Below are 144,179 nucleotides of genomic sequence, written 5' to 3'. Positions count from 1 at the left end.
AAATGTTGCTTTTACCTAGGATTCCGAGGCAATCGTTGGATCAACTATGTTTTCATATAATCAAGCTTCAATAAACGGCCCTTTTCAGGGCCAAAATCTTAAAAAGAGAGAGTCTTGACTTTTCTGTTAACATTCAGGGATGACGAATGCGATGGGTGGGTGGTGTGGATGGTCTGGATGGGTGGGTGGTGGTGATGTGGGATAGGTGGGTGGATGGTGGTGGTGTGCGATGGGTGGGTGGGTGTTGGTTGTGTGCGATGGGTGGGTGGGTGGTGGTGGTGTGCGATGGGTGGGTGGGTGGTGGTTGTGTGCGATGGGTGGTGGTTGTGTGCGATGGGTGAGTGGGTGGTGGTGGTGTGCGATGGGTGGGTGGTAAGGATGGATGGTGGTGTTCGATGGGCCAGTAGCATGGAAGGCCGGGTGGTGGTGTGCGATGGGCGTGAGAAAAGGATGGGTGGGTGGTGGCGTGCGATAGGTGGGTGGTGAGCGATGGGTGGTGTTGGGAAGTGTGGTGGGGAGGTGTACGGTGGGTGATGGTGGGAAATAAGCTGCGGTGGGCGGGTGGTGTTCCATGAGTAGTGACGGGAGGTGTGTGTGGCATGGCGATGGAAGGTGTTGATGGGAGTGTGTGTGTGTGTGTGTGTGTGCGTGTGTGTGTGTGTGTGTGTGTGTGTGTGTGTGTGTGTGTGTGTGTGTGTGTGTGTGTGTGTGTGAGTGTGTGTGTGTGTGAGTGTGTGTGTGTGTGTGTGTGTGCGTGTGTGTGTGTGCGTGTGTGTGTGTGTGTGTGTGTGTGTGTGTGTGTGTGTGTGTGTGTGTGTGTGTGTGTGTGTGTGTGTGTGTGTGTGTGTGTGTGTGTGTGTGTGTGTGTGTGTGTGTGTGTGTGTGTGTGTGTGTGTGTGTGTGTGTGTGTGTGTGTGTGTGTGTGTGTGTGTGTGTGTGTGTGTGTGTGTGTGTGTGTGTGTGTGTGTGTGTGTGTGTGTGTGTGTGTGTGTGTGTGTGTGTGTGTGTGTGTGTGTGTGTGTGTGTGTGTTTGGTGATTGGTGTCGCGGGTGATCTGAGCTATCACTACTTGCTCCCGCTGCAGTTGGCCATCTCTGTTCTGCTCTGCCCATGTGACAGCTTTGAATTTCTCTGAAAAAGTGAAACAAACCGTCAGTCGACCCCTTCTTTTATTCCTTTCGCTTGAAAAAAAATACAAAACTCAGGAAGGGGCGGGGCGTCCTAGTTTTCTTTCACTTTCGAATAGCCAATCAACGTTGAGCAGGCTTGGTATGTCTTTTAAGAAAGATGTCTTTGAAAGAGGCGTTTTTCGTGACGCGAGATCCGTTCGCGAATTTCAATTTGCCCCCCTATAGTGTTGCCGTAAGACGTAATTCTACGTCAAAATTGACCAAACATTGATGTTTAACCCTCATCCGCATCAGATTTCATTACCCTAATCAGCACTAGGAGTGTCAATTTGACACTATAAGCTCAAATCGTTATAACTTTTGGCGTGTTCAACCGATCTAAACAAAACTTATATCAATAGAAACTTTGTAATGTCAGTAAAATATGTTTAGAACATATAGGGTAACGGACTTATTTTGGACCGGGTACATATTTTGAACCGCCTTGCAGCTTTTTTTCCAATATTTCTCTCATAAATCATGTTAATCATGAAAATTTTGAACAAATATAGTTAAAGCTACTCCTTAGATTCTAATCGTATCTAAAATTTCATTCAAATATGCTGATAAGGAAGAGAAAATTGAAAATAAAGTTGTGATTTTTCACAGTTGCACCGAATCAAGGCCATTTCAAGAGGACGTGCAATCATTGGAGTCAACTTTCAAGAGATTTTCTGCATAGCTGTAAAGAATTTAACAACTACAAACATGTTCACAGCTGTGATAAAACACTTGGAAACTAGTTATTTTGCTCGAAGAACCAGAAAAAACTGGTTTCAATAGTAATTAGACCCATGTCGAAAAAAGGTCCTACATTATTTCTTAGGGACTTATTTTGGACCACTCTACATAGCCTGGATATTAAACTTGCTGTTAAATGTTGATGAACGTAATAAGACATTGTACGACGATATGAAAGAACTATGCACACTGTTTAAATCACTTATCATAAATAAAATTTTGAATTCTGGCATTATTAATGGCAACTGTTTGATAAGCAGTTGTCAAAAGCTACAGCTTAAAGAAGCTTAAAGACATGAAAACCCGGATATGCACCATTTTTTTATGTAAGATGCTTCATGAAAAATTATTGACAGTTTGGTCTAAAATTTACAACCATTCAGGTTAATTTTCTAAAAAAAAATTATACTTGGTTAGATAGGAGAAACGAAATATAAACCCCATGTAAAGGAGGGGTTTGGAAAAATACGACAACAAATCGACAAATTTGCAACGAGTTTTATTGTTGAAACAGTACAAATATCTCCGTTCATATTAGAACAATTTTAACAAAATCATAATTCAACTATAGCTATTTAAGTTTCAAAACTTGGGAGGAAATTGTTGAAATGTGTAAAAATTACAAGCGAAAAAGTACTAAAAATCTAGTTTTTCAACCTGTTGAAAAATTTACTCCAACGATATTTTTTTATTCAAGAACGAAAGTTGTTTTAAAGATAAAACTAATTTTTTTTTTTTAATTTTCCATCCAAAAAAAACCCTTTAGATGATAAAAAAGACAGCATAAATTTCGCACTTTTTATCATTTTGAACCTATGTTTTCTACAGAACTAAAGCCAATCCAAATCCACTAAGGTTTTGGAAGTCAAAATGCATCAATTGATGTCGTGGAGTTACACTGTCTCAACTTTTCATTGGGTCGCTTGTAGGAGATTTACGTTCTTAAAATTGATCCTAAATATAAGCCAACTGGCCAGTATTTAACACTGCAGAACCAACTTCGTCGAGATTGCAGTGTGCTATATGACGGAGGAGTTTTTTCTGTTTTCACTCTATTGTTATCGAACAAACAAAACTTGACTAGGGTAAATGATCTTGAGCGGAACTAAATGGCTCAATTCGACGCAACTCGAAACAGTTGATCAAGCGGTATGGCTGTGGGTTATATCCGAACAAAAAAATTTTCAGTTCAGCGGATAGATCTTGGTTTCTGCTTTCTAATGATGATTTTTAAAATATTTTAGAGTAAATCATAATAACCCTAGAGCTGTTTTACAGGAGTAAGAATTCTGATCTTGAGCGGAACCACGCTGATCTTGAGCGGAACTAAAATATGATCTTGAGCGGAACCATTTTCTTCTGTCAACATCTTTTATAGCTCTCATTCCTAATACTTGTGTAACTGTGAAACTTCAATTAAATTTCATCTTTGAAGATTTTAAAGTTAAAAAAATCAATGTTTTTACGTAAAAAGGGAACTTAGCGTTCCAAAGTTGTTCTCAAAATATCCGTTCAAATTTATTGCTTGCTTAACCTTCCAAAGCTGTTCGCAAAATTTGCGTTTCGGGGAAATTTGACTTGTAATTTGTTGTTATTCCCGTGGCCGCAAATGTTGACCGATTTTAATGATATTGGATTCATTGTGTAGGTTATTTTTTCTAGTTTCTAAATATTTTAAAAGGAAGTGAATTTGTTCTACTAGGTTGTCTGTAGTTGGCTCCGAATAAAAAAAGTCCCAAAAAACAATTTTATTTTTAAATTGCTTATAATTTCTGACAACTTTGCAGTATTTGGGTGCTTTTTTAATTTCTAGAATTGTTAAGAATACATCTATCCGACGATGTATAAATATGTGGGGGTCCAATGAATTTTTTGATCGCTATTCTGGATTTTCCGTTAGAAAAAAAATCTAACTCAAAACAAAGACATCCAATTTTGACTTTGCATCGCTGTATCTCATTTCTTAATGAATTGATATTTCAAACTTAAATTTTAGTTTTTTGTCGTTAATTTGAATAACATTTTCATAGATCATATTTGGTCTCTCAAAAACGTCAGTTCCTCAGTATGTTGTAATTATGATTAAGATGCTTTGAATCTGCGCTTCGGGTCATATTGACCCGAACGACTTTTGAAGGTAACGACAGAGTCAGAAATACATAAGAAGATGCCTTTAATAACAGATTTTGCAAAAAAAAATACTGTACATTGCTCTAAATCAATGTTTTTGAGAAAAAAAAACTGATTTTTTTTGTCATTTCTCATTCCCTTAAATACTTTAATTACATTGGAAATTCATGATAAAATTGATCATTTTTAAATTTTAGTTGGGAAAAATCAGTTTACGTTGAGAATCTTTTCATACCTTTCTAATTCAAAGTAAGCAAACTAAATTTAATATTGACAAAAAAAATTATAATTATGGAAATTTAAAATTTATGGAAACATTAATTATTTAGCTCAATTGATAAAACAATCATTTCTCAAACCGACTTCCAGTTCGAGCTCAAGTGTTAAATCAAACACAAGGGAATTGGATAGAGTTTAAATACCGGGCCACCAATTGAATCGTGGAGTATTATAAAATAGCTAACCCGGTGTGCTTTGCTACACTTTGTAAAACTGAAGGAATGTGTGTTAAAAACAATTTAAATATTTGTTTATTAGGTAGAATTCAGGTTTTCAATTGGAATTTGAACATATAAAACAACCTCTTCAAATGAAAGCTACTTCTTAAAGTACGAATAGTAATGGCAATGGAGATTGATTCTTATTCTGAAATAATGACTTAACTTTATTGGCTTCATTAGTTCTCGAATTATGCCAAAAAAATATGTATGAAAGCCTTCCTCCTCCTTCCCGTCGACCCTCTGAAAGAAAGAATCAAAAAAACATTTCTTGTACCCGAAAAATTTAAACTTTTTGTGTGCCTAGCTTGGTACGCTATGACACCAATTAATTAATTTTTGTTCTATTCGAATTTAATTATACATCTTTTCTTTCCCTAAAGCTGATATAATAAGGAAAATACAAAGGTGCTGCATATATTCAGGGGTTAAAATCACGTGTGAGACATTAGGCATAAGACAGCGCACCTAGCGGTTTATTTCGGAAGCTAGTAGTTCCGCTCAAGATCAAAGATGGTTCCACTCAAGATCATATTTTACTTTTAAAAACTACGCGATTTATTGATATTTTGATAGAAAACTTGTTACTAAAACTCGAATAATGCTTCTTTAAGAATTTTTCTACCATTTTAGTCATTAAGAATCAGTTTATAACGGCCAAGGGTTACATAAATTGACGTTCAAAGTCAGCGTAGATTGATGAAAATTGCAGCAGAAATGCGTATGTTTTTAAATCTTCTAATAACATTATTTCAGTTAATAAACTTTAGCAAAAATGTTAATGCTTGTTTGAAAAGATTTTGAAAAAGTGTTTTTTCAACATTTTGATAATATTCATAAACAATTATTGCTTATATCTTAGGAAAAATAAATGGTTCCGCTCAAGATCAGATTTCGACTAGTTCCGCTCAAGATCATTTACCCTACAGGAATAAAAAAAAGATCACCTGAGTTATTTACATAAATGCGCATCAATCGCTTTCGTAATTATAGCAAAGTTTAGAAAATGATAACTTATTCAGTTTGAGGGTGGTCCAAAATAGGTTTAGAGGGTGGTCCAAAATAGGAACCTTGTGGTCCAAAATTCCGCCCAGCGTTATGATCGAAGAAACACGTTTTTAGGCTTAAATCTTGTAACATTGTTACAAACGACGATATGTTTCGATAGAAAAAGCCTTATCTTCGTAATTAACGGATAAAGCAGTCAAAAACTGTAACATGTATTTTTTTTTATTTTAGAAAATTGCATAGCTCCTTCCCAAAGCGGTCCAAAATAGGTCCGTTACCCTAGCTAGATGAAATTTCAATTTGTAAAAAAATCGCGCAAAGTAGTGAACTTTGAAAAATTCCAGTAAATTCAATTTTTGTTGCATCGAAAATCTAAAGGCAGCAAAATGTTAGAATTTCAATAAATTTTGTGGTCATATTTTTTTTAAACTCTACCATCGCTTAAACAGTATTTACTAGCAATCGAATGAAAAGTAGGTTTTTCAGACCATTTTTTTTTTTAACTTTTTGTGATCATTTCATTAAAAAAAATTTAAAAACATATTTCTTGGATTCATGATGTAGGCTTTCAGTCGGAAAAGGGAGTTTTTTTTTTGTCCAGGCTTCCAGGGTTCGTCTATAAAAAAAAGTAAAGATACAATATTCAAGAACTTTTGAAATCATTTGGAGTCCCCGAAGACATTTTTTTATTTTGAAGCTTCTGAAAAAAGCTACAAGCCTTCAAACTTGCAATTTTTTTTTCATAACACCAGATATCTCGACGTTTCGTGGTTTTCTAGGTCATTTGGGGACCCCCATTTCGTAATTTTTCAAACCCTGAAGTAGATATTTCAACGTTTAATGTATTTTTAAGTCATTTGGCATCAACATTATAATTTCTATTTTTTCCGATTTCATCAGAAATGCATTTTAATACCGGTTCTAGTGATGTACAGTAAGGATTTTTTTACGCAGTACGTATTACGTACTGAGGTCTCAGGTCTCAGGTCTCAGGTCTCATATCTCATGTCTAATGTCTCAGGTCTAGGTCTCAAGTCTCATGTTTTTTGTCTCAGGTGTCAGGTGTCAGGTCTTATGTCTCATGTCTTATGTCTCATGTCTCATGTCTCAGGTCTCAAGTCTCAGGTCTCAAGTCTCATGTCTTTTGTCTCAGATCTCAAGTCTCATGTCTCAGGTCTCATGTTTCATTTCTTTTGTCTCAGGTCTCATGTCTCAAGCCTCATGTCTTAGGATTCAGGTCTCAGGTCTCAGTCTCATGTCTCATGTCTCAGGCCTCAAGTCCCATGTCTCTTGTTTCAGGACTCATATCTCATGTCTCATATCTCATGTCCAAAAACCACGTAAAAAAAGCCGTGTAAGAAAAACCCGCACAAAAAAAGCCGCGTAAAAAACCTTACTGTAATTAAATTAGCGCTGCAATACTTTACACAATTTGAGACCTCTAAGCGCAGAAATAAGTTAATAATGCGATTTTGAGTTAATAATGCTAAACGGGTTTTCTCATTGAAAACTAAATTTGGTGATTTTTTCAGGTTTATAGCCTTTTTCTACACACTTTTACGTTCGAAAGACAAATACAAATTCTCGAAAAATATATGCAGAATGACCAAACATAAAAATTTAAAAGTGTGTTTTCTCGGAATTTGCCTCTATGCTCCAAGTACCTCATATGATAAATACAAATGTGAAGTACCTACTTTCTGAATATTTATTTGTAACAAAAAGCTTATATCCCAGTCTTCAGTGGTGATCCAAATGAGCATCAGAAATTCAAATCTTTCCCGACGTTTCTGGATTTTTGTTTGGGCCAAGCTTGGTAAGATGGATACAGGATTTGAGATCTAAATCCAGGGTCTAGATTTCAACTCTAGAATTAAGATTAAAATTTGGTTAAATTTGAACTTTACGATGTGATTGCCTCTAGCCCAAACTGGTTTGCGGAAAATCACTTGTAAATTTTTCACTTGAAGTTCTGCGTAGAGAAAGATTTGTAGCTCTTTTTTTTTTTTTTTTTTATTGGCTTTACCTCTATAACATAACCGGCCAAGTGTTGATTAATCTTCTACTTACATGTCTATTTCACATTCAATTACAAAATTAGCTATCGTTTTATATAATTCAATGTCTTTCTTTTTTAGTATCAAATGAATATCGGGTGGAATTCCTTTTTTCATTAAAATTCGCCAGATAGGTCTACGAAGATTTTCAAATCTGCTACATGCGAAGATAATGTGATCAGAATCTGCGATGGATTCGCCACAACTGCACGTAGCATCCAATAGGATACCATTCCTAGTGAGATGAGCAGGGAGCCGTGAATGATTTGATATTAATTTGGAAAGGATTACAATTTGTCTGCGGTTGAGATCCAAGCTACTAAACCATGGTTGGAGCGAAACGTTAGAGATGATGCTGTGACAGAAACGTCCTTTAGTTCCTGAATTCCATTTGGCTTGCCATTTGTGCACTGTTGTACGCTGAATCGGAAACTGGATGTCGAATGATGTTAAAAATATAATCTGCTGTTCCACCATTGATGCACGCACTTTTCGCCTCTTGATCTGCCAACTCGTTCATCGGAATACCTCTGTGAGACGGAACCCATATCAGATGGATCTCGTACTTTATTCTTTGTCCTTCAAGAATGGATGCTTTTATATCGTACCAAGCAACGGGATATTTTTGATTGATGTTGATTTTTTGAAGGCTCGTGAGACAACTCAAACTATCGGTTAGAATAATATACTGAGCAACAGGAAGACTTTGTAGCTATTGTAGTTCTGGAAACCCTCAGTGGTCCCAGAAGTTTTTAACTCGGTTTCTGTTCATTACTAGACATTCCCTTCCACTCACAGAAGATTCATGAGCTGATTGTAATTCATACAACTGAATAACATTTTTATATTCATACAAATAAATAAAAATTATAAATTGAAAATAATATCAAATTTGATTGTATTCTTATTATCTTATAAAAATGTAAATTTCAATTCCAGAATAAACGAAACGGCAGCGGACGCCATAAAATTCACCGGTATCTCATCGACGATAAGTAACAATAAAATGATCAAAACGGGCAAAAATTGGTTCTATCAAAACGCCGGCTGGACGAATGTCGTCATTGCGAATAATTCCTTCGGAGAGTTCAACTATTTCACGCTGGAACCGACGGCGGGTGTGCCGGAAGTGTGCCGATTTCACGGAAACTCAATCACCCAGGCTCAAATAAGGAGTTTCAGCTTCTTTCAGCACCAGGCCTGCAGTATGACGGAAACCTCGTTCAACAAATTGTGCAGCTGTGACGAGCGTTGGCTTAAGGAACTATACTTTCAGGATTACGACAAGCTACTGCGGGAAAGCTATTGCCGGGTTGAGGAAACGCTGAGGCATTGTTACAATGCTAGTACTTTTAACGTTAGGGCTTTTATGCAGCAGGTTTGCGATGAAACGACTCGAACGATCGACTGCTCCCGAGGACAGAAGGAGAAAAAAGTCGAGCCACATTTCGTCAGTCCAACAGAAATCGAGTCAATGGACTACAACGACTATTACCAGTACATCGCGTTTGCAGTAGCAGTAATTGTCCTACTTGTCATACTAATTTTATGTATTGTGTTCTGTAGAGCATGTTGTAGAAAGAACTCAAACAGCTCAGCAGATGTCGTATCTAATGCTTCCTTTACCATGACTCACAAACCCTCGAAAGCATTCACGAAGGACGACAAGGCAATAATCAATCAAACTTTGGAAAAGATAAAAGAAAAACAATCACCTGAAATGTTTGAGGAAATCTTCGTTCACACGAAAAAACTTCTCGATGGAAATTCCACTGAAACGGAAAAGGTTCTCACAATTGGTGAAATCGTGAGAAAATTGAATGAGTGCGAGAATAGTGGAGATGACTTTGTAGCCTTCACCGATATCCTGTATAGACATTTGGCACCTAGTCCGAGCACCTCTCCTCATGAAACGATCTATGCGGAACCATCAGTTGCTGGACCAGGTACCACGGTGCTGCAAGCTACTGGAACTGGTCCGGATCACATCTATGCAGAACTCACAAGTGCGGCACAACCTTTGCTGATAAACGAATATGCCGCCCCCATGGATTTGAACGATCCTCACTACTCAGAACCAGTTCAAATAATGAACAAAGGTAAATTTGTCTGTTCCACTTTCAACTGTACTTTTGTTAAAACTATTTTCATTTTATTATTCTAGATAACACTCGTACGCTTATCACACCATACGCCATAGGCAATAACATAGGAGCTACCGCGGCTTCTGTCCACTATAGCCAAAAAGCACTTCCACAACCGCAACCCGGGCCATCTCGAAATCTTCCGGATATTCTAAGCACCAATGGCGGCGGCAATAGTGGTCCAGCCATCGATAGCCCATCGTCATCTGGGGTTCAGTCCGCAGTGCCCCAGCTGCGGTATATGGATCGATCTCCAACTAGCAGTAGGGAAATACCGGAGTACACTCTGCCAGCCAAAAAAGTGCCACCACAGTCCAAACCCGTTCCGCTACCCCGGATCGAACATCAGGCGTCCTTCGATTCCGACTCGAGCAGCTCGACTTCCAACTCGTCCTCTGGTCGCTCGGATCACTCGGGCGGAAGTGATGTTACTGTTAAAATAGACGATATCGTTGAGTATGCCGATGCCTGACAGCCAAACCAAACAATTCAGGTTAGCAGCAACGTTATTAGTCCATGCGAACATGATCGAGAGTGAGGTGAACTGTTTTTTTTTGCAATAAGACGTCCAAAAAGAACTACGAACTTATCTTTCACGAGATAAACGGTTAGACAAAAGTGATATTAATTTAGATCAGAACATGTTTTTACGTTTTTAACAGCTATGTTAGAATATGTGCGAATTAATGTTAGGTATTAGTAAATTATCGACTCTGTAGAACACGGTGTAAGTATTAAAATGTACTATTATTGAAAATATAAAAAAAGACTTCCATGCTAATTGCTGTAATCTATTTGTTTTTTTTTTCTCATCATAGCTGTAAGATGGATATGACCCAATTCACAGAACTATCCCTTCATATGTCACCAGTTGGATCTTTTAATAACGGATGTGGGTAAACTTTCAAACGAAATTAGACGGTTTTGAAAGATGGCATTTTCTTCAACCCTCATCCGCTCTATAGTGTGTCTAAATGACTCTTCTGAAAGTTTGATGCTTGAAACTGATGCTAATGAATTCATCTAATCTTTGATTTAGCATTGTCACTTTCTTCTTTGGAAGCTCTCTTAGAGAGCTATATGACACTAGGGACACCGTGGACACATCACTTGGCGTTCTCCAATACCCTGACAGTTATCCCGACGCATTGAAACTAGCCCGAGTAACTCCTATTTTCAAGTCTCGAGACAACTCAGACGTTTCAAACTACCGTCCAATCTCAACGCTCTCAGTCTTGAACAAAATCCTGGAAAAACTTCTCGTCACTAGATAAGTGAGTACCTATCGAGTCCACGCCAATATGGATTCAGAAAGGGATTCAGTACTTTAACAGCAAATTCTGAATTCCTAAAAGATGTACATGACGACCTGGAAAATCGCAACTACGCTGGGGCCCTGTTTTTGGACCTGAGGAAATCATTCGACACCATGTTGCAAAAATTGGAATGGTATGGAATAAGAGGCCAGCCCCATCGGTTAATTGAAAGCTAAAGTCTGTTTCACATAGAATCTGGTCGGATAAAATAGATCATTTCTCCGCAAAAAAATAACGTACAACAAAAGTAAAAATGTCATTTTGTAGGGTTGTTATTGCAATTTAAGTAAAAAAATACATAAAAATCATTCATCAGCTTTTCGGATGAATTTTCGAACTTTTTTTAGGATACCACCCATTATTTTCTGCACAGTACTGCTGGTAACCTCATTCGCCATCTTGTTCCACCACTTTTCCATTTGAGCGGGGTTTTTCATGGTTCTGCCACATTTCTTCAGTTTGCTCTTAACTATTGCCCAATATTTCTCGATGAGACCAAAATCCGGACAATTTGGTGGATTGATGCTTTTTTCAACAAAATCGACCTTGTTCTCCTTATACCACTTAACGACATCCCGGCTGTAGTGGCAACTTGCCAGGTCCGGCCAGAACTTTACCGGACCTTTGTGGGACCGAATGAATGGCAAAACCCTCTTCTGAAGACATTCTTCTTTGTAAACATTTCCATTCATTGTGTCCCCAGTGATGAAAATCTTAGTCTTCTTCCCACAACTACAGATCCTTTGCCAAATCATCAACTTACGAGCATATTTATCTGCGAAAACAAACTTGAATCTAGCCGCAACATTCCTTTTACGCTTCGCAAGGTAAAATTTGTTACCGGGTATTTGTCCAAAATCCATTTTGATGTAAGTTTCGTCGTCCATCAAAATGCTGTACTGTGGTTCGTCTTGAACTTTTTCGCCAAATCACGCAAGGAGATTCCAGGATTATTGTGAACTGATCTAATTACCTTTGCTCGCAGCTTCCGGTCATATGTTCCACTTTTACGCCTGGTTTGATTTGCTCGATCAACCGTAGGGGTCTCCCGGTAACGTTGCAGCACCGAATTTACAGTCGATTTTGGATATTTCAGGAATTTCGCGATCTTTACCCCTGACCACGTCGGTTTCTCTACGTGAGTGTGCAGAATTTTCTCTCGCCTTCGCGTTCCATCGTCGATAACTTTTGACTGACTGCTTCAATCCTGATGAAATTTTCACCACTAAGTAAACAAACTATCCGGATCAAAACACTGTCAATAGATTCGCGATGTGACAACTAGGGACGCTGTAGTAAATGAAAAGATGCGACCAGATTCTATGTGAAACAGACTTTACATAACAGCTCGACAGAAATTCGCGTCTCTGAAAGGATGCTCAAGTAGCAAAAGGTTCGTGGCAACGGGAGTACCAAAAGGAAGTAACCTAGGCCCGTTGACGTTTCTAGTTTTTGTTAACGATCTTCCACAACTAAAGGTTCATGGCAAAGTTACGCTCTTTACCGATGACACCATAATTTCAAGTCCTTCAGCACTGGCTTCGACTGTAACCTGCTTTCGTTTCGTTTTTTTTTCGGTTATAGTCGTTTTAACATCTGTATTTCATTCGCGACTTATATCAGCGATGCAGTAGGCGGACTGTCATTGAAAAACTTTTCCGGTACAACTGTGATCGATGTTTACTCTTGGGTTCGAACTCACGGAAATCGGCTCAGGAAGCAACTGACTTGCCATCTGGGCACAATTTTACCGTATATTTAAATAACGTGCCGCTATTTAGCTTACTCCCATTCTCAGCGCTGTAGGACATGTAAAAGCCACCTTAGGGAACTGCAAACCATGTAAAACCGTGTCCTCAAGACTGTTTTCATGCTGGCCTGGTTTTATCCGTCTGAGGCGTTGTATGGCATGAATAATTTAGTACTTCCCATTCGAGGCGCACAGGAGTTCCACACTCTAATGTTTACCCACAAACTCCTGACAAGCAGAGAATCCCACCACAACTTGCGCCTCGAAAGAATGACGTCTCGCCGTTTGTCCAGAAACGCAAATCTTCTCCGCCTGGACGAAATACGGGGAAAAGAATCCTTCACAGAGCGTCACCTCGCTCACTGCAGTGCTCTGACATATTGTGTATTGTAAAAAATTGTTAAAATTGTTTTGACATGGCTTTGTTCCTGCTGGGGAAGAGGCTCGAGAGAATCTTAACTCCAGCGGGCCGCCCCTGTCCGAGGAAAAAATAAAAAATTAATATCAAGGACTGGGTATCAAAAAAACCCTAAAGACAAAACCTGAACTGCACGTTTTCGGGACGGGAGAAGTGAACCGTTAGGGAACGTCCATAAATGACGTAGCTTTTTTTCGAATTTTTATACCACCCCCCTCCCCACTCGTAGCAATTCGTCACAAAGTCATAGACCCCCCCTAAATAATAACGTAGCTTTAATAAACCCCCCCCCCCCACTTTTAAAAATCGATATTTAATTTAGAATAATACAAAAAAATAACAAAAAAAGGGAAAGAAGTTATAAATGGAAGTTTAAAAAAGCATATCAATCAGTCAAAAAAAATCAAGCTACCTTTCAACAAACAGGATAGCTAGTAAGTATTCAATCAGTTGCGTCGGTCCAAATTATCTCCATTCGGGATTCCAATGAAATCGTTGAGCAGCTTTCCTCCATCGTCTGTTGGGCTGGAATAATTGCATCTGCGATGTCAGCTGCCTCCACCCACTCTCTATCGTCCTCCGGAGTGATGACCAGCACTTCTTGTCCTCTTTTGCCTACAATTCGCTTTGGACGAATCTTTCTATCCGAGGCTGGGGCCTTGTGGATTTAGCTATGCTCCTTTTGGAGAACATTTGAAGCAATATATAAATTGCATTTCTTGCATGTACGCTCCTTGATACGCTTGAAAACAGTCGGGCAGTAGGAGTCAAAAGCTACATGCTACAGACTGGATTGAATTAAAGCTTAGTTCTTTTAGAAATGGGACACTTTCTTTTGCTAATAACTCGTTTACTAGTAATCGGACATTCAAAATTTTGACAGCATTTTGTTGCCTGTAAAAAGTACTATCCGACGTATTTTTTTCAAAATTTAGAATTTACGTGTTTTTGAGATATTTACGATGCAAGAGAAAAAGGAAAAAATAATTTTGCACAGTTTCATTCAAAATTCATCATTATCAAATTGATAGCCGACAAAACCGTTGATTATTCAAAGAACTACTGTATGTGAGTGGTGAAAAAGTATGGAAATATTGTCAAAAATGTCCACTAAGTTCAAATCAACCATTGGAGTGAAGCATATGATCGGCAACTTCGGCTAAGGGTCATCAGGGAACTCAAGTCTCACACCAGCATTTTTAATTTTCAATTAGCGAAAAACTAAGGGTAGATCGCTGAAATTTCCAAAAAAAATATTCTCCGATAAGCTGAAAGTGTTGCCTATTGATGAGTCATTCAAACCTAACCTCAAACAAACATTTTTTGCCAGATCCACAGCTCGTAAGCTGTATATCTGGTTCCGAGGCTATGGGACAGATGATTTCTGATGAACGACAAAACTATGAAATACCCTATTTTAAACAAATTCCAGCGTTTGAATCCTATACCACGTCTGCTCGTGGCAAGGTCCAGAGTATATTAAAGTATGTATTTGCTGGCTATTTTGTATAAAATATAATGATTTGCCAAAATTATGCTCCTGTGGAAAAAATAACAATTTTCAATACGAAAACTATGATTTTCACTCTTTTCAAAAGCCTAAAAAGAGTAATCTTTTATGTACCCTTCGCAACCTACGATCTATACTAACCGATTATACTTTAAGTTCAATCTCCTCATGGTTTTACTTCGTTATTTCCAGATTTTGCCAGCAGAAATTCCAATAAAAACGCTCAAAAAGTTGCTCAAAAATAATCAAATTTGGTAATTTCGAAACAGCTGTATCCACTAAAGTGGCCTCAGTTTCTCTTAAAAAAGAAAGATTGGTCCAAAAAGTAATAAAAATTGAAGGAGAGGGATGTAGCCACCTAAAATACAGATTATTAGAAGTATTAGTTTGAAAAACTGATCATTATCATGACTGAAAAAAGTGTGCGCTGGCCGAAGGGAGGTACCAAGAATAAAGTAGAATTAATTCTTACAAAAAAACGATAAATATTTTTTTTCAAATTTTTTCATGAATTATCATAAAATTACCTTCATTTCCTTCATAGAAAGTATTTAGATCAAACGAAAGGTTTTTGAGATACAAGCATTCGTAACTGTCCCATTTCTAAAAGAACTAAGCTTTAGGCATAATTTAGCTCAATTTTGATTTTTTTTTTTCGATATTTAATCAAAGCTACGTAGCTTTACTTGAACCCCTACCCCCCCCCCCCCCCCCCCTCTCGTCACACATCGTCACACAAAGTTAAACTCCCCCCCCTCCCCCTCAAATGCTACGTCATTTATGGATGTTCCCTTAGTGGAAAAAGATGGGTAAGGCATTGCGTATACTTTGTGGAAACTAAACTGCCGTTGGCGTGGATCATCTTCAACATTTTGGTAGTTTCCAAGCAGCCTAGATAGGTGTCAGCATATACCTCTGTCAGTGGTTTTGTGGTACCACGTGGTTTGTTAAAAAAAAGTTGACCTACTGGAATAACCCCGCTTTTATTCTCAGTGATGCACTTGATTAAATTCTGTTTGAGATTCTTTATACCGTGCTCCATATCAGTAAAATTTTTGTTTCTTCCTTAACAAATTCCACCTTACTTTCCCTGGTTAAAAGATAAACTTTTAATTTTCTTATCATTAGAAAAATAACATATTTTAGGTAATCTGCGCTTCAACAAACGTTATTGGGTGAAAAAATGTAGTCAAAACCTCAAATGGTTATACTTTTCATATCTTTTTCTGGACGAGAAGCGTTTTAAAATGCTCTCGATTCAAAGCCATATCATGACTCATAACCTTACAATGATGATTAATTAACACATGGCTAAAACCACTTGATACAGTTAAAAAAAAGATTTATCTATTTATGTAATACTTCATCTTCCCAAGGGCCAATATGGCAAACTTATTAATTTCAGAAACATCAATTATGTACTTTAAACCGGAAAGTGTTAGAAGTGTTGGAATCGACTCTTTGGAACCGTTTACACATCGATGCACTCGAAAAATTAATGCCTCAATATAGGTTATCGGCTCAATGTGTTACCCACAAAAGTGTCCCATTTTCCACAAAGTCGGTTAAACAAAAGTCAACATGAATTCGATGGTAATCGAACAGTTCGAATCATATACATACAAAATAAATAAGCCGAAGCCGTGAAAAATATGGTCTGCCCATGTGCTCTCATCTCGACGGCGCGCCGTCAGAATACATAAGGCACACTTGTGCAGCTTTTCCCGCTCAAGTATAGGAACATTTGCAGCTGAAATATATTCCACAGCTACCTAAGTACTTTTCAGCTACATATTTCGTGGTCTCGTGTACTTATTGTGGAACGAAAAGAACTGCCACCTACCTATTGGTGTTTATTTTTTGCGTTATCGTCAATATGTTATCTTTTGCCGCTTCGTCGTTTTACCGTTTGCGTCGCACGCTGGCTGGCTAATGATTGCGCACTAAAGTCCCGCGATCTGATTACAACGCGAGGTGCGAAGTTAGTCCATCGTCGACTTTTAATCGGAAGAAGTGTAAAAATCCACGCTGCGCTCCCTGAGGATCGCGATCATCAGAGCAGATCTGATCATCTGATTGTAACCCGTGCGAAAATCCGATGCTCGATCGTTAGCCACGGGGTTTCTGTTTACAAAACGATCAAAAGTAATGTGCCGCCGCCATGAGGGGCAACGTGGTGCTACCCTTTAGCGTTTCACTGCTCACCGTAATCCTGGCGGCAGGACTGTCCCGAGCACAAGTGTATGACGAAATAGACGAGTTGGGTGGTATCGAGGAGCGGGAGCGTGAATCTTTGGTCAACTGTATCCACGACTCGACGCCTCGTTTTGGCAAACGGATCTGCGACTGTGGCTACCGGAATGAAGTGGGTTTTGTTTAGTGTTTAAAGTGAATCTTCCGGAAGTGGATTTATCAAAGGATTAAAACTTCTTCAAAATAATTTAAATGATTAAATTTCGGCGGTAGAAATCGGGGGGATTGGAATCAAAACCTTTTAAGAGGTTTTGAACACTCAGACCAGTTCAAAATTCATTTTTTGACTATTCCCTATCGATTCCACCATGTTTTTTGTCATTTTTTGAGTTTTTCATAATATTTTTCATTTTCACATGAGGTGTACCGCGACCTTTACACGATGGTATTTTTATTTTCGGTGGAATAAGCTACTTTTTATATCTCGCCAACTGATGAAATGATTCATACTGATAAGAATATGATAAACCTATGAGTAGGTACCTACTGGCAATCACTTTCCTGGAAATGTATTGCATATACAAAGCAAAAAAAAAACCTTGAAGGTAATCATCGAACCCACCTTTTAGTTCTACTGCCGGCTTCAGCTCTATAGAGTGCGGAAAAACAATAGCAGATTATTTTTGATTATAATATTCACATTCACAAAACAATTTTTTACCGAAGATGGTGTCAGCACAGACAAACAGACGGGACACTCCTAATAAAATCTTCTCTATTTTTCGCAAGAATGATTATACTGCCATCTGTAGCCGACATTGCCTACCAATCAGTTTGTTCCATAAAAATGAATCATGGTCACCTTTGACAATTTGACTTGGAAAGCAAAACGTAAACAACCAAATTATCAATTGTATAGAGAAATTGTGTAGCTGATCATTCTGTTTAAAAAACTTTATCATACTTTGAACTATTGTAGTTGATGTACTGCTGATAACGAGTTTTAGTGGAGTACATATAAAAAACTCAAAGCTTGAACGTAGATCCCTGACATTATCTGTTGAAATTGAAATTGTTAGCGGTTTGATATTTTCAGTCCTTCTTCTCAAAATGCTACCGTTAGAATCAGAAAACAAGTGTTTTTGCTCTGAGTAAGAGAAAGGAAGTTTTTGAAAGCATCGGAGTTGCGGAATCTTAAAAGTCAAACACAATCATATTTATGTTCAACTGAAATCAACTAAGTTTTCGAGCACTTATAATCAAATTTGGGCGAAATTATATTCTAATTTAGTTCAGCTTTAAGTCATTCAGAGAACACAACGGGACGGTTGAAATAGGGAAACAGTAGCGAAAGGAAGACAATTTTTTCTTTGAAACATATGATTTATTTAAATTTAGGTATTCAATTAACACTCTATGGATCTGCTAAAAACACGGTATTTCCAGGCACTGAATCCACTTTCAACACTTTTCAATTTGAGTAACAAGGCCCTTTAAGTCTTGATTAAACTGATGAATCTTTCAATCAACGACTGATGCTCCGAAATCGATTCAACACAATTTGCCACCTTTCCTCACAACAGCTAGGAACTTGCTCTTACTGCTAGTGGACTGGTCTAGCGTTCCGGGAACTCTGATATTAAAAACTTTGTAAAGAAAAATAACGGGATTACAGCTCTTACTTTTGAACGACCAATTTTTTGCAAACACCTAGTTTGTTTATTATTGAATTCGAAAAGCATGGATACTATGGTGATACCCATATGTACCTGAAATTGAAGGCTACCATGATTGGAAATCTTTTATCCGAATGCAGTGCACTCTGTTGGCGACATTGCCTAGCTTCCAGAGCAATTTGCGAAGAATGAAAAAAGAGTGTCCTGTCTGTTTATCTGTGGTGTCAGCGTCAGCTTCTGATTCTTCTTTGAGGGCTTGGTCCCAGTCCAGGGTGATTTTTGATTTCGCTTTTTTTAGGACGTCTCCGAGTACCATTGCGAAAAACTCAGATTGAGTCTCGGATGTGGCTTGTACTGCTGCTTCATCTACTCTTTCGTTCCCCGGTATTCCTACATATGCTGGGGATTCACTGAATGTATATGGACCCGGTCGGCATCTCAAACAGTTCTTTGGCTATGCTCCATGCAAGGCCAGCAGATCGTGGTCTAGAGGATAGCATCCTTGTCTTCTAAGCCAACGATCATGAGATCGAATCCCGGTCGTGACATAATTTGGCACACATAGTATGATGGAGGTTGGCGGTTTAGCATTAGTGAAATGCTAGCCGTGTATACATTGGAATTGTACGCCTCAATGATGCAACACATGCAATGTGGATGAATCTTTTCAAGGGAACTTAGACTGCACTAGGAGATCCTACCTAGTTATGTGTGTGCTCGTAGTGCTACCGGTAAACAACTGCAACTTCCACCAATAGTGCAGGGGTGTCAAGTAGCATAGCAAAGTAAAAATAATAACGCGGGGTAAACCACAATAGATCAACTCTCGCAGTGGACTCTCTCCCCAACAGGGAAAAACTGCTCCATGCAATGTAGTTGGTTTTCCATTTTGACTTGTTTGACAACGTGTTACAAGCACTAGCTGCGTCCTTAAGTATTACCTACTGCTTATTTGTTTATTTTTTCCTTTATTGATTCTAATGCCGTTTTGATGGCTCATGGTTCAGCATTCATGATTTAAAACTCCGGGTTTATTTTTGCCTTGTGGTATGATTGGTCTGTGCTGTCATAGATTCAGAAACCAACTCCGTTTTCGTTTCTTAAGGCATCTTTGAATATTTTGTGGTATCCCAAATATATGGTTTGCTGAAGTTCGTTATATTTCTGAATCCATTCTTTCTTCGATATTGTTTCCTTCTTGCGGTTTTTGGTTGTTATTGTGACCTTGGCCATTATCGATATCGGTGTTTCAAAGAATCTCTTTCTGGTTAAGAACGGTCTGGAGGAGTCACTTGGGTGAACCTGTGTAATAAGTTACGAGTATTTCAGCGTCAATTTTGTTAAGTAGGATCCATTGTCTGATCCAGTTTCGATCGTCTTATGGACGCTTTTGAGAATTTCTCGTTTTGCAGCAACTCCATTTTGAAACTGATCGGCAACTAGCCTGTGTCTGAGAGAATAACATTGATTGGTGTATCTTTTAGATATAGCAGTTCCTAGGTAGTTGTTCTACATCGTCTGAAGTTTTTGTTCGAGGTGGAATAGCTCTAATGCAAGTGAAAAAACGTCGGGACCACGAGATAAAGTTGAACGCGTCTATTTAGTACCGAGTAGTGAACAAAGAAAACTGAATTTATTCTTCAAACTTGTACATCGAGTTTCAAGCACTGTTGCCAGAATTGTCCAGAAGTTGTTCGTCGAGACCGGGGGTGTCAACAGTTTTTTCAAGTTGTTTTTTTTTACTACTCCGCTAACTGGAGCACCGTATTCCAATCGACTCGTAATAATCGCGTTACCGACCTTGATCAAGGTTTCTCTGTTTGCACCGCTGTTTTTTCTTGCTCAACGTCTTCATTAGGCTTATCTTTTTGCTGCCTGAATTGTTACGTGTTCAATGTGCTTCCGATGGGTTTTGCTCCTATCGATTACGTATCCCAGATATCTAAGTGTGTTATTTTCCTCGATTCTGATTTCATTGATAAGAATTACATGAAGACATGATTAGTGCGTCTTGGGTCAAAAATGAGTGCTGCACTTTTTTCTGGGATTCAGGAGCTGTAGGTTCAGGTTTTTAAAGCTGTGTTCAGTTCTTCTAGTGTCTTGTTCAATTTTCTTGTCATGTCTTCCAGGTCTTTGCCCTTCACTAGCACCGTAAAATCATTTGTTCGTGAAGTTGTCGGGAAGTTCAGAGGTGTACACATTAAAAAATGTGGGAGAAAGAGGGCATCATTGGCAAGCTTTACTTACATTAATTTGTAGTTTTTCCTCATTTAGTTCAAGCAACATAGTTCGGTGGTGTAAATAATGGAAAATCCAAGATATAAATTTTCATCAACGTGTGGAGACGGACCGAATCAAATGCTTTCGATATGTCTACGAAGACCGCTATGGAATGTAGACCTGAAGATTGGAATTTATCGCACGTAACGTCTGAGCGATTGCTTCGGAATCCAAACGAGAGATCCTCTATTTCTAGGATTTCATTTGATCTGTTCTTGATGGCACCATTGATCTATTTGAGCAAGGTATCCATCAAGGCTATCGGATGGTACGATGTTTCGAGAAGCGGGTTCGTGTTCGATTTGAGAATTGGTTTAACAATTACTTAATTTAGTTTTCTGGAATTTCTTCGTTTACAAAAATGGCGTTTAACATTTCAAATATTTTGTTTAGCATATCCCTGCCAATGCCTTTTAGTATAGGCTGTATGTTACCTTATCTTCTCCCGGGCTAGAATGGTTTCTTTTTTTAGTACCTGATAGAGTTCGCTTTCAGAAATAGCCATCTCATATTCTTCGAGGTGTGTTAAGAGTGTGGGACAGGCTTCTGTAGATTGCTCTCTTCTTTATCTCCGAAGAGCAGGTTCATAAACTTGTTGGATAGTTCTTTGGACATTATTGTTTTCTTCGTATCCCAGCTTGTTAATGCTGTGTTTACCCCAGGAGCCCCGCAATTGTCTCGCTGGGGTAACTCATCGATGGTTTCGGTGAATTCTCTATTGTACTGTCTTTTTGCTTTTCTGTAAATTTTTTTGAGTGCGCGCACGAGATCTCTGAAGTTTTAGGTATTTTTCCTGAGTACGGTTTCCGTTGAAAGTCATTCGTTTTTGGTCGTATGCCTTCTGAATGTCCTTATTCCACCACCTTTTTATACAGTTTGTTTTTTTTTTTTTTTGACAATGAAAGTTACCTTGGATACTTTCGTGAAGAATTGAAATCATTCAGTTGGATCGTAGATGTATTGGGGTCTGATTTAGTTAGCAATTCTAATGGCTTTTTCTACGTAAATTTTACTGCCGTTTGTAAAACTCACGTGTGGTGGGTGTTAACATTGATCAGGATCGCTAGATGGTCGCTCGTTTCCGCCTGCCCCTCGACTTCCCATCCTTTTCTCCTAGAGATTGTCGGTGATGCTAGTTTAAGCCTAGCACCGCACTTCGTTTCAGTGGTGATGGTGCAGTAGTGTTGCCTCCCTCATTTAGTAGTACCAGGGATGATTATGAAATCTCAGTAAAGAGCAGGCTTGGCAAAAGTCATCGTCATGAGGCGTGAAGCTGTGACTGTGAAGCCTCTTGGTCCGTCAAACTCAATTGACTGTTCCTTAACGACCAGTCACTTCGTTTGCCAGTCATTCATTCCCCAGTCATTTGAAGCTAAAAGAATGACCTAGTCAAGCAATCGCATTCAAACGACCGGTGACGAAAAAGAAACGCATTTATTATTATTGTTGCTCCTGCCAGCAAGCCGAAGACGACCGAAGACGAAAAAGAAAAGAATTTATTATTATTGTTGCTTTTGCCAGCAAGCCCGTTTTCGGTTTTTTATTGCTATTGTTGCTCTCTGCCAGCAAGTCGTTAAATTAGTTGTATCTGCCGTCAGCAGCCGATCGAAGTGTGAAGAGATTTGCCAGTCACTCTCAGGAGAAATTTTGACCATGTGTAGGAGCTTCGCCAGTCGATGATGGAGAAATGTTGATTGTTGTCGTGCTTTATCCGTCATGCGAGTAGTGAGGCTCCGTCAATTGAGAACAGTGCCAGTCGTTTGATGAAACAAAACTAGTCGGGTCAAGCGTGACGGGCGAAAATTACCATCACTGGTAAAGAGTGCCTGCCCTCTCGCACGTTGGGTGGAGGCCGTATGCCAGAACTGGTGTTGCGCATTGAAGTGCCAGCCTACTATTTATTCGCCTGGAATTCTTTCAACAGAAGCTATAAATTTAGGCATATTTTGAAAACAGATTTTAGTGAGTTCGGAGTTTGGTGGGATTTAGACTGACTTTATCATTATCGGGTCTGTACCGTGACTTATTTTAACCGCAATTACTTCTATTGGCCCTACGTCGTCTAATGTGAATTCCTCTCCTATAAAGTTGTCCGCTCGTATAATTGTTACCCCTCCATATTCTGTCGATCTACATTTAAGAAAGTAAAGAAGTTGAATCCTTTGATTTGGATTAGTTCCTCAGGTTTGTGCCTTAACCTATAAAGTCCTAACTTATAAAGTTCTGCCTTCGATTCCATTGGTACTGCGAGTGTTCTACTGCCAGATCGTGAATGCCTTACACTACACTGTTGTAGTTGTCGATTCTGATGTTTTCTTGTGATATTTTGTAGGCCTTATGACCTTGTATGATCTTGTCAATTTCATCAGCGACTTCGATCAAAAGAATGACTGCCTGAACTGGATTCCTGGTTGCTTTGATTCTATGCACGATCTTGTTGTGGATAGATTGTAGCGGAGAGATCCAGTTGAAGCCGAATTGCGTGAAGAGCACCGGATTTTTTTGGTTCCTACGGATGCTTTCCCTAGCCGATGTTCTGCGGAGATTTCGATTAGTTCGGAGAGAAGTGTGATTGGAGATCACACTCTGATAATCCTTTTCCTCGCCTAGGTCACCTAGAATGGCGAAACGGTTAGTGGTGGTGAGGATTTCTTGTCCCGCGTTTTGGTAGGGGATCTGTTTGCTTTTCATAAGGTTTAGAATTTTCATCCTTTATGTCATTTCCGGGCAATTTTTACGATTAGCAGGATGATTGCGGGAGCAATTTGCACTCTTGGTCGGTTTTGTACAGGAATCCGATTCGTGGACTCTTTCCGCGCAATTCGAGCATCTGGCATGTACATTTTCCTTTTTGTTGCCCGAAACGCCAGCATTGTTTGCACTGGCGTACCGGCAATATTCATAGTTCGCTCCGGAAGTTACATCTATATATTTGAATGGATCTGGGAAACCACCGAACCTACAACGGTAATTTTAATGTTTGTGGTATCGACTTAATCTCCTCCCGCTTTACGTCTAATCCTCTCTATCTTGATGATCTTGGATTCAGCTTCGGTGTACTTCCGCAGTTCTTCAGTTCTGAAGCTGATGGGGATACCTTTTACAAAACAGATTCTGTTTTGTTTGTTAAGAAATCATTCAAAAATAATGTGTTTTAAGGAAAACTGAAAATCAGAAAAATTAACAAACAAAAGTGAACTGATGCATTTTAATTTAATAAAAACCTTTTCGATCGTTTCACTAATTAAGGAATAATATTGAAATTTTTGTTTGTCAAAATTTAATCAAGAACAAAAAATGGCTATCTTGTAGAAGTTATATTCATAACGTCCTTTCAATAAGTTTTTCAAAAGAAACGAATCGCTAAAGCTCGTTACTCCTTGATCGATAAATACTTTTTGGGAGTACTTTAAATTCATAAAATTTAATTTAAATTCATTGTATTTAAAGATAAGAACTTTGGGATTATTTGATTAAATCAATCGTTTTCAAAGCTGAATATGTTTTGAAGAAGAACAATATGTTTTTTTGAGAAATTTGAATTTAAATTTGAGCATTGGTTCGACAAGTATCGATCAAAACATTGGTTGAATGATCTGTCATTTTCCGATCGAAACCAATTTCTACCCGCAGTTGAACAAACCTCTTACTAATTTTGAAGATTTGATCGATTTGACATTTCACTGCGGAATATTTTTTCACTGTGGTGAGTTCACGTTCACGTTCGAGTTCGAGTTCACAAGAACTGTAAACCGGGCTTTAGAGGGAGCGAAGATGCGAAGATTGTGTTCTGCAAAGTTATTTTTTCGATTTTGGGAGATGTTGTTGGGTTTGTTTTAATTTTAAAACGAAATTTGTAGATGCTGCTTTAGTTGGTTATGCTAAACGAAAACAGAATTTTTCCCACCTCAACTTCATGAGACGGAAAGGTTTGTTTGTGTCGACAGCTCCCAGATAAATAGTCTTGGTTCCTGATCCTTTCCCTGGTATTGAGTTGGTAGTTGCTGTGGTGGTTGTTTTCGCCGTGGCTTCCGTAGTGCTGTTCTCTGATCCTTAGGACCTAGTCACCGGACCTTTCGGTACCCTGGTGAAAGTTTTTGGTGGCAATTTGGGCGCCATCTTGCCGAACCACCATTACTGTCACTCCTCGTGGTAGCCCAACAATTTTTGAATCAAATTTTTCGAACTGTGGAGCACTTAAAACTATGAATTTTTATTTCAGCAGAACTATGTAATATTATCACTATAATAGTGTATCGTGATTGATTTAAAGAAGCTCTTCAACGTGGAAAATCAACTTTTTCGCCGTTTGTTGTTATCCACACTCTAATTTTTTTTCGTCTTATTTGTCAACTATTTTTCCTCTATAAAACATCCATGCCATGCAGATGACTTCGTAATGTAGGTTTGGCGAGACGTCTATTAAAGTGGATACTAAGCAGGTCTACGGTCCAGAACTTTTTTGGCATATGTCTCGCTTGAATGTTCCGGAGAATCGCCAGCAGAGAAAAATAAAATGCCGCTATTGGTAACATTCTGGACCATATACTAATGTATATGAAGAAGAATGCCTCCAGAAGCATTCTGGTCCATAGAAACATTTTATTACCAAAGCATTTCGTGTTCGGGAACTACCTCGATAACGAGATTCGATTGACTTTGTAGTACATTTTCGTTCACGCAATAAAAAGTAACAGCTGCCGAACAATGTGCAGGATTTTTTTCGATTAAATCGTAAAATTTCGTTAAATTTTGAAAATTTTTCCTGTTTTTCAAAACTTGAATGTGTTATTGAAGCAAGAAGAAAATAGAATACAATGTATTATAGTGGAAAAAATGTTCAAAAACATCTAAACGGACTAAGGAATAATTTCAATTCGTCGTTTCGATCAAACCAATGATAAATTCACCAAAAAAACCGTTTTTTCTTTGTCAAACTTAACAAATTCATCATTGTCCCATTTTAATTTAGGAGTACATCGCTCCCAAATTTGAGGGCAGCACCACCGAAATCGAGCTAGCCAACTGTAAATACCTCCGGATCCGGCGGGACACTTTTAGCGACCTATTTCAGCTGACTAAATTGACTGTTGTCAATGTGGAAAATTTAATTTTAGAGCAGTACTCTTTTGATTTTACTCGGAACAACCCATCAGCAAGGCTTAAGATTCATTTCGTAAATGTGAGTTTGTGCATTATAACAACAGAAAATATTTGATTTTTGATTTACATGTTTTTTTTAAATTCTAGGATCTCATAGAAGAAGTACCGTCCCACTTTATCACCGGTCCAGTGGCAGATATAACGTTCACCAGGTGCCGGATTGGTATTTTTCGTCCGTACAGTATTAGTAACATCCACGAGCAGTTGGAACAGCTGAACTTGGAAGAAAATATTATCAATCGTCTGGAAAGACATGCCTTCAAGCGGTTCGACGTTGGCCAGTTTACTATCGACGGTAGCAAGTTCCTGATGGCTATCCCATCGCAAAGTTTCTATGAAATTGAAGTTATCAACAGGTTCATCATCAGCAATAATTCCTTCGTTGCACTTCACCCGTTGGCATTTGTTATGAAAAGTGAGAACGAACTTAAAAGGACTTTTCTGAAAACATTGACTTTTATTTTATTCTAGACGTTAGCGATTTGATGATAAGTAACAACGAGTTCAACGATATGGCAGGAGAATCGTTTAGCATGCAAATTCGAAACAGTGTTCGAATTGTTGGCAACTATTTTGTTTCTATAGATAATGCTGTGTTTAAAGGTAAATTCTGTCGTTGCGGAATACAAGAGGAAACTATTTTACCTTCTATTTATTTACAGCAATTACCCTGGATAGTTCCTATTACAGTAGACATTCGGAACAGCCTTCACTGCTGTTCCACAACAATAGAATCCAACGGTTGGATAGCGAAACGAAATCGACGTACTTCTCAGATGACTTCAATGTCCAGCTTCGCGGTATCTACGTTCAACAGAGTATTGATTGTCAGCAGATGTTGGTGTTGAAACAATCCAACCTCCTTACTCAAAATCAAGAAGAGGTATTTTTCGGTGCCATCAGCAAGTCGGGCGAGTTTAACTCGTTCCACGACATTCGTACCAGACAATGTGCGGATGACAATTTTTGGCTGTACTTAGTGATAGGAGCTACAGTGGCTTCGATCGTTTTAGCACTGTTAGCATTGATTATAGCATTCTACTGTGTTGCTCAGAAGAAAAAGCAACGTAAAAAATTTGATATCGTTATGCCTGAACCGAGGACGTATCGGGAAACTCAAATAATTATGCAAGTTGAGAATCATGGTTTGTTAAAAACAGACTTGTGATCAGGAGACATTACCCAATGATGATCTTTATAAAGATAAAAAAAAATCAAATGTGCCAAATATTATAGGAAGTTCCTATTCTAGGAACATTAATGTTAAAGTTATGCTGTGTTAATATTCAATGTTAGTCCCATAGAAAAAAATAAAATTTCAAAAGTACTTACGTTATAGGAAGATTCGATTCTAAAGCGTTGCTTATTGTTAAAACCGAATCTGCTACCATCAAACCCTTCGACAATAGCGCTGTGTGTTTTTTGATAGTTTCTTCAGTATTCGCCAAATTTTCACTCAGGTCATCTGAAATATAACTCAAATTAGTGCATTTGCCTGGATTCAAAGTAAACTTTTCGACTCACCAGAAAATATAAGATCCTTCTTCAACATGTTGGCACTACATAAACCACCCAAATATGATAATTCGTACTCTAGATGAATCAGAGATGCACTTGGATATTTCATGATGTTTTTGTTGTCAAATCCAATGATAAGGCATTTGAATCCAAACTTGTTGCCCTTTGGTTCTCGAACGTAGGTAGATGCAGTTTCTAGCGATATTTCAAGTTTATTTCCTGGCAAAATGATGGCATTGCTACACCAGTTCTGAGGCCTATAAAAACAGCAAAAAAAAATCACTAAAAGGTTCCAAGAACAGGACTGAAACACACTTACGTATTGAACTTCTTAACATTGATCCACTCGATTTCAGGCAAATCTTCCTTATGTGCACTTCCAGCTTTGGCGTTACTTTCCATTTTCACGTCTTTCGATTTCCGTACATTAGCTGAGCTACTGGCATGATTATCATTCACAAACGATGCAATCTCTGCTCGATTTTGATCGGGCACCTGTGGTATCTTCAAGTAAACATAATCCTCTGGTTGAACGGTACCACATTGTGGATCGAATTCTATCGTCATCCAACGAACGTTCGATGGGAATTCAACTCTGTAATTGGCGACGGTACTCGGCTTATACGGATGATCGCTTTCAACGATGCAGTAGTGATGACTGGTAGTACACAAGTCGTTACTTTCTACGTTCAAACTTTTTCTTATGGCATCTCCTATATCTGCAGAAGCTTTTCCCAAGTCATACAGTTTGAAATTATTTATGAGATTCAACGCCGAAACATGCGGAAGGATTGCTCTGATCAGTCCAAGGACCTCAACCGAACTTTTCAGATTGCTACATACGAGAGGTCCAATGTGTGCGAAAGTAAGCGGCAGCAACATCGTGAAAAGGCAAGAGTCCTCCGCCGAGAAAAGTTGGATAATTCTCTCTTGATTGAGCTGGTGATTGAATTCTTCAGCATCGCTCCCAGTGTCGTTGAGAATCGAAAAATTTTCTGCTTTGCTGTTCATTCCTAAACCTGAAGCGTTTCCGTTTGAAATCGAGTCCAGTTTGTTGTTCCGATCGTCAATGTAGTCATTAGGCGTAATTTCTTCGGCGCCGATTTCAATTTCGATATCAAAATCGATCGAGTTTCTCGATTTTTTATCAAATTTTAACGTTTCTATTATCCCTTTCGAGAAATTTTCGATACGCTTCGTTATGTCTTTTGCAGTCGAAGAGTTGTTGTGGTCAAAATTACTACTCGTCACATTATTAACATTAGCAATGTCCGAGTTGTTGATCCATGCAATATCCAAGTGTTCTTCGATGGGAGTGATGTTATGCTCCGAATCAACCGTATGAGTGTTGTGCGATGAATTAGAACTTTTATCGCTCGAAGTAGAAGAAAACGCAATAGCGTTTCTGGCATGAATTAGTAAGTCTTTGCAGCGCGTTGTAATATCGGTAGAAATTTGCAACGCAATGTCTCTCGCATGCGATTCCTTACTATACTTTCCGGAGTAACTGTCATTGATCGTTGGAATACTGTAATACAAAATGCATGGAATTTGTCCGCGGGCCGGTGTCGTTCCGTTGAAGCTCAAATCACAAGGATAGAACTTGATTGTAGTACCGCAAGGGCCTCTGATTGCAGCATATCCTCCATCCCCGGAACACGTTCTGGCACCTTGTGAGCACAGGCGCAACGCATAGCGAACGTTTTCCTTGATACTGATGGCACGATCAAATTTGATCTCGGTCAAAAAATTTTTCACCATACTTTGATCATAAGCTCCAACGACGGATTCGATAACTTCCCATTTGTGCTGCAGTTGACTTTTTGACTCCATGCTCTGGAAAATAATAGCCTAGTTAGGAGTTAAATACTACAAGGAATATTAGTAGAAACAAACATCATACAGCAGCTCCAACTGATACTCGTAACTACCCGACCCAGAGTAAACCTGAAAATAGATATAGTTTTTAGAGAAGGTATCACATACCACTTGAGTTACAAACTAGATTTTAAAAATAACTTACACATGCACCTGCTATAGATATTCCCGGCCGATCTACAGTGAACGCTATGGCATCTGGACCAAAATTGCCAGTATTCCAAGTTTTGCTGACATCAATCTTTGCAAAACGGTTTCCACTCGAATGAAGCACATTGGAAGGTACGATGGCAGTTTCGATCTGAAAAAAGTAGGATGTAACTAAATGTGAATAAATAAACAAGCGCGTATAACAAACTTACATCGATGGTGCAATTTTGATAGATTATCTCCGCCAGTACTTTGGACAACAGCTTGCAAGAGTTGGTGATAAGATTGTTGTTCAATCTGCGTTTCATGCCATCGCCATGGTATATGTCAATGCTTTGATTGTTATAAATGTTTTCAATCTTCAATCGAATCGGTTTCGATATTATATCTAACAAGCGACACAGCACGTCTTTGAAGGTCCATGAACTGCATGTCATAGTTTTCTCTTTCTGCGTTCGATACAACATTTGCTCAACAAGGATCGGATATTGATAATTTTCCGAGCTAATCAACATTGGGAAACCTAAATTATCGCTCGGGCTTGTAAGCGATTTGTACTCGACATTCGGTGACAGCATCGAAAAGGTAGAACGCAGATTTATGTTAGGATCACACAGACCTGCTAATACTCCGCTCAACAGTCGAGAATGTAATATTCCTTTGTCGATTTGGGCCAACAAATTACAAATGCAGTTCCACTTCAGGAACGATGTAGGATAGAAAGCATTGAAACAGCTGACAAACGTTTTGTGACATTCCTCTAGAACGTCGAGAATCATAGCACAAATATCGTTACCCGATTGGTATGGTAGCTCGTCACAAAGGATTTGCGTGAGTAGCGCCCTCACGTCCCCAATACACTCGGCTAGTTGGATATTTTCCGAGGTAACCTTTTTGTTGCACATGGGGGTGTTGATTTCCATAATGTTGATATCGTTCACTTTAAGCATATCTGATTTACTTTCGACAGATGATATCAAACCATTCGCTTCGTAAGCTTTACTTTTTGGAGACTTGTCTTGTTTGGAATCTGGACGCACGTTTGGTTTACTTTTACTATTCTGCTTTTCTCCGTTTGTGAATCCCTTGTACGGATATATCTCATTAATATATTTTCTGAGCAAACGTAGACTCGCTTTGCAAATGTAGACTAGCCTGTTTAGCGAAATGGTATTTTGATTGGTTTTACGCTGCAAAAAAGGAAATTGAAAATTAGGATTTTAATTTTTTGCTTTTAAAAATATAGAACTTACAGTTTCTAACAAATCTGTTGTTGAGACTTTGAACGAGCTCCAGCTCCAATTCAGAAGCATAACTAAACTTTCAAAGCAGTCCTTAGTCAGAGTATTAGCAAACAATTTCGATAATTTGCAAACTGGCTCTAACGATGCAGCTGGGAACATAGCTTTGCTGTTTTGGGAGATTACGCGGTACAAAATGGATGCAATCTGACCCGAAGCCACATTTGTACCGTTGTTCGCCTTTTTGGAAGCTTTGAAATGGAAAACAACGTTATCAGCCGTGGTCACGGTAGCTTGTCCCAAAGCTCCACAATCTGATGAAGGGCCGGAAATTTTAGCCAGTATCAAGTACCACCGGTCTGCACTGATGGTGACAGGATTGGGCAGGGTAATGTTATATTTGCATTTCGAAGGACATTCGTAAGGAACCTCATCCACTTCTGCTATCAAAACACCTTCCTTCTCGTTGATTCCTCCATCGTAACCCAAATCGAATAACTTCATTTTGCACGTATATTCTCCACGTCCACCGTACATTCCGAAGCCGGCTGTAAATAATAAGTACCATATAATTATCCATTGATATTGATAGGATTTTTGTATTCTCATACCGATCATGACGTCTGAATCACACATGAATCGAATCGCTTCCACGCTGTAACTTGAATAACCCCAGCCTCCACCGAAGTTCTCAAATCGGGATACGGTATTGTACTCGGTGTTATCTTTACTATCCCCGTTATTTGCCTTGTTAGTTATATCTGTCGGAATGAAACATTTTTTGCTGAAAAATTAAAATTATGTTTGGAAAAACCATTGAAAAATGCTGAATGCATAATTACAGATTTTTCTGGTTCGTAGTCAATATATCCAATGTGGACAAAATATTCAATGAAGCTTGATACCGCGTCACTTCTGCGTCGGCTTGCGTTGGGAGAGCAATCTCGGGTGTAAGAATGGCAATCGCATCCTTGGCATTCTATAAGTTAAAAAAACATTAAAATCTGACTAATTCTGACCTGTTGCAGAAAATTTACCTCGCTACTGGGTGTAATGTCTGATGCGATTACATTGAAGAACATCATGCTCTTAGAAACGCTATCGAATCCCCACAGAATACCGAAACAGGGGTCCATTGCAAAGGCAAAGGCAACATAAGGTTGCCTCATGGTTGCATCGGAGGAATATTTAGCATCATAGCTATTGTCCATATCACACAAAATTAGTTCCTGATTCTCTGGAGCATTTTCCGGACCAAATTGTTGTGCGGGTTGTTGCTGTTGTTGTTGTTGAATTTTAACCCGTTTTTTGCCAACTTGGCCATCCTTCTCGTCTAACTTATCGGTGATGGTTCTGAAATCAAACTGGTTTGTGTTGTGGGCTTTGCAGTTGCCGTTCCGTCGATTGATTGCAATACAATTCAGTTGCAGCTGATTGTTTGGAACCAAGAGGATAGTATTTTTATCCGCGACTACGCTGAACTTCGAGAGCATCGATGCATTCACAAGCGATTCGTCTACTTTAATGAAAGTTTGATCACCACTGGCCCCAATCCAGGATGCCTTTTTGCCTGTTGATGGACCTATTCCACTAAAAACATATAGAAAATTTTGTAATCTATATATAAAACAAGAGGAATTAGATGAACTTACGTAACAGATCCAGGTGAACAATTCCAGAGGAATTTTTGACGTTGAAGCAAAATATCCGCTACAGTTCCTCTTTCATTGGTTGAATCAATACGACCAGATGACAAGCCTGATGAAATACCATACGTCTCAGTTCCAGAGGTGAAATGATTTTCTCCCGGTAGACGTCCTAGTTGACCTTTTTGATAGTTACCAAAGGTATAGACGATACCTTTGCTGGTCAGCACAACCGTGTGATTACTACCGGCAGCCACCTGGCTAACCATATGAGGAATTTTTACAAGATGTGCGCCGGAAATAGGCTGCAAATCGCCGGTGCCTAACTGACCGTATTGATTGCTGCCAAACGTGAATACCTCGCCAACCAGGGTCAGCACCACTGTGTGATGCAATCCACAACTAATCTGAACGATCGGACTTTTGGATGGCAATTCAACACGTTGTGGTGGTACAGGTACAACCCTGGGCGTGTCTGTGTCAGAAAATTGGTTACCCTCTTCGCCGTGACGAAGATTATCATACTTTCTGTGGAGAGCTTCCTTAATGCGATCGGCACCAGTCGTTGGATTTGATTCTGAGTTGTGCTCTGAAAAATGAAAGAATATTTCATTCTTTACAAATATTTCATTGCAAAAGGAATACATACCGAAGGGAAGCGAACCACTTTCTTGGGATGCCACGCATGAGCTACAACTTCCACATTTTGAACAACCGGCACTCCCATGGCCACAGGAACATGGCCTGAAATTAATTTTTTTTATTATTTTTAAATTAAAACCTTAAATTTGAACGAAAATTTCAAAAGAAAAGCAAAAAACTCACGTTCCAGGAACACGTTCATTGACAAACGTCTTTTTCGTGGAAACACACGCTGTATTATACCCGGTACATTCACGGCATACATTGCAGATCTAAAACAAACAAGAGTTCGGAATGTTAATTTTAATGTTAAGCTTTAAATTAAACTCTCTAACTCACTCTACATTTTCCATCGACAATATTATGCTCATCGATAGGGCACATCGGCCTGAAGCTCGGTTGTTTGGGTTTTGGATCAAAGGCATCATCGTTCCGGTCTTTGGTAAATTTTCTCCCACATTGCCCCTTGTTGTTCAAGCCAAACGTGTACAGCTGTCCTTTGATGTCCAGAGCAACACAATGGGCCTTCCCGAGGGCAACTTTTACTATCTGCACCTCGCTCAGGCCCGTCACAATACCAACTGAATCGCAATAGTTGGTATCTTTTCCGAACATGATTAGTTTCCCGTCTTTGGTTACAAATGCAGATGTGCCATTGTTACACGATACATTGGTAATGAAGTAGCCATCAATTTTGGAGACTTTCTTGGGTTTCACCGCTTTAAGTTGTCTCCGATTTTTCGACTGTTCACCATCTTCTCCTCTGCGAGCCGTTCCGGTGAAGTATACGGATCCATCTTCGTTTAGTAAAAGTGCATGTATGCCATCATGTCCCACAGCCAGTTGGGTGAAGTTGGTTGATTTGGAAATGATCAGTTCGTTAAGTTTCAGAGAAGGATTTTTTCCAACAGCTTTTAAACCCAAACTGCCACCTTTACCATAGTAGAAGGTTTTTCCATTGCTGCCAAGCACTAAACCGAACTCTTTACCACAAACTATTCCATTCAGGTTGACTTCATTCGGTAGTCCTGGGATGAAGTTATTGTTGGTGCTTTGTATTTTCTTCAGCTGGTTTTCACTGAGAATTTCTTCCTCGAACGTCGAGTAGCCCAACGTATAGAATCCATTTTTCGCTAGCTTTAGATTGAGATCAAATGCAAATGAGTTCTTCGAGTATAATTGTTTTACAAGCAGATTATCCTGTGAGGCACAATAAGAGTTGATTAAAGTTTTGCCAATTTAACCAAACAATTTCAAAACTTACACTTCCTGAAGTTGTACAAATACAGCTAATGGATTCACCATCTGTAAACAACAGACAATTATTTCCATCCTTCATAGAGATCGAAGTTTGGGTCTGAATTGAACCCGTTATCTGTAACGTTTCCGTGTCCACCACAAGCAGATTATCCATGTTACGTTTTGATAACTTCTTGTAGAGAAGTTTATTCTGCAAAAGAGAAACGTTATTTTCAATGTTTGAAGATTGATTTCGTTGCAAAATAAAATTTTACATTGCAATATCCGATCCATTCGTTCTTGTCCTTGCCGAAGTCTTTCGCGATACCGTAGATGAAACCGGGAACAGTTCCGTTGAAACCGGAACCAATTTTAATCAGCGATTTGGATATTAAAATATAGATAAACTTGCCATCGGAGGCAATACAGTTTGGAGTGAAGACCTTCTCCACGAACATGTAATCTTTTATGGTGAACTGCAAATGAATTGAAACAAATGTGAAATATTTAACTATTCGAGGAAAGTCTGTTGACAAATGTTACTCACGTAGTCGATCAAGCTGTGTTGAGCAATACCATACGCGTAGTAATCTGGCAGGTTAAGCTGACCGAGCGCCACGGAGTGTACGCTACGTTGCAGCTTTATGATACTCTGGGGTAGCTGGATCAGTTGCCCGGACAGTATTTTGGGTGACATCAGAATGGAAGTGACCGCTTTCAGCAGCTTACCGGTATCTCCCTTTGCGGTACACAAAGCCAGCAGCGTAGAACAACTGATTGAAGACCAATTCAAATTCTCCTTCTGATGATTTATGTTGGAACCTGCAGCCGGAGATTGGCTATGCATCGTGGCCAGCTCGAGAAGAATCTCATAAAGAGAATTGAACAGCTTTTCGGGTTCATTGCGGAAACTTTCGGGATCTTGACCTGTAGAATGAAATCCAAGTTTAAGGTGGGCGAGGAACGTTGCGAATAAATAAGTATTTTTGTACCTTGAATGATATCGTACAGTGATTTAAGTGCCTTTGTACAAATTCGTGGATGTTCGGTTCGAGTTTCTGATATTATTTCAAACAAGCTTTCTAGCCCTGCTCCAACGATCTAAAACGAAACGAAAAGTTTGTTGAAATTTTTTAAGTATTTAGACTAGTTTTATATAATCTAATAAAAACCTTCGGAACGTTGAAGTGAGGTTGATCGTCTTGTTCGTAGTTATCTTCGAAATCAAAGTCCACGTCTTCAGGTATATCCTTGAAAGGACCACCGAGATCTTTAGACTTCTCCTTGCACGAAAGGCAGTTCTGTTCATTGTCATTTCCGGAGTTCTGGTGATAGCAGAAGGGTTTAATCAGCTTTGACGATGTAGCTACACCGGCGGCGGATCCATTGCTCTTGAAGTTCTTTGTCTCGACCTCGAGCACAACGGAGCGAATCGCATTGTAGACCGCAAACTTCGATGCGTTCGGTGCAATTTCAATCCATGACGAAAGAGCATCACCATCCTGAAGTACAGAAAGGAATAAGTTTTTCCCGCCAAAACACTTCCAATGCAACTGAAAATGTAAAAACTAACTGGCATCGCTGCCAAAACCAAAACAATCGATCAAAAAAGTTCATTGAACTTTTACACCCCTTGTTTTGCACCCGTTTGACAGTTCGAACGGGTGGTAAAAATAAGGGGTGGGTTTTCCTGACTGAAAAATGGCGGCCATTTTTAGTTCTGACATTCAAATTGCACAAACACGCCTTACCAGAGTTACCTGATTACCACGTTCCTTACGCTTTATTTTATCATCCTTACTTTTCCTGCAGCGTTGGTGAGAAAAATAACAAAATTTGGAAAGCAATAGTACCACATCTTACGTGAAACCCCAAGTTGAATTTTTCACAAAGAAAAATCACTCGCTCATTGAGCAAAATACCTGTTTGCGAGATTTCTTACGAAAATCTCGTGAAAACTCTCGCTATATCTACTTGAATCGACCAAGTCCATGATTAACGGCCGCTAGTGGCTGCATCTGGAGTGGAACAGTTCGAATTTGCACACTTTTTTCACAATTTTCTTTCAAGCAAGTCACCACTGCGACACAGCCGAAAAAGTTTTTCGTTCGATTTTCAGTTTCGTCGAGCCAATCGATGAAACGGGAAAAATCGATAACGGTAAAGCTGGCCAGCCCGTCAAAAACAGCTGATGCCGCTAACAATAACAAACGCTCCGATTGGTGGAAATACGTAAACAAACGCACGTGCTTTCGTAAGGGGAGGCAAAAACCACGTGCTTTTTAAGGGGAAGCTCATGCCCAGCGATGTTTTTCAACGGTTCGACCCCACTTATGTCACTGTCAGCGTGACACGCTTTGGAGGGGAAAAATATTGGGGACTGAGCTCAATTTGAGGAGCGCAATTATGTTCAGCGCAGATAGAAATTCTGTCATTAACTTTATCAAAAGTTTCAATCGCATCTCTGAGGAAACTAATGTATCAAAATTTGCAGAAAAAGATCGACAATAAAGATTACAAAACATTTAATATTATTATCGAATCAAAATCGCACTATAACTTTTCTTTTGTTATTGAGTCCGTTTTGTTTATTTTTAGCGAATCCGCAATACTGCTAAAGGTTCTCCACAAACGACGTTCCATTTTTCATTCATAGTGGCTTGTTATCGGCTAGAAATGAGGCGTCATTAGTGAAACAATCCTACCCAAAAAAGAGCCGAAAGCAGGGATGCCAGGTGTTGAGGATGAAAAATCTGAGCAATTTCCAAAAAAAGTCTGTGTGTGTCTGTGCATAAGGAAAATCACAAATTTGGTACTTAAATTTGATGAATCGTGAGAGCGGGGGGGGGGGGGGGTGGTGTTTGTGCTATGGTGTTCGGGTTATTTTCGAGTTGATAACTGTACAACAATTAACAAACACTGTTTCCTGCCAAGTACCATTGCCGATCCTATTTAAAAAAAAAAGTTTAATGAATGATTGGGCAAATACCAATGAAAACAAGCCAAATTTCAGTCTAATCTGCCACTTACGGATCAAATCCGATACATGAATATTGATTTTATCACACAATTTTGAAAGTCTGTAAAATCTGGGCACTCTCAGCAAAAATCTGGGCAAAATCTGTGTCTGACCAATATCTGGACGAAGGCTCAAAAGTCTTGGTTTTACAGACAAATCTGGGCACCTGGCAACCCAGGCCGAAAGAGAAAGTCCGAAATACGGAATCAGAAATGTAAATAAATCGTTGCTCCACACGGTTGAAGAGCTGACGAAAGACTTAAAACAGGTAGATAGGTAGTTGCATTCTAGCTTGACTCGTGCGTGGATGTGTAGACACAGAGGAAATATTTCTCACATTTGTCGATAACCAGTCAGCATCTTTTCTGGGAGCGTCGTCTGTCTTTCTTACGTGTGTAGGCCACGTAGCTGGAATCTGAATTTAGGTTTTCCGATATCTGAACAAAAATGCAATCTGTAACTTGCAATGCACCGGTTAATATTGCCGTTATCAAGTATTGTAAGTTTGAGTCTTTCGTAAACTTTCTCTTTTGAAAAAGTTGCGTATTGCAGTTACAGCGATTGTGCTTATTTTTCTTTCTTTTTTCTCCTACGCGTTCAGGGGGTAAGCGTGATGAGGATCTCATTTTACCGTTGAATGATTCGGTCAGCGCTACGTTGTCCACCGATCATGTAAGTTTGAAGATTTTTAGATACACTATGAACCGACTAAATATTCATTGGGTACCTCCTATTGTGTTCTGGATTTCAGCTTTGTACAAAAACGACAGTCAGTGCCTGTCAAAGCTATCAGGAGAACAAAATCGTTCTCAACGGCAAGGAGGAATCGTTTGACAACCCTCGGATTCTGCGGTGTTTCGAAGAGCGTAAGTTGTGTTGATGTGAAGGTCAGCCAGCATAACTCTCCCAACTATTTCCAGTTAAGAAACGTGCACAGCTAGCAGGCAAATGCAAACCGGACCTTCTGAAGTGGAAAATCCATGTACAAACGGAAAACAACTTTCCCACGGCAGCTGGACTGGCTTCCAGTGCATCCGGATATGCCTGTTTAGGTAAGTGAAATAAAAAGAATCAATCTTTTCCAAACTGAAAATCGTTTGTCTTCCAGTCTACTCGTTGGCTTGTCTGTACGGCATCGAGCAAGAAGAGATTTCCTCGGTAGCCCGTCAGGGTAGTGGGTCCGCGTGTCGTAGCTTGTATTCCGGATTTGTGCAGTGGCGCAAGGGTGAGCTTGCCGATGGGAGTGATTCGATAGCAGTCCAGCTAACACCGGCAGACTTTTGGCCAGAAATGAGAATCATCATCCTGGTCGTCAACGACACCCGTAAGAAAACTAGTTCTACCGGAGGGATGTCGACGAGTGTGAAAACTTCCAAGCTGCTGAAGTTCCGAGCGGAGCATTGCGTTCCCAAGCACACGGCCGATTTGGTCGACGCTTTGAGAAGGAAAGATTTCGAAACCTTCGGTAAGATCACGATGCAGGACAGCAATCAATTCCACGCAGTCTGCCTCGATACCTATCCACCGTGTGTTTACATGAATGACGTTTCGCATGCCATCGTTAATATGGTTCATCGGTTCAATGATCTTAACGGCGGTATCCGGGTGGCTTACACTTTTGATGCTGGACCAAATGCGTGCTTGTATTTGCTTGAAAAAGATGTACCAGCATTGCTGGCTACCGTAAATCGAGTCTTCCCGAATGAAAAGCTTGGGACAGTGGAATACATTAAAGGCATTCCAGTTGAACTTAAAGACCTACCAAAGGCTGATGACCAATTTTCAGCAGTCGGTGACAATCTCCTCAAATACATTATCAATACAAAAGTTGGAGAAGGGCCCAAGCGAGTGGATTGATTTACAAGCACAACAATTGTGTCTCTTATAAGAAAAATATAGGTTTCCTAGAAGTATGAATTGTGCAACAAAATGATGGTATAGCGTAGGGTAATGTGTTTTTGATTTGTAATTTAAGTCCGTTGTTTCGAATCGGTGATGGTTTATGACCAGCTCAAAATATTTTCTGTACTTTATAAACATAGTTCTTATGAGAATATATTTTTTTGCAAAGTAAAATGAATATTATACGAATTTATGCGTTATTTTGTTCCACAATATTAGATAACAAGACAATTATTGTGAAATATACGAAAAAAAAATTCCAAAGTTATATTCAAGACACATGAGGAAAAACGGAACGATTTTCATGGAATTTCTTTCCTAAAAATATATAATATAAGTAACAGTTACCTTTCCAACGTAAGAATGTTCTTCAACTTTATTTCTTATTTCTGCATTTCATCCAATTTACACGCTACGGCTTAGTTCATCGCCCGATTTAATTAACGGCCTCTGAAAGAAAGAAACATATTCAAATGTTAGAATCTTCATAGAACACATCGAATTTTGCGTAATTTGGAGCAGAAAACTATGACCAATTATTTACACGGTATTAAAATTTCAAACTGGAGAGTTAAGTTATCATTCAAAGGCGCTTTCTGGGAACAAACTGAACACAATTCTATGTTTTGTCAAACGGTTAGTCCTCTCAGGCGGGTTCGAATAAGACAAAATTTTGAACGTTGGGTTATATGTTGGCGAGTTCGGAATTCAAATGCACGGACAGATTTTGATTTTCGAAAAACGGAACCACAATGCTTTGTCAAACCACAGTTTACGAATCGAGGGTGACCTCGATCCCCTTCGACTTACTGGTACCACCCACCCATTATGGGGCAGCAGATGACGAACGCCGAATCCGTTCGTTACTAGCTTGTTTCATGTTTACTTTTCATCTGAAATCCATTAGAATACGGTAATCGCTGTAATCACGAATCTTCATTTCCGGGGAGAACATTCATGTATTACACAATTGTTACTAGATACTTTCTTATTGTTAGCTAAATTAAATTTGGATAACTGAATGAACAATTGCCAAAAATTGTCGAATATTTTTAATGTCTTTTTTTAACTTGTCATGGAATAAAAAATAATATTTAATTTACTATGTAATAAATGAATGATCCGCATACTGTTCGGGTAACCTGTGGATAAAATAAAGAAACAAAAAACAAGAACAGAATCCACTCACTTTCCGGCTTTCCGTTGGTCCACTTTGTAAACTTGATGTGGGATTCATTCCGCCTGGCAGCCGCAGCTCGCAGATCCGATTTCAGCGCTTGCCGCAGGAGGCGGGCGGCGATGTTGGAATAGTTGATGTAGCTACAAAAAAAAAAAAAAAAATAACACAAATTTATAAAGCACTCCACATCTTTGTCCTGGATCCAGAGATCGGGCCATTGAATAATAGGTTACGTAAGGCGAAAAGTAAAGAAGCCATTATGCCAAAGGAAAACATGGCTGTTTTTGTTCATTACTTACTTCAATCCGGCAGCTCTCCAGGCAGTCATTTTGGGTAGATATTAGCGGCTGCGATAGAAAGGCTGTAATAAACCTATCGATTAAAAGCGAACCAATGTATTTTCCAATTCGAAAAAATAGCTTACCGAAAACTCGAAATCTGCGACTGGCAAATCGAAAACGCACCGAATGAATGACATTTTGGCTGGCGCGGCGAAAATGTCAAACAAGAAGGCGAAATAGAGATGGGCGAAATTGTTATTCTCTTCTTTGCTGGGTTGGTTTGTGTCAATGCTACGGCGAGGGAAACTGCCAAAGTTATAGTATACCTTTAGGCGTTTCCTTGATGAACCAAGGCGTAGCTTAAGCTTTGAATTTGAAGGCTCTATGATTTTTTCGTTAAATTCCAAAAAATTGTGCATAATTATCATTTTTACGAAAAAAACTGAACCCTGAGAAACCAACTGTAAAACCAAAAAAAAAGACGTTGTCATCTTAGCAGCTTCAAATAAAGAAATTTCAGAAAATACTGTATAGAATGAGTAATTTTAAACCAACTCTATAGGGTTGAAAACAACTCTATATGCAGCATTTTCCCGTTTGTTTAGATAACGTACCGCTATCAAGCATGCCCCTATTCTAAACTGTTGTTTTTGACATTTCTTACACACACTAGCTGAGCGTGTACAGATGAGACGGGACAATTAACCTCAAACAATAACGTGTTTTTTTCTTAAAACGTCTCTAATAAAGACGTATGAAATCGAGCATCTTGAACACTATCATAAAAATGAAATTCTCATCAATAAAAAAAGCAAATCTATCTATCGGTGATATGAATAAAAATTTTGCAAAAATATCAAATTATTCATATATCTATTTTAGAATAAGAAAAAAAAAATGCCGATAGCTTCTATTACTTGCTGGCATACCGTCAAACGGGGAATCATGCAACAGCGGGGTTGGATGCAACATTTAGATAACACCACACAGATTCAATTTTTAATTTTATGTAATGAGTTAAAGATATCTTTTAATATTTTAAGAGGAGAAATCACCGTGAATTTGTTTTATGAAATGAATTTGCGGCTTTATCGGTGAGGGTTAAAGAGTTGAAATGAAAGACGGATAGAAGATCAGAAGAAAATTCTAAGGTGGTGAAAAGAGCGAAGAGCATTTGAAATAGAAGCTTGACCACATGCTAAATTCTTTGTCCCGCATCAATTAACTGTATTGAAGAAGTAGTACCCAATAGAGAAGGCACTACATTTTTCGATACAGTGAATTAAGGATGGTTCGACCGCTATGTGAGTGTGCACATGTGCTCGCCTCGGAAAGAATCATTCGGCTGATTTTTTCCGAGTTTAACTTGTTGTGTGCAGATTGATTTTAAGCGCGTTCAACAGCCAATTGAAATCGGTTTCAATCGATTTCGATTGGTGAATTGTTGTTCACTCAGCCAATGTTGTGATCGAAACTAATCCAATTAACGTTCAATGAAGCCAATCGAAGTCGATCGAAACCAATCGAAATCGATCAAGCTCGAGAGCAGGATTCGTTTCTATCGGTTTCAATTACACTAACACACATGCAGTTGACAACTGTCAAAAACAGCTGACTGGGTTTGTTTTTGACTAACTGCAGTGCAAATGAAAGTGTAGTCAATCGGTGGAGCGTCGTGGTGCTGTGCTGGTGGAGCTGTGCCGGTGGTGCTGAGTTATAGTGGTGTGACGGGTGTCAGTCGGATCAGTTGCTGCAGCTGCTCACAACAAGCTCAAATGTTGTGAAAATGAAAGTGGTGTCAGGAGAGTTCGTATTGTTTCGGTGGTGCGGTGCTGGTGGTATAGGTCGATGCTGTTTTGGTGTTGCTCGTTGGTGTCGGTGTCAGTCGGCTAAAGTTGCACAAGAATTGTGATACAAATGTAAATTAGGACTTCATTTTCAGGACTTCATTTTTAGGAAGTGACCATCAAGACCCACCGAAGGAAATAGAAAAATTTGATCTATCTTGTGAAACACGAACATTTTTTTAATAAAATATGAAATTGATCCACTATATTTTATTTTCATAATCGCATGTTTTAAACATAATAATTATTTTCCTGCGCCTGTATGTTAGTATTAGTGTCTGACTGTTCATTCAGCAGCCTGATAGAAATCGATCGAAGTCAATTGGAAAAACAGCTGATCAGCTGTCAATCCATTTCAATTGATTTCGATTGAGTTCTGTTGAACACACCTTTTATCTTCGTTCCAATCATGACGTGATTGCACACAAAACAAAGATAACACACGCTAACTTTTGGCTACCCCTTAAAGGCGTAAAAATGACCCGTTATTGAGAACCCTCGCGATCTGTCAAATAACGGGTCATTTTATCGGATCAATATTACCCCTTATTTCAAAAAGCTTGATTCGCTTCAAAAGGGGTAGTTTTAGATGTTGTCAAATCCAAAGCGTTATTTTTTGTCTGTTAAACTGGATAATGATTGTAAGTATTTCATTGAAAATTCACATTGTTTTCTTTCAGAAATCAAATTTTTGAATTTTTATTTCAGCACTGCATAGTTCCGGAGTACGTCGATGATAAGACAGACGAAGCATGGTTCAAATCCGAATCGCGGAGGGTTAACTTTGATGATAAACAAAGTGATGGCGATACAAAACTATTTTAAGTTTTAAATTATTTCCACTACAATAAACTGAATGAAATGTGATATTTGGTTGTTATTTATTTCCTAGCAAACATATTTCCCATAAACTGCACCTGAAATTGCCATTCAAATAAGGGGTAATTATCCGCTACATGCGTTTCAAATAAGGGGTAATTTTCATCCGCTGAAGCGTTATCAAGCTGAGTACCCCTTAAAGGGTACAGTCGCTTTATCCTTAAAAAGGAGTTCTCCCAGTCTTATTGAATAACGGGTCAAAAGTATCCGTTAAGGGGTAGCCAAAAGTTAGCGTGCAGTTCCGAGTTGATGTTTTCCCCTCCTCGCAGGAATAAAATCACACCAATGAAACAACAGAACGAAGCTTACCGTACACGAATGCTCACGAGCGATCGTTGCCCGACGGACCGAGTTAACATTCCTCGCACCCTTCTCTCGCTCGTTTCCCGTTCCCTTGTATCTATCACTTTTAGCCACGCCCCCATGCGTTGTCCGATTGATGTGTTCGGCTGCCGAACGAAAACGATTTTTTCTTTAATTCGCTGTACTGTTCGTTTGCTTCGCTGATGTTTCTCCCCCGATTGCTGTTTACTCCTGCCGAGTTTACCCGAAGCTTACTTCCTGATGCTTTCCGAGTTGAACTTTAGATAGCATCATTGCAGATTGAGTTTAACGAAATAAAATCGTTCTGCAAAGAAGGGCAAAGTGCGAGTATGTAGACTCGCGATTTTAACATCTCTGGACATACTTACGGCATCGAAAAATGTTAAAAATTGTACATTTATTGTTCGATTTTTTAAATTTTATATGAAAATAAAAAACTTTAAAAAACTATCTCAGGATGCTAGAAAAGCATCCTGAGATAGTTTTTTAAAGTTTTTTATTTTCATATAAAATTTAAAAAATCGAACAATAAATGTACAATTTTTAACATTTTTCGATGCCGTAAAAAACTATACCCAGTATGAAGGATTGGATTGATTGGATTGATGCTAGAAAAGCATCCTGAGATAGTTTTTTAAAGTTTTTTATTTTCATATAAAATTTAAAAAATCGAACAATAAATGTACAATTTTTAACATTTTTCGATGCCGTAAAAAACTATACCCAGTATGAAGGATTGGATTGATAATATCACCTACAAACTTTATACTGGTTTCCTCATCCTATACCAACACTATTGATGTAAAAATAGTTTTCGAAAAATCACTCAATTTTTTTAAATAAATATTTTTATAATTCAGTTACCAGTGTGGGGTAAAATGCAACAAAATGCAAATCAAAGAAACACCTTGTAAATCTCATATCCAAATGCTGGAATATGATTGTTTTGCATCACGCGTTAGTAAACACTGAAATTTCTTTCATCCAAACATTTTTTTTTAATGATTTCGGCTTTTTCAATTTTTAGTACTATTGTTTTACCCCTAAATGTATGCAACACCCTAATTTTCAGGAAAAATGTGAAAATAAGTTTTCACAAAACAAAAAATCACAGCAAATGGTGTTTTCATGCGTAATGATCTTGAATTCATCGCAAATTTATCGAAAACTATTTTCATACGTTTTCATAAGATTTCTTATCAAAAACATAGTTTGTTGCAAGTTACCCCATTTTCTGAGGAGGATGAAAATCGCATGTTTTTAGAAAATTAAAAATAACTGAAGGAACCAATAATTTTTCTGACTACGCCAATTTGATGTCCCGTCAACCTTGAAACTTTTAATGCATAAGAGGTATGATTAACTGTGAACATAAAGTTTTTAGAAGCCAATGAAATTGAAAATTGTTGCATGTTGCCCCAGTTGACGGTAATGTTCAAACAAAATAAGTATCTAGAAACATGGTAAATTTTATAGATTAACTTTTATATCAAACAAATTTATAAGACCTTCTTAGAAAACATATTTCCAATAAAATTATTCTAGAAAAAACTGTCCCTTATTGAAATTTCCATCTCAAAGAATGTTCCTAGAAAATCCAAATCGAACCCCGTATTCACATTAAATTATACAAAAGAAACTTTAAACTGAATAACAAAATGAAACATATTAAAATATACACTAGCAAAGTTCCCATGCAACATTTGGGCCAGATTATACTATGGAAAGAGGTTGTGCAACAATATATAGAATTATGTGGATTTTGTTCGGGATAATAAAAAAAAACAGTTTTTCATCAATAATTTTGGTGTTTATCAACCGATTTTTCTTTTAATTTAAGTTTTCTAAAGCTTAGTTATGAAAATATTTCATCTGATGAACGCATTTTGATTAGAGTTATCATAATACAGTTATTAAGCTTCAAAAATGGGTTTTTAAGCGTCGACAAATCAGATCATTCATGTATTTTCCGTAATTGACCCTTCAGAAGGTAATTTTTGAAACATTTTATTGTAATCAAAACGCTTTTCGTCCCAAGGTCCCATTGGGCTTGAGGCGAAATATTTGTCACAAATAAATCTTCGTGAATAACTTTAATGAAAATAAATCGGCCGATAGATACTTAAGAAATTGGCGCAAAACAGGGTTTTCATGTTTCTTCCAAACAACATTTCTTATAATTCCATACAAATTTCAGGCTTATTGCGCCTTCTATTTCCGTGGTCAGATCCCCCAAATTTAGCTTTTTTTTTGTGCTTGGCCTAGGATCAATTTTGGCTTGCAATTTATAAGATTTTCATAAGTCGGCTGATTTGGGCACTCTAGTGTCCACACGGAAAAAAATTGCATGGGTTTTTCAAATTCAGACTCATGATAATTTTACTATATCCATCATTTAGTATTTTCAACCATGATTTAGTATTTTCTACCAAAATTCTGGGCGATAATACTACGACATAGTATTTTTACTATGCGAACTTTGACAGCTCATAGTAATTTCCTGGTGTCAAAATTACCATGCGCATGATATTTTAATATTACACAATTCGTGTTCTTGAAATAACTATGCTCATGGTAATGTTGAAACATCGTCATTTGTGTTGTCAAAAATGATTGTATCCCATTTACCCGAAAACCATTGCCCAGAATGATTTTTTACCAGAATGACAAATACCCGAAATCAAACCCCAGAATGAACCATTTCCCAGAAAAAAATTCCCCAGAATGCACCATTTACCAGAAATTTTTTTCCCAGAATGGACCATTTCCCAGAATTTTTTTTTCCCAGAATGGAACATTCTGGGCTAGGCTCAGCAGAAAAAAACCCGCCGGATAATTACACGGCGATTTGCATGTGCATACTACGAGTATCAAGGAATGTTCACGGACAGAATTGTGGCCCGGCAATTTCCGCTGTAAACCCGGAAGAAAGAGGCGTCAAAGATCCTGAGGGAGGCATGGAGGCGGTGGCAGTTAGGAAAGTAGCGAGCGGAACAATGTCCGGTTGCGGTACCTACGAAAATATATGTAGGGGAAAAGTTCATATAACGCTCCATGTGGCTAATACGCGCCACTCTTGTTTTGAAGAATCTGAAACATTTTAAGCCTGCAAAATATTACCAATTTGTTTTAAATGCTGTGCTTGGTCATTGGCAAGTATGAATTTTTCCTTAAAATGCCCCTGTGTCGTGATAATTTCACAATTTAGGTTTTTCTTCATTTCGATCTAAGTTTTAAAACACTCTTAATAAGGTGTCACCAAGCAGAGAAAAACGAATAAGACAATATTTTCTGACACATCGATAGAGGAGAATCTAAATTATGATTTTATGCTAAAAAATCATACTGAACTCGCTAAGGTATGCTTTTCATGGGTATGTTCTATCACGGCCCATGCGCTCGTTATAACGCGCCAATCGTAGTAGGCTGAAAATAGCATAAATTTTCCAAAAAGACCAATTTTCATTGAAAATGAACAAATAGTCTAAAACCATATTTTGAGCGTTAATTCAGTCCAAAAAATCTATTTTTCATTTTTTGTTAAATTTTTATTAGTCCACTTTGATTTTCTTTTCAGTCAAAGTGTCTGTAAGTATTGGTGTGTTTTCGGTCTTCGGCTGCTCTCGGGTGTGTTCGGCTGCTAGGCGCGTATTGAATACACAGCGGCGCGTATTCGCAACACAGTTTTGTTCTGTGGCTTTGAATATGGTTTTTAAAAATCATGTTTTTGAAGAAACTATAGTAATTTGAGTAATGAAAAATCATAAGAATTTGTAGAAAACACTTTTCTTCAACGATTACACCCAATTTTAACACAATTTGTTCGTGGAATACATAGAAAATCAGCGATTTGCTTAGGTGGCGCATAATAGGGCATGTTCCCCTAGTGCATTTCAATGTTAGTTATAATAAAAATCAGTTAAAATCATCAATTAATTTTATTTCTTCCTAGCGTCGTATTTCTATCACAATATTACACATAAAATGCTACATAAAATGGTCCGCAAAATCGTTTTATGATACAAATCGTACATGAGTACATCCCAACTCACATAAAATATCGTTTTAAGAGTCCATCAAATGTCAAATTGCATCATATCGTACAAGCTTACAACACACATCTTATAAAATGTGACTCAAGTTGTCAATCGATGTTAAAATCTCTCAACATCGTATAAGACTACAACACATCTCGCATAAAGGGTGACATAAATCGACATTCCATCGTCAGATTGCTTCGAGTCATACAAGAGTACAAAACATCTCGCATAAAGGGTGACTTGAATCGCCAATCCATCGACAGATTGCTTCAAGTCGTCCAAGAGTTCGGAACACCTCGCAAAAAGGGTGACTTAGATCGCCAATTCATCGTCAGATTGCTTCAAGTCGTACAAGAGTTCAACACACCTCGCATTGAGGGTGACTTAAATCGCCAATTTATCATCATATCGCTTCAAGTCGTAAAAGGGTAAAACACACATCGCATAAAGTGTGGATAGAACTGTCAATCCTCCCATCATCGTAAATGCGCATGAATCGAATCCTTTAATGTAACGTACAAAACGACGCCAATGCGACATAAAGTGCCAAAGTATTTCTAACATCGTAAATGACATCACATATGATGTTGTCGATGTCGTAAACCAGAAAATAACGAAAACATGTACGTATATTGCCTCCACTTTTGGTAGGTATATGCTTTTTTCTAACGTCATGTACGATGATTTGTGTCGACATAGACGTACGTATATCTTTTGATATACCTACCAAATTGTTGGCTGGGATGATTTCATTGACAATTTTACTATGAACGTAGTCGAAATTACTATGCGCAGCCAAAACAAACACAAAGTAAAACTACTATGCGCATGGTAATATCCAAAGGACTGAAGCAACTGTCAAATCACATACAAACGGACCGTACCGACTTTTTGGAACCAGAACGTCAGTTCCCCTTTGATTCCAATGGCATTTTGGTACCAAAACGTCAGTGCGGTACTGAAATGTCAGTTCGGGAATTTCCTTCTCTTTCAGCCCCTTGGTAATATCAAGAAGAAAACATTGTTGACTCAAAAATATGGTTGCGTGTTGTTCATTTAAACCACGGATTTAGTAATTTTACTATGCTTTTTTGTGAGCATTAACTACCTTTTAATAGATCGAAGGCTTTTGAAATTATCATTTATTTTTCCTTTCCTTTGCAATTAAATGTTAAAAAGATTTAGAAACATATTTCAACGCTTTTACGAATAAGTTTCTACTAGTTTTAGTTTTTCTTAAATAATATTCACGTGATCGCACAAATAAATTTCGAATAAAATTGATATGCGCAGTGTTCCGACATGGGTCTTTTTGGATTCAATGGATTCAATTAAAAAATTCAAAAACAGCGTGTTTTGGTTGTAATTAATTGATACATTTCTGAAATTTTCATAAAGTTTGATCGAATAGAAGAGCAGAAAAATACTGTCTTGTAAAATTATCGAAAAAGTGGCGCGTTGCGACGTTATGATTTTTGCTTGTATTAGGTGTTAGCAAAGGTGAACGCTCGTGAAAGCCAAAAAGGTAACTTCTACCACAGAGAACAGACATACAAGCTAGCCCACGAAACTTGTGTAAAATTTCCAACGATAATTTTGAACAATTTTTCTGTTTCTTTTGGTTGGGCCTTTTCGAAAACTGGCCACCTGAAAATTTGATTTGTAACTTTTGAACGGCACAATAGATTGCACTATTTTAAGTCAATTTCTAACGTATTTTTTGAATGTCAGCATTTGAAATTTTACACACTTTTTGGAAGATTTTTTGTTCGAGCTTGTACGTCTGTTCTCTGTGCTTCTACCTCTTCGAGGTGAAACTCACCTCACAGAGAGGTAAAATTTACCTGCGAATCGAGGTTGGAAAAAAGGTACAATTCACCGAGAAAAAAGGTGAATCCAAAAAAGGTAAATCTTACCTCGTAGCGAGGTGAAGTTCACCTGAATTGAGCTCGATAAAAAAGTATAATTCACCTAGAAAAAAATGTAAATCCAAATAAGGTAAAACTTACCTCGTAGCGAGGTGTAATTGACCTGGATTGAGCTAAACAAAACGGTACAATTCTTCTAAAAAAAAAGTAACTATTCGCCGAACCCGTTAATTGAGGTTAAGCTGTTTTGACATTCTAGGAACAAGTTTTGCTTTATGCCTAATATGTGAAAATCAGAATAGAATGGTAAGTGTTCTTAAATATCATATTGTTGTGCTGGTTGTCGTCATAATACTATTGATTTTGTTTCAGATCGGCCCATAGAGCTTTGAGGTGTATTCCACGTCATCCTCCAGCCGGAAAAGCCGAACCTGACCGGATTAGTCGAACGGAGGAGGCCATGAATGTACGCAACGCAGGTGGATTTAGCGGCCATAGCGGCTCAGAAGAACGCGAAGCCGAATTACCAGTCCCTATTTATCTCCAATAAATATCATTTTTGAAAGAATTTTGTATTTTTTTAATCTTATTGAAGAAAACAATCAAACCAACCAGCATTTACCTTTTAAATCAGTAAATGGAAAAACGGTATTATTTACTATTTTGCTAGGTGAATGCGGAAAATGTAAAATTTACCTTTTTGCTAGGTAAATTGAAATTTACCTTTTTGCTAGGTGAAAGGTAGGAAAAAGGTAAATTTTACCTTTTTTTTATTTTCCGTGTACTTATACCGTATTCGTTTTCACCACCCGAAAATGTTGCACCATCCACGCTGAAAACGAGCATGAATCGGGTTTTGCCCTCACCTTTGTTGGTGTGCGTGAAATCGGCAGTGTCAACAGAAAACATCAAGCTGTCAAAAATCCATTACAGCTGGTATTTGTTTTCGTTTGACTTCGAAAATTGAAATGAAATTTACTTTAGTTGATCATTGTCTTTTAAATAATATGAAAATTTTAGCATGAATTTATATATTATGTTGAATTGTGAAGATTTCAGATTTATTTTGCTTGGTAGATTCGCCTCTGGCTCTGATGATAACTGCAATACCGGCTGATTCTGGGCAGTCTATGTTTGCTGCTGCTAGACTGCAGTTAGCCCAGTTTGAAGGTTCCGGTATTTTGAACGTTTATTCCTCGCAAATACCTCGAGTACCTATTTCCGTTTTCAGATGACAAAAGAAAAATTCTTGGAAGTCAAATTGGCGAACTCAGATCGCGGAAGTCGGGGGAGAAAATTTTGCTAACAGACCGAAACGAACGAAATTCAAGCTCCCCATGCGGGTGTTGTCTCGAACTACCGATTTTGAAGGGCAACGGGTGGGAATCCGGGACTTGGCGCAACCGAGCATCGTCACCCTAACGCACAGCTCGAAGCAGAGTAGCTTCGATGCAGCTGAACGCTTCTTGCTGTGGAGACCAACTTATAGGACCCTCCCGAACAACACCAGATCTTTGGGTTGGCCTTTTTGCACTCGGATTTGCTGCCCTTTTTCGGCATCGCCCGGAACCGATTGCAGCAAACCTTCTGGGCACATTTCTTCTTGGGAGCGTTGTTTGCTTTGGAACGTGCCATCCAGGTAAAATTCTCCGCCTCTGTTGGAAACGGCACTGGTATTGAATCCGGAATAAGTTTCCGTTCTTCGGGATAATAAAGAGAAAAATCAGCTCGAACGCAATTTTCGCGGTATAGAAATAAACCAATCAGCTGATATTTGTTTACATCGGGAAGCACGTGCTGTCAAAATTCATGATAGTATTGGTGAGAGCGCAAGCAACACCGAATATTTTCAGAGTGTTCCACCCTCCACTTTATGGTGCACTACCGGTGGACTACTCATCGTGAAAACGAGCATGAAAACAGCAAAAAGTGCACTACCGGTAGTGCCCCGGTGCACCACCACACGAAAACGAATTCTCTATTAGATATGCAATTTTGCTATTCAAAATTCTAATCCTGACGCCAAGGACACACAGCAAAAATTATTTTCTGTAAAATTACGGCAAATATCCTGTAACAAAAAGGAACAGGACATTTACCGTAATTTTACAGGTCGCAAAAAAATCACATGTCATTTATTTTTACGTGAACTAATTGTTTTACAGGCTGGTTTAAAATTACAGTACCGTAAAATTTTGGTTCATTGAATTGATTTGGCTCGATTTTTGGATTTTTGTTTTTCGAAACTAATACCTACAATTTTTTTTTCGGTGAAAATAAATGCAACATAAGTATCGTACAATTACGTGATTTCAATTACGTGACACGTAATTTTTTTGAACCTGTAAAACTACGGCAGATGTCAAGCTCCTTTTTGTTACAGAACATTTGCTGTAATTTTAAATAATTTTCTAGTTAATTTCAAATCAATCAATTGAGAATTGCTTGTTTTGCATATTACGGGTTGATTTTTTTCAAAGGCAACCATTTTTAAGTACACGTATTATCATTATTATTTTTTTCTGTGCAGACATATCTACGTAATATATTCACGTGTGCAAAATCAGAAAGGCCTGACTCTTTTATGAGATGGACAATTTAACAAACACTATAATTGTGATTCCCTATCTGGACCGTTTGCCGGTCTTCTCCAGACTGAGATGCTGCATAAATTAAAGGGCTAAATTTCTTAACATTACTTATAAATAATAGTTACATAATAGTTACAGCATCCACCAATTTCCACACAATCATGGGTCACTTTTTTGTAAGCAAAACAAAACATTTCTTGGTTGCTGAGCGCCGATGTGGTCTAGTGGATAGGCTGGCGCGAGTCTGGTATTGGTACGCCAGGCGTACTGGGTTCGATTCCCGGTATCGGCAAGAAAAACTTTTGGGTTCGAATCCCATAAGCGGGCCGACAGGTAAGATGTGTTTCATTATATAACTGACTATATAATTGGAATGTTCAATCAGTTGCAAGCTGGCCAGGTATATACACGGATGCCGGAATACCTGTAAGTAAACTAAGCCCACCTGATTGATTCGTTCTTCCAAAATATACCTACATCAACACACGCAATACATTCACCACATAACAGTTCATACGAAGCCATGGGGTCCGGGTATGGTGGCGCGCTGCATTGGAGATTTGTCGGACCTAATAATCCAAGGAATGCATGTGACCCATACTTTGGCAGAAACTGCGGTGAATCCGTGCACCCATGGTGGATTACCAACATACAAAACAAAACATTTCTTGGTTGCTAGCTCAACACAAATTCCCCTTGAATGTAGCGTCAATGTAGTGTCAAATGTTTGCTAGAAACTTGTTGATTTCTATGTTGATATTCGGGTGTTGCCATGGACTTCTATGTGACTAATAACTGTGAGCAATTTGACTAATTATTGTTACGGGCTACAATTTTGACCCTTAATTGTCGTTTTGTTGAATGATTAGGTAGGTAAATTAATTGATTTTTCAACAAAACTGAACATAAAAATATATATAAACTCAAAGTATATATATATATATATGCAAGCTTGATATTTGGTCAACTTACACCCGAATAAACGAACATTTGTAGGTAGAAAGTATGTTAAGTAACTATGGGGGGACTGTATATTTCAATATATGTAAATGCAGCGTACTGCTATACCAAGAGTATTTACCAAACATACATATCGTTACTTTTACAGCACATTTTAAAATGTTCCGCTTTTTTCGGCTGGGTGTGGGTCCAGCTTTTTTTTGAAACCATCCGGCAAGCCTAAAGCATGGATCACGTTAAACGTGATCCATGCTTTAGGCTTTCCAAGCATTAAAAAAGGTCTATCTCGGAGCTATGTAAAGGAAATAAAAATGTTTTGTACTCTAAATGTAGGATTTTTGGCCTGGAAGTTGCCCAAAATTCGTTTTCACGAACGTTTTGTTATCCATGATGATGCATCCGTCGTACTTCGTTAAAACCTTGTTGTATAACTTCCGGGCTCGTCCTTTAACTTCTACATTCTTCTTCAATGTCCGGTTTGGTTGCTTACTGGCCCGATAAGATCGTATTCTTTCGCGCAGACGAATCCTTCTGACGGTGCACCGGTCGGCATTGAATTTCTTGGCGATGTCATAGTCCGACTGCCCTGGGTTTACCTTGATCGTTCTCAACACCTTCAAGTGCAGTTTCCGATCCTTAGGTCCACTATAACGCTTTGTATGAACCTGCCGATCGATAGTATGCATCTCACGGAAACGTTTGAGAACGCTGCACACGGTCGATTTGTCCATTTTTAACGATTTCGCGATTTTTGAACCCGACTACTTCGGGTTTTTGACGTGGGTGTCCAAAATTAATTTTCGTCTCGCGGCTCCCATCTCTTATAACTTTTTTGAAACAAAACGAATCGTAGTGAGATTTTCAGCACTGCTAGAGGAAACATTTCCGAAGTTTATTCACTGTCAAAACATTCCAGATCCGACAACTAGGAGCGCTATGGTGAAATAAACAACGCGTCAAGATTTAAGAAGATCCATGATTTATTTTAGCCTCTAATATTATAGTTTCATGGCCTACCACAATATGTGTCGATAGGTAGTTTATAGATGTTCTAAATTTTTATCCTACTCTCTGGAGCCACCATTAACCTTAATCAGAATTTCAAAACATAGATTTACCAGATTTACCTATAATTTAGGCCCAAGGAGCCAAAGGGTTATAACTGAATAGTAGCTTATTTCGAGAAAACACGGTTTAAGTTGTTGTGTTTAGTTATTTTTCAAACATTTTTCGAAAATGTATAAAAATCTTTAATAATTATCAAGTTGACATCGGTAGTAAGAAATTGTTCGGCAATCGACTCTTTTTGCATTTATACCCTTTGGCTCTAAGAGTCTCAATTAGAATCTAATTTTGAATGAGTTTAGTTTACTATTCCAGTTTCTTCCCTCGCATTAAGTTAAAAAATATCTTTATTTAGGTTCTCTTCGTTTGCTCAGTACAGAAAGCGTCTATTGTCAGGGAGCTCATATATGATGTTTTTGGTGTGGGAGTGTGTGGTGGGCCGTTGATGTACCTTGATGCTCTTGTCCAACTTCAAACAGAACCTGATCTGGTTATGATCGATCCAGGCACTGAATTACATCACCAAAGTAAATCATCAGACACAGCATCAAAGTTATCAAATCATCACATGAAATGCAATAAATCAAAGAATTTAAAGGCATGGAACCACAATTGCTTTGCGAATCATCCAAACCATCCGAATAGGAGATAAGGCTCGATTGTCATGTAACGATCATTCATGGGCATTGTAAGAAATTTCCTTAAAATAATACCACTGCACGTTGGAGTTGATTTTTGGAGAATAAACATAGAAATAATTTATACGCCTGTGCCTTCCAATTGCAAACCAAAAAATCGGAATTTTCATCTGTCAAACCTTCGCACTGTCAAATGTCATGAAAGGCGTTAACAATGGATTTTACATCGATTTTCTTTCCTGTTTCCCACACTAGTCGGGGGATACGCTTTGTTCCAAGGACATACGCTTATCGATCCAGATTTCTTCAATCAGTAACGGGGCGTTTGATTGATTACATGTTAAAGATTCGTAGAGTATCTTGATTCACGTCACAGCTGCTAACGTTTTTCCTACACACGTAAACGCATGGTAAACAAGCATCATTTGATCGTTTGTCCTTGTACCCAGCTCGGTCAGGTGTATGTGTCTCAGTACGGAACTTGTCTACGATTAACTTGGCACAATTCATCATCCGAACCAACGTGATGAAAAACGGCCATGTCACACGCTGGCGGGAGATTTTTTCTCCGTCATCGGGGCCAATTCTGGCCAGGAAAGCGCAGCCATCAAGTTAATCTCCATAGCAAATAGACTTTTTGCTAGGTGACTATTTCCATCCTACTAAGCCTAAGTAGCGAAAATCCAAGAGCGATCACAGACAATGGCACTGAACATGGAAATGACAATTTTAAACTCTTAAGAGCACCTTTATCCGTGGTCTAAAAAGCCGGTTTGGACCCAAATTCAACTTTATTTTACTTAGAACCGGTATAAGGATTGATGAGAATTGGCCCAATTTGAAGCAGTTCTAAATAGTTTACGGAACACGAGTGGGTTTGCCAGTTTATTTACTGGATTGGATCTAATTTCGTTGATCCAATTCTTGTATAAATTAGACCCAAGAATAGACCACGGATATTGATTATCATTTGAGAACAAAACACCTACATACATATCGAATTCCGAAAACTATTGTGATATCTGTTATTTTCGCTCGAAAATTGATTCCAGCTGAAGTAAGGATGCCGGTTCCTGACAACGACAATCGAAATGGATGTTAGGTCCACTTGTCTCTGCCATAACATTGCAAGGTGCCAGTCCTGTCGCCTTCGTTATCAACGCGAAAAATATTTATCACTTTACTGCCTTTTATCCTCGCGAACGAAACAAACCAAAGGTGACACAAACTTAGGGCGAGAGATTAAGATCGCTCTGTCACTCCTACCGATTAAAAACAACGCGCCTACGCAAATTCTCCGGGACTCTAGGAGTAGTGGAACCAACCTACTTGTTTAGCTTTTACTTACGTAAGCTGTCGTCCCACGTGAATTGTTCCGTAAATACCGTTCTGACGGGGTTTAATCTGACAACTGACCGCTCTGCTGCCTGATGGAAACTAGGAAGTTTACTGTTCCGAGTGTGTGATACGAAAAGCAATTTTGTTTCGGGATACCGTTTTTGGAAAAAAAAATAGATTCAACCAAAAATATCTTGGGTTTACCTGAATAGCTATTTAATCGAAATAAATGGTGTTCCACATGTAATTGCATCACAGAAAAAAACGGTGTCCTTACCCCTTTTCTGATAGGCCGAACTCTACAAAAAAAAAAAAATGCACGAAACCTAAAGAAAGATTCTTCTATACAGAAACCTTCCTTTTCATCATTTCTTCCTCAAAATGAACCTCTTTGAGACGTTCACTGAATGCCTGCTTCTAAATAGCTCAGTATTTTTCGATGGACCTTAGTTTCGGTGCGTTGGTAGAATTTATGTTCTTGGATACAAAAGTGACTATTTGGATTCAGATCACTCCAGGGCATCCGTTGAATAGTGAAATGAACGAAAATAGGTCAAAATTGTGCAGAAGTCCGCCCTACAGCTTAGTTTGGAGTTTTGTCTGACCAAAGAATGCATATTCGGCTGTTAAGAGCTTTAAACGCAATTTTTATGTTAAATTTTGTTTAAATTAAAACCAACATCATTATGGAATCATTTTATATTTATCTTTAATGTTGTGATGCCGGAAAAAGTTTACAAATTTGTTTATGAAGTATTTCTTTATTAAAACAATACTTGAATTTGTTAATTACTAGTTTATTACTAATTGGATGGATATAGCGTTTTGATAGCACGGGGAACTGACTAGTAATGACTACTTTTCACTTGTTGATTTGGTATCCACGGTAGCATAAGTCGATGCCTTCTGTGGTAACATATCTCCCTTCTCATTTCCAGGACACCTGGGGTGAAATTATAAATTCTATTCGATTCGAGATACTCGTTTCGAGTTTTAACTCGAATCGAATTAGAATCGGTATTACGTATCTCGTGCGAGCTCTAAATTTCAACATACTAGATTTCAAGTAAACCGGGTAGTAGATCATCTCGAAACGTTACATTCGAATCGAGCTCGTTCAAGATCGGTAATGCTAAAGTCGGTCGAATCGAACGAAACTCGATTGTTTCGAGTTCCATAATCCCGCCCCAGGTAAGAGTTTAATCTCTCAGGCAGCCTGATGTTCCTTTAGGGACGTCTAGGTGTTGGTTCATCTTCGAGGGAACAAAAGAATAGTTTTGATCTTCCATGCTAAAATCGACATCGATCAAAGTTGATTCTCCGGCTGGTGGTTGTGGATCATCTTCTTCAGGTTCTGGAACATTTGATGTGTAAGATGGTTGGCTTGTTCGGGCTTGATGTCAAAACATATCGACCAATATGTTCAATGGTGTAGGCTGCTTCTCCAAAGTACTTGCATCAGCCGGATATCGAAGCTTGACATGGTCGACGTGTGAACGTATCAGCTTCCGCCTGCCATGATGCTCTTCCAATAGTTGAAGTTAATTTTGCCAATTACTTCAAGAATCTTTCCAGGAACCCACTTCCAAGACGAATTGTTGCGGTATAGTTTGGCATACACCGCAGCACCAGTTGTTAGTTTGTGTGGTCGTGGTCCCTGATCTGCTTTCGGATGTCTCGGTTGGTCATGCTGCAAAAGATTCAGATTAGTTCTGATTTTTCAGCCAATCATGAGCTCAGCTGGAGTGGAACCATTCAGCACACGGCTTGGAGTTGATCGGTAAATTTGCAGGAACGTTTGATTCGTAGATGTTTTGCCAGTCGTTGATTTTCAGCAGACCTCTTGAGGGAAGATGATGTGGCGAAATCCCCAGATGTTGAATACCGTTCCTCCCGCAGAAATTTTCGAATTGTTTCGAAATTAATTGGGTATCATTGTCGGAAACAATTGTTGATGGAATCCCAAAACAAGCGAACAATTCATCCAGGAACTCGATGACTGCCGATGATGTTGCTGATTTGATTGTGCAGATCTCGGGCCACCTTGAATGAGCATCCACCACAAACAGGAAGTTGAGACCTTTGAATGGACCGGCAAAGTTGATGTGGATGCGTTTCCAAGGAGAATGTGTTGCTGGCCACGGTTGAGGAGAAGTCTTCGGTGGGGATTTGGCATGAACAGCACACATTTCACATTTCCTCACAAACGTTGAGATGTCGTCGTCTATTTTCGGCCAGTAAACGTGACTTCGGGCTAGGACTTTCATCCGTTCCATTCCCGGATGACCTCGACGAAGTTGTTTCAGAATCCGTTGATGGTAGCATTCTGGGATGACTAACCGATTCAACATCATGATTCAGTTCTTGATGATTGCGAGAGCATCACTATGGGGGGAAATTGGCCTCACTGCTGGGTTAACAATTTCGGAGATGTTTGATGGCCAACCGTTTTCAATGAATTGACTGACTTGCTGAAGAACGGGTCACTTTGAATGTTTTGAATGTGATGAGAACCGAACTGATAGCTTCTTGAAGCGGGATATCCACATCTTCTTCCAGCTGGACCGATGCAATGACAAACTCTTCGTCTGGTTTTGAGTGTTTGTCGATTAGGCGGGAAAGGACGTCTGCGTAGCCAAACTGAGATGTGGACACATACCTACTGGATCTCGAAGTTATAGCACAGCAGTGCTAGAGCCCACCAGCCCCAAATATTCGGAGAAGGGGTTGGTGATCCGTTTGCAACAGGAACCTGCTACCAAGAAGCATTCGATGAAATTTGGTCACAGCGAATACCAGAGCGAGTCCTTCTTTTTCGATTTGCCCGTACTGTCTCTCGGCTTGAGTGAGGGATCGAGACGCATGAGCAACAGCTTTGAATGCACCATTTGGGAATTTGTGAAGGATGCAAGCTCTGATACCTGTTTGGGATGCGTCCGCTGCTATGATGATTTCAAGGTTAGGATCGTAGTGAGTGAGCATCAAGTCGTACTGTAGAACTTCTTTGAATCGTCGGAAAGATCTATGGCAATCTTCATTCTACTCAAATTTGACATCTTGTTTCAGCAGAGTATCAAGCTGTCGGCGTAGCGTGTGCATTTCGCGCACAAACTTCGCATAAAAATTCACTGCACCAAGAAACGAACGAAGGGTACTCACATCGGTTGGTGCTGGCATCTTGACAATACCTTCGACTTTGGATGGATCGGGACGAAGACCTGAGGCGTTGACAATGTGCCCAAGGTATCGAATTTGTCGCTGCATGAGATTGCATTTTTCCTCCCTCAGGTGGAAACCATAGTCCTGCAATCGCATAAACAATCCATCCAGAATGCTCCGATGTTCCTCTTCGGGCTAAATCCTCTTCGGAATATCGTCCAGGAAAGAATCGACACCTTTCAGACCGGCTATCATGGTGTTCATCAGCTGCTGAAAGTTGGGGTTGAATCGTCGTCAACCCCAACTTGCATGCGTCGCTGAGATCAATGACGCTGAAGAATCTGCATCTGTTGAGCTTGCTGAAGATATCATCGGGAACCAGAAGTAAATTTGTTCGGTTCCAATGTAGCGTTTAAACCGGTTGAGTAGTCGGCACAAATTCAGATTCGCCCTTCTGGTTTCTTGACAGCCACAATTGGAGCTGCCCACTGGGAAAATTCCACCGGCGTGATGATGTTGAGTTTCTGCAAGTTCCAAATCGATTTTCTCAACGGAGGTGAATGGCACTGGACGTTTCGGCTTGAAAACAGGTTGAGCGTTGGGCTTGAGGTAAATCGAGCCTTCGTCTTCGTACAGTGACCCAGGGTGGATTTGAAAACCTCAGGAAACTTAGCTTTTTATCGCTGGATATTGTTTGAAGATTCGAGTTGAACTTAATTGCATATCGCTTAATGGTTTGTCCCAAAGCTCAAAAGGTCCGGACGATTGTCGGTGACTTAATAGATCGCTGTTTTCTTGATATCTCCTAGTGACACTTCAGCTTTGGCCTCCCCAAAAGATGAAGGGGCTTACCTGAAGCTGTAGTGGCGATGCGTTTTTATTTATTTATTTGATCTTCGCAGATGGTTCACGATATTTAAACAATTAAAAAAACTATCCTATTCTAGGTTTAAACACATTCTTGGAAATATTAAAATCGTAAACACTAACTGCTTCATTAAAACGAGCACAACATGTATCTAAAGGATTGTTTTGACCATACTGCCTTGATGCCAGCGTCGGCAAATTTAGTAGCAAGTAGCGTTGTTCATAAGGCGGTATGTCAGATGAGTCGTTCCATGGTAGTTGTCGTAGAGCATATCTTATAAAGCATCGTTGTATCCTCTCTATCCTATTCGAATGTACCGCTTAATATGGAGACCAAATTTGCACCCCGCACTCAATAATGCTGCGCACAATAGCACAATACAGAACTTTCAAACTATAAAAGTCATTAAAGAATTCCGTGTTTCGACGGACGAAGCCAAGGACAGCAAAACCTTTCGCTATCGTTGAGGAGATATGCTGTGAAAAATTGAGCTTGCTATCCAGGGTGATTCCAAGGTCCTTGACGACTAATGTGCGGCTCAAAACGGTCGTTGACATTTTATATTCGAAGTTGATGGGATTTCGTTGACAAGTGAACGAGATGGTAGTGCATTTGGCAATATTTGGAGCCATACCTTTGTGATGACACCAAGCCTGATGAAAATCGATGTCCGTTTGAAGTGCGCAGCAATTTACTAGAGATGAAATTGTACGGAAAATTTTAAGATCATCGGCGTAAAGTAAGTTTTCCGTGTTGTTGTTGAAAGTGCTGGTGATACGAGTTTCTTGCTCCATTGATGTTTCGAAATGATGGTGATGTCTGCTGCTGTGTCGAACTGAAGCGTTGCTGCAGAACCATCGAAACTTCCGGCTTGACACGCAGTTGATGTTGTTTTCAGCAAAAACACCTTCCACGGATTACTTATTGAAAACCTAGGCTTTTGATTGCGGCCTCGGTTTGTAGCAATCACAATAACCTTCCTTGTGTCCGGTTTGCTTGCAATCCCTGCAGACGTGGCTTGAATAGCTGCAGTCGCGGACAAAATGCATTCCGCCGCACTGCCACTGGAGTCCTTGGGTTGGTTGAAGTCTTGATGGGTTTTGAATGTGAACCGGATGGTTTGACCGGAAACTTCTTCTGTTTGACTGTGCAGACAGAAGTCACCTGTTGATGTTGTTCAACCATCGCCGTGTCGAGCTTCAAATGTTGCAGTCGTTGAGCACCCTTGACCAGAATTTCGAGACTGCATTCGTCTTGCGGACCAGTTGCTTCCAATTTGGACAGCAGTCTCGTTCGTATGTCTGCATCTTTCGTTGATTGCAGACCGCAGATGAAAATGAGGCTTTAAAATTGATCCGCCGTTAAGTTGGCCAATTCGAAATCCTTGCAGACCTTGTTCACCATTCCAGCGTAGCTCACCAAATCATCAGAATCGTTTTTTCGCAGTTGAAAGCACTTGTAGCTTTTGCTGAAGAGCGAAATCCGGGTACTGAAGAGTTCCGTGAGTTTGGTGACCGTTTCTTCGAAGGAAAACTCACGGGGGAGCTTGGGAAGGACGAAATTGACGTACTTCTCATGGACGTTCACGCTGAGGCTTCGAAGAAGAAGGCGAACTTTTGCTGCATCGTCCAATTTTGCGCCGTCTCGTAGGAAAAAATTTGCATACTTCCGGTATTAACAGTCGAAGACAAGACCGTTTTCCGGATCGTAGATGAATTCACGGATGTTGAAGGCCAGAGATTCAATTATGAATTCTGGGCTGCTGGACTTGGGAGAACTGGAACCTTCTTGAATGCCGATTCGCTCCAGTAATTTCATGAGCCTAGCGTTCTGCTCCGCCATCTGCTGATTCTGCCGTGCCGCATGATAATCTGGAAAATTTTTCGTGAGTTGTTGCCATCTTGATTGCGTGGGTGATTTACTCATCGAGAATGAAGTATTTCTTTATTAAAACAATACTTGAACTTGTTAATTACTAGTTTATTACATATTTCAAGAAAATGGTGGATATAGCGTGTTAATAGCACGTGGGCCTGACTAGTAATGACTAGTTTTCACTTGTTAATTTGGTATCCACGGTAGCATAAGTCGATGCCTTCTGTGGTAACAGTTTAATAAAAACAAAATAGCTATTAATACGATTCCAAAATAGTATTTGCGATAAAAATCGGTCAAGTTTTTTGAGAATTGTGTTTTTGTTCAGAAGTTTGCCAAAATCACTTGTAATTGCTAGTTATACGCATTGAATGCTGCAAAAATATAGGTATTTTTGAATTATTTTATCTTAAACATAACATTATATCATCAAAAATTCAAAAACAACATTGGAAAATAGTTTCCCTCAGTTGTTTCCTGAGCGAAGTACAGAGATTCCGCCTAAAACTATACTCACTCGCTTGTAGGTCCTAATGGTCCTAAGTACTAATGTTTTTTTATTTACATAGTATACCGTCTCATAACATCCCGATCAGGAGAGCATATCAAAATAATAACTCAAACGTATCTCACCAAGATATTAACATCTGATTCAGTTATAATTAAGTACTCCAAATTTTCGATTTTAAGTTTCTCTAATCTGAATTATATCTTATTATGATTGACAAACTTGAATGGGGTTGAGCTCATATTCAATGATCAAGATTTCTCTCGGATTGTCCTAAAATAAAATGATTATATCTTATTTTGATATACGTACAACTTTTTCTGAAACACGGACATCGAAGTCAACGGCTCAAACCTTACATTAACGAGTTTCGCTCAACAGATTCATAAAATTGAATCAAATTTTTGGGAAACAAAAAATGGGGCATGGTTTTATCAAATATTGTGGTTTATTGACCTTCCACTAGAAAATTTTCTCGAAGCACTCATATCTTGATAAGTTATAATTTTGATATAATTTGTTCTGTCCAATATCAAACTATGCTATCTGAACCAGATATAATCTTGATAGGAGCATATCAAAAACTGATATAATTTAGCTATGATCGTATGGATTTTTTGATATAATTTGAGATATTTTAACATCCTACGAGTACTGAATTATAACTCATTTAGATAGAAAAAAAATAAGTATCAAAATATCTCATTTTGATATAATTTTGTTTTTCCCTCCTGATCGGGATAACTTGACAAATATAACTCCTATAATTCACTCGGTCCATGGCAACCGTTCTCCAATTTCTCGGGCACCCCACGTTCGCCAGATCACGCTCCACTTGGTCTAACCACCTCGCTCGTTGCGCCCCCACTCGTCTTGTTCCAACCGAATTCGTAGCGAACACCCGTTTTGCAGGACAGTCGTCCGGCGTTCTCGCAACATGTCCCGCCCAGCCTTCACCACCTTCTGGATACTGGGTTCGCCGTAGAGTCGCGCGAGCTCGTGGTTCATCCTTCGCCTCCACACTCCGTTCTCCTGTACGCCGCCAAAGATGGTTCTTAACACTCGTCGCTCGAATACTCCGAGTGTACGTAGGTCCTCCTCGAGCAATATCCATGTCTCGTGCCCGTAGAGAACAACCGGCCTAATGAGCGTCATATTCAGGTTACACTTCGTGCGAGGGCTAAGCCTTCTCGACCGCAGTTGCTTGTGGAGTCCGTAGTAGGCACGACTTCCGCTGATAATTCGCCTCCAGATCTCACGGCTGGTGTCATTGTCTGCGGTCACCAGTGAGCCGAGGTAGACAAAGTCTTCGACTATCTCCAGCTCGTCACCGTCGATCGTGACCTTGTTACTACTGGACAAGCGGGTTCGGTCGGTCTCGGATCCGCAGGCCAGCATGTACTTCGTCTTAGACGTATTAATCATCAACCCCATTAATCAATCAACCCCAGTTTGCGGTAGATGTATTCCACCGCCGCAGATGATCTGCCGACTATATCAATGTCATCGGCAAAGCAGATAAGTTGACTGGATCTGTTGAAAATCGTGCCCCGCATTTCGCCCACCGCTCGTCGAGTAACACCTTCTAGCGCCACGTTGAACATCATGCAGGACAGACCATCACCTTATCGAAGCCCCCTGCGCGATTCGAATGAACTCGACAATTCACCCGAAATCCGCACACAGCACTGGGTTCCATCCATCGTCGCCTTGATCAGTCTGATCAGCTTCCCGGAAAAGCCGTTCTCGTCCATGATTTTCCATAGCTCGTTACGGTCGATAGTGTCGTATGCGGCTTTGAAGTCGATGAACAGATGGTGCGTAGGGACTTGGTGTTCCCGGCACTTTTGGAGGATTTGCCGTAATGTGAATATCTGGTCCGTCGTAGACCGTCCCTCCATGAAGCCGGCCTGATGACTTCCCACGAATCTGTTTGCTTGTGGCGTTAGGCGGCGGAGTGGGATTCGGGACAACACTTTGTAGGCGGCATTGAGGACAATGATCGCTCGGTAGTTCTCACAGTCCAATTTGTCGTCCTTCTTTTAGAAGGGGCATATTACCCCCTCCTTCCACTCCTCCGGTAGCTGTTCTATGTCCTAAGTGCTAATAAAACAACCTTATTCTGTTGATTCTCAGAGCTGCGTAGTAACGTTCTATCATAAAACTCACAGTTGCAGCACGACTACGAGTTGTTTTAACACGTTCGTCGCCACGCTCATTTTGGTAGTTTTAATAGCCGAGCCCAAAGAAATACCTACTCGGAGCGAAAAAGTTGAGGAGGAATGCTTCAGATTTGCAACGTGTGGCTAAACCAGGGGTGCCAGGTGGTTATGACAAAAATCAGGACACCGTGATGGAAAAAAAACCAGGATTTTTCAGGACACCATTAAAATGATGAAAATAACATGCAGCTCTGCTTAGACTGCATAACTATAGGCGAAATACAGGTGCTGAAGACGCCTCAAATTATGCAACAAAAGCAAGAAGAACTTTGGCTGGCCTGAAGTCAATATCGAAAAACACTGTTCAGATATTATTCGAACCAAAGATTATCATCGGTAAAACTAGTTGAACTATTTGATTAAAGATTTTCTCACCATTTCACATTAAATTTATTTAGAATTTAGCTATTTTTTTTAAAGTCAGCACAAATCAGGATATTTTAAAGGTAAGTTTTCCAAAATCAGGACAATTCAAGCGTTTTAAAAAATTCAGAACGGCCTCTCGAAAATCTGAACAAATCCTGAAAAATCAGGACCTGGGCTAAACTAAGCGGTTTACTTGAGTAAGAGAGCGTCACTCGTTTTTGATGTGACGGGGCTTCCCAGGAAATACACCCGTCACACGAATATGGGTCCCATCCCCATGGCGACGAACGTGTTAAAACGTCCCGTTGAAAGAGTTGATAACTTTTCTAAAGTTTGCACAAAATAAATTTGCACCGTAGCTCTCTGAATGGCTCTACTCCTACTGCATTTGCAAAGTGTTGCAATTTATTGTGGGACACTTTCTTACTTACTTAACCTTCCTTTGCAGTTAAAAAAAGGACAATTTACCAGTTAGGGTCATATTTAGACCTGGATTATTGTTTTGGTGATAGCATTAAATACAGGAGCATAAAACATATTTTTTCATAATTCACATTTACATTACTCGGACATTCGTGTTATTGTCCAAAGCAGATGCAATCCTAAAGTGTTCATCAATCGTCGGAATTCTGGCTATAAATTTTGAATTTGAATTCTCATTTCATGTCGGAAGTGAGCAACACGCAAGCTTTCCTCCTCACTTCCGACATGAAATGGATTTTTTATTAGCAATTTCTATTCATGATTGAAAGTTGAAGCTCTGCTATCGGTCGACAGAACTAAAATTATGACATGAGCTCAATGTTTTTGCTGTGAACTGTGAAAAAGCTTGGATAACTTATCTGATTAATATATTTGTTATCTTACAACATTCCAGACCTTTTTTTGTAATCAGAGCAAAACCTATTCGAATTGTTCGTTCAAGTGATTTAAAATAAGGGTTCGAATATCGGACGTCCATCGCTCACGCGCCAAATCAAATCTGAACGACGACAATCTACATCGTTGATTGCTGATAAAGGAGGAAAAATATCGGACCGATGATGCTGTGCCATCCCCTGCCATCATCGGGAGTACCCTGCGATTCTCGATTGACGCAGAAGGCAAAAACAGCCCGCTGGCCAATTTGATGGCAAATTATTACGACACATGGATTGGGACACATCGGAAATAACCTGATGCATGCGGTACCAGCTGACCGCAGCTTGGCCGGTTGAGTTGATGCCTACATTGCATTGCATTGGTGAGTAGGTATAAGCCGATTACCGGAAAACCATATTTCAGTCATATCGTTCAGATTGCCATAGGAACCTACCCTGCACCTTGCTATTTATGCTCTGACGAAGGCACGCAATCCAGCTCTGTTGAACTAGACAATTGCCCGGGAGAGATGATCAGGTCAGAAATCAGTTGAAACATTTAAATACGAAGTAAAAGAGCTACCGTCAAACGGGGCATCAGGCAACAGCGGGGTTAGATGCCAGATGCAACATTTATATAAAACCACACTGAAACAATTTTCATTTAATGTATTGCTGTAAAGTTATCTTTTAATGATTACAAAATGATGATGACTTAACTTCTCGCATCTTAAGCTAGTTTAAAAAAAATATTTTTCTATAAAATTTGAAAAATAAAGCAATAAATTTACGAATTTTATAAGTTTTCGATACCATAAAAAACTTTACCCAGTATGACGGATTGGCTTGATAACATTACCTAAAAACTTTTTACTGGTTTTCTCATGCTATTCCAACACTGTTGGTGTAAAAATATTTTTCGAACAATCACTCTCACAATTGTTTTAAATAAATATTTTTTTCATTCCTTTACCTGTCTGGGGTAAAATGCAAATCAAAGAATCACCTTGTAAATCTCGTTTCCATGTGCTGGAATATGAATGTTTTGCATCAAGCGTTTGTAAACATTAAAATTTCATTTATCCAAATATTACTTTTATGATTTCAGCTTGTAGAATTTTCCGTAGTATTATTTAACCCCCAAATGTATGCAGCATCCTTATTTTCAGAAAAAATGTGAAAATTCGTTTTTACAGAATAAACAATTACTGCAATTGGTGTGTCCATGCGTAATGGTCTTTAAGGCATCGCAACTAAAAATTTCCATACGTGTTCATAAGAGTTTTTATTGAAAACCAAGTTTGTGCCAAGTTACCCCATTTTCTAAGGAGGATGAAAATCGCTTGTTTTTAGAAAATTAAAAAAAAAACTTATAATTTTTCTAACTTAGCCAATTTGTCCCATCATCCTCAAAACTTTTGATGCATAAAGGGTTGAATTAACTGTGAACATAAGATTTTTAGAAACCATTGTAGTTGAAAATTGTTGCATGTTGCCCCAGTTGACGGTACGAAGCTGCTGCACACAAAATGGCGAAACACTTATGGTATGTTGGTGCGGAATAAGTTTCTCTGGCTTTTTTTTTTTACGAAAATGTTTTTTGGAAGATAACCAAGATATAGTTGAAGTACTTCAACAAAATGTAACACATGAGAATCTAATGGCGTTTTTTTTTTGATTCCGGATTTGGCTCTGGAACCGTCAGAATAAAAAAACGAGTTTCGGGTTTCGAGTTATTCCATACGTAGGTGTGCGTGAGAACGAGCGCAATGTTTACATGCAGCTGTCATTTTGTTCTCCCTTCTGGATTTCTTCATTCGGGTCTTCACATCCGGATTGCCTTTTTTCGTGTCCGGATTGCACTGGACAGCAGATAGTACGATTTTGCTTGGCTGAGAGGTTCAAAATCGCGGCAATAATAATTTTCCCGTTCATTATTTCAACTGTTTTGCTTTCAGCCAAAAACAGCTGTTTAATGTTTTGACAACAGCGTTGAGAATATTGTTGAACTTCTCGCAAAACTGACTTTCTTCTCAGGGCTACTCCGTCCGTTTTTCGAGCGAACCTAGGTTGCCTCTCGAGCAATAAATGAGCACGATGACAGCAGTTAGAGCGAACCTAGGTTGCCTCTAGTTTGCCTCCAGGTGAAAAAAAATACGGTATAAGCCTCAAAGCCAAAATCGAGAATTTCGATCTGCTCAAAGATTGGAAGCTAGCAAATTTTGTTTTTAGGAACACGGGCAGTTTTATTTAAATCAATGGTTTATCAAAAGACTTAAAAAAACATCCCAACAAATGGAACCATAACCGAGACTATGTGAAATCCAAGGAGATTTTAAAGATGGTAACCGTAGGGAACGACTGTGCCGAAAGAGGCGTTGCATTGATTTCGGAATTTAATGGTAGAAAAACCAAAAAAGGAAAAACAACTGCAATACTTTTTGAAGGTAGTTGAAGCACATCGTAAAAATTTCAAATCGCCAACAAAAAAGAATTTGATCTGAAATGTTGTGCATTGAATTTGAACTTTGTTAGTAACTCTATGAATTAAAAAAAAGAGTTGGTTACGTGTCAAACTATTTTGTTTTTAACACTCAACCCCAAATGAAGTAACTTTGTTTTAACTACAGCTAAAATTATAGAAAAAATGTGAAAAGACTGAAAATTGACCTGTTTTTCGGGAATTATCATTTTGCTGGCATCGAAAATCGTCCAGTCATGTTACTTAGCCCCTGTGGTTATGCAATTATTTTTTTTCAAGTTGTGATAAAATTTTTCGCTCTTACTTACTTCTTTCCGAACTATCAAGTGAATGACATCCAAACTCAAATATTTGAAAAATCTAAAAAATTGCAATCGAGTGCAACAACAATGGTTGAAATCGGTCATTATTAGACGAAATGGCAAGCATTTCACATTGTGTGTTCTGGTCGGACATTTGGCTGCCTCATTAAAACAGTGATGAATATCACGCTTGAAAAATTAATCCATTTTTGAAGCCTAATAATTTTTTATCTCAACTTTAATAGAAATGCAATCTTCAGATGAAATCCGCGGAAATGAAAAAAAAAGTTCGTAATTTTAATGTTTTTTCAAACGGATGAAGAAAACAGTTTTTTTTTATAAATAAATTGGTTTAAAGACATATAAAATGCAACGATAATGTTATGACTGTTAGATTTTGGATTATTTGAAGTCTGAATAACCATGAAAATTCTCCTAAGAGTGACGGCTCTTATAATCTAAATACCATGGAGATACAGACACTTCAACAGTGAAACTCAAAACCTAAAATCGGATTTTATTCAGACCCACAATTCAAAGTCTCAAATTGAAATCGTACTATCATATATATGTTTATTTCACTTTCATAACATATCTTTAAAACATAAAAAACGCGTTCTTTCAATGTCTTGAAATTTTAAAACGCAATGCAGATTAAAAATTAAAACTATTTTTTTTTATTATTTAAAATAATGTTATAGAAAAATGAAGTAGATTTAGTGAAAAGTTCTTCTAAATGTGACAAAAGTTACCTTCGAAAACAATAATTCAGAATGTAAATTAAATTTTCAAATCACAGAATCATAAATCTGGAAAAACATGAAAATAACAAGAAAATTCGCAATTGAACTATTAGAGCATTTTTTTTTATTAAATAATGATAAGAGAATTATCATTTAGAGAATGATATGCTGAATTCAGGTTATTTCCTTTAGTAGAGGATTATTTAAAAAAAAAATCATCAGAATCAAAAGTATGAAGTTTGGGCTTGATCAATTGGAAATAGAGTGTCCATTTCTCGGCCATTTGAGTGATCCTGGGAAATAGGAAATCTGACGATCCTTTTCCCGGGGATCCCGGGAAATGAAAAATGAAAATGAAAATTTTGAAACTCTACTGCATTCGAAACCTTATCTATATGGTATTTTTAAATAAAGTATAGTAGAATTGCAAAATATTTCAAACGGATTCTTGCTGCAAAAGTTTGACAAAAATTGAGAAAGATTTTTCACTATCGATAGAAGTTGGTTAGCTAAACTTCAGGTTATTCATCAAATCTTGTAAATTTTTAGATAACTATCCTTTTGTTTTCAAAATATGTCATTTCTTTGCGAATCATTTTGTTACTGTGGACAGTATGCGAAACGGAAGTTTTAATTGATGAGTGTTGCAAAATAGAACATTCAGATTCTTTCCTTATCGTTCCATTATTGGAATTGTTTGGTATTATAGATTATTTGTCGTTTTTCACTTTTACACCAAGTTTTCGAAAGAAAAAACATTTTTTTTCAAATTCAATGTATTAACCAATGTTTAAACCTAAGCCATCTGGGTAGAACTATCATTTTCCTTGTTCAATCTGATCAGCGCCGGATTAAGCCATCGGGGGGCCCGGGGCAATTTTTCTCGGGGGGCCCCTATGATTCATTTTTTTTTTCAAATGCTATCCTGAACATTTTGAACGTGTTAAAGAATTGGATATGAGTTCAATATACTCTCTTCAAATTGTCACGTTGTCTGTGTAGAAGATGGTTTCTGGTATCTGCAAATAAAAATTATCAATCAATCAAGTGCAAACATTGCGGAAGAGTTAAGAAATTTCTCTCAAATGAAAGCTCTGATTTGAGCTTCCAAATGCAAAATTTAATTCTCAATTTTTTTTATACCCTTATCACCAACTAAAATCCTCTGATTTAGAATGATGACCGGATAGATATTTTAAATGTTTTTCATTTCATCATTTACAATTGGACAATTGGAAAGTATCATGAAAATTTGAAACATAAAATACAAAATTCAAAAAAATAAACAAAATAATTAAAGTCAAACTCTATAGAGACACAGATATAAGATTTTAAGAATTCAAAGCTTTAACTTTTTCCTTCCCGTGGTAGCACAGGTGATGCACAACTTTGCACAGCTCGCATTTGAACTGGGCATTTTGGATCAACACCATTTCCTCACCAAATGTGTAGATATGAGTGAAGAAACATTGCACCAAATTTGAAGAAAATCGATTCACTAGGTTTTGCTCGGCAGGGCTGTACAAAAGTCGTATTTTTTCGAATTTAAATCAAGTCGTCATTTGTTGTTCAGTTGCTTGAAAAGTTTTCATAATTATCATCAAATAAAATACTGACGTGCAGAAGGTTGCTTGTGTAAACAAAATCAAATAATGGTTTGCTTAGATTTCCACTAAAATTTTCGAATAAGTAAAGTGGATCACAGGTGATACACTAGGAACAAAACGTACTTTTCATTTTGCTGGGCTTTTTATCAATACACATGAAAATCACTCCGTCAAAAGTTTTTTCTCTTCAGGATAGGTATTTCAGCTACTAAAATAACCACTGATCTGAAAAAATATTGAAACTTATGTAAGTTCTTATAAAAACGTAATATTCAGTTTTTCTGGCGACAAGTGTCATGGCGGCCATTGTTCAAGGCAAAAATAAAAATTTCGTGAATTTCAGTAGTTTGAGTTTTGAGGGATGGCAATGTCCAAGAAATATTTTACAAATTAGGATCGTTTTAGATTGTGATTTATGCGGTGATTAAATTTCACGTATTTTTGCCGTTATTTCTTATTTTCATTTGCACCTTATATGTTGTTATTTTCCCAATGGAGCATATATGATCCACCTCGAAACCCAAATTTATCAACTGGATTATTGAAGTAGACTTAAATTAAGCATCTTTTGTTCTAGAATTTTAGTTGTAAATCAATATTTCTATTTTTAAAACGAGAAAAACTTCGTGGGAAGGAAAAGGTTAAATACTGTTATTTTCAGAACCACAATTCAGTGTCTTAAATCTAAATCATAATTTCAAATCAAGTTTTGAGAAACAAAATATGAATTAAATAAAAAAAGTAGGGATTCCAAAGCCAAAGCAGAAGTTGCACCAAATGTGTATTTCAATTTTATACCTTTGAAACACAAACAAATCGTTTTCGTGGGATGTTTATGAAAATGAGCCAAAGGGGTATAAATGAAAAAAATGATCGTTTGAAAAAAATCAATTCAGAATAAAGATTGAATGTTTAAAATACAGAATCAGTTATCATTGAAAAAATTCAGATGAGGAATCCAAATGAGTTAAGAACCTAAAACAAAGATCATGAGTTCTCAAAATTCAGAAAAACCATGGAGATGAAATTCAGTTACTGAAGTAACAGCACAAGACTTGAAAATCTGGAAAAATAAAAGATGAAAATTACATAGGAATATTCATGTTAAAAGAATCACTCAATTATATTAGCAACTCAACTATGAGATCGTATTAATGATAATTTGAGAATGATCATTTGGAAAATAATATGCTAAATTCAGGATATTTACTTCAGTCAGTATATGGTAAAATTTCGGTTAAATCAGTTAAAAATGTTTAAATACGAATTTTAAACCTAAGACAAAAATTGGGATGGAAATTCTATAAAGCAACTCAGTAGGGGAACATGCCCTATTATGCGCCACCTAAGCGAATCGCTGATTTTCTATGCATTCCACGTACAAATTGTGTCAAAAATGGGTGAAATCGTTGAAGAAAAGTGTTTTCTACAAATGCCTATGATTTTTTATTACTCAAATTGCTATAGTTGCTTCAAAAACTTGATTTTTTAAAACCATATTCAAAGCCACAGAACAAAACTGTGTTGCAAATACGCGCCGCTGTGTATTCAATACGCGCCTAGCAGCCGAACACACCCGAAAGCAGCCGAAGACCGAAAACACACCAATACTTATAGACACTTTGAATGAAAATAAAATCAAAATGGACTAATCAAAATTTAAAAAAAAATTAAAAGTACAATTTTTGGGCTGAATTCACGCTCAAATATGGTTTTAGACTTTTTGTTAATTTTCAATAAAAATTGGCCTTTTTGAAAAATAAATGCTATTTTCAGCCTACTTCGATTGGCGCGTTGTAACGAGTACATGGGCCGTGATAGAACATACCCATAAAAAGCATACCATAGCGAGTTCAGTATGATTTTTTAGCATAAAATCATAGTTTAGATTCTCCTCTATCGATGTGTCAGAAAATATGGTCTTATTCGTTTTTCTCTGCCTGGTGACACCTTATTGAAAATGTTTTAAAATTTAGATCGAAATGAAGAAAAACCTAAATTGTGAAATTATTACGACACAGGGGCATCTTAAGGAAAAATTCATACTTGCCATGACCAATCACAGCATTTAAAACCGATTGGTAATATTTTGCAGGCTTAAAATGTTACAGATTCTTCAAAACAAGGGTGGCGCGTATTAGCCACATGGCGCGTTATATGAACTTTTCCCCTACTGTCGATTGATCCAAAATTTTGATCCCTGGTCATGGGTGGCAAAACACCTCAGATCGGCTTGTCCAGTGAAAGAGAGTGCAATTTTTTTCGTCTGCTCCCCCAATCGGTGCGGGGAGAGATAAATCGCACTGAAATGAAGAGTGAGATTGTCAACACTTAAGAGTGAGCGAGAGCATTCATATCCGCTGATGAAGAGAATTCCCTTCTCCGGAAAAATCTGTTGCGCAATGTGCTGAGGAGAATTCGAGAGCAAACTCAGTTTATTCTTGGTACGTTAACGAGAAAAGATGCTACTTTCCGAATCAAAGCTCCCAGCGGTGTCCTGATTTTCTAGAAACCGTCCTGATCTTAATTGCGATTGATTTTGCAATAAAAACAGTTTATCCTCTTAAACCAATGGTTATCTTCGGTTCAGATGATACTTGAACGGTGTTTTTCGTTATTAACTAAAAGCCACCTAACTTCATATCTTTTCTGCTGCATAAATTAAGGCGTATACTGCACCGCTATTTCGCCTTAATTTATGCAATCTAAGAAGAGCTGCATTTCATTTCCACCAATTAACTGAGGTCCTGAAAAATCCTGGTTTTTGTTCTTCGCGGTGTCCTAATTTTTTGACGAAACCACCTGTCACCTCTTCTTCGAACGCTACCTTTTCCAAGGAAAAATAATCCAAAATAGCTAACAGCAGTAGGGCAGAAATTGTTGCTATTTTTTCTACGTTGTGTGGTGGGAGTCTAAATATTTTTTTTCTTCTTTTCTCTGAGGCAGGGTTCAACACGCAGGAGTGCGTCGAATGAGAAAGAGCAAATAAAACGCAGCTCTTTCGTTCTCGGTTCACGGGCACATTTGATTGCTCGAAATTCTCTCGAGAAATTTGCGACCAAAACGCAGATTGAAAATTTTTGAGCTGAGCGAATTCGCGCGCGCCTGTTCGAGAGCGCGAACGGTTCGGAAACTGCGTATGCGTTTTTCTAGCCGCGTGCGTGAAGGAACACCGAGCATCTACCAAGAGGACACGGCGGCTCACCGGACGGCGCGCGCTGCTCTCTTTAGCACACGGAGTGTTCACCGTGTTTTCGTTTCGGGCCGACGGAATAATCTGTGCGAATAATTAAATCAATAGATATGGTAAAACGGATAGAAGCATGCAATAGCCTTGGGAGGAGAGTTATAACAATCAATGTTAGAAGTTTTAAAATACATACTAGTAATAGTAACTAGCACTAGTAACTATGAAAAATTTACCATGAAATAGTAAAATTTCGCGAAAAAGCAAAATGAAAGAGTCTTACACAAGGATTGTTAAAAGGAATGTTAAAAATATTCTAGCCACTAGTAATAGTTACCAGCACTAATAACTATGAAAAATTTACCATCCAAAAGTAAAATTTCGCAAAAAAACGCCAAATGAAAGAGCCGTACACAAGGATTGTTAAAATGAATGTTGAATATATGCTAGCCACTAATAATAGTTACCACTAGTAACTATGAAAAATTTATCTTGCAATATTAAAATTTCGCGTTTTTTGCGTTACCAGTGCTGATAACTATAACTAGCTGCTAGGATATTCCAACATTCATTTCGACATTCTACGCGTAAAGCTCTTTGATTTAGCATTTTTCGCTAAATTTTACTCGTTCATGGTAAATTTTTCATAGTTACTTACTAGTGCTGGTAACTATTACTAGTTGCGAGAATATTTTTAACATTTATTTTAAGCAACCTTGCGTAAGGCTCTTTCATTTGGCGTTTTTCGCGAAATTTTATTATTTCATGGTAAATTTTTCATAGTTACTAGTGCTGGTAACTATTACTAGTGGCTAGAATATTTTTAACATGCATTTCAACAATCCTTGCGTAAAGCTCTTTGATTTGGCGTTTTTTGCGAAATTTTACTATTGCATTGTAAATTTTTCATAGTTACTAGTGCTGGTAACTGTTACTAATGGGTAACGTTAACCTCCTTAATTAATTCTTATAACCCTCCGCCAAATCCCATTGCGCGCTTATGTATATTTCAACTATCCTGTTGATAAAATCATACACACAGATTTCTCAATCGACACTGTGAACAGAAACACGAACGAAACACAAGGCCCTCACTCGAGCCCGTGCGCGCCGCCCGGTGACAAAAAGAGGGCCGCCTCGGACCATTCGGAGAGCCGCCGCGCGCTGCATTGTTCTTTGAGCCAGAAGAGAGGCCCCACCCGCAGCTCGATTAGGACGCGCGAGAGCTAGCCGTGCCTGTTTGACTCGGCCGCTCGCGCAGATCTCGGATAGTGCATCTCGTCGACGAGAACGAGGGGAAAAGATTGAGCGAGCGTGTTTTTGTTTCGAGCGAGAGCGCGTCAACGGCCAGAACGCAAACGAAGAAGTGTTTCGCTCGAGAGAAATGGTTTGAGTGTGCCGCGCGTGGCTTAAAGAGTGCGTTTTGTTGAACCCTGCTCTGAGGTGTACGACTGAAACACAGGGCGCTCTTTGTTTAGAATTCTCTTTCTCCCACTCAGATGCAAATGCTCTCACACTTGCCGTCCGAGTCACTTGCAGCTCGTGTAAACTCGGGTAACGAGTAGAGCACGATCAGCGAAAGAGGATTACACTCGGAAGCCGAACTGAAAACAGTGTTGTTTTCTCCCGGCTCTTTTTGTTTGAGAAGAGCCGACCAACCCTGATTGAACACAACATTTTCCGTAACTTAAAATTGTAAAATTTAGTCCAGGGGTTTCTGAGGTATAGAATGCCGAAAATCGGTGTTTCTCGTCATAGATTATTTCAGTATGTGTTAAAAGTGCTTGTCCATTCAATATCCAGATTTCAATTTTTAAACAAAATTAGTTTGTAAACACAATTCAGCTGAAAATCACAAATAAAAGGTAGAATATGAGATTTTTGTTTTATCCGAAAAAAAAACCCAAATTTTATTTTAAAAAAATCATCCACTAGATTTTTATTATGGAAATAATTCTTTATGAAAAATATTTGCTGTTAAAGAAACATCTTCACTAGACTGACCCATAACAAAAAAAATCCTTAAATTCCCCTAGTTTGGTGCCTTTAGGTGAAAAAATTACTTCCTGAAGGTTTTTAGGTCATTTGGCTGAAGCACGAGCTGGCGCAAAGGACTTAAAATTTGTATGGAGATTCTCGGCAAAATGTATGAAAAATCGACACACTTTCACTCTTTGTGTTCTGAAATATGTTGGGGCCGTTCACATACCACGTGGACAACTTAGGGGGGGAGGGGGTATGGAAATGTCCACGCTTGTCCACGAAGAGGGGGGTAGGGGTTTGGGTCATGTCCACGTGGACATACTTATGTTCAAACTGTTTTCTAAAGGTGAATAAAAATTAAGATGTTTAAATCAAAATCTTAAAATGGTATACCTTTCCAGTTTAAGTTCAAACAATAAGTAGCTACTTGAAAGCAAGTGATAAATATGATGATTAAGAAATTTAAAATTATTAATTTTTTTTTATATCAAGAAATTTTTATTCGGTTTTACAAATTAAGCCATTTCTATAACAAAAGGCATAAAGTGGTGTTTTCTAACTGTCAAATTATAGATGTTTAAAATAAAAACTTTTTCAAATCTCTCCACGTGGACATCCGGGGAGAGGGGTAGGGGTTTGCCAAATGTCCACACTTGTCCACGGAGGGGGAGGAGGGGGTCAAAAATCTCATTTTTCTATCCACGTGGTATCTGAACGGCCCCCTTTGCAGTATGCTAGAAAGCTCAGAATTTCAGGAATTGTAGTTCAAACAATGACAATAAAGTTTGTGAAAGATTGTTACGCGATACGAGTTGACTTTAATGAGTTATCCCAATTGAATGTGTGATTTTTTTTGCATTTCTTTGATGTATCGTGAACGGTGAATGGGCTAATAATCGCATTAACTAAAAACTCTACGTCTCGGTGGTCGAGTGGTTAGCGTGATAAGACGGTAATCGCTGGTCCACTGATGGCATGGGTTCGATTCCCATCTCGGTACTGGGTGTTAAATGTTAATCTTAGGTTGTCCATTAGACTGAGTCGATTTGGGGTCATTTTTGAATTTCTCAAACCCTGGGGTCTTAAAAGCTTCGTTTTGGTCTAAAACTCATCCATGATTTTTTGCAGAATTTTTAAGTAACGTTTACATGAGTAAATTTGAACTTTTAGGTTTGTATGGGAAAATTGAATATTTTGTACTAAAAAATCAGCATCATTTTTGTTTCTTCTGTGGAACCGAGCCTGCTAATGGTTTTTGTGCCAATTAATAAATTTCTTACAGGCAATTTTTCGCTGAACAACTTTGGCGAATATCATAACTTCGTATCTTTTTAGACAAAAAAGTTATTAGCTGTTTAACAGGTGTATATCTTTTTGGATTGATAAATAATGAATTCAATTGACACCACTGCTTGTGCCCCACGAAGTATGGCATGAAAAGTGGTCTTGCAATACTTCGCTAGGCACCCAGTAGTGGTGTCAATTGAATTTCTTGATTATCAATGCCAAAATACATACACCTGGTAAAGAGCTAATAACTTTTTTGTCTAAAAAGATACGAAGTTATGATATTCGACAAAGTTGTTCAGCGAAAAATTGCCTGTAAGAAATTTATAAATTGGCACAAAACCCATTAGCAGGCTCGGTTCCACAGAAGAAACAAAAATGATGTTGATTTTTCAGTACAAAATATTCAATTTTCCCATACAAACCAAAAAGTTCAAATTTACTCATGTAAACGTTACTTAAAAATTCTGCAAAAAATCATGGATGAGTTTTGGACCAAAACAAAGCTTTTAAGACCCCAGGGTTTAAGAAATTTAAAAATGACCCCAAATCGACTCAGTCTATTGTCCATGTCATTTATTCAGTCTGTAAAGCCTAAATTGGCTAAGACGGTGTATGTCTTTTTTTTTAAAACTCTTTTCTTTCAAAACTCTTTCTTTCAACTTTTTGAAAAGATATTTATTATGAAATATGCTACAGTTTTGCCGAGGACACAAACTTTCTATCTGTTATTCTCATTATGGGACAATGCGATCAAGTTTGTACTAATCACCTAAACACCGTTCACGATATATCGATGAAGTGTGAAAAAAATCACACATTCAATTGCCAATAACTCATCACAGTCAACTCGTATTGCATCACAATCTTTTACAAACTTATTTGTCATTGTTTGAACTACAGTTCCTGAAAGTCTGAGCTTTCTAGCATACTGGAAACATATTTTAGAACACAAAGAGTGAAAGTATGTCGATTTTCCATACATTTTGCCGAAAATCTCCATACAAATTTGAAGTCCTTTGAACCAGCTCGTGCTTCAGCCAAATGACCTAAAACTTTCAGAAAGTCATTTTTTCACCTAAATGAACCAATCTAAAGAGTGCTGCGTCGAAAAAAATGCTGTAAAAATCAATCCATACAAATTTGGGCCAGTCTATTATACATATTGTAGGATGATTAAATTTTAACTTTTTTCATTCAACTAAAAACTACATTCTGTATAGCCTTGTTTTTGACATTTGACGAACACGATCGTTGTTGAGGTAAATGTTCTCAAAATTAAAAAGTGTTAATGATATGCCCTGAATTATGACACGAATACTACTAGCAGCAAACAGGACTATTCGATAGAAATGATTACAGCGAATACACCTTGTTAATCGTGATTTTGTCAATTCTTTTCGAAGACTCAAATATTTTGTATATGCATTTTGTTCCTGAATAGTGCGTTGGATAGGGAAAATTCTCCTCTATGATGTCCAAAAAAAACACCGTGCTTTAGTATCGTTGATAAGTTTAAAGAAAACCGTAACATTTGAAACTCAGCTTGATAATGACCGTAATAATTCTTGACAAATTCTGACACAAAACTCCGATCCGCAAAGCATTTCATTCCCAATTCCAAAGCAAGTTGCATCAAGTTGTTCGATTTTCTGGATTCCGATGCTCGCAGCTTCCGAAACCACTATTTAGGTGTAGGTAGATAGTTATTGATGTAAAATTTTCATTCATTCATGCCGACCGTTGCAGTTGAGAAGCCCAAATGGAACCTGCCAGAATTAAACTGTCTCCAATTGTTCGGCATCGTTGCGGCAGTGCATCCAGAACACTTAACAGAGTGATCCCGAACGAAACGATCGTAGGTTTTTGCATATGCTACCTGAGTGAGACTTGGACCTGTATAAGTGACATAATAAAATATGTGACATGCAGTGATGAATAATTATATTTCCATACACATTTGTCTTTTTGTATTGTATTGCCATTTTGCCGAACAATGCGAGCCCCGCGATTGATAAAGACTCGCGACTCGCGAATGATGATGACGGTCTGCGTTTGTTGACGATGATGATGCGCGGGAAACTTTTCAAAAAAAAGAGAAGAAAAATATAATAGACAAACGCTTACCTGGGCAAGGTGCCACTATCAGAGATTTCAGTCATCCGTCGTGAGCCGTTGGTAGAAGATTCGTTTTCTTAACGGGTAGCCCGAATCCGTAGAACTCCGTGGACTCCCAAGTGCTGGGATACAAGTTATCCTGGAACGGTTATTGCCTACAAGTGAAACCACATCGGAAGTTAGCCATTTCGGTAAATGTGAAACGGATCACCCGTGCGTCCTGTTTGGAAAGACTCCAACAGAATACGGTTTTGAAACTTTTCGATAGCTGTGAAACCAGGATTTAAAACTTGGAGCTAAGCTGCTCCCCCAAAGGAGTAAAATATCGTGTTTTCCTGTGGGTGAGTGCAACCGATTGTGTGTTTGTCCTTTTAGATGATGTCATTTAGTGTGGGGTTAGTTTATATGAAATAAGTATACCTACATAAAAATGGAGCAGCATGGTGGATTGAGATTTGAAATGCTCGTAATGCGATTTGGGCGAGCAAAAGCGATGAACTCGTTTAGTGGGACGTAAAGGAAAGCTAAAGTTTTATTTATTAAGTAAAACAGTCTTAGGACCATCAATGGTAAGTCATTTTGTTCTTCAATCCTTCAATCTTCAACAAAAGAATAATTTAAAAGTTCTGAAATCGTCGAAGAACAATGTTCTCCTGTGATCCTGTGAAATTCTAATAACTAAATTTGGAGGCTCAATTCCTGTCTCGGGCAAACGAAGTTAATTTTGTGCACTTTAAATCGATGGTGATATATTATAGAAGTCAAATAAGATATGGAGTATCTTATTTAGTTAAACTAAACCGTAAAATGGGTTGAATCGGGACAGTTTTCGGACTATTTTCGTAATATCTCTATCAAATTCAGTTCTATCACAATTTGCTTTAAATGGTGTTTACTGTGAACCTTAACTCTTTTATGCCCATTTTTGTGCTGAAAAAATCACAGAAGCTAAGTTTCACGAATACAAACAACTTTTGTTTTATAAGATGCTTCATCATTGAGAAAATTTATTTAACAAAATTTTCTTAAATTGCATAACCACAGGGGCTAATGAACTTAATTTTCAGGTTGTAATTTTTACACTTTTCAACCATTTTTTTCTAAATTTTGAAATTAATATGTTTCAAAATTTAGAAAAAAATGGTTGAAAAGTGTAAAAATTACAACCTGAAAATTAAACCAGACTTAAACCTATATTTTTTGTAACTGTTGTCAGCATTGTTCCATAAATAACTGAAATTTTTCAGCTCACATGAAAAGTAAGAAGTGTACATATTTCTCAATTTGTTGCCGTTTTTCCAAACACCGTCTTTAGAGTCTCTTCTACTTAACGTAAAATATTCCTTTCTCTTAGAGCCAATCCAGAATGCCGACTTCCAATTAGCTTTTTTTTAGATCGAAAAACACATGATAATTTTCCGAAAAACATAACAATTTCCAATTTTGTATTATTTTATTCACTTCTATTTGCTGTAGCTCTTGACAACGGCTTGACAAAATATTGATTAGAATTGGTTTTATGCCGATTTTACTCTTAAGGCGGGATTGGGTTTTAGAGGTTTAGTAAAAAAAGAGAAATATGTGAATGGATTTTTTACTAACAGCCGATTTTGTTTTTGTAATGACAAGTAACAGTGGCTTATTAATTGAGAAATTTGTAAGTTCAAACCGTCGTAGAACAACCATAAGTTTAAGAGAGGTCGTGAAATTTTTCTCATAACACAAAGGCATAATTGCATCAGTCAATCTCGAATTTGGAGATAAAGTGCGACTATTATGCACCATCAACTACGGTAATTGGGAAAAAAGAATCCGTAGGAATACTGAGTTTGTTCAGGATCGCCCTAAATAAGGCCGGAATAAATTACAAATTATTTTTTTGCTACAACACCCCCTCCCCTCCCCTCTTAGATTTTCCCGAAAATTCCGTAGGAGGGTATAAATAAAGTTTAAGATATTTCATTAAAAAATTTGGTGAATTCTTCGAAAAATCAAACAGTTAAACAAGCGGAAGTAAAACTGTTGAGGGTGAAAATGGAATAACTTTTTGTATTCGAGATTTTTCAATTTAAAATAACTCGAATTTTAGATTTGATGTATTGAAGATTGCATGCAAGTTTATTGCATGTAAGCTTTTGTCCAATTTGCTACAATTTATCGACAATTGGATATTTTTCATTGTCCTTCCTATCGTTATGTTTCAACTCAACTTGACATGCAGCGCCAAAGGATTCTCACTTATGGAACTAACATAAGGGTGATGATAGCTGTTTTTTTAACACGACTGGGAGTACAATTTTTTTTTTGTTATTGCGAATTTAGGGAAAACTGTAAAATTTAAGACAATTACAATGACTGACTCTTGTAAAATAGGGTTACCATACGTACTCTTTTAAGAGTACATGAACTCTTTTTTGATCGAAAAATGAGCGTACTCTTCTTTTTGTGGAATTTTACGAAATGTACTCTTTTTTTGGTGAAAGGAATTAAATAAAATTTTCTCATATAAATAAACTATTTTCTTCCGATAGATTGTATTCGTATAAATACAAGAGGTCCAACTTTTTATGCATTTGTTACACAACACTTCCGTTTTGCTTCTTTTGTTGAATGTTTCAAAGGGTGGCCACCAATGGAAGGAAGTACATTCACGATTTCAATCAGGTTTTTTTCGTTCAAAATTAGCGCCTTTGAGTATGCAGTGAAATCCCGGGCAGTAGGCAATATGCGTAGCAACAACTTGTTGAAAAACATAGAGCAATGATGTTTTCATAGAATGAAGAATAACTCATTTCAAAATACATTTTTTATTATCATGAATGACCTAAAACATCATGGTTATTTAATAAACGGCGTTAGTCTTTACAATTCGAATTTTTTTCTCAATGTACTCTTTTTGGCGTTAAATGATATGGTAACCCTATTGTAAGAAAATCTTTAATTTCCTTTTTATTAAGCTTTTGGCGTAGACAACTGGTTTTTTTCATGGTTTTCTTCACAAAATTCAATTTTTAAATTTTTAAAATTTAACCATAAAGAAGTTGTTTAGACTGAGATCAATTTTGGTGATTGTGTTGTACTACGTTGGCGATTAAATTTGATCAATTTGAGAAGGATCATTATGGTTAATTCAAAGAAAATTATTTAAAAACAATTAGGTACAATTATGTTCTCAAGTTGAAATTTGCTCTCAAGATGTGTTTAATTACCAGTTGCTGCACTTTTAAATCACAAATCATTCGAGAGGACTCTTATCTCCAAACATTTTTTATAAGTTTTCTACTCACAAAAATCAGATTTTTATAATATCTACTTCGGATTCGTTGCTTCTAAATGTAAAGTGTATTAAAGTTTGGTTTCAGAGATTGATGTTCAAACTTTTTGAATATTTTTTTTTTTCAAATAGTTGCGAATGAGGGTACGGAAGAAATGAAAAACAATTTCTGAACCTATAACCCAAGGTTACCGAGATCACAGAAATATCTATAATTTCACAGAATTTATTTGTAGTTAACAGTTTAATAGTTTCATATTCAACTTTTACATCAATTCATTTTATTTTGCTGGTTTCCGTGTGGTTTTGATGATACAGACTTAGTGAGACTCTACAACTTTCTATGAGTTTAGCTGGATTGATTCTCTGTCGAGATTTCGTTGACTAGATGTTTCGCAGTAGCAGCAGAAATGTGTCGCTCCTTAGATTCCAACAAGATGGAAAACGGATTTGACTTCGGCTTAATGTTATCAACTTTATATTGAATAAGGTTCGCTTTCTCATTCAGTTGCATTGCGTTCTGACAAACTCCTGTTTGTTAGTAAATCACAAGTTTTAGACGTAAAAGACGAATCCTTCACTTATTTCTCCTGATTCTCATTAACAGTTTTCTTGACCGTACTTTAACCAAAATATGTTTCTTGCCACTTTTGCTTCGGGCCTTGGAACCATATCTGTGAAAATAGTCCTAAAGTAGCACTATAAATAGCCGTGTTGATTCGTTTTTTAACGATGTTTGAGATTTTTTCCGGAACAACATACTGGGTTTAAAAATGTGAAAGATAACAATATTCTCTTTACCTAACTTTATTCTCCAATAAACTTAATATGAATATCACATTCAACACCAAAATATTCAAATTTCTTGATTGTTTCCAAAAACAAAATCCTACGCGTTTTGACACATGAACCTTTAACATCATCATTTTGGTCGAAGTGCTCTCTGAGCGTCGTTATGAGCTGCAAATGCCTATAGCACTCATTCTGTTTTAAATTTAATATAATGTAATCTAGTTTTCATCTTATGCTTGCAAAATAAATATGACAAAGGTACTCATATTTTAACAACCAACCACGCCTTTGAACGGAGTCCTCTAAAATCGGCATACAACCTAAGCCAATCATAATTTTTACTTACTTTTCGCACAGATTTTTTTCCAATAATGTTAATATAACTATTCATATTAATGAAAGCAGTTTGACAAGTAGTTGTCAAAAGCTACAGCTAAGAGAAGCTTAAAACATGAGGAAACTGGAAATGGTGAAATGTAAACATATGTACTCTTTTTTTTGTTGAAAAGCATATGATCAGAAAAACCAACGTATTTCTTCCAATTTATGAAGTTGTTCCACATCTTATGCAAAAACTGCGAAAGGAATAAAGTTTACAACAAATTACTTTACCATTTTGTTTTAATAAACATGCATTTTTAGTAGTTATAAATAGTGAGCGCCTTTGAGTATGCAAACAGTCAATATGCATAAAATTAGGATATTGTACAAAAATATTTTTAAAAAATGTCATGTAAATCACATAACCTCCAAGACATTAAAAGTATTTGATTGAAATAAAATATCTCGATGCCACCTCAGATAACTCGAAATATGCACAATAGAACCCCGCTTATCCGAGCATCCGCGTTATCCTAGCCACAATTTTTATCCAAAATCCACGTAAAATGTGTTTTATCATCATGATGTATTGTTATGCTATTAAATCGACTTTTTTGGCAAGTTTAATGTCTAAGCTTGCTAGAAAAGTCAATTTAATAGAAAAATAAAATCCACGTAAGAATCGAGCTATGCGCCTGAATGATATGCAATACCAGAGCAAAAGGATAAGGGTTTTGTCAAACTACTTCGCTTAATCCGACGTTTCAATTAACCGAGGTGGTCGCTCCTCCGAATACCTCGGGTAAGCGGGATTCTACTGTACATCCTTTTGCATACCATCCGGGCGCAAAGCTCGATAAATACCTACATATACGGATCGTGTGTCAACCTGATGATGGGATAACGCGGGAGCTTAGGAACACTAGAGTTCGGATAGGCGGGGTTCTCGACGGTCCTCCTGTGAGATAGTGGGGTTAGCTGCGGGCCTTGCGAGCCCGTGACTACAAAAAACATAAGCAACGAACAACAAATTTCGGATGGAAATCGGCAAAGACCCACGCGACGAAAAGGGACTAGCGATTGGAAACTTGGAACATGGAACTGCCGATCTCTACATTTTGTGGGCAGTACCCACGTGCTCTCCAACGAATTGAAGAGCCGCAAATTCGACATCGTAGCGCTGCAGGAGGTATGCTGGAAGGGCTCCACGGTACGAACGTATCCAGATGGTTGTGTCTTCTATAAGAGCTGCGGCAACACACACGAGCTTGGAACAGCTTTTATAGTGATGGTAAAGATGCAAAAGCGCGTGATCGGGTGGTGGTCGATCAACTCACGAATGTGCCGGTTGAGAATCAAGGGCCGGTTCTTCAACATCAGCATCATTAACGTGCACAGCCCTCACCTCGGAAGTACCGGTGAATACGACCGTTGCCCAAAACATGATATCAAGATCGTCATCGGGGATTTTAATGCTCAGGTCGGCCAGGAGGAGCAATTCAAACCGACAATTGGAAGGTTCAGTGCGCACCTGCTGACCGACGAAAACGGCCTCAGACTTATTGATTTCGCCGCCTCCAAACGAATGGCCGTACGTAGTACCTTTTTCCAGCACCGCCTCCCACACAAGTACACCTGGAGATCACCATACCAAACGCAATCACAGATCGACCACGTTTTGATTGACAGCCGGCACTTCTCGGACATCATCGACGTCAGATCCTGTCGAGGCGCCAACATCGAGTCAGATCACTATCTGGTGATGGTGAAGATGCGCCCAAAACTCTCCGTAGTGATCAACACACGAAACCGGCGCCCGCCTCGGTTAAATATCGCACGACTGAAGCAACCTGAGGTCGCAGCAGACTACGCGCAATCGGTCGAAGCAGCGCTGCAGGCAGAGGGTGAGCTTGACGAAGCCCCTATCGAGGACTGTTGGGATACCATCAAGACAGCCATCAACAGTGCTGCGGAGAACATCATCGGTTATGTGGAGCGAACTCGACGGAACGACTGGTTCAACGAGGAGTGTAGGAGGGTGATGGACGAAGAGAATACCGCTCGGGCGGCAGTAGTGCAAAGAGGCACCCGTCGAAATGTGGAAAATCACCGATAGCGGAAGAGGCAGCGAGTCCGAATTTTCCAGGAGAAAAAGCGCCGCCTGGAGGAGGAGGAGCTCGAGGTGCTGGAGCAGCTGCATCGTTCCCAAGAAACACGAAAGTTCTATCAGAAACTCAACGCATCCCGCAAAGGCTTCGTGCCGCAAGCCGAAATGTGCCGGGATAAGGACGGAGGCATCCTGACGGACAATCGTGAGGTGATCAAAAGGTGGAAGCAGCACTTCGATGAACACCTGAATGGCGCACATGCAAGAGGTCAAGACGGTGGGGGAAGGTACATCGCCGGCGTTGCCAACGAGTTAGAGGAGCCACTCCCAACGGTGAGTGAAGTTAAGGAAGCCATTCGCCAGCTGAACAAGTCGGCTGGGAAGGATGGCATCGCAGCTGAGCTCATCAAAATGGGCCCGAACAAGTTGGCCGATAGCCTACACCGGTTGATAGTCCGGATCTGGGACATAGAACAGCTATCGAAGGAGTGGAAGGAGGGGGTAATATGCCCCATCTACAAGAAGGGCGACAAATTGGACTGTGAGAACTACCGAGCGATCATTGTCCTCAATGCCGCCTACAAAGTTTTGTCCCGAATCCTACTCCACCGCCTAACGCCACATGCAAACAGATTCGTGGGAAGTCATCAGGCCGGCTTCATGGAGGGACGGTCAACGACGGACCAGATATTCACATTACGGCAAATCCTCCAAAAATGCCGCGAACACCAACTCCCTACGCATCATCTATTCATCGACTTCAAAGCCGCATACGACACGATCGACCGTAACGAGCTATGGAAAATCATGGACGAGAACGGCTTTTCCGGGAAGCTGATCAGACTGATCAAGGCGACGATGGATGGGACGCAGTGCTGTGTGCGGATTTCGGGTGAATTGTCGAGTTCATTCGAATCGCGCAGGGGACTTCGACAAGGTGATGGTCTATCCTGCATGATGTTCAACGTGGCGCTAGAAGGTGTTATTCGACGAGCGGTGGGCGAAATGCGGGGCACGATTTTCAACAGATCCAGTCAACTTATCTGCTTTGCCGATGACATTAATATAGTCGGCAGATCATCTGCAGCGATGGAGGAGATCTACCGCAAACTGAAACGCGAGGCAGGAAGGATTGGGTTGATGATTAATACGTCCAAGACGAAGTACATGCTAGCCTGCGGATCCGAGACCGACCGAACCCGCTTGTCCAGTAATAACAAGGTCACGATCGACGGCGACGAGCTGGAGATAGTCGAAGACTTTGTCTATCTCGGCTCACTGGTGACCGCAGACAATGACACCAGCCGTGAGTTCCGGAGGCGAATTATCACGGAAGTCGTGCCTACTATGGACTCCACAAGCAACTGCGGTCGAGAAGACTTAGCCCTCGCACGAAGTGTAACCTGTATATGACGCTCATTAGACCGGTTGTTCTCTACGGGCACGAGACATGGATATTGCTCAAGGAGGACCTGCGTACACTCGGAGTATTTGAGCGACGAGTGTTAAGAACCATCTTTGGCGGCGTACAGGAGAACGGAGTGTGGAGTCGAAGGATGAACCACGAGCTCGCGCGACTCTACGGCGAACCCAGTATCCAGAAGGTGGTGAAGGCTGACCGGATACGCTGGGCGGGACATGTTGCGCGAATGCCGGACGACTGTCCTGTAAAACAGGTGTTCGCTACGAATCCGGTAGGAACAAGACGAGTGGGGGCGCAACGAGCGAGGTGGTAAGACCAAGTGGAGCGTGATCTGGCGAACGTGGGGTGCCCGAGAAATTGGAGAACTGTTGCCATGGACCGAGTGAATTTTAGGAATTATGTTTGTCAAGTTATGTCGTGAGACATAATAATAACGTTTCGGTTGTTATCCTGGCGTTGTATCCAGCAACTCTTTTAAAAATTTGTATGTTTTCAAAATCAAACAAATGTCCATTCTCAAGACTATGTTGTGCTAAACCTGAGCTTTTTTGTATTATTGATACAGTTTTTTTTATGTTGTTTTATGCGTTTTTCTAAAAACTGGCTAGTTTCACCGATGATATGATTCCCTACATTGTCCACACTTAGTTTCATATACAATTTTTTTTGTTCTTTGGAATTATGTCTTTCATTTTCGTGAAAATTATATTCTTCATCATGTTTAACGGTTGATTGTGAATTGCTTCAAATACCTTGATAATTTTTCTCCCCAACTAGCGCAGTAAGGAAATCATCCATGTTTTTACTTAAACGCTCAAACTGTTGTATATTTTCTGTGTTCTATCTTTAATATCATTTGTGACAAGGTTTGAGGGATAGTTCAAAGTTTTAAGTATATTTTTAACTGTTTGAGAGTACTTTCCCTGTATTTTGTGTGAGTCTCTATCCACTAGTGCTACTATTGTATTTTTCTTGTATGAAAATGGCCTTGCTGAATTGAAATCCAGATAACGACCTTTTTCATCCTTAGGGAATCATTCCGTTGTGATGTTGTCCGATCCTCGGCGTAAAATTGTATCCAGGATTTTAATTTTTCCATTCAACGCGTTTTTAATGATAAACTGGAGCCTTTAATGAAATCCATTGAAAGCGCGCACGATCTCATCCTGTTCTTCCCTTTTTGCAACCATGAAACAGTCATTTACGTACCGAGAGGATTAGGATAGCGCTAGATAGGTTTGAATCTGAGTTTTTCCACATTGAATCAAATATGGTGACGAAATCGGGTCAAAAAAGGTGACTAAATCGGGGACAGACATAATCGGTGCACGACAAAATCGGGGATTCACTGTACTTGAATCCACTTTAATTTTTTTTTTGTGATAACGCTTATCGTGATGCGATCTGGAGTTGAAACGTTTGTCATAATTCAAGCTGTAGGAAAACTTGCGCATTAAAATTAAGCTTTGAAGTTGCTACCTTCAATCATTTTTCGAACTTATCATGGACATAAGCTAGAAACAAAGTTATTCTTATTGAAAATTTAGATTTTAAAAATTCCAAGAATCTTTACTGCATACATTTTTTACCCCTAAATGTATGCAGCAACCTTATGATTTTTTTTGAGAAAAATATTTTTGAGAGAAAAAAATTTTAAATTTATTTCAAACAAAACCAAAAATTACTGGAATTAGTGCTTTATGCGTGTTGACATAAAATATTCATAAGTATATCAAAAACGATAAATATCCAAACCTATTCACTTAATTTTTCTGTGAAAATATTTTTTTTTTGCAACTCACCCCTTTTTCTTAGTAGGGTGAAAATTGCAAGATTTGTTAATTAATAAAAAAAACTGGTGAAACCAATAATGGACATTAAGTATTTAGAAGCCATTGAAGTTGAAAACTGTTGCATGATGCCCCAGTTGACGGTACTGACTTTTGCCACCGACACTAAAAAACAAAATATTGCAAGCACTGGCGTTAATCACAACCAAAATTTAAAAAAAAAAAACTGCCAATGAGTCGTCATCAGCAATTCTAAATTGGCATCAAAATAATTAAATAATTAAGCTATCTCGCGATATGTCAGTGGAAATATTAAGTAGATTTACCGCAATTGGATTCTCCCTTCTGCGTGACACCTCTAGCTAGCTGCGTACATACGATGCTCTTATCGCCAATGTTGATGGCCAATGTCACGAACATTAGATTTTTATCAACAACGAGAGGGTGTTGTCTCGGATGGTTTTGATTTGTTAGATTCATTTCGAGGTGCTGCTGCTGCTCCTGATGAAATCTGTCATCTTCCAGATTTCATCGTTGATTTAGGGGAGATAAGCTACCGGCTGTTACTGGAACAAGACAAAGTGCGCGCGTAAATTCAGAAAATCACGTGGAAGATGCCCACTATTGATTGTTTTGTTTCAAAAAGTTTCGTACTTAAGAATTAAACTCTGAGTAATATATGAATCTGCTTATAATAAAAGTAAAAATGGTAACATTATTCAAACAATATTCAGAATTTCGGTAATTTGTAAATTTAGTTTCTCTCATTATCTCGTCTCAAGTGTAATCTAGTAATAAACTTACTGAACAGCTCCCGGCTTTGAGTGTCATCGAAAGCTGACGCTGACGCTCTCCGAATTTAGTAGGTAGAAACGCCTAGAATAGAAGCGCCTAGGGAAGCTTCCACTCCGTCACCCTGATTCGTCAACGAGATCTTATCTTCTGGCAAATTATATTTCACCTACCCGAAGTTGAACAAACATCATCTTTCGCGTCTAGTCCGTCATACATTCACCGGGCGGGTAATTAATCCAAAACTATACAAAACACCTCATATCAAAGCCAGAGGCGCTGCCGGCTGTACCCTAAGTGATTAGGTTAAGCCTAAACAAACGAAAAACAAACGCATCACCCGAACAGGCGGGTAAAAAAAGCTCGAACCTCACCGTGGCAAATACATACAGTAGTAAAGACGGTAATTTACGACCTATCGTGACACTCGTTGGTATTGCGGATGGAGCAGTACGGGTCCAGAATGCGACATCAGTAGTGGTCGGGTGTACGAAACGAAACGCCCCGGAGTCTAGCGGTACCTGTAGTAATGAACTCCAGCAAACTACAACATGCACCTGAACTAGGCTGCGTTATTGGCTCAAGTTTATCGCGTTGGTGCGTGTTAAGCCTACCAAGCGAGCACGATGATGAACAAGGAAGCAGGGTGGAACGGCAGCAGCAACCGAATCCAACCGTAGCCGGTGCTCGCCGGATACTTCCGAAGTATGGCGCCACAGGCCGGATAGGACCTACCCAATCCAGCACCTGCCCATCCATCCGAAGATCAGTACTTTTAAGCTTGTGACCTTGTCAATGCGAAACGTCAAGAAGCACGTCGTCGTCGGCTGTTGACAGTCGGGATCCTTTTTTTTTGCGCAAGCCGGGAAGTTTTGCGCTAGGTATGACAAATAATTTCTATGCGGTTCGATTGCCAGAGAAGGATTTTATCGGCCGGCCGATTGGACCATTAGCATGTGCAGCACGATTGTGGGGTGTGTTGCGCGCATAAATTTTCTTAACTGATGCGTTAGGGGAGCCGATTGATTCAGACAACAAGACTGAATATTTGAAGGGGGATACACTTGTTGCCAATTCCTGCAATGTTCAGATCACGTGACACGTGACTAAGTTCAGCTGAACAGCTGATAGTTTCATTCAAGGTACCTACATCATATACAATCAATCAAAAAATTGCCCGTAAAGTTTCTGTTCTAATGAAAAATAAGCTTGAACTCATATTTCATCAATCAACAGAAAAGTAATTATTATTTCGTTTTATAGTCAAACACTCCCTTATGTATGTATATGCATAATTGAAAAAAAAAAGTTAAAAAAAAGACGCCGACAAACTATCTGTTCTATCTTAAAAAATCGTACCAAATCGATCGGAAACACCTAGTCTATACGTGGTATGGCCCCTTTTTGTAGCAATCATACTCTATAGATGCCTATTCATAGACAGCGCAAACTTTTGTGTTATTTCCGGAGAGATCTTCTGCCATGTGTGTCCACGATGAAATTGCCACACTATGAAATTGCTCTAACTTTTTAACCGTTATTTGGGCAGAATTTGATATAAAAATACGTGGATTTAGTTCATAGTGCATTGTTTACATCCTGCAAGTTTTAAAGTCCTGTGATCAAAACTCGTGAAAATGGAGTTGAAAGAACAGCTCTTGCGTGATAAAATCCAACGCATTCATCACAAGAACAAGGATCTCTTGCATCGCTCCATCGCTAAAACGTTGGGTATCGCGAACTCCACCCACGGTATCGCGAATGATTAAGCGGTTCGAGGAACGATTGACCATCGATCGGAAGCCAAGAAATAAAGGAAAAAGTATTCCGTACAACACCAAAAATCACAACCGCGTAGTTGGGGCCTTCTACCTTGTAGGGTCGCCCTTCGATGATAAGTGTTGTGATTGTCTACATCAATAACAAATATAAGTTTATGTAAAATCAAAGACGGCACTGGAAAAGAGGAGGGAAGTGATTTGACAGTTTAGGAGTGAAAAACGTGAAAATAAGAAGCTGGCTATTAGATAAAAGAATAAGCGTTTTACAAATCGGAAAATGTTTTAACTGGACCTTACAAACCGAAACCCGAACGCCTCCGTTCGGAATGTCCAGAAGGCCAAAACAAAGGTTGGGCTTCGAACGTTCAAGGTACAAAAGGCTCGTAATCGCGACGAGAGCAGAACAAGTCCGCCAAAACCCGTGCCAGGAAGTTGTACCTCAACATGCTGACGAAAGTTGAATGCTGCATCGTGGACGACGAAACATATGTGAAGACCGACTTCCAAAAGATCTCCGGCAACCTGTTTTCACATCCAAGGATAAGTTCAGCGTTCCGGAGCATGTCCGCACTCAGAAGATGTCTAAATTTGAGAATAAATACCTGGTTTGGCAAGCCAGCTGCACGTGCGGGAAGCAGAGTGCACCTTTCGTGGCACAGGACACGATGAACGGACAGGTGTACATTACATGGAAGAGTGCCCCCAGAAGCGGCTGCTTCCTTTCCGGAAGACCCAACGTCCCAACAATCTTCTGACCGGATTTGGCCTCATATCATTACTCCAAGGACGTGCTGAAGTGATATGCGGACAATAAGGCAAATTTCATGTAGAAAATGTTCAACCCTCCGAACACGCCGCAGCTCCGCCCCATCGAGAAGTACTGGGCGATTATGAAGCAGCACCTTCTTAAACGACCTAAGGCAGTGAAGACAGTCAAGGAACTGAAGAAAGTATGGGTTTACATGCAAAAAAAAAACGGTTGATTCACAGTTGGTGCAGAATCTTATTGCCAGGGTTAAGGCCAAGGTGCGGGCATTTGCTCAGGGACTGTTAATAAAACACGAGTAAAATGAAGTTTATTATTTTTTTTTCATTCCCTGAAAATTTGATGGCAATCAGATGAAAAAATTTGAATTTAGCGAATTAATTTTGTGTGTGGCAATTTCATCGTGGACACCCGTTAGAACCTTCTTGAGGGTTCTTGTTCTGAATCGGGTGCTCACTAGACTGAGTCGATTTGGGGTCATTTTTGAATTTCTCAAACCCTGGGGTCTGAAAAGCTTCGATTTAGTTCAAAACTTATCCATGATTTTTTGCAGAATTTTTAAGTAACGTTTTCTTGAGTAAATTTGAACTTTTAGGTTTGTATGGGAAAATTTATTCGACTACACGGACTTGGCCGGCGTCGTTATTGGTTCATATTAAAGTCGGAAATTCTCGAAACTGAACAGTGAGATTGTGTTTCTTGATCTCAGCAACCTTTCATTAGGTTCATTGTGCAATGTTGATTATTTCGAACCAATCATAGCGTGCAACCATTATGCCATTGGCCAGGAGGGGCCATAGGTGGACCTTAGTTAAAGCTTAGTACTTTTAAATATGGGACACTTTCTTTGGCTAATTGCTCATTTACTAGTAATCGGACATTCAAAATATTTACAGCATTATGCTGCTTGTAAAAAGTGCTATCAGACCAATTCTTTCCAAAATTTTAAATTTTCGCGTTTTTGAGATATTTACGATGTAAGAGAAAAAGAAAAAAAAATTTGCACAGTTAGCATAACATAGCATAGCATTGGGTGACTACACACATCTTGCATTGGCTGATACACATGATACAACTTATAATAAAAACCAGCAGAAGATGCCAACATGAGAATCGGGATTCAATTCTCATTTCAAGTGTTGCAATTGAGGATTAGTATCGTAATGCACACCGTGTCAACTCAATGTAATCATGGAGGGATAGTCTGAAACAGCAAAATAAACTTTTCAGGTGCAGAGAACTCATACGACCCTACATATAAAGATGTTGTTTCAGATAGGTAAGGGAAGGGTTATTTATGTTTATAGGAAATCCTATTTGGCAGATAGGATTGATGAACAAGAGATTTTTGAAAATAAACAAATACACATTAAAAATGGAAAGAGCTCATCAATTTTTGTACCAACTGAGTTCATGAACAACTTGAAATGATGGGATCAATGCTGCAATGATACCATCATCCGTTCTGGTATAGGTTTCCTGGTTGCTTTGTATTACCGTTTTCGGTCCTTTGAAATTCCTTGATTTCTTTTGTATCACAATTTCATATCATCCGGAACCTCTAAGTTGACTCTAACTTGACTAAAAAAAGGGAAAGATATACTAAATATTTACATAGATGCATTATGTTCTGATAAAAAAGTATGCAATCTAAAAATATTGAAAACAAGAAATTTACTCAATACTTGAAACTCAATCTAATTATTATAATTTTTTTAATTTGAATGTACCAAACATTTATAAAATAACGAAGTCACCGATCACCGAATTCAATTTTTCAGTGTTCATATTGAAAAATTGTAATGTTTCAACTCCATTTAGAATTGAAAAAAAAAAATATATGACATTTCCCTGTTTCTCTGCATATCAAATGTTCTAGTTTCAAAATTCATCAGGTTTCCTGAACCTTTTCCTGTATTTTGAAATTTTTCAAATAAAAAAAAATCAAATTGCCTAATATTTGATAACATAAAGGGTGATACGGTCAAAATTTGGTCAAGGGAAAACGCGTGTAAATCGGTGAAATCGTTTATTCAAAAAATCAAATTAAATTTCTTTTTCAAGTTTGGCTGTGGCTGTGTGGTGGCGGCTTATAGAATACTACCACTGGGATACTGGTCCACGTCGTAAAAGGCGACTTATCCAGTACTTCCCATATGCGTTAGTCATTCTTCAAATGCGACTATCACATTGGGAGGGGGGAACCTTGGCTTGGTTCCAAGCCAAGTTTCTTCAGGGAGGATTCACCAATTGTGCTTATTGCTATTAATGCGCATGCACGAGTTGTATTCTCCTAAATTTTGTAAACACCCGCTTCAAGGTGGTTCTGTGCCTGCGGGCCCCAAAGTGGGGGTAGGAGGGTGTATAATAATCCTATCTTAAGCAGAACGTTGTTAAGGTCTGCACTATAGCCAGGCACTGGTGCAAAGGGCCGTATATTTCCTGGCAACTCGTGGGATTCAGATTATACACACGATTTTAAAATTTTCATCCTGTATGGGATACCCCGCTTCATGCGTCGATATGAAGGTGCAGAGGTTCTTGTGTGTGATGGAAATATGTGTGGAATTCTTTGATAGAAATGCTTTCTATTAAGGTTGCACAGATAAATCTGCAGCACAAAAGAACCGCTACACTTAACTTATGTCGTTTAATCCTTAATGGAACTGCATCAATCGCCTTGGTCCAAGAACCCTATTTCCGAAATGGAACTTTTTACTTAGGGAATTTGCTCAAACCAAACTTTACTGTGTTCAGTGTAATTGGAATGACTAATGCCCGAATAATGCCTCGTGCATGTATATTGATAAACAATTCTTTAAATGCAACACTTATACCCAATCTAACAACAAGAGACATTTGCGTCGTTCAGGTTTCGCTGCCTGATAGAAAATACATCTACTGTTCAGCATACTCACCATATGAACAATCATCCCCTACGGATGATTTAAAAAATGTCATTTCATTCTGTGAATCACAAAATATACCTCTTGTAATTGGCTGTGATGCCAATGCCCATCATTTTGTATGGGGTAGCTCAGATATCAATCTGAGAGGCTTAAATTTAATGGAATATTTAAGCAGCACTGATTTAGAAATTCTAAATGTAGGAAATAAACCAACTTTTGTTAGGTGTGACAGAGAAGAGGTGATTGATATCACACTTTGTTCTAGAACAATTTCTCAGGAAATTTCAAATTGGCATGTGCCTAACGAAGAATCGATTTCTGACCACAGGTTTATCTATTTTGAACACTCAGGTGAGTTTTTAGAAACAATTACATTCAGAAACCCAAGAACAACTAATTGGGACCTTTATTTGGAGCATATTGCTACTAAATTTCATAGATATACACCTGAAATTACTACTCCTTCTGAGTTGGATGAAGTGGTTGCAAAAACCACCGAAATTATTTTAAATTCTTATGAAGAAGCGTGTCCCTTACGAACGTTGAAATTCAACAAAAACAGTACACCATGGTGGAACTCAAATCTTAGTAAATTACGAAAAAACTGCAGACGCTCTTGGAACCGAAGGCGCACGGAAGGTTTTGATGCTTTCAAGTTGGCTCGCAGAGCTTACCGGAAAGCAACAAGAGCTGCCGAACGCTCAAGTTGGCAGAGCTACTGCACAAACATTTCAAGCTTGCACGAAGCAAGTAGGTTAAATAAAGTCTTAGCCAAATCAAAAGATTATCAGGTTTCATACCTTAAAACCCCTAGTGGTGATTATACATCAAACGACGAAGAAACATTAAGTTGTCTATTCAATACTCACTTTCCAGGATGTGTTGATCAAGATTCATCGATAGAGCCTGAGTTCTTTTCTGGAAGTCTAGATTCCTTGCATTTTGCTCGGAAAATAGTTACTACAGAATCGATCAAATGGGCAATCGATGGTTTTGCTCAATACAAATCTCCTGGAAGTGACGGTTTATTTCCAGTTTTGCTTCAAAAAGGTTTCGATCATTTCAAACACATATTAAGAAAAATAATGATAAGCAGTTTTGCTCATGGATATATTCCTAAACTTTGGCGGCAGATAGCCGTGAAATTCATCCCTAAAGGGGGACGATCATCATACGACGAAGCCAAAAGCTTTCGTCCTATTAGTCTAAGTTCATTTCTATTAAAAGCACTTGAACGTTTAATTGATCATCATATCAGGCAAGAATGCCTTGTCCAACATCCGCTTAATGCGACACAACATGCATACCAAACAGGAAAATCAACATTAACTCTTCTGCACAACGTAGTACACAATATTGAAAATAGTTTTTCACAGAAAGAATCATGTCTAGGAGCATTTCTAGACATAGAAGGAGCATTTGATAATGTCTCGTTTACATCAATAATGGATGCGGCACTACTTCATGGAGTGCCTAGTGTTATAACTAACTGGATTAGCGCAATGTTAAGTAACAGGAATCTTCATTCGTCTTTAAGACAGGCTTCAATAACAAAAGTTAGCACACGTGGTTGCCCACAGGGAGGTGTACTATCACCCCTTTTGTGGAACCTAGTTGCAGACGGCTTGTTGAGAAAACTCAATGACCGTGGAATACCAACCTATGGATTCGCAGATGATTATCTTCTGCTGGTAAGAGGTTTGTGCATAAGCACATTATTTGATATAATGCAACAAGCTCTGCGCTCTGTTGAACGATGGTGTTCTCATGTAGAACTGTCAGTTAATCCTCTAAAAACTAATATTGTATTATTTACTAAAAAACGTATCACCCGCGGGGTGCGCCCTCTGCTGTTTTATGGTTCCGAAATCACCGTGTCTGATCAAGTTAAATATTTGGGTGTCATTCTTGACTCCGAATTAAACTGGTCTGATCACATCGAATTCAGAATCAAAAAAGCATGCATGGCCTTCGGACAATGCCGACGTGCAATCGGAAAAAACTGGGGACTCAAACCCAAACATATTCACTGGATTTACTCCACAATAGTAAGACCAATTCTGGCCTATGGGTGTCTAGTGTGGTGGCAGAAAGGAGAAGTTGCAACAGTTCGGACTAAACTAAATCACCTTCAAAGAATGTGTCTCTTAGGGATGTCCGGATCGTTCACAACAACTCCTACTGCAGCACTAGAGGCTCTGTTTTCTTTCAAACCTCTACACTTGTTCCTAAAACAGGAAGCCTTCTCATGTGCTTTTCGTCTACAGGCAGTTGGTCTCTGGCTGTCAGGAAATATCGAAAGATCATCGAGTCATACAAATGTGTGGCCTCAATTAGTTAGATTAAACAAGTTTAATCTAGCGCCAAACGATTTAACACTCTCGAGTAGTTTTCCCTACATGGGGTTTAAAGTCAAATTTCCTTCTCCTCAAGAATGGTTATCAGGTTTCGTAGAGGACCAAATGTCCTCTCATATTGTATTCTATACTGACGGTTCATTATCAAACGGCCGTGCAGGTGCAGGAATTTACTGTCACGAGTTGAACATAGAATATGCTCAACCTCTAGGAAAATATTGTACAGTCTTTCAGGCTGAGCTATATGCTATTATGTATGGAGTGCAAATTGCACTTCAAAAGAAAATTATGTTCAGAACAATTTATTTCTGTTCAGATAGCCAAGCAGCTATCAAATCACTCAGTGCTTCCAGTTCTAGATCAAAACTGGTTATCGCATGCCGGAAAGCAATCGAAGAACTTGCTGAAGGCAATGGATTAAACCTTCTATGGGTACCCGGACATAAGGGAATTTTTGGAAACGAATGCGCCGACGAACTCGCTAGAGTTGGGTCGGAAAAGGAATTTTACGGACCAGAGCCGGCTGTCCCAATATCACCATGTTGGTTCAGAAACCAAATTCAAACTTGGTCCTCTAACCAGCATGAACGATACTGGGAAGAGTTGGACACTTGTCGTCAAACTAAATTATTTTTAGAAAAACCATCTCTAATCATATCGAGTTACTTATTAACTTTAAATAAATCTCATTGCAGCATCTTGATCAGAGCACTCTCCGGTCATTGTAAACTCAACTATCACATGCACAACATTCAGCGTGCTGAATCTCCAGTTTGTGGTAGTTGTGAATCAGATGTGGAAGATCCCTTCCATCTTATATGTAACTGTCCCTCATTTGCCAGACTACGTTTTCGTACTCTGGGATCTTACGCTTTAAGCGAATCTGAGTTTAAGAAATTAAACTTAAAAAACATTCTCTCATTCCTTACCGAATGTAGAAAAGAGCTTTAATGCTAATAATCCCTAGTGGAAAGGCTTTATGCCATCTTAAATAGATTGAATTTATTTCTTCCTTTTATAGGTTTTTCAGGTTTCTCAGGTAAATGATGAAATCTTGGATAAAAAAAGGCTAGGCACAATTTTCCCGTATGTTTGGATAACGTGCCGCTATTAAGCCTACCCCCATTCTGATACCTGATACCTGAGATTGTGTTTCTTGATCTCAGCAACCTTTCATTAGGTTCATTGTGCAATGTTGATTATTTCGAACCAATCATAGCGTGCAACCATTATGCCATTGGCCAGGAGGGGCCATAGGTGGACCTTAGTTAAAGCTTAGTACTTTTAAATATGGGACACTTTCTTTGGCTAATTGCTCATTTACTAGTAATCGGACATTCAAAATATTTACAGCATTATGCTGCTTGTAAAAAGTGCTATCAGACCAATTCTTTCCAAAATTTTAAATTTTCGCGTTTTTGAGATATTTACGATGTAAGAGAAAAAGAAAAAAAAATTTGCACAGTTAGCATAACATAGCATAGCATTGGGTGACTACACACATCTTGCATTGGCTGATACACATGATACAACTTATAATAAAAACCAGCAGAAGATGCCAACATGAGAATCGGGATTCAATTCTCATTTCAAGTGTTGCAATTGAGGATTAGTATCGTAATGCACACCGTGTCAACTCAATGTAATCATGGAGGGATAGTCTGAAACAGCAAAATAAACTTTTCAGGTGCAGAGAACTCATACGACCCTACATATAAAGATGTTGTTTCAGATAGGTAAGGGAAGGGTTATTTATGTTTATAGGAAATCCTATTTGGCAGATAGGATTGATGAACAAGAGATTTTTGAAAATAAACAAATACACATTAAAAATGGAAAGAGCTCATCAATTTTTGTACCAACTGAGTTCATGAACAACTTGAAATGATGGGATCAATGCTGCAATGATACCATCATCCGTTCTGGTATAGGTTTCCTGGTTGCTTTGTATTACCGTTTTCGGTCCTTTGAAATTCCTTGATTTCTTTTGTATCACAATTTCATATCATCCGGAACCTCTAAGTTGACTCTAACTTGACTAAAAAAAGGGAAAGATATACTAAATATTTACATAGATGCATTATGTTCTGATAAAAAAGTATGCAATCTAAAAATATTGAAAACAAGAAATTTACTCAATACTTGAAACTCAATCTAATTATTATAATTTTTTTAATTTGAATGTACCAAACATTTATAAAATAACGAAGTCACCGATCACCGAATTCAATTTTTCAGTGTTCATATTGAAAAATTGTAATGTTTCAACTCCATTTAGAATTGAAAAAAAAAAATATATGACATTTCCCTGTTTCTCTGCATATCAAATGTTCTAGTTTCAAAATTCATCAGGTTTCCTGAACCTTTTCCTGTATTTTGAAATTTTTCAAATAAAAAAAAATCAAATTGCCTAATATTTGATAACATAAAGGGTGATACGGTCAAAATTTGGTCAAGGGAAAACGCGTGTAAATCGGTGAAATCGTTTATTCAAAAAATCAAATTAAATTTCTTTTTCAAGTTTAATTAGTATAAAATTCACGAGAAATATTCAGTTAGGCTTCCGCTTTTCCAAATCCGAATTGACGGGCCTTAGGCTTAACCCCTGCCATCAGATTTTGTACAGCCACCTTGTCCACCTTCTTCGCCGCAGAAAGCCAGTTTGCCTTGAACTACTGCTCGTCCTTAGCAGTTTTTTTTTATCTTCTTTAGGTTCCGCTTGACAATAGCCCAGTATTTCTCAATTGGGCGGAGCTCTGGCGTGTTGGGAGGGTTCTTGTCCTTGGGAACCACCTGCACGTTGTTGGCGGCATACCACTCCATGGCCTTTTTACCGTAATGGCAAGATGCCAAATCCGGCCAAAACAGTACGGAACAACCGTGTTTCTTCAGGAAAGGCAGCAGACGTTTATTCAAACACTCTTTCACGTAAATTTCTTGGTTGACAGTCCCGGAAGCTATGAAAATGCTGCTTTTCAATCCACAGGTACAAATGGCTTGCCAAACCAGATATTTCTTCGCCAACTTTCCCCTTCCTTTTGCCGTATAAAACTCCTGTCTCGGAAGCTGCTTGTAGTCGGCTTTGACGTAGGTTTCGTCGTCCATTACCACGCAGTCAAACTTCGTCAGCCTCGTCGTGTACAGCCTCCGGGATCGCATTTTGGCCGTCGTATTTTATTTATCATCGCGATTTGGAGTCACTACCTTCTTGTAAGTCGATAGTTTGGCTCGTTTTTTGGCTCGATGCACGGCTGTAGACGATACACCCAGCTTATTTGCGGCATCTCGGAGAGAGAGGTTAGGGTTTCGCTTAAAACTACCGGCAACTCTCTTTGTCGTCTCAGCGGCTTCCGGTTTAGATTCCCCCCCCTCCCCCGATCCAGACTTCCTGGCTGTCGGCAAATGTTCCCCAAACACTTTAATTACATTTGTAACGGTTGATTTGGCAACTTTTAGCGGTTTTGCCAGCTTTGCGTGCGAGTAGCTCGGATTTTCGCGATGCGCGAGCAAAATTTTGATACGCTGCTCTTCTTCTTTGGACGGTATTTTGACAACTGAAGAGTGAATTCCAAGATCAAAATAGGAACAACATTCTACACACACACACCTTCAAAATGAGGGATGTTCAGGTTTTTTAAATGCAAAATTGAAAGAAATACGCCAGTTGATATTGACCAAATTTTGACCGTATCACCAAGGTTGCCGAAATCACAGAAAAATCTGTAATGTCACAGAATTTTGAGCAAATTTTCATCACAGAATCTGTGTCACAGAACACAGAATTTTGGGAATTTTCACAGATTTCACAGATTTTTTAAGTTTTGAGTGTGTTTCAAAAATTTCATTTTTTTGTTTTAATTTAAATTTTGAATTTTAATGTCAAGATTGGAAAAATATGATAAGATAAGTAGAGATATTTGATTTTGCTGAATTAAAATGTAAAAAAGACACATTTTTTCTTGAATTTTCAATGGAATAGCGTCACAGAATCCATCACAGAATTTTTAGGTAAAATCACAGAAATTCGGAATTTTTTTTCGCCAAAACACAGAATTTTTTTCGGCAACCTTGCGTATCACCCTTTATGCAAATTTTGAAATGTGTTTGTATCTAAAACATTCGAAATGTCGTGTTTCTGAAAACATAATATTATTCAACTTTCCAGATTTTCGTTTTTTAATTATTTATGTTTTATTTTTCAAATAGGAATACTTTCTATTTCAAAAGCAACGAAAATTTCGAACATCCATTTTTTTTAATTTCCATAGTAATTTTTAAAGTTTATCAAATATTTAAAGCAAAAAACCATTCCGGGAACATGTTTCGAACACCTATAAATTCAAAAATGTATAAGAACAACAAATGTGCTAACATCCAGATTATAAGTTTTTAGAATTATTCAAATATTTGAGTATTTCCAATTTCAAACTTCCGAATTGTCTAGAAAACCAAAGAAATAAAAACAAATCACAAATAAAGACCAATTGTGATTAGTATTGAAAAGTTTTTCTAATTGAATTTTTCAGGGTTTAAGTTATCATGCAATCTCACCAAAACGATTAGAAAATTTTATTGTAATTGAAAAATTATACCCAATGCATAAAAATAGTAAAGGCAAAATTATACAATCGTTTTAACCTTCCAAAGCCGTTCGCTAAATATACGATTCGGGGAAATTTTAGTTGTAGCTTGATTTCGTTCTCCTGGCTGTAAATGTTACCCGATTTTAATGATATTATATTCATTGTGTAGGTTATTTATTCTTATTACTCACCATTTCAAAACTAAGTCGATATGTATTACCAGGTTATCATAAACTGGTTCAGAAAGTAAAAAGTCCGAAAAATCAATTTTATTTTTAAAATACTCATAACTTCTGACAGCTTTTCTGTATTTCAGTGTTTCAATGATGTTTGAAATCGTCAAGAATCCATCTTTCTGACAATGTATAGATATGTTGGGGTTCAATGAAAGTTTCGACCGCTATCTCAAATGTTCCGTTAGAAAAAAATCTTACTTTTAAAAAACGACATCCAATTTTGGCTTTGCTCAGCTGTATTTCATTTCCTAACGAACCGATTTTCAAAACTCAAATTTTAGTTTTTTGTCGTCAATTTGATCATTATTTTCATAGAACATACTTGGTCTGTCAAAATTCCCAGTTCTTCAGTATATTGGAATGATGATATAGATGTTTGAAATGTGCGCTTCGGGTCATATTGACCCGAACAGCTTTGGAGGGTTAAGAACGCAACAACTTGAAAAATAAATACAAAGGAACGGGCTCACCGGGAAATCCATATGAAATACCGATCCTAGATCTGGAAGAGTCCGCCAGGAAAACTGCTTGAATATTCGGAGAGTTTGCTTTCCGTAATTTTCGAAAGTTTCCGTCGTTTGATTAGTTCCGTTTTAAAAGTCGTGCCTATTTTCCGAATTTTGCAATTTTCAATTTTTTATGACAGAGAAAAAAAAGGGGCCTTTCCACTCACCCACAGCCTACTGGTCTCAGAAAAAAAATTGCACAGTTTCGTTTGAATCCCATACCATGTCTGCTCGTGGCAATGTACCTAGCATATTAAAGTATATATTTGCTGGTTGTTTTGAATAAAAAAATATAATGATTTCCCAAGATTATGCTCCTGTGAAAAAAAAAACAACAATTTTCAAAACGAAATCCATGGTTTTGGCTGTTTTTAAAAGCTTTAAAAGAGTAATCTTGTGTAAACCCTTCGAAACCTTCGATCTATACCAACCGATTATACTTAAGGTGCAATTCACTGCAATCTGATGATGATTTTTCTTCGTTATTGTCAGATTTTGCGAGCAGATATTCCTTTAAAAACGCTTTAAAATGGCTCAACAAAAAAAAAATCAAGTTTTGTTGATTTGCAAACAGCTGTATCCACTAAATTGCTCTCATCTTCTTTCAAATGAGAAGTATTGGACCGGAAAGTAGCAGAAATTATAAGAGGAGGATGCAGACACCTAAAATACAGATTAGACAAAGTATAAGTTTAAAAAACTGATCAAAATCATGACTGAAAAAAGTGTGCGCCGGCCGATGCGAGGTACCACGAATTAAGTAAAAATATTTCTTACAAAAAACGATATAATTTTTTAAAGATTTTTTCATGAATTATCATAACATTACTTTCATTTCCTGCATAGAAAGTATTTCGATCAAACGAATGGTTTTTGGGATACACGCATTCGTAACTGTCCCATTTCTAAAAGAACTAAGCTTCAATAACAAGCTCAAGCGTACTCAAGAGACGTACGAATATGGAGGTGAGAGAAAAAGTACGAAATCGTAGAGCGAAATTGGAGATTGAAGAAATTTTAGTGTGAAAACTCTAGCGCTCTAAGAAAATCGCAATACATGACATTAAAATGTTCATAGTTCTTAAGAATTTTTCAAAAACTCTATGATAGTATTCTACTAGTCTTAGATATCATTATAAAATGATAAAATTGCGTTGTTTAGCTAAGCAGCTAAAGCTTATTATGATTTTGAAGGATAATCGCTACATTTTGAAAGCTGTTTTCCTTAAAATTGAAAAAGTCATTAATCATTTCCAACGTAAGGGTGCTTAATCGGAATAGCGCACGGCACCCTTTCAAGTAAACGAATTTCAAATTCAAATCAAATCATTTCCAAAGTAGAGATAGCTTCACACAAAACTTAAACAATCTTCGATAATCTACCGAAAAAAATAAGAAAAGTTCACGGAAAACAAAAAAAAGGTAAAATTTACCTTTCTGTGAGGTGATTTTTTTCCACCCCTATTTCGAGGTAAATTTTACCTTTTTTCATTCACCTAGCAAAATAGTAAATAATACCGTTTCCCATTCACTGATTTAAAAGGTAAATGCTAGTTGGTATGGTATGGTTTCTTCAATAAAAATAAAATCAAAATTCATTCAAAGATTTATATTTATTTGAAATAAATTGGAATTGTTCATAATATTTATTTTCGAAACGTATCACCGGGTTTAAAAAAATTATTGAGGTAAATCCTTTTTTCGCCAGGCTTGTGTCAATTCGTTAACGCATTCATGCCCTTCTCCGTTCGACTAATCCGGTCAGTTCCGGCTTTTCCGGAATGATATCTGGAGGATGACGTGCAGTGGAATACAAGCTGGGCCGATCTGAAACAAAAGAGAAATATTATGACGAGAACCAGCACAACTAAATGATATCGCAGAAAACACTTACCATTCTGTTCCGATTTTCTCATATTGGCACGAAACAAAACTTCTCTTCTGAACGACAAAACAGCTTCACCTCAATAAACGGATTCGGCAAATAGTTGCTTTTTTTCGAGATGAATTGTCCCGTTTTGTTTAGCTCAATTCAGGTCAACTTCAACTCGCTACGAGGTAAGTTTTACCTTATTTGGATTTACCTTTTTTTCTAGGTAAATTATACTTTTTTATTGAGCTCGATTCAGGTGAACTTCACCTCACTACGGGGTAAGATTTACCTATTTTGGAATCACCTTTTTTCTCGGTAGATTGTACCTTTTTTCCAACCTCGATTCAGATTTTACCTCGTTGTGAGGTGAGTTTCACCTCGAAGAGGTAGAAGTTACCTTTTTGGCTTTCACGAGCGTTCACCTTGCTATCTCGGTAAATTTTACCTTTTTATTATTATTTTCCGTGTGAAAATCGCAAGTAAAGTAGAATGTCCCACATCCGAGTTTAACAGCGGACGATCACTCACTCGAACATTGTTAATACAATAAAGGAAAAATATTTTAAAAGACTGAAGTTTATTCAATATATTTTTATAAACAGATCTTAACATCTCAAATGCTGAAATCTGTTCACCATAATGTTTAAATTGATCATGCGAATAGACACTAGCCGTCTTTTATTTTCCAGTGAACCCAAATATCGCTATTGAACAGTTCAACTCTCAACCGTGATCTTTGCGGGCTCAAGATTAGACGACATTCACAAAAACGGCGTGAGAAAACAGCAGCTCTATCGACCGGTCCGATCGGAAGGCACATCAATTAACGTACGAGAAGATACACGAGACAAGTTTTCCGATGTGTAAGTTTAGAATCGGCCCAGCCATAGGATGTCACCATTTGATCGGCTCGCTTTTTCTCAATGAACCCAAACCAAAACAATTGCGCTACTGATGCTGCTGCTAGTGATGATTTCCAGAGACAGACGGAGATCATTCATTGAAATGATCAGTAAGTAAGTGGTGACGATGCATGCATGCATTCATGCCGTACTTTAAACGAGCTTCGACAAAATGGAAATTTTACTGGCAGCTGCAGTAGTCAGCCACCCTCACAAATCACCCACAAGCTCGATTCCGTTCTGTTTTGAGATGCAATTTTTCCGAGATCTGTCTGCTACACGAAGGAGAAGAAGGAGGAAGAGGAGAAGAGTACAAGAGAGGGCTAATGTTAGCTGATTTACATTATCTGTCCGACTGTGACAGAAGTATTGTCAACTTCTCCCCAATAAGCTCAAGCTCTTCTCACAACAAACACAACACACGGAACTCGAACGGCAGGCAAGTTCAGAACACTGGAAAAGCTTTTCCCGTATCATGTAATTAGCATTTCCGGTAGTACATAAGCTAACACACACGTGATTTGGCCCGTCGTCGTCGCTCGGCCGTTCGTCGAATGCCTTTTTATAACATGTCGTTCGTTTTGTCCATGTGCAATCGCTCGCTGCTGCTGCAGCCTTTGGTTGCGAATAGAAAAAAAATGTTTGAACGCGTTTTTGAGGAGCTTTTGTGAGAGCGCTTCCCCCATGATGGATGCAGGAAACGCATCTCTCTTAACCTTTTTTATGGTTAAAAATATTTGTTGATCTTCAATAGACAGTTGAATTGATTTTTCGAAATTTTACCGTGATATCAATATCCTTTCCACTTTCCAAAGTAAACTGTCAGCGGGGGTGAAAATGCGTAAATAGAATGACCCCATTGATTTCTGATTTCTGAACATAGAGAGTGATTTATATTCAATCAAACTTATCATTATGCTAAACTATTATCAAAGAAGAGAACTGAATACGTGCATAATATAAATTCAAAACATTGGATTTGTATCTGAGCATCTCATCTCAGTAACTTTAACATTAAACGTACCGGAGGGGATCAAATGACATTTTTTCAACTTCAAATTACTATAACTGCTATCATAATTGTATTTTTTCGCAAATTTTTCATTATGACTATTATTATTTTCAAAATGCACGTATTTTTCAGTATGGTTAGTTAGGGTAACGGATTTATTTTGGGCCAGTGGACCAATTTTGGACCACCTTGTCTAGCTCTCTTAGAAAACAACTAATAATGAAAAAAATTAGTGCATTACATTAAGAGCCCGGGCTTCAACAATATTTGCTAAAAAAATTCATGATTATTTGTTTTACAAGAGAGCTAGGCAAGGTGGTCCAAAATTGGTCCACTGGTCCAAAATAAGTCCGTTACCCTAGTTATGGTATGGTAAGTATGGTATGGTTCAGTTAGTTGATTTCGGAAAACGAATGTGGTATACTCACAGCTGCAAAAAGCGGATAACATTGATCACCGGGGTAACTTTGATGAACGTGAAATTTCTCTACATAATCATCAATGAGTAAGTTGAGTTTCAAATTGTTTGTATTTGAAAATTTCAAATGCAAGTAAAAATGTTATTTCAAAATCATGAGATATCAATTTTTTCGAAGGCTCGCAAACAAACACCCTTCCTGAAGAAATCAAAGCGTTTAGAAGCAGCAGGAGGATTATGTGGGAGTTCAATTTTTTTCCTTAGTAAATGTATTTAATTGGTGTAGTTTTTGTTGTAGTTTGAGGTAAATTTTTGATATTTAAAAAATAGGGACATTTTCCAAGAGTAAGCCAGTCTAGGACAAAAGGCTAGAAACCCTATCAAATGGTAAAGTTTGAAAGAAAAAATAAAGAACGCAAGGGCCTATGGAATTGAATTAAGGCAAAATTTATTTTTTGTTTAGTCAAATTTTATAAGTACCGTCAAACGGGGCATCATGAACAGCGGGGCTAGATGCAACATTTGTACAACACCACACTGATTCAATTTTTAATTTAATGTGATGTGATAAAGTTATCTTTTTATGATTACAAAATGATGATGACATATACAGTGAGCGAAATAAGAATAGCACCACTATGTGTTTTGCTTGTTAAAATATGAATACTTGAAAAATACGAAAATTTTCTTCCACAGTTTGTTCTGAATTGCTTATCGGATAAATCAAGCATAAGTTTACTTTTTTTGGACGTAGCAATTGGCGTTGAGGACCAAAAATGCGAAAAAAGGGTGCGAAATAAGAATAACACCACTTGAGTTTTTCAACAAAAACAAGATTATTTTTCAAAACTTACTGTGTAAAAGTGAATAATAATGCTTCAACGCATTGTTTGAATATGTTACTGCATTTTAAGGAGTTTTCCAGAATTCCAAAGGTTTTTGAAGGTTTTAAAAGGGGGTTGTAAGAGATGCTCGTCTAGCGTTAAGGAATTTGATATATGAGCCTTAAAACTTTATCAAACTGCTTGATTCCTTCATTAACATTCATAAGTATGACGAAACATAGATTTAAGGCTGAGTTTAAATCCAAAAAGCAGGTTGGAATTCAAAAATACTAATATTTTTTAATAATCAAACACTATTTCTCTAGTTTTAAGTCATAGATGGCAGCACTATCTTGTCATTTGACTAAATGCATGCCCATTTTCGAATATCCGGGATTAATTAGGGAGTGCTGGATTATTTTGGTCAAGAAATAAATACATGTACCGTGTGAACGCTTTGGAAATTCTAAGATAACTAAATCCAAAAAAAATTAGCATTTCATCAAGGTCACTAAAAGTTAATTTTTTGGACCGATTATCAGAATAAAGTTATACTTTGCGATGGAGCTTGATGGACCAGACGGCTAGCAGTAATATTGGTATGATTTGCAATTGAATTGGAAGTTGAGATGAGCAGGATTTTTTTCGATTGTACATTTTTGTGCTGGTGATTCTTTTGCAAATCCGGAAAAGCTTTCTGCAGCGTGAACTTCCACAAAACTGTGAAGGGAAAGTACCTCAAAATGATGAATATGGGCCTAAATAAACCTGGAAAATCAATATCGAGACTAAATTTTGTTTTAACTACAAGATATTGCTGCCATCTACGACTTGAAACTGGAAAAAGTGAGGTTTACTGAACAAAATCAAAGTTTTTGATTTCTAACCTATTTTTTTCTGATTCAAAATTAATACCGAATGTTTGTTTCATCATTTCACGTCATTTTTATGAAGAAAGTAAGTAGTTTGATAAAGAATTACAGCTCAAATATTAAATTCCTTAACGCTAGAGGAGCATATCTTAAAACCCCCTTTTAAAACCTTTAAAAACCTTTGGAATTCTGGAAAACTCCTTTAAATGCAGTTATCTATTCAAATAATTCGTAGAAGCATTATTATTCACTTTTACACAGTAAATTTTGAAAAATAATCTTATTTTTGTTGAAAAACTCAAGTGGTGCTATTCTTATTTCGCACCCTTTTTTCGCATTTTTGGTCCTCAACGCCAATTGCTACGTCCAAAAAAAGTAAACTTATGCTTGATTTATCCGATAAGCAATTCAGAACAAACTGTGGAAGAAAATTTTCGTAATTTTCAAGCATGGATATTTTAACAAGCAAAATACATAGTGGTGCTATTCTTATTTCGCTCACTGTATTGTTGCATCCTAAGATAGCTTTTTTAAGTTTTCGATTTTCTTATAAAATTTGAAAAATCGAACAATAAATGTAAAATTTTTAACATTTTTCGATCACCTACAAACTTTATACTGGTTTCCTCATCCTATACCAACACTGTTGATGTAAAAATATTTTTCGAGCAATTAATCAGTATTTTTAAATAAATATATTTGTGTTATCTTATTTTAATCGCCGCTGGGATATATTCTTATTTAATTTTTGGTCCGTGTTTCAATGTGGGTAGGAATGCGACGGGTTTCTTCATCGCTTCCTATCAACATTGAAACGGCGAGCGGCAAAGAATCACGCAAGTAGTTCAAAAGCTGTTCACAAAACAAAAGCCCTGCTCACATTTTCACCAACTATTCAATTTCTTCTACCCAAAGCGCTCTAGCTTTGATCTTTCCACCTATAATACTTTCATGTTCTTTCTAAATATCCTACCTTGAATTTTCACAACTCGCCGAAATGCCAAAAATTAAATAAGAATAAATATATTAATAATTCAGTTCCCAGTCTGGGGTAAAATGCAACAAAATGCAAATCAAAGAAACACCTTGTAAATCTTATTTTTATACGCTGGGATATGATTGTTTTGCATCACGCGTCTGTCAACATTGAAATTTCTTTCATCCAAACATTATTTTTTATGATTTCGGCTTTTACAATTTTTAATAATATTGTTTTACCCCTAAATGTATGCAGCATCCTTATTTTCAGAAAAAATGTGAAAAAAAGTTTTCACAAAACAAAAAATCACTGCAAATGGTGTTTTTATGCGTAATGATCTTAAAGTCATCGCAAATTTATCAGAAACTAGCTGATTTTACCCGGCCTTGCTCGGGTTCGCATAAAATAAAATCAAATTGAGTCGTTGGACTTCTCAAAATTTTGGAAGCTTTTAATTCATCATTAGATATAAGAAATTTGGCCAATTTTAAGCCATTTTAGCTTTGTAAGTTTTGTTGTTTTTTTTTAAGTTTGGTTTGAGATTATTTATTGTTTTTCTCGTGTTCATAATTTTGAAAAACTTATAGTTATGAAGTTTGTTTTTAAAGAAATTCAAAATTATTTCTCTTGATTGCTTGTTCATCCTATCATAACAACCATTTTTTTCACCCATCATTTCTAAGGAAGCTTGAATAGCTTTTATCCGATTTTTTTTATCTTCAGCTGCTGAAACCGTTTGTTAAACTTTCACATCCCCTATTTGATAAAAATCTTGTTTTGGAGATCATCCTACTTTGCAAGTTGGATGATCTGCCTGTACAATGGTATATTCAAGTTTTATTTACTTAGAAATTTTCTAAAAGACTTTAGATATTGTTGAACCATGTTTAAAACTCACTTTGCATGTTTTCAATGGTATGTGTGCGTTTTAAAATCACACTGCTTCATGAGTACTTGTTCTTAAATGTTGAAAGTTTCACTAACAGTTTTTTGAAGTCATCGAAAATAAACTATCTGTGACCCGAAGTTACCATTATAATTTTAAGGGGGGGGGGGGGGGTAGGTTCTAACGGGTATAAAAAAACACAATTTTCACGATTTTTTTCTAGAGCTATCGTTCAAACAAATGTATTCAAATTTTTTGCATTATACAAAGCATTGTTAAAAGAACATTTAGTAATTTTTTCATAGAAAAATATTGAAAAATGAGCCGGTGACGGAGCACTTTCGAGGATGCCTTTTAGAAAACAGGATTTGCGGTGGACACTGTATCTCAGCACAGAATCATCTGAAGTCAAAATATCAGAGCAAAATATTTTTAATAGATGTTTTTCTGGACCCCAACGTTTTTATTTAACTTAAAAATATTTTTATGAAATTTTTGTGGCTGTTTGAAGTAAAAACTACGATTTTTCACTTAAAAATCCGCCATTTTTCACCTGTAAAATCTTCCCAAAGTAAAAAAATCGAAAAAGAAAAACGTTGGGGTCTGGTATTTCATATGTAGAAAATATGTTCCAAATTTGAAAAGAATCGGATAAGTGGTTTTCAAATGGCGATGTCCACGGACTTTAAAAATGTGCTTTCGAGAAAAACGCGTTTGAAGTTTCTGCTCTTGCTTTCTTGCAGTATAAGATAGGAGGAGATAAAGGCCTATAACTACTACAGTTTTGCTTCAATTGACTTGAAAATTTGACACAACATTCTTGAAATGTTCTACAATAAGAAAATAAAAAAATTAAAAAATCGATTTTTTTAAAGTGTTAGACCCTACCCCCCCCCTTAAGAAATGGATTTAATTTGAGTTATATTTCAATGTTTCCATTGTTGGTAACAATCATCCCATCAGTTGTTGCGAAAAGTGATCAATGTTGTCAAGTCACATTGATGACCAAAAATGACTCAGAAGTTAGAAATTGGCCAATGAAATTGAATTGTATATATCTAACCCAAAACCTTAGATCTAATTTCCTAATCAATTTTCTAAACCTTCGTTTGAATTTCTCGAAGGCTATCGAAGCGTTAAAATCGCAGCCTTGGACTTATAACTCTGAATCTAATTAATTTATCTCTCTCTATAAATTATCCCAAAAATATGAAAATGGTTGGCTCTTAAAAGCTGGAATTTATAAAAATCGGTTCATAAGTTTTTCAACACTCAGTCAAAATAGCTGTTCGGCTGAAAAAGTAAATTTATTGTTCACTGTTCACTGTTCACTGTATGTTTTTGTATACCCGCCAGCGGCGTTAAATAAAATGCACTTCGAAAGCCACTACAATTTTAGTCCATATATTCCTAACAGGCTAGTTGTATTTTTTAATTCAAAATGTAGCCATATTTTGCATCCCAATATCTCGTACCGGTACCACGTGCTTTGAATAGTAGGAGGACAAAAAGCACCCGCCTAAATTTTCCCTTTCAAATGTTTAATGCTCAGCAAGCTTCGATTTGCTATCCAGTACACGTGAACTCTGGTTGGTCGTTTCTAATGCCCAGCCCATGGTGATGGTGAAAACAACCCCGCCAAAGGAAACGAAAATTGGACGACAAAATGGGTGCCATGACTTTTGATTCGTGGGAGAAAAAACGAAAATTGTATGGGAGGGTCCCTTTTCTTAAGTGGGAGGGGCTCAAAACTATGACTAAAACCTTACCGTGGTCCAAACACATAACTGTACCAAATTTCAGGCTGATCGGTTAAGCGGTGTGGATTTGTATAAGGTGCATACAAACAAACATATACAGTCCAACTCATCTTTATATATTAGATTAAACATTTTCATACGTTTTCATAAGATTTTTCATCAAAAACAAAGTTTGTTACAAGTTACCACATTTTCTGAGGAGGATGAAAATCGCATGTTTTTAGACTATTAAACATAACTGAAGAAACCAATATTTTTTTTCTGACTACGCCAATTTGATCTCCCATCAGCCTTAAAACTTTTGATGCATAAGGGGTATTATTAACTGTGAACATAAAGTTTTTAAAAGCCATTGAAATTGAAAATTGTTACATGTTGCCCCAGTGGACGGTAATCTTAAAAAATAAGCCCCTGAATTTATGCAGGATCATTGTCCATCTTTCGATTTTAATTGTTGTTCTGCCTTAACACATTGAGGACCACGATGTTTTTTTTTTGGAACGCGAAGAAATCTAAACCAAGAAACACCGAAATTCAGCATTGTTTATCTCAGAATTCACAGGACCAAAAGTTACAAATTTAGTATCTTAGAGCCACCGAAAGTGTTGTGTTCAATTTTGTAGAGTTTCGTGATTAATTTTATATCATTTGAATTTGTTCTGAGCTGCCTTGGCAATTCAAATTGATAAACTAGCATTCGTAAATATTATGAAGGTGTATCCTTTAAGATCAAGAAAACTCGTTAAAACCGTCAAAATAAAGACTGATGAATGCAGGGCCGTAGGAAGCATTAACTCATGGGGGAGTTTTTTTTCCTTTTAGGGGAGAGCCCACTGCGACCAGTAGTTGATCTATTGTGGTAATTACCCCGCCTTACTGTATGCTATTAGGCTCACCTGCACTATGGGTTGAAGTGACAGTTGATTGCTGACTAAGTTTATCCCAATCGGGTATGATATCAAAGATGTATGATATAACCTTCTTAGGGCTGATATGCAACCATATGTCTTGTGCGCTTATTAACTTTGCCCCAAGAACACGCTCTCTCCTCTTAAGGAGGGCGCAGCAGTTCCATAAGAGATGCTCTGCAGTTTCTTTTTCGAACCCGCAGAACCGACAGTCGTCGTTTTGAATAATTTTTATCCTTTTGAGATGCTGTTTTGTTGGACAGTGTCCTGTCAATAGACCAGTGTAAGTACTTAACTCGTGCTTACTTAAGTTCAACATGTTTTTGGACAGTCGTGCGCTTGGTTCAATGAATCTTTTCGCCTGAGCTGCTCCCTCTGCTGTTCTCCAGTTGGAGACAATAGTGGTGCTTTCCCAGTTCTTGAGTTCCGTATTCAAGGCACTCCTAGATACTCCGCAGAAAGGTTCAGGTCCAATTAAGAGGCCCTGAGATCCTTCCCTAGCTAGAACTTTCTGGAGCCTGGCAGCTTCTGGCGTAGATTGAACGGATTCACACATGTGCCTCCAACTACTTCTCTTAGCTTTACGGATATTTTTATTGTACTCAGTTAGGGACTTACGATAGTCATCCCAGTTTGAGTCAGCTTTTGCTTTGTTGAAAAGTCTTCTTGTTTTTTTTTCTTAACTTTTCTAGTTGTCTGTTCCACCAAGGAACTCTTCTGTTTGAAAGACGTTCCATCAGTGAACAGCTTGCTTCGAAAGCGTATATGATCTTATTGGTAAAACTGTTTGAAGCTTCCTCTAATTGCTTTGTTGTTCGTATTTTCACATCCAACAAAGGTTTACAAACTTCAAGTGTGTGTTTGTAGAGATCTCAGTTGGTATTCCTAGGGTCTCTATAAACGTCCCTGATTATTTCTCCTCCCACTTTGTCGAATGTAATGTGTCTGTGATCAGACAGTGATTCTTCATCCGACACCTCCCAGTTATTAATTTTCCCTAGAAGCAGTGGTGTGCATAGAGTTAAATCGAGGACTTCTTGTCTGTTCGCCGTTGTGAACGTAGGTTTGTTTCCCTCGTTACATATTTCAATATGGTTTTGTGAAAGAAACTCTAATAAAGACTCACCTCTATTGTTGATGTCTGTACTTCCCCACAGCGTGTGATGAGCGTTAGCATCGCAGCAGACGAGAAACAGCTGATTTTGTGCCCGGAATTTTTTTCATGAATTCTACTACCATCGGTGGGGGTATATCGGTGCTATCTTCCGGGAAATACGCTGAGACTACACTTACCGTGTGCTTACCTTTCGGTGTCGGTATTTCCATTCGTATAGCCGTGATGTCTCCGTCGATAAATTCTGTAAAGGGAGAAAATTTAATTCTTTTATTAACTAGTAAAGCAGCCCTTGGGTGAGCGCTTCTTTCGTCGTAAAGAATCTTACCATTCGGCGTGTAAAGCCCGTGTACCTTACCCTTGTTAACCCAAGGTTCCTGGATAAAGGCAAGGTCCAGGTTTTCGGAGACGAATCTTCTCAGTAGTGTACTTGAGGCTCCTACAGCATGATGAAGATTCGCCTGAACACATTTTAGGGTGCTCATTTTGAAGGTTTTTTGCCCGTGGTGGTGGGGCAAAGCACCGGCTTTTTACCATTTGCACATGTTTGCTTTTCTCCTTTTGGTTTGCTCCATGTGCTAGGGTTTCTTGACAGTTTTTTGTTTGCAGGTTTGTTGATGGTTAGTTTACCTTTTTAAAACTGCTCATTCCACTCGGGCCTGGTTTAAGTTGATCTTGTTCCAAGCATGGGCCCATGTTCAACAACCTAGTCCCTTCCGGTGAGCAATCTGCACTGAATTTACTGGGGCTATTCTCATTTTTCTCGTTTGTCCCTGAGTCTTGTCCCTGGTCCATAGATTGGCCCTGGTCCTTAGACTCTGGTTCTTTGAGATCGGGTGTTGCCGAAGTATTTCCTTTGCTAATCGACTCTCCTACTGTGGGTTGGACCTGGTCTGGCGCCGACTGGTCCTTTACAAGGCCCTGTTTAGGCTGCCCGGGTCCTTGAACAGCTTTATCGGTGGTGTTCCCTTCAACAGCTCTGCTTTCTGGATTTCTCTTGGTTATTTTCCAGATTTTTCTGGAACCAAATCCATAGTATATGACGAAGTTCCTCTTCTCCGACTCTTTCATCGAGGTATCGTCTACGGTGAAAACCACTTCGAGAGCTTCGTTCTTTTTGTGGGTATGGGGGAGTTTGGTGACCTTTTTTTCTATGACATTTTTGCTCAAACAATGTATGAATTTAAAAAAAAAGAAATATTATCTTTAAATACTATTTTATTATTCATTTTTAAGATCTTAAAAATAAAAAAGTATTTCGTGCTAAACAGAAACTTTTGAAAATCCTTTCTTAAGTCTTTCAAATGATGATCAGGATTTAATTTTTTTTTTATCAAATCAGGAGGATCAATTTTTTTTATCAAATATCCGGGTAAACCCAGGTAATCTAGACAAGATTACCTGGTTTTAAAATTTTGCGGTTCAAATAGAATCTATGCTAACTCCATTCTAGTTAAACATTTTAGTTTGAAATTTGGTTCTTGAAAAACTGCAATATTAATAATGTTGAAAAATATGCCAAACCATACGGAATTCCCTGCAATTTCTTTAAAAGAAGAAAATGCATGTGTCTTTATCAATAATTACTTTCCATTAAAAATCAATTTATGTGGATGATTTATTTAAATAAGTTTTTCATAAGTCAACCTTGCAAAATGAACTCAAATTCAACTTAATTTTTGTCATTTTTGGCTGAATTGCGCAAACGAATTGACTTCGGTTAACAAAGCTTCGTTTTAGTTCAAAACTCATCCATGTTTTTTTGCAGAATTTTTAAGTACCTAACGTTTAGTTTAATTATCTGTTTATCTGTGGAACCGAACCTGCTTATGGTTTTTGTGCCAATTTATAAATTCTTTAAAGCAAATTTTCCTTTGAACCACTGGGTCGAAGACCGTAACTTCGTATCTTATAAGAAAAAAAGTTATTAGGTGTTAGATAGGGGTATGTCTTTTGGCATTGATACATAATAAATTCAATTGACATCACTGTCGAGTGCTTCGCGAGGTATTGCATGACTACTTTTCACGAATGTCCAAAATGCCGTCATTAATTTGGAGTACTTGCCATAAATCCAAATACCGCCACTACAAGTTTCCCTTTCACATAGCGCAAATCGAGCAGCATTTTACAGTCCCATTGAAATAATCGAATATAAACCCTTAGATTTGCATACGTCGCAAAATATAACTCCATTCATTTCATCTGTTTTAAAAACGTCATCAAGACGTGGCAGAGTGTAGGCTTGTGAAAATCTCATCAAAAAACGTAAAGAACCGTACCCAGTCAGCCAGCCAGCTAATCAAGTGAATTGTGCTAAATCACTCAGATCATAACATTAATGATTACCGCAGTACGTACCCATAACGAGTGCAGCACCTACCTCAAGTTAAGTAGGTATAAGGTACTGGTGCTGTTTACTTTGGGAAATGGAAGATCTTCCTAATGGGGTGTTTCATTTACTGAGACGCCTCGTTCGCTCTCTGGGTTGCGACTTACAGGTCCGCCATGTCCATTATTCTGTCTGTCATAAAGAGCTCAGCATTGTTGTCGAGCTCGGATTTTCTTTATGAATGGCGTTCGGTTAATTCACTTATTTCACCGGCAGATCTGTTAATCTGTCCCTGTATATGTCATATGATTTGAATTTAAGTTGCTTGATTGTGATTTCTTCAGAGAAAAATAGTTAAAGTTTGTTTATCTTAAAAAAGAATTTACATTTGAGTTCGTGATAAAATCTTATTTTTTAGATTAAGTCACCACCAATTCAATCAAAGCAATCGAAAGATTCCTCTTAATTCAACCACGGTAAATGAACCTTCTTCAGTGAGCGTTTTCGATTGAAACCAAGATCAATCAAAAACGCTCACTGAAGAAGGTAGTAAGTTGCTATCGAAATACCGGTATATAAACTTTTCATTTACCGTGGTTGAATTAAAAGGAATCTTTCTATTGCTTTGATTCAGTTGAATCACTCAACCAAGTAGGCTCTAGCACAACACACCACCAATTTAAGATTTTTCAATCAAAATTTATTTAAAAAATGAATAAATAAATAAATAAAAAGAAATTGAAGTTGAGATATGATCTTGAAATTCTTATTTAAATTTCTTTTAAAATTGTTGTGTACTTCAGATTTTTTTGACTCAGTATTCGAACCAAACCTAAGTGAAATTTAAAAAAAATTGTAAAGCTAAGGGAATTGGTTTAATGTTTTTCATTATTGTGCACTAATTTTCCTGTGTTTAGTTTTTATTTTGGTTTGAAATATTGTAATTTGTGCTGCCTAAAAATAAATTTTCAAGCGACATTCTATCTAAGAATAAGGAATGTGATTGGACGAGATTTTCGAACAGGAAATGGAACACCACTTTACTAGTTCGCGGAACTAAGTGAAGAGAGGTTTTATTTGGTTTCATTTTACAACTACAATTTTTCCCGCGAATTTAAACAATACAGAAACTCAAGAAAGGATTGTCAACGTTATTGAGGTGCTAATTATTTGTATACTTTTAGGCGTTTTCATTCTAGCCAGGGTGACCAATATCTTCGAGATTAATCAGAATGATTTGCTAAAAATTAGCATTGATTTGAAACTTTGAATTCATATTTCTGTATTTATTTATTTACTATTCGTTTTTAAAATTATTTGTATTTTTTTTTCATTTTATCATTAATTTTTTTTTTAATTTGTGTAATGGTTTGAAGCAGGGAGATCATTTTGGGAATTAATTTCTTTATTCATTGAGCGTTTATGATAGTGTAATTACTGCTCACTTAATTTGAATTTAGTAATATCCCGCAATGTTTTGATATTGAAGTTACCTATCTCGGATAAAATGCAACAGAACGCAAATCAAAGTGACGCCTTGTGAACCTCACTGCCATACTCTGGAATATGAATATTTTGCGTCCCACGTTAGTTGACATTATATTTACATCCATCCAAACATTTGCTTTTATGATTTCCGTTTTAGAACTTTTTGTAATCATTTTAACTCCTGAATGTATGCAACATCTTTACGTTTATTCTTCTGATATCAGGAGAGAAATGTGAAATTGGTTCGAACTTCTGCAATTGATATTTTTATGTCGCATTTTATGACACTTCAAATTTGTCAAAAACCATTAATTTTCGTAGGCTTACAGCTTCTTGAGAGCGGCTGTTATCCAGGCAGAATAATACATAGGATGTCGCAGTAAGTCAGCAAAGGAACTATCACGGATTGAACCAGTTTAAGGCGGGTAGGTCGAGATAGTAAGGAAGAAAAGCGACCAAAGGTTATAAGAGTACCGTAAACCGGAGTAACATTGATCACCGGGGTAAATTTGACCAACAATAAATTTTTCCACATAATCATCAAAAACTCAGTCTATAGTTTGAATTATTGAAAACTGTTTTCAACATTCGAAAGCCTATAAATTGAGTATCAAAGAGGAAAAATTTGGTTTGTATTTAAAATTTTTATCTGTTTTTTTAAATGTAGTTTCAAAATCTTAAAATATCTATTTTTTCCAGGGCTTGCAAACAAACAGCTTTCCTTATGATACCAAAAAGCATTTAGAAGCAAACGGGTTGTTGAATGTGATAGAACACAACAACTTTTTTTCTTTGTATATGTATAGTTGGAGTGCTATTTTATAGTCATTTAATGATAAATTTGTGATATTTAAAAAATAAGGAAATTTTCATAGAGTAATCTCGTATTGGACAAATGGATAGGAACTCTATCAAATGGTTAACTTTGAAAAAATGAAAATGGAAATAATAGGAGAGCCTAGCTAACCCAATCACAGACGCATCTGTATGCAGCTCAAGTTCACACCCTTGATCAAAAAGCATCAATACAGGCCTAGATGTGAGCATAGTTTTGAGGTCTTCGAATGATGATTGTTTTTTTTTAATTGTTATTGTAATTTTATTGAGTAACGATAGCCTTCTTTGGTACTACATAATCTATCAGAATCTATTTTCCGCTGACCAGGTTTGAAACCATCTCGGGATACTTCAAAGCCGAGAAATTCCACGGATGTCTATAAAAACTGGGTTTTTTTTTAAGTTAACTGTAAATCCGTGTTCAGGTAAAACTGTGAGTAATCGTTTTAGTTTCTCAAATACTTCACGTTCACTTCTTCCCGTAAGAATCACGTCATCAATATACGCGACAATATTGTCACATTTTAGCTGCGCGATTACTTGGTTGATTCCTCGTTGAAAAACAGCGCAACCGTTTGCTACACCAAATGGCATTCTGACGAACTGGTAGTGAGAATCCATTGTAGAAAACGCTGTTAACTTTCGACTGTTCTCTGCTACAGGTATTTGGTAGTAGCCACTGAACATGTCCACCGTGATAAAGTACTCACTCCCGACCAATTTACTCAAACAATACTCGATGGTGGGCATGGGAAACCGATCTTTAACCGTTTTGAGATTCAGAGAGCGGTAGTTCACTACCATGCGGAACTCTCCACCTTTCTTCGGAACAATAGATGCTCTGCTACTATACGACGAAATTGTGGGCTCAATAATTTCTGTTTCTAATAACTCCTGGACAATTCGATTGAGTTCCTTCTCGCGAGAAAATTCCATTCTGTAGGGTTTCTCGTACAAAGGGTGTCGATCGGTGAGAACTATCTCCATTTCAACAAACTTTGCCTTACTTACCTAACTCTCCGTAGCTCTTGGAAAAGCAGTCTCGGAACTCAGATACGCAGTTAAGTACTTCGTTCACTAATACTTCCTTTCCATCCGAGTTGATGTCATCTTCGGTGATGGGCAAATAGGATCGTATGGCACAAATTTCCTTAACGTTGAAATCATTTTCGTTCCAGTTGTCCAGTGTTGCCAGACTCGTTGCACTCTCCTTTAGCGATCCATACTTTTCCACTTTTTTTTGTTAGCATAACACTATTTCTTTTTAAAAAGTCGTTGCCCACTATCACTGGTAAGTCCTGGGCATAGTTTGGTACTACTATAAAGTCCACTTTTTCTGACACTTCATCCACCTGCAGCACTGCATCCACATTCTCTTCCACACGAATGCGTCGACCGCCAAACCCCTTCAACCACAGGTCAGTAGGCTCTCGATTCCCGAACATTTTTGCCATCGAACTCTTAATTGTAGTCACACGGCTACCACTGTCAATCAGGGCCATCATCTGGTGACCGTCAACGGCGACAAGCTTTTTGGAATTCATCGTCAACTTCAATCGATTTAACCGAACTTGATGGTTCCCCACTGCGGCTCAGAGAACAATCCTTGGCAAAATGGCGATCAGATCCACAGCGAAAGCATTTTCTTGACTTCGATCTATCGTCTGGTACCGGAATTGGTGTTTTTTCACTCATGACGGGCTTTTCATTCGAACGCATCTTTTCTAACCCATCTAACCACTTTAGTTGCTCATGGAGCTCAGGGAGCGAGCGCGTTATAGAAATCGTAACTCCACTGGACCTATGAATGTCTTCAACACCCGCGATCACATACTTTATTATCGTGCTATCATCAAAACCCCCTTTACGCCCAAGTGCGACTTAATCGTAAAAATATGTTTCGATCGTTTCCGCGTTTCTTTTCTTCCTCTTCATGAGTTGCTTATGGATGGAATTGGTATCGAGAGATTCGGGAAAAGCCAGCAAAAACTCGCGCTTGAATTCTCTCCAACTTTTTATATGAGATTAAACTCCACTCCACCATAAATTTGCTGCACCTCGAAGATGAGTTCTGGCACAGTGGAACATTATCAATTCAGACCAGCCATACACTTCTCCGGTCGATTGAATGTTCTTAATCCAGAAGTCAGCTGTTTCGCACGTCATAATGTCGGGGTTGAACTAAAAAACCAAATTTTCTAGTTCAAATTGACTTGGCCTAATCACATTCGCTAGAGTGGCCGCTGGCTCCGCATTCTCTTCGGGCTTAGTAATGTGCAAATTTTTCAGGCGCTCTATCTCCGCTTGCAGGGCTTCATTTTCTTTGCGGAGTTCTTCCATTCTTCCTGACCTGTCTCGGATGGTGACGTAAAGGTCTCGCAAATCAACAACTAGTGAATCGGAGTCACTCTCACTTAGTTCAGCACTGCTCATTAAGCCCTTTTCTCGTGGGGAATAGATCACTTACACGGCTTTGTTCTTGGCTACCAAAGATAAAACAATGGTAAGTTTGTGCTTCCGTAACTTCCCACGTGGTAATGTAATGTGCTAAACGTTCGATAACTGCTTTTAGTTCAACTTCTCTAACGAGTTTTGCCGCTTTCCTGTTAAACTAAGGACACTTAACGAAACAAATCGTTAATCAAACACCGGCGTATGGGCATATAACGCCTACCGCGCGGTCACCGGAAATAGACAAATTTCTACTTGCACTTTTGATCTATATTCGTCGACACAAATAATTGCGTAGGTATATCCTGTCTACAGTAATTTGGAGGCCCAAAACACATTTTTTCCCGACGTAGAACCTAACCGCGACGATATAGAGGATTTCTTTTTAGAATCTACTTAAGACCGATTCCGATATTTCAAGTGCTTCTTTATTCGATGGATGCGCGAATTCCGCTGACCTCGTTTTGTTATTAATTCACTGGTCATCGTTGATGTTCGATAATTTATAGCACAAAGTATTAGAAGAGTTCAATTCTATAATTCAACAGTTTACACTTGATTAGTTGAAAAGTGTTGCAAAAATATCACAAGTATCTTATACGACTATAAGGATTCTAGAGGGGGGAGGGATGACCCAAAAGTTCTAGGTCAATTGTCTTTGAAGCTTTTAATTTCTCATTGGGATCGCATGAAAAATTACATACAATGAATTGTACAATATACTGAGTCGATTTGGGGCTATTTTCGAACTTTTCAGACTCGGTTATCTGAAGAGATACCAAGTTTTCCACAAAGTTGTTCAGCAGAAAATTCCCTTTGTAGAATTGTAAGTTTTTATTCGATCCAAATAAGAAATCTAAAGCATACAAGACAATTTAACGCAAAACATGTTAAAAGCACTTAACGCTTCAAATCTAACCATCTCTCAACCAAATATATGCTCTTGTAATTTCAGATGTAAGCAAACAACCGCCACACAATGCACGGAGGGTTCGATCCGGACAAAGCTGACTCCGCTTCGCTGCGAGACAAGGTGAAACTATCTAAGGGAGAAACATGGCGTATCATAAAGAACGTTTCGACCGTTTCGTTTGCCTTCATGGTACAATTCACCGCTTTCCAGGTATTAACTGTATCTTTAACTTGGAAACTGAACCATATTTTAACCGGATGTATTCCTCCAGGGAACAGCTAACCTGCAATCTTCCATCAACGCCAAAGATGGCCTGGGCACGATCTCATTGGCTACGATCTACGCTGCCCTGGTTGTGTCCTGCATCTTCCTGCCGACGCTGATCATCCGAAAGCTGACGGTGAAGTGGACGCTCTGTGTGAGTATGCTGTGCTATGCTCCCTACATTGGTGCGCAGTTTTATCCCACATTCTACACGCTGATCCCGGCTGGCGTTTTAGTCGGTCTGGGTGCAGCTCCTATGTGGGCCAGTAAAGCCACTTATCTCACCCAACTCGGTCAAGTGTACGCCAAGCTGACGGAACAATCCGTTGAGGCCATCATTGTGCGATTCTTCGGATTCTTCTTCCTGGCCTGGCAAACCGCTGAGCTTTGGGGAAATTTGATCTCTAGCTTGGGTAAGTGAGTGTTCCTTTTTCTTAATGGACACATTTTTAAAGAATCTCCCACTTACAGTTCTCTCGAGTGGGGCTCACGGAGGAGGAGCTATTGTACATGACGACAATGACACCATCAATCAGTACGACACTTGCGGTGCAAACTTCTGCCCCGTTGCGACTACGGATAACGCCAATTTGGCCAGACCTCCAGATTCGGAAATTTACGAAATTTCATCGATCTATCTGGCTTGTATCGTTGCTGCTGTAGTGATCATTGCTTTGTTCATGGATCCACTTTCCCGGTATTTAACGTTGTTCGTCCTATTGATTAGAGGAAATTTATGATATTCTATACCTACAGATACGGAGAGAAGCGACGCGGTTCGATTTCGGCTGTTGAAGTATCCGGCATTCAGCTGCTGTCAGCCACCTTCAAACAAATGAAGAAAGTTAATCAACAGTTGCTGATTTTGATCACGATCTTCATCGGTATGGAGCAGGCCTTCATCGGTGCAGAATTCACCCAGGCGTTTGTGTCCTGCGCTCTCGGAATCCATCAGATTGGGTACGTGATGATCTGCTTCGGAGTGGTGAACGCCATTTGTTCAATCGTGTTCGGTTCCATCATGAAGTACACGGGTCGTATCGCGATCATCGTATTGGGTATGATATGAGCTACAGGATGCTCAGTTCACTGGTTAACATAATCTCATGATCATTATAGGTGCTCTCGTCCATGGTGGTGTCATTATCTACTGTGTCTTCTGGAAACCACACCCCGATCACGCGATGGTATTCTTTGCCATTTCCGGCCTGTGGGGTGTTGGTGATGCTGTGTGGCAGACTCAGATCAATGGTAAGTGGTCAAAATATATAACTAGGGGATATTTCTCCAAGCAGTTTCATATGAGGCTACTAGCTAACCCAGTGTGGGTTTTCACCAAGGGGTACGAGCCCAAAAAGCTTTGCTACACCTTGAAAAAATAATTAAAATATTCAAAAATTATTCAAATGTTTATTGTTTTGTTGGCATTTTTTGAAATCAAATTACAACATAATTCAAAAGCAACCGCTATAAAATGAAAACTGCAGCTATAGTTTCGAACTGCAATACAAAGATGATTTAACTAAGTTTCTGAATCTCGATCTGTAAACTTGTTTTTAAGATCTGTTGATTTTAATCTATTTTGATAACCTTCATGAGTTGCTTGATTATTGATTTGATATAAGTTCTCCACCCTGTTCCCCTTCATTTGCCAGAGGGGCTCAAGAACTATACCAAATACATATTTTAAGTATCTGAAAAATGTCACATGCCACATTTGGCTCCATTTGTTTCATAAGAGTTTTCGAGTGAACTCAAATAAAGTATGAAAAAACCTGGCTCTTCATTCCCGATTCCACCCTGAAGGAAGAGGGTCTCAAATTATTCGTACACGAACAACCTAACTTATAAATTGTGGTCCCTTTTGCTTGATATGCTCTCGATTTTTGCCAAAAAACTGGTAAGAGAGCCCAGTCCTCCCAATCCCCCTATTGGAAGGAGGAGTCTTCAATTCTTATTTTCATATACTTTCCTACGACAAATTTGACCCCATTTGCTTAAAATGTTATTGAGTTATTCAGAAATGTATGAGAGCTCCCCTCTTCCCTATTCATTCCCCAACTCGAGGTTTCCCGAGTAAGCATAGAAACATTTCTCCATCCCAACAATACTCAAGTTGGTTTCTTTCGTATGACTAATTCTATAGATATGCAACAAAAATGTATTAAGCTCCCGTCTCCTCTTCCTATCTCACTCAATGGAAGAAGGGAAGAGTCTCAAATAATAATAGAAACATAACTCGTATCAAGATACAATCCCATTTCAAATTTGTTGCCTTTTGACTTAATCACTTTCGACATCTTTTAAAAACTGTGGTGGCCCCTTCTTTTCTTTCTTCTTGTTTACTGGGATGAGGGGGGATTTTTAGATTTCTCCCATGCAAAATTTAGTTCCATTTGCTCGATTATTTCACCAGTTCTGCAAAAATTGTGCAGCAACCCCTTCCCCCCTTTATGTTTCTCTAATGAAAGGTGGGAAGAGCTTCAAACCATCGTGGGAACATATCTTTCACACAAATATCCTCGCAAACAATCATATTACCTTTTTCTCATATCTGGATATTGTCCCGAACAATTTCGTTCCATTTGCTCGAATAGTTAACGAATTTTGCGATAAAATTGTATGGAAGCCCCTCTCCCCCTTTCAATCTCTACACAGGAAGAAGGAAGGGGTAACAAATAATCATTGAAACCTTTCACGTGTCCAAATACCCTCACATGCCAAATTCGGTTCCATTTGCTTGACTTGTTGAGTTAAGTTTAAAATAGTAAGAGAGCCTCCTTCTCCTCTTTCTACTTCCCTCCTGAAAAAAGGACGCGTACCAAACATTCATAGAAATACATCCTCTTTCATGCCGAATCCGGTACCATTTGCTTGAATGGTTCTCAAGTTATGCAAACATTTCTTTTTCGCTTTGGAGACCCACTACCCCCTTCCAGTAAAATGGAAGGGTCTCAAACTGAAAAAGCATCCATCTGCTATGTTTCTAGAAAATCGGTTCAATAGTTTCTGAGTCTAAATATCGGGAGCTATGCAAAACTTGTCTTTTCTTCGAGAGACCCCCTCCCCCCTTCCAGTGAGAGGCAGGGGTCTCAAACCATAATAGGAATCTTACCAGGCCTCAATAGCACCCACCTGCCAAGTTTTGAGTAAATCGGACTCGGGAGTTTCCGAGCCTATGAGAAAATGTGATTTGAAGATTCCAACATGTCAATCGTTTGAGTATAATATGAACTTCATAATGCCAGATTTTCAAAGCAATAGCAAACTCTCATTTTTTTAGAAGAAGTTTTCCAAACTGTATGTTATGGGTATGGTTGATCCCTAGAGACAAAAAAGTTGGTGTTTTCTTCTGAACGAATCGCAATCATTGGTTATCATGAAATTACTTATATCTGTCCAATAACTAATGTTTATCCAGTAATTATCTGTTAGAAATTAGAGAATTCCGCCTTAAAGTATGCAATGACACTAGGGTAGTAAACAAACTTTTAAAATTCTCTTTGTGTGAAATGAGAACTTATATGGCAAAAAAGTCAACGGACCTTCTATCTTAGGATTTTACTAGATTTTTGCCTAGGGTCAGAGCACCCAGAAATAAGGATTAAGTCTCCTGTAAGTTAACAAGTAGGGGGTAGTGGGGTATCGTGGGCCATGGGGAAACGTGGGCCACTTTTAATATCTCAGATGTGTGTTGAGATAAAAATATCAAACCAACTGTCATCGTCGTCGCTTTGCGTGAGCATATATTCCTATATGTTGTTGACTGAAATATGCATCATATGCTTCTATTATTTACCAAGCTAAAAAAAGTTAGAAAAATTTACTCACATAATTAAAAAACACCCGCTAATTTCATCGATGGGGAACCTAAAGTGCATAACAAAAATATGCTCAGACGCTTATGATCTAAGTTTTGTCTTTCACATGGAAAAGGAATTTTTGATGAAACATCAATAAGTCACACAAACGCAACCAATTTGCAAATCATAGCTTGTGGGGAATCGTGGGCCACACATTTTGAATCACCTATATTTTTATGATTTTATACACATTCAGAACTTAAAATACGTTTTACCTATCTGTAAAGTTTTCTTAAGCCAAATGAAGAGTTGTAAAAATATTTTGTCCATCCCATATAAGAAATTTTGCCAAAACGTTCGCGAGCCAGGTTTTGGAATCTATTCGATCATACACAGCTCTCTTTTTTATTTCATCATCTGAAATTGCTTTAAAATAACGAAATGAATTAGGAAATCACAGTTTTGAGTCAACTCATAAATTTTGCAAGTTATTTGGTCAATTTGGATGTGGTGGCCCACGATTCCCCACCATTTTTCAAAATCCAAAAAATAGTGCTTTTTTAAAACAGTCAGAATTTGGGAAAAATAACTTATTAAAAATTAAAAAAAAACCTTATATGATACCTTGAAAATATAGAAAACCATACAATTTTTTATTTTAATTTTATCTTTTATAGTAAAGAAGTTATGGAACAACGAAAAAAAGTGGCCCATGATTCCCCACTCTCTCATACTTTAATAATCATTAATTAAATGTTAGGGTGTGTCATTTTTGCATGATTTACACATGAAAACTTTTTCCAATGAACAGACAGAGCCAAACTGTTTTCTAAAAAGGTGTAGCCGAAAGTTTTTGAAACATCTTTATCGAAGACATCACATACATATGACATTTTGTTTCTTTTTCTGTTGGAGAGAGAGTCCACTGCGACCATTAAGTTGATCTATTGTGGTATTACCCCGCGTTATAATTTTTACTTTGCTATGCTACTTGACACCCCTGCACTATTGATTGAAGTTGCAGTTGTTTACCGGTAGCACTACGAGCACACACATAACTAGGTAGGATCTCCAAGTGCAATCTAAGTTCCCTTGAAAAGATTCATCCACATTGCATGTGCTGCATCATTGAGGCGTACAATTCCAAGGTATACACGGCTAGCATTTCACTAATGCTAAAACCGCCAACCTCCATCATACTATGTGCGCCAAATTATGTCACGACCGGGATTCGATCTCATGATCGTTGGCTTAGAAGACAAGGATGCTATCCTCTATGCCACGATCTGCTGGCTGACATTTTGTTTGCGAGTTATGATTTTTTTTTAAATATTCAAATGTTAAGGTGTACGAAAAATGAAACATTATCTGTTCAATATTTGAATCATCGTGTTCAATTAATGGTATAAAAATAATTTTGAATAAAAAGGCTCAAATGATGGTTTTAACACTGATGAACTGATGTACAAGCTAAGCCTTGAAAAGTGTGTAAAGTCCTGACGAGCGTTTTGAATCAATTTTATGTATTTTGGTTGAGTCACCAGATGTCTCCAATGACACCAGAGAGAACTGTCAAGAAGAAAATGAAATGTAAACAAAACAAAATAACAAACTTTTAGTCAATTATGAAAAGGTCGTAGTTTCGAGCAAATTGATGTTGAAGATTAGATACACATTTATGTTTTGTGTTATCAACATTTTTAGCTTAAAGCTGTTTTTTGAATTACTTCTAACTAGCATGAAGCACTTAATATAAACAGAAATGATGCGTGAAAATGCCCGCTCAGAGAAGCTTCGAGGCTGTATTTCTTCGTTGGGTTGTTAATTTTAAGCTCAACTGAATTAAATAACTGGTTCGTCTGGCTTGTTCAAAGTTGTTAGTTAGTCTCTTTAGTAAAAAAAAACGAAGGTAAAATGAACCAGATGAATTTACCTACCTTGTTGTGAATATATTGAAGCCGTCCATTCTTCTACGATGTTAGTTTATTAATTTTTGAGATCATATACAATTGCGCTCTTCCAAGAATCAGGTACTTCAAAAGTTTATTCGGCTTGTTTAAATGATAGCATTTGAAATTTTGCATACGTTTCTGGAATTTTATAATTCAAGCTTGTACATCTGTCATTTCGTCAGTCTCTCTAGTGAAAACATTGTGATGATGCTATTTTTCTCAGCTGAAATTTATTTGTAGTTCATTTAATAATATAGAGCAATTCATCTAATTGTATTAAAATTTATTTATTAATGAGTTCAAATACTATTTCGCTCTCTCGAAAAATTCTTACTTTTAAAAGAGCTTTCTAGAAACAGTGCCATCCATTGCGCCGTTCAAAAGTTACAAATCAAGCAATAGATGGCACTGTTTTTCGTCACTTTTAAACGGCTTCTTTGAAAGAGAGCACTGGAAATTTTGCACAAGTTTCCGAAGATTTTTTTTATAAGCTTGTACATCTGTTTATCTGTGGTTTAAAAACATATTTCCGCTGAAAAACTATATCGATTCGCTGAATCCCAAAGATAGTGTTCAATAAATAGTGTTCCTACCCTACCATATATTTTGCCACATTGAATAGTCACGTGCTGTTTCCAATTAAGCTCCTTGTCAAATACAATTCCAAGATTTTCAACATACTCCACGAAAGTTATTGCTTCATTGCTAGGGTAACGGACTTATTTTGGACCAGAGGACCAATATTGGACCACCTTGTCTAGCTCTCTTATCAAACAAATAATCATGGTTTTTTTTGTTGCTGTTGCTGTTTTCGCCAGCAATCGTTTGTGTTCGCGTGAAAAATGTTTGTATAGTGTGGGGGCGAGTATAGATTAAATAATCGTCGTGGAATCATCGAATTTGTACAGGCCATTTGTGTAGTCTATGGCCCGCTTTAGATCGACGCTAATTCTATGGCTCATGTCAGGAAAAGAGTATAAGGTATCTTAGAACATGTATGTTATTGAACATCGATCGCTGTGTGAAATGCTTCATTTTTCAATAGTGGATCAACCGATTCATTTACGTAAAAGTCTTCTGTATGGTTAGTAAATTATAAATCTGTAGAGAATAATGGACAAATTAAAGATAAAGGGAATCACAATATGTATTGCAATGAACAAACCTATTCATGATATTACCCACAATTATCTAGATCAGGGGTGAGCAACGCACGGCCCGCGGGCCGCATGCGGCCCTCGAGACATGTTTGTGCGGCCCGCGAAGCAAGTTTCAAATTAATTTTTTTTCTGTTTTTGTTAATTATCATAAAATAGCAGTAACAACTTACCAAAAAAAAAACTAAAAAAAAAAAAACTAAAAAAACCAAAATTCCAGCTGCATTCGCCCCATAGTTATCCAAATTGTTGACTTTTTTGTAGGATTTAAGCTTTTCATTGAGTTCTTTTGAAGGATTGGATGCAATATTATTTATTGGAAAAAACGTAATATTGGTTTAGCCTTTAAGCAAAGTTAAAATTGTATGAAAAAGTGAAATACTTTTGTCCTTGATTATTGACGGAAATAAGGAAAGTTTTATAATGAAGACTGGATGAACGATTATAGATTTTTTATCGACTTGACTCAGAAATTCTGATTTCTCGACTACAATAATATCTGTAATTCTGTGATTCAACCAAAAAAGTTTGTAACAACTACACAGGAGGGCTCCATTTTTGGTGCCTATGATTCAATAACTGATTTTATAAGATTTTGATGTCCTGAATTCAAAACATTTAACAGATATTTTCTATCACATGCGTGTGGAAGTTTTTAAATTGGTCAGTTTTAAGTATAATCGATCTTCCATAAATGACAAACCAATAAACCTCCATAAAAATCAAAAGCTGACTTTCAATAATTTACTACCCTTCATTCAATCAAGGACTCAGATATTGCCCAGATATTCATGTATCCAAGTGTAATGCTTTCAAAAATTGAATTCTTCTTACAATTTATAGAACGAATATGAGACGGAATACTATGTAAATAAATAAAATTATTACAATTTATAGAAATTCAAAAAAAAATTTGATTAAACTTCTTCTTACATCACTCAATAAGGTCATTGAATATTGGATATTAAAATTTCAATTCATTCAACAACTTAGTTTTTTTTCTCGAGGGATTTTAAGCGTCTTTATGACTTGTTCATCCCGAAATTCGTTGAAGACTGCGAAATGATTTGACTTACGGTTTTAAAAATATCAAAGATTTAATTTAGTTTAATTTTTCTTTAAAACTTCGTCAATATTCCTTTTTTGCAGGATTGAAAAAAAAATAACAAAATGAAAACTTCCATAAATTTTTTCTCAAAATTCAAAATTACTCGCGATCTCTGAGAAAGATGATCATTGAGTAAATTAGTATTTGTATTTTAAAGTTTTGTCAAAAGAGTACGCAAATTAAATAACTCATTTTTTAGCCTAGTTTTTAAAGTTATCTCTAAATCTAGTGCTGACAAAAAATGATATTTGGACTCAGCAACTCCAAATAAGTAAAAATCAGTTTTGAGATTCCTTGCACTTCGGGAAATGAGAATTTTGTTGTCTGGTGTAATGCTATTTTCAGAAATTTCATGGGCAAATCAAGCTTGATGATCATTGATTAAATTGAATTGATTAAATTGAGTCATTTTACTTCAAAATAAGCAATCCACATTACAGAGATTTTCTTAGTTCAGCCTTAGAAAGCCCATACCCTAGGTAACTGAATTAAATTAAGAAAATTTATGAAATTTGTAAAAAAATTCTAGAATCAAAAATGTAAACTGCATTGACAAATCTGGTTTAAAATCTGTGAAATTATGAATTTTTCATGAATTTGGAACCAATTATAAAAAACCGCTGATAGAAAAAAGGAATATAATAAATAAAATGTAGAGAAATTTTTTTCAAACTTATCTTAAAAAGAAAATGGGCACATAAAAAATCGCTATGGTCAAGCTCCATGAAACTTTTCAATGGAATTGATGACGAAAAATACCATCGCATCGGTTCGAACAAAAAACGGGTTTTTTTTTTCAGAAAACGGTTCAGATCTTTTTACGAATCTTCAAAAAACTTTCGAAAATGTTCGTTTTTAACAAATTTGTCGCCACGCTCATTTTGACAGTTTTACTTGCCAGCCCCAAAAATTTTTCGGAGCGAGGAAGTAAAGAGAAAAAACTGCAAAATTTGAAACGTGTTGCTAAACTGAGCGGGTAAAGCGTTTTTAAATAAAAGAAATGGAAGCAAATGATGTTTGCTTTTTTCAAAAATAGAATCTTCGCTAAACATTTCAAATCTTTAAAAACATTCAAATTATTGAAAAATGATCAGCTTTTAGAAATGAAACTAAAAAATACGTTTAATTCTACCAATTATTATTAACTAAATTTTATTTTTAATGCGGCCCACCGAAAAAATTTCATATTAAAAGTGGCCCGTTGCTTCAAAAGGTTGCTCACCCCTGATCTAGATGAAAATAAGCTCAGGATCACAACAGAGTGGGAATAAGTACGAATCAACGGCATTCTGTTAACTACTTTTAACTCGCACGGTCGTTTGTAGCAGACTTCAATTTGTTGATTAAGGGGGGGGTAGGGTCTAACACTTTCAAAAAATCGATTTTTTTATTTTTTTATTTTTTTATTGTAAAACATTTCAAGAATGTTGTGTCAAATTTTCAAGTCAATTGAAGCAAAACTGTAGAAATTATAAGCCTTTATCTCCTCCTATCTAATACTGCAAGAAAGCAAGAGCAGAAACTTCAAACGCGTTTTTCTCGAAAGCACATTTTTAAAGTCCGTGGACATCGTCATTTGAAAACTACTTATTCGATTCTTTTCAAATTTGGAACATATTTTCTACATATAAAATACCAGACCCCAACGTTTTTATTTTTTTGTTTTATTACTTTGGAGAGATTTTACAGATAAAAAATGGCGGATTTTTTCGTGAAAAATCGTAGTTTTTACTTCAAACAGCCACAAAAATTTCATAAAAAAAATTTTAAGTTAAAGAAAAACGTTGGGGTCCAGAAAAACATCTATTAAAATTATTTTGCTCTGATTTTTTGACTTCAGATGATTCTGTGCTGAGAAACAGTGTCCACCGCAAATCCTGTTTTCTAAAAGGCATCCTCGAAAGTGCTCCGTCACCGGCTCATTTTTCAATATTTTTCTACAAAAAAAAATTACAAAATGTTCTTTTAACAATGCTTTGTATAATGCAAAAAATTTGAATACATTTGTTTGAACGATAGCTCTAGAAAAAAATCGTGAAAATGGTGTTTTTTTTTACCCGTTAGACCCTACCCCCCCCTTAAATTCAACTCGAATTTGAAATGAAATTCACTACAAGATCAAGATAAGTATTGTTACTATTCCAAACATGATTCACTTGATTTAAGCCTTATATAGAAAAAAAAACATTAAAACACCATAAAAATAAAGAATGATGAGGAGGTTTTGCGCCCACTGGAGAAGGACCTCAAGAGGAGATATACTCCCGCGGGCTTTTCCCTGCTCATAAATAGAAAAAAAAAGTTTCATTCTCGCTTACGACTGGAAATGATCCAAAATAAAGTTAGCGTTGCGTTGATTGAAATCGCCATGAATGTATAAATTTGCTTCTAGCTGATCCACTAATGTATTTTCAAGAATTTGAAAAAAAAACAATTCAAACTAATAAGAAGTGGCATATTTAGGTAAAAATACATGTAAGCGAAAATGTGCACTTCCTTTGCCAATGATGCTTTCACGAAGATACAATCAAATTCAGTATATGTTTTCGTTGTTATATCTTGAAATTTGACCAAATGAACTCTTTTTTTTTGTTGGAAGACATTTGATCAGAAAAACCAAAATATTTCTTCCATTTTTATAAAGTTGTTTCACATCTTATGCAAAAACTACGAAAGGAATACATCTTACAACAAATTACTTTAACATTTTTTTTTAAAAACCATGCATGCGATAAGCGCCTTTGAGTATGCAAATAGTAATTAATATGCACAAAATTTAGGTATAGTACAAGAATATTTTAAAAGAAAATTTGTAATTGTCATGCAAGTCACATAGCCTCCAAGACATAACATAATAATAATAATAATAAAATTGACATCTCTGGCCAGTTTAAAATCGAAACTTGCCAGAAACGTCGATTGCATAAAAAAAACCATGTAAGTTCCGAGCTATGCGCCTTGATGATATGCAATACCAGAGCAAAAGGGTTTGTCAATGTATTTCGTTTAATCCGAGGTTTCACTTATCTGAGCTGGTCCCTCCTCCGACTCTACTGTTTACTGTTTACCGGGGTTCTACTGTTCATCCTTTTGCATACCATCTGGGCGCAAAGCTCGATAAAATATGGATTTTGTATCCACCTGATGGCTGGGGTAACGCGGGAGCTCAAAAAACCAGGATTCGAATAAGCGGGGTTTTACTGTTGAACGTTTCTCCTCACTTTTTAGATAAATGATCTCAATGTAGTCTTTATGGTGTCGCGGGATATGGTAACCCTAAGCTAGCGTCCCAGAGCTAGTTTCAGTGAAGAGAACAACTCGAAAAAAGAAGGCTAAGAGTTTTCAATTAATTTCCTTCAGTTTTACCGCTGCAGTTTTGTCACGTGAAAAATATCACGCAGTTATTTGGATTCAACTGGAGATAACTGATATGCAGATTGTATACATATGCGATTCTCTTCGATGTTTGAATTTTTTAAATTTTCTTTAATCCTATATGTTGACATGTCTATCATTAAGATGCTTTTTGTTTGACGTGACGAATAATAAATGTACCTCATTTAATATTGTAATGTAATATGTAATATTTCTTACGTAAGACTTTTAATACCTCCCCTACAATCCTTGTGAGAGATAGTAAGTAAATGTGACCCCCCTCCTCCCCTCTAAGTGCTAACATAAAAAGTTAACGGACATCTTCACTTCTTAACCATGATAGAAAAATTACATCTTAAGATAGCCTAGCAATAAGTAAACCAAAGTCTTCGTGTGGGGGAGAAGTAATTTTCTACTTCGCATGTCGTTTTCTAGTTTTACTGACATATTTTTTTCAAATAAATCAAAATGTTATTTTATTTAATTTTTATGTTATCCTGACCAAAGTATTCGTTTCTCTTATTTGTAATATGAGACACTAAGTGAGAAATTTTCCATTCCATTCCCTCAGGTATCTACGGAGCACTGTTTCGACGGAACAAGGAAGCTGCCTTCTCTAACTATCGCCTGTGGGAATCGGCGGGCTTCGTGATTGCCTACGTTTACTCTCCGGCGCTGTGTGCGCTGATGAAGCTCTACATTCTGTTCATTGTGTTAGCTGTCGGAATGGTTGGATACACCGTTGTCGAAATCCGACAAGCTGCCAAGGTAATTCGAAGCAAAAAAAAATCTACAAACATCGGTCATCCATGTTCTAAATTAAACCTTATTTTTTTCTTTTTCAGGAACGTCGCCTCAAGAAGCTGGAGGAGAAACAGCAGCACACTGAAGCCGAACGCAAGGAAATCGAAGACGACGATGAGAAGGACGAACTGGAGGAAGATATCGTCGTCACGCACCTGTAGACAACGATTGCATACGACTTGAGTTGGGCTGGAAAACTAGTCTTTTATTACATTTCAACATGATATCAGATTCAGTTTTTTTCTCAACTCGGGAAAGAAAATCGAGGAATTTGTCATCGCTGGTCAATTTTCCTCCCGAATGCTTCCGTTGAAGTTGTTCGCTGAATGATTCCTATTTAGATTTAACAGCTATTTAAATTCATATCGATGATGGCCAGACCATCATCGTTGTATAGTCTAGAGATGAACGCACATTCTTCGTTTCGGAAGTCATATAGCACATTTCAGCAAACCGTTATCATCGTTCAAGCATAACTGTAGGAGAATTAGTAAATAAAAAGAGGCACGTGCACACAAACAACATGCATGAATACGTACAACTAACTCAAAATAACCCACAAAAGAAGGATTTCTCATAGCCGATTCAATTATGAACAGTAATTAGATCTCACTGCGACACCTTAAACTAGTGGAGTACAAATTTCTTTCTTATGTACTTGTTACTGTTCAAAGTGGATGGCCGGCATGATTGATTTTTTTTGTTCCCCACAATACAAGAACTTTAAAAACTTCTAAGAGTAATGTTGAAAGTAAAGGCAGAAACACAATACAGCGTCGGACGTCGCGTCGCGTCAGCTGTCAATGCTGTCGTTGAGTACTAAAACGCTGACGCGACGCACTGGGAATTTTTTGCAGCACAATACAGCGTCCACTGACAAGGCTTTCAGAATTTTTGAGAAAAAACTCGGGGTGCCTAACATTACAAAACACAGATAAATGACGATAATCTTATTTTTGAGCATATTTGCGTCAAACTTTGACAAAAAAGCATAAAACAGAAACATTCAAAACCCTGCTGACGCGCTGGATTTTTGATTTATTTCAAAACAAAAACGTCGACGCTGGAGAACGCTGCCGTTTAGAACAAGTTTTGCGTTTTAGTACAATGCCTTCGCTGACGCGACGCACCATTGTGGCGACTCAAACGGAAAATGGCATCCTCAAAATTAAATGTCAACGCGACGCGACGATCGGCGCTGTATTGTGTGGCAGCCTTAACGTAGAGCGCAGCGTAAAATTCCCGGATAACATTCTTTCACAATTCATATTGTTGAGTACAGTTTTTATAGTAGTTTGTACAGTAGAAACAGTAATTTCATCACACGCGATCCTGTTAATTTGAAATGAGCAATATAAATAAAACGAACAAACTTACAGATTACTGTAGGTCCAGAATGCCAACAAAGTTATTGTCGATAGGAATAATTGTAAATATAGAAGTGTTGATCACAGGTGCAACCGTTTCAATTTTTTTGATGACAATATACCCACTCAAAGGTTCACCGGATTCTTGATGACATCGACTATGTAGTTCCTTTCGGGACCGAGCTGTCAGATCATCGAACACGAATGGCATTTCGCAAGCAACTGTTCTAATAAACTTGACGTTAAAGTTGTAAATTCAGCTTTCGTTCGTAAAGAAATCTGTTAACCGTCTATCTGAGTCTTTTCTACTTTCTTTTCCGGGTTTCGATCTGCTACTTGGTACCACAAAGAGTCATTATCATTCCACTTTCCCGGCTTAAGGTAGCGGTACACTTCAGGTGAAAATGAAAAATCTTTTTTTATCAATAACTCAATGAAGCGGCACAAATTGGCTTTTTAACATTTTTGGAATCGATGAGTAATAGTTTAAAGCTAAATTTTTAACCGGTCTTAGTGTTTAAAATTTCTTAAAAATATTTTTATTTCGGTTCCTCCAATATAAATAAATTTCCGCGGTGAAAATTGGGGAACCGAAATCAAAACATTTTTAATTAGTTTGTAACACTGAAACCAGTTCAGTAATGATATTTAAAATATTTTCCATCGATTCCACCATGTTACAAAACCAACTAATGTAGTTTTTTTTAGGTCTTAGCAAAATAATATTTTTTATTTTCACCTGAGGTGTACCGTGGCGATCTTGCAAGTGTAACCTATGGTTGAGTCATTATCTAGCGCCAGCACTGTTAAGAATCACCCGATTCTTGCCTCAGGAACGGCTTTCGAATTTAATAACTACAAGACCACCCACTTTATTTCCCCTTAATTGGTGTTCTTGGCACTTATTGACAGATCGATACTTTTGCCTAGACAGTTTAGTAAATACCGTCAACTGGGGCATCATGCAACGCTTTTCAACTTCAATTGCTTATAAAGACTTAATGTTCACAGATAATCACTCCACTTTTACATCAAAAAGTTTCAGATTGAAGGAACATCAAATTAACGTAGTCAGAAAAAATATTGGTTTCGCCAGTTATTTCCAAATTAACAAAAATATGTGATTTTCAACCTACTAAGAAAAAGGGGAAAGTTGCAACAAACTTCGTTTCTAATGAAAAATCAAAAAAAATTATAGATTTTTATATATTTCTGATGTCATTTCGCATAAAGCACTAATTGCAGTAACTTTTGGTTTTGTTCGAATTAAATTTTACATTTTTTTCAGTCAAACATGCTTTTAAAGAAGAAGGATAAAGTTGCTGCATACATTAAGGGGTAAAAAATACTACCAAAAATTCAACTTGCTGAAATCATTAAACTAAGTGTTTGAATGGATGAAATTTTGAAATTAACAAACGCGTGATGCAAAACAATCATATTCCAGTATATGGAGACGAGATTGAAAAGGTGAATTTTTGATTTGCAGTTTGATGCATTTCAGCACAGAATGGTAACTGAATTATAAAAATATGTATTTAAAAAAAATTGGCGGTTTTACGATAAATGTTTTTACACCAACAGTAGTGTTGATATAGGATAGGGATACCGTATTCCGCGACACCAAAAAGAGTACATTAAGATCATTTATCCAAAAAGTCAGGAGAAACGTCAAACAGCAGAACCCCGCTTATCCGAGTATTGGGTCTATGAGCTCCCCCTTTATCCCAGCCATCATGTTGACACAAGATCCATATATTTTCAAGCTTTGCACCCGGATGGTATGCAAAATAATGTACAGAAGATCCCCACTTACCCGAGGTTGTCGGGGTAGAGACCACCTCGAATAAGTGAAACCTCCAATTAAACGAAATACATTAACAAACCCTTTTTCTCTGGTATTGCTTATCATTCAGGCACGTAGCTCGGTACTTAGATGGATTTTTATTTTTCTATTGAATCGACGTTTCTAGCAAGTTTAGATTTTAAACTTGCCAGAGACGACAATTTCAAGGCGAATTGAATCGCAATTATGAAAAACATTTTTAAAGGGATATAGATAAAAATGGAGACCGATAAAGCGGAGGTTCGGGTGAGTGGGGTTCCCCTGTACATATTTCGTTCTCTCTGAGATGCACCGAGATATTTCAATTAAATCAAATACTGTTATTGTGTTGGAGGTTATGTGATTTACATGAGGTTTAGAAATTTATCTATAAAATATTCTTGTGTTATAGGGGAGAATGAGGATACTTGATCCCTGGGGATACTTGATTCCTTAGCTATATCTCGAAACTGGAATGTCTTACAAAGATCAAATGTTCTAGAAAAATGTGCAAAAATGAGCAAAATAACAATGCTTGTAGTTTAAAAATTTTTAACTAAATAATTGTTTGAGTAATTGAACTTTGTTTGAAAAATTTCACAAAATGTAACTTGGAGATCTTTTTTCATCACTTTAAAATGTTCCTTACATGGGAAAATTATGAAAAAAATATTTGTTCCAATGTATCAATCGTTCGAGCGTAAAATGAACTTCATAATGCCATATTTTCAAAGCAATGGAAAACTCTCAACTTTTTTCAGAAAAAGTTTTCTAAAATGTTGATTATGGGTACAATTGATCCCCTAGAGTTGGGTACAATTGATCCCCCTTCCAAACGGCATATTCTTCTTCTGAATTGATCGTTATGATTACTGATTGCGAAATTACTAATATTTATCCAAAAACTAATATTTATCAAACAATTGTCTGAAGAAAAGAGCAAAAATAATTAATTTTCTCTTAATTATAAAAAATAGCGCCTTTAAGTATGCAATGTTATTAGCGTTGAGACAAAGTTATAGAATTTTTTTCTCATGTCTGCTATAAATTGTGAAATGAGAACAAACATGACCAAAATAGTCAATTAACATTCTATCTTGAGGTTTTGTTTGATTTTTATACAAGGATTAGGGCTTCCTGAATAAAAGATCAAGTCTCCTTCAATAGGGGATCAAGTCTCCCCTAACTTTAGAAAAATCGCAATTTTTTTACTCCCATGAAAATGCTTCTAGTTCATCAACGGGTTCAAGTATCGTTCTAATTTTTGGAGTAAAGAAACTTGAAGTTACAAGCTGTCAGAAAATGTCAAAGACGGCGAGTTGCTAAATTTTTCCAAAAAGATATGGTGAAAATTAGAAAAGGGGATCAAGTATCCCCACTCTCCCCTACCTATAGGGGAGAGAGGGGATTCTTGATCCCCTTTTCTTATTTTCACCATATCTTTTTGGAAAAATTTAGCAACTCGCCGTCTTTGACATTTTCTGACAGCTTGTAACTTCAAGTTTCTTTGCTCCAAAAATTAGAACGATACTTGAACCCGTTGATGAACTAGAAGCATTTTCATGGGAGTAAAAAAATTGCGATTTTTCTGAAGTAAGGGGAGATTTGATCCCCTATTGAAGGAGACTTGATCTTTTATTCAGGAAGCCCTAATCCTTGTATAAAAATCAAACAAAACCCCAAGATAGAATGTTAATTGACTATTTTGGTCATATTTGTTCTCATTTCACAATTTATAGCAGACATAAGAAGAAAATTCTATAACTTGGTCTCAACGCTAATAACATTGCATACTTAAAGGCGTTATTTTTTATAATCAAGAGAAAATTAATAATTTTTGCTCTTTCCTTCAGACAATTGTTTGATAAATATTAGTTTTTGGATAAATATTAGTAATTTCTTAATCAGCAATTATAACGATCAATTCAGAAGAAGAATATGCCGTTTGGAAGGGGGATCAATTGTACCCAATGATGGCTGATCGATCTCGGTACTATTGGTCACCCTGATGCGATACTTAACCCTTTAATGCATAGTGTTGTTTAAAACAACACTTATCTAAATCCAAATATCTCGGAAACGCGAAGATATTTTTGAAAGGTGTATGGACAAAAAATATTCTAGAGATTAAAAGGAAATAGCCCATGGCGTTTTTGTTACGGTATTTCAATGTTTCCGTGAGATATCGAACAAAGTATGCGGAAAGAGTGCAAAATTCAATTTTTTTTTATTTTTTCGAAAAAAATAGTTTTTAGAAAATTGCTGATATTTCTTCAGATTCACAAATTCTATCAAATTTTTTTACCTCAATCAACCACAAACACCTTTCTGCACCCAATTGACAAGGTTTGGAAGGAATTTGCAAATTCGTATTGAAATTAATTAAGATTTAAAAAAAATATTTTTCAACTTTGATGGGCCATAACTTTTACAATACTCAAAAGAACGACTTAAAACCTGTTGATTTGTGTTATTCGAATTAAAATGTTATTATTCCACTGAATCAATAACTGCAATTCTCATTTAAAAAAAGTCATGCATTAAAGGGTTAAACGCCTTAATGTATAGTATCCAGCGGAACCCTTAAACCTTTGCCATAATGTTGCCAAATTGTTCGTTCTATTGTTAAGTGTGTGTATTGTTTTAATTCGCGGGAAAAGTTTAAATTTTAAATGGAGACGAAATAAAATTTCTCTTTTTCTGTTAACAGTTCACCGAACAAGAAGTGTTTTTTTGTATCTCCGGAAAGGTCTGACACAACAATGGCAATTCAGGCAACACAGTGGAATATAGGCGTGGAATATCGGATCAAATAAATGGAATCAAACACTCGCGAATAACTTTAACTTAGACTTTTATTAACAGCGATTAAAGACGCGTGGTATCGTCTCGAAAGACAAAAGTACATTGCTGATGCAATCGGTAACGGTACGCACAGAAGGTGCGCCCGAACGACAAACACAGGGTGTCCATACACGTAAAAGGCGGGAGTAGTGTAAGCGTTGCCAGTTCCACACTCCCCCTCAAGGCGATACAACTACTCTTTCAGGCCGAGCATCTCCTGAAACTGGTTGTGCTTCTGAGGACCAAGGGGCTTCGTAAACACGTCCGCTAGCATTAGATCGGTTGGGCAGTATTCCAATGCTATTTCCTTCTTGAGGCACAACTCCTGCACGAAACGCTCCCGGGTGTCGATGTGCTTTGAGCGTCGGCTGGATCTCTCTGACTTTACAAACGCCAAACAGCCCTGGTTATCCTCCTTGATGACTGTTGGGGTTTTCTGACGCTCTCCGATGTCACCCAGTAACTGGCGGAGCCATACAGCCTCTTGCATAGCTTCGCTCAACGCCACATATTCCGCTTCCATTGACGACAACGTAACGCTGGATTGGCGGCGACTTGCCCAAGCTATGGTGCCACCACCGTACGAGAATATAAAACCTGTTGTCGAACGACGGCTCTCTGGGTCGCCGGACCAATCGGCGTCTGAATACCCGGTTAACGGTGCGTCAGGCATTCCTCCCAGTTTCAAATACAGATCCTTGATCCCTTTCAGAAAGCGGAGCACTTGTTTAGCTGCGGTCAAATCGGCGTCACGAGGTTCACTGAACTTTCGCCAGAGAATTGCAATACAGGCGACGATATCTGGGCGGGCCAATACTGCCAGATACAAAAGACCTCCGACCAAGCTTCGGTATTCAGTCGGGTCTTCGAGAACTTTACCGCAGTCTCTCTTTGGGTAACCAGGATCCATCGGCGACTTCGCTGTTTTTGCTTCTATCATTCCGTTTCGGTCCAGTAAACCGTCAATATGGTTACGAAGTCTCACTTTATACACACCCTTGTCGAAGGCAACCTCCATTCCCAAAAACTGTCGAGGTTGACCAAGACTCGTAATCTCGAACTACTTGCTCAGGTAAGCGAAACAGCTGCCGATGTCACTCTCACTCGTAGCGGCTATCAGGATATCATCAACATACACTAACAGGAACATCTTCGTACTTCCTGTTATCTTCACGTATAAGCATGGGTCCGCAGCAGATGACTTGAACCCGTAACCCAATAGCACTTCATCTAGTCGCTTGTTCCAGCAACATGCTGACTGACCAAGTCCGTAGATACTCTTATTAAGACGACAAACCATTTGCTCTTGTCCGTCTTTTGTGTATCCCGTAGGTGGACGCATAAAAACTTCTTCGTCGAGACTTCCGTTGAGATACGCCGTTTTCACGTCAAGCTGGCGCATCTTCAGCTGCTGGTTGGAGGCGATGGTGAACAACAAACGTAATGTCGCATACCTTGCGACGGGAGCAAACATTTCACTAAAATCTTCGCCAAGACGTTGGCTAAAGCCCTGGGCGACCACTCGAGCTTTAAATTTCACTATTTTGTTGTTCTCATCACGTTTCACTTTATACACCCATCTGGAACCGACGACTTTTCTTCCCTGGGGCAAGGGGACCACCTCCCACGTTTCGTTCCGATGGTGCGACGCCAATTCATCTTCCATTGCGTCTCTCCACTGCTTCATCTCGACGGCTTCTTTAAAGTTGGCAGGCTCTTCGTGTGCGAATGCGGCAATACCGGCTGCGTCGAGATCATAATCCTCCAGGTACTTTGGGGCTTCACCGATATTCCGCCGTGGCGATCTTCTAATAGGTTGATCTGGCTCGTCAGCTTCGTCGGAATTCGCATCTTCATATTCGCTGCAATTGTCATGATCGGTTTGAATTTGAACGGGCTTCTCTTCTGGAAATTTCAAATTCTTCTTTCACAGTTCCTTCTCATCAGTTTTCGGTTTCGAAAACATAAACTCAACCCCACTTGTTCCATTTCCAAGCTCTACGAAACGGGCGTCTCGGCTCACGACAACGATTTTCGTTTGGGGATTCAAGAATCGGTAGCCCTTGTTTTCCATACTATATCCGACAAATCTCAATTTAATAGCTTTACTGTCGAGCTTGCTGCGCTTGGCATCCGGAATATGCACGAATGTTTCGCTGCCAAATACCCGGAGATGCCCAAGTTCGGGTTTCCTACCCCACCATATTTCATAGGGTGTCTTCTGAATGGCTCGAGACGGTAAGCGGTTCTGCAGATACGTGGCTGTTAATATAGCTTCTCCCCAATAAATTTTCGGAAGCTTTGCGTCGATTAACATACAAGTGGCCATCTCTGTGAGGGATCGGTTTTTTGGGGAAGTAAGGGGTCGTGTATTGTGGCTTTATACCTTCGAGCTTGTAAAAGTTGCGCAAGTCTCGGTTGTCAAACTCTCCCCCTCCATCAGAAAGCACAACGCGCACGTTGCGCCCAAAGAGGTTTCTTGTCCTTCTCACATAATCTTTAATATTATCTGCCGCTTCGGATTTATTTTTCAATAGGTATGTTACCGTTAAACGGCTATAATCATCAACAATATTCATTATATACCTGTTACCGCTGGGTGTAGTGTT

The 144,179-nt window shown here is 37.9% G+C and overlaps 8 protein-coding genes across 16 annotated transcripts in view; 4 read left to right on the top strand and 4 right to left on the bottom strand.

The window, feature by feature from the left end:
* The window catches only part of LOC129740123 (uncharacterized), a 59,579-nt gene extending 49,052 nt beyond the window's left edge, over positions 1-10,527 (top strand). For all 4 annotated transcript variants that reach the window (XM_055731733.1, XM_055731732.1, XM_055731731.1 and 1 more), the window contains 2 exons: positions 8,542-9,701; positions 9,767-10,527. In XM_055731733.1, the coding sequence (XP_055587708.1) occupies positions 8,542-9,701; positions 9,767-10,218 (1,612 nt within the window). In that variant the 3' untranslated portion in view covers positions 10,219-10,527. The remainder of the gene's footprint in view (positions 1-8,541; positions 9,702-9,766) is intronic.
* LOC129740122 (E3 ubiquitin-protein ligase highwire) overlaps positions 1-36,477 on the bottom strand; it is a 151,994-nt gene extending 115,517 nt beyond the window's left edge. For 4 of the 5 annotated variants that reach the window (XM_055731724.1, XM_055731725.1, XM_055731728.1 and 1 more), the window contains exons 1-21: positions 36,289-36,477; positions 36,118-36,172; positions 35,539-35,868; positions 35,359-35,467; positions 34,914-35,293; positions 34,642-34,842; positions 34,392-34,577; positions 33,467-34,327; positions 33,311-33,399; positions 33,135-33,229; positions 32,492-33,074; positions 31,877-32,429; positions 31,682-31,818; positions 31,451-31,623; positions 30,852-31,387; positions 29,811-30,788; positions 29,594-29,749; positions 29,467-29,517; positions 27,890-29,406; positions 27,577-27,827; positions 27,385-27,517 (exon numbers count right to left, since the gene is read on the bottom strand). In XM_055731724.1, coding sequence (XP_055587699.1) covers positions 27,385-27,517; positions 27,577-27,827; positions 27,890-29,406; positions 29,467-29,517; positions 29,594-29,749; positions 29,811-30,788; positions 30,852-31,387; positions 31,451-31,623; positions 31,682-31,818; positions 31,877-32,429; positions 32,492-33,074; positions 33,135-33,229; positions 33,311-33,399; positions 33,467-34,327; positions 34,392-34,577; positions 34,642-34,842; positions 34,914-35,293; positions 35,359-35,467; positions 35,539-35,868; positions 36,118-36,172; positions 36,289-36,359 — 7,445 coding nt within the window. In that variant the 5' untranslated portion in view covers positions 36,360-36,477. The remainder of the gene's footprint in view (positions 1-27,384; positions 27,518-27,576; positions 27,828-27,889; positions 29,407-29,466; positions 29,518-29,593; positions 29,750-29,810; positions 30,789-30,851; positions 31,388-31,450; positions 31,624-31,681; positions 31,819-31,876; positions 32,430-32,491; positions 33,075-33,134; positions 33,230-33,310; positions 33,400-33,466; positions 34,328-34,391; positions 34,578-34,641; positions 34,843-34,913; positions 35,294-35,358; positions 35,468-35,538; positions 35,869-36,117; positions 36,173-36,288) is intronic. The other variant, XM_055731727.1, reaches the window with a different exon arrangement.
* Positions 16,676-35,473, top strand: LOC129740124 (uncharacterized). Its single transcript, XM_055731734.1, has 5 exons — positions 16,676-17,105; positions 25,862-26,071; positions 26,140-26,467; positions 26,524-26,655; positions 26,715-35,473. Exons 1-5 carry the CDS (start codon positions 16,902-16,904, stop codon positions 27,218-27,220), a joined length of 1,380 nt encoding a protein of 459 aa, XP_055587709.1. The 5' UTR covers positions 16,676-16,901; the 3' UTR covers positions 27,221-35,473.
* A 1,077-nt stretch (positions 36,478-37,554) lies between the features above and the next one.
* On the top strand, positions 37,555-39,476 carry LOC129757302 (diphosphomevalonate decarboxylase). The gene is made up of 5 exons (XM_055754480.1): positions 37,555-37,884; positions 37,987-38,057; positions 38,137-38,251; positions 38,306-38,437; positions 38,494-39,476. Exons 1-5 carry the CDS (start codon positions 37,833-37,835, stop codon positions 39,240-39,242), a joined length of 1,119 nt encoding a protein of 372 aa, XP_055610455.1. The 5' UTR covers positions 37,555-37,832; the 3' UTR covers positions 39,243-39,476.
* Positions 39,477-39,631: 155 nt separating this feature from the next.
* LOC129738892 (protein stunted-like) lies at positions 39,632-40,987 on the bottom strand. 2 transcript variants are annotated; one of them, XR_008735672.1, is made up of 5 exons: positions 40,892-40,987; positions 40,767-40,828; positions 40,477-40,607; positions 40,098-40,180; positions 39,632-39,737 (listed from the first exon to the last, which is right to left on the bottom strand). XR_008735672.1 is itself a non-coding variant. In XM_055730209.1 (4 exons), the coding sequence occupies exons 2-4, from the start codon at positions 40,793-40,795 to the stop codon at positions 39,724-39,726; spliced, it is 174 nt and encodes a 57-aa protein (XP_055586184.1). In that variant the 5' UTR covers positions 40,796-40,828; positions 40,892-40,987; the 3' UTR covers positions 39,632-39,723. The 2 variants fall into 2 exon arrangements, 1 of the variants encoding a protein (XP_055586184.1); XM_055730209.1 differs by lacking the exon at positions 40,098-40,180.
* A 17,047-nt stretch (positions 40,988-58,034) lies between these two features.
* Positions 58,035-58,652, bottom strand: LOC129737622 (uncharacterized protein K02A2.6-like). Its single transcript, XM_055728783.1, has one exon. It carries the CDS (start codon positions 58,650-58,652, stop codon positions 58,035-58,037), a length of 618 nt encoding a protein of 205 aa, XP_055584758.1.
* A 21,246-nt stretch (positions 58,653-79,898) lies between these two features.
* On the top strand, positions 79,899-136,987 carry LOC129739158 (UNC93-like protein). Its single transcript, XM_055730564.1, has 8 exons — positions 79,899-80,206; positions 123,114-123,281; positions 123,343-123,748; positions 123,807-124,032; positions 124,092-124,393; positions 124,455-124,586; positions 135,302-135,498; positions 135,576-136,987. Exons 2-8 carry the CDS (start codon positions 123,138-123,140, stop codon positions 135,693-135,695), a joined length of 1,527 nt encoding a protein of 508 aa, XP_055586539.1. The 5' UTR covers positions 79,899-80,206; positions 123,114-123,137; the 3' UTR covers positions 135,696-136,987.
* On the bottom strand, positions 120,711-121,251 carry LOC129737620 (uncharacterized). Its single transcript, XM_055728782.1, has 2 exons — positions 120,991-121,251; positions 120,711-120,917 (listed from the first exon to the last, which is right to left on the bottom strand). Exons 1-2 carry the CDS (start codon positions 121,249-121,251, stop codon positions 120,711-120,713), a joined length of 468 nt encoding a protein of 155 aa, XP_055584757.1.
* Positions 136,988-144,179: the final 7,192 nt, after the last annotated feature.

This window comes from Uranotaenia lowii, chromosome 1, assembly GCF_029784155.1.
Source record: "Uranotaenia lowii strain MFRU-FL chromosome 1, ASM2978415v1, whole genome shotgun sequence".
In the NCBI taxonomy this organism is placed as follows: domain Eukaryota; kingdom Metazoa; phylum Arthropoda; class Insecta; order Diptera; family Culicidae; genus Uranotaenia; species Uranotaenia lowii.
Note: the sequence above shows the minus strand (reverse complement) of the source record. Positions and strands in the feature narration are given on the sequence as shown.

Coding starts and splice junctions, on each gene's coding strand:
- LOC129740124 (XM_055731734.1), top strand. CDS start 16,902: ATGAGGGGCAACGTGGTGCTACCCTTTAGCGTTTCACTGCTCACCGTA. Junction 26,072..26,139: donor TTAAGATTCATTTCGTAAAT/GTGAGTTTGTGC, acceptor TTTAAATTCTAG/GATCTCATAGAAGAAGTACC. Junction 26,656..26,714: donor AGATAATGCTGTGTTTAAAG/GTAAATTCTGTC, acceptor ATTTATTTACAG/CAATTACCCTGGATAGTTCC.
- LOC129757302 (XM_055754480.1), top strand. CDS start 37,833: ATGCAATCTGTAACTTGCAATGCACCGGTTAATATTGCCGTTATCAAG. Junction 37,885..37,986: donor TATTGCCGTTATCAAGTATT/GTAAGTTTGAGT, acceptor CTACGCGTTCAG/GGGGTAAGCGTGATGAGGAT. Junction 38,252..38,305: donor TCTGCGGTGTTTCGAAGAGC/GTAAGTTGTGTT, acceptor AACTATTTCCAG/TTAAGAAACGTGCACAGCTA.
- LOC129738892 (XM_055730209.1), bottom strand. CDS start 40,795: ATGACTGCCTGGAGAGCTGCCGGATTGAA. Junction 40,608..40,766: donor TGGAGAGCTGCCGGATTGAA/GTAAGTAATGAA, acceptor TTTTTTTTGTAG/CTACATCAACTATTCCAACA.
- LOC129737622 (XM_055728783.1), bottom strand. CDS start 58,652: ATGATGTTGAATCGGTTAGTCATCCCAGAATGCTACCATCAACGGATT.
- LOC129737620 (XM_055728782.1), bottom strand. CDS start 121,251: ATGAATTCCAAAAAGCTTGTCGCCGTTGACGGTCACCAGATGATGGCC. Junction 120,918..120,990: donor CCCAGGACTTACCAGTGATA/GTGGGCAACGAC, acceptor GGATCGCTAAAG/GAGAGTGCAACGAGTCTGGC.
- LOC129739158 (XM_055730564.1), top strand. CDS start 123,138: ATGCACGGAGGGTTCGATCCGGACAAAGCTGACTCCGCTTCGCTGCGA. Junction 123,749..123,806: donor AAATTTGATCTCTAGCTTGG/GTAAGTGAGTGT, acceptor TCCCACTTACAG/TTCTCTCGAGTGGGGCTCAC. Junction 124,033..124,091: donor TTCATGGATCCACTTTCCCG/GTATTTAACGTT, acceptor CTATACCTACAG/ATACGGAGAGAAGCGACGCG.